Source organism: Anabrus simplex, chromosome 1 (genome assembly GCF_040414725.1).
Source record: "Anabrus simplex isolate iqAnaSimp1 chromosome 1, ASM4041472v1, whole genome shotgun sequence".
NCBI classification, from domain to species: domain Eukaryota; kingdom Metazoa; phylum Arthropoda; class Insecta; order Orthoptera; family Tettigoniidae; genus Anabrus; species Anabrus simplex.
In genome coordinates, this window is record NC_090265.1 from 994,661,349 (window position 1) to 994,805,527 (window position 144,179).

At 39.0% G+C, this 144,179-nt stretch overlaps 1 protein-coding gene across 1 annotated transcript; it reads left to right on the forward strand.

Moving 5' to 3' along the window:
• The first annotated feature begins 17,945 nt into the window (after positions 1 to 17,945).
• On the forward strand, positions 17,946 to 96,237 carry veli (L27 and PDZ_signaling domain-containing protein veli). The gene is made up of 4 exons (XM_067136901.2): positions 17,946 to 18,138; positions 32,461 to 32,502; positions 55,296 to 55,654; positions 95,802 to 96,237. The coding sequence occupies exons 1-4, from the start codon at positions 18,102 to 18,104 to the stop codon at positions 95,955 to 95,957; spliced, it is 594 nt and encodes a 197-aa protein (XP_066993002.1). The 5' UTR covers positions 17,946 to 18,101; the 3' UTR covers positions 95,958 to 96,237.
• The last annotated feature ends 47,942 nt before the right edge of the window (positions 96,238 to 144,179 follow it).

Here is a 144,179-nt window from a genome sequence, read left to right on the forward strand (position 1 = left end):
AAATGCAAATGACTTCTGATTCAGAAAGTGATGGAACCAACTAGAGGGAAGGATATACTAGACGTGGTGCTAGAAAAACCTGATGAGCTCTATAGAACAACCAAAGTAATATATGATATTAGTGACCACGAAGCTGTTTTGTCGTAGTTAAAAATAAATGTGATAGTAAGGAAGGACTTTAAAGTAGGACCATTTGGCAGTACAATATGGCTGATAGAGCAGGTATGAGGGAGATTTTAAAGAGTTACTATGGACGGTGGAAAACGATAGATAAGATGTAAACGGAATCTGGGATGGGTTTAAAGCAATGGTTGAGGAATGTGAAAACAGGTTTGTAATTTAAAGTTGGTAAGGAATGGTAAATGCCCACTTTATTATAACAGAGACGTAAAGAGACTAAGAAGGAGGTGCAGATTGGAAAGAAATAGAAATGGTTGTGGAAGTAAGAATAAATTGAAAGAACTTACTAGGAAAATGTACCTAGAAAAGGAGGCAGCTAATGATAACATGACGGCAAGCATAATTGTCAGTTATACAAATGTTAGTGCAAAATGGAAAGGTATGTATAGGTACTTTAATGCAGAAACCGGTTCCAAGAAAGGCATCCAGGAATCATTAATGAACAAGGGGAGTGTGTATGTAAGGATCTTCAAAAGTCAGAAGTATTCCGTCAATAGTATGCAAAGATTATTGCTTATAAGGATAAAGTCCTATTGGATTATGATAACAATGCCATTTACAGTAAGGTACAAAATTAGAATAGCGGCTGGAATCGATAAGATTTCTGTGGATATTTACTAAAGATAATGGGTTGGGATATTGTACCATATCTGAAGTACCGTACTTATTTATTATTGTTTGCATGAAGGAGCTATACCAAATGTGTACAAAGCAAAGTGTGATAGTCATAAAACTGAAAATTTCTGGCCAGTCAGTTTGACATGCTCTGCATGTAAGCTTTGGGAAAGCATTATTTCTGATTATATTAGACATGGTTGCAAAATGTATAACTGGTTCGATGGAAGACAGTTCGGGTTTAGGAAAGGTTAATCCACTGAAGCTCAGCTGTCAGATTCCAGAAAGATATGGCAGGTATCTTGGATTCAGGAGGTCAAATGGACTATGTCATGATTGGCATATCTAAGGCATTTGAGAGGGTGGATAATGGGAGTCTAGGGCAAAAATGAGCGCAATTGGACTAGACAAAAGTAGGACTGAATGGGTTGCTATATTGCTAGAAAATAGATCTCAGAAAATTAGAGTAGGCGAAGCTTTATCTGATCCTGTAATAATTAAGAGGGGAATTCCTCAAGGCAGTATTATTGGCGCTTTATGTTCTTTTATACATATGTAAATGATATGAGTAAAGTAGTGGAATGAGAGACAAGGCTTTTGCGGATCATGTTATTCTATGTAAATAATAAATAAGTTACAAGATTATGAGCAACTGCAAAATGACATCGATAATGTTGTAAGATGAACAGCAGGCAATGGTATGGTGATGAACTGGGTTAAAAGTCAGGTTGTGAGTGTCACAAATAGGGAAAGTCCTGCCACTTTAAATTACTGCGTTGATGGGATCACTGTAAGCACCTGGGTGTTAATATAAAGAAAGATATTCTATGGGGTAACTACGTAAATTGGATTGTAAATAAAGGGTACAGATCTCTGCACATGTTTATGAGGGTGTTCAGGCTTTTGTAGTAAGGATGTAGAGGAGAAGGCATACAAGTCTCTGGAAAGCCCCCAAATAGAGTATGGTTCCAGTGTACGGGGCCCTCACCAGGATTAATTGATTCTAGAACTGGAGAAAATCCAAAGAAAACCAGCTCGATTTGTTCTGGGTGATTTGCGACAAATGAGTAGCGTTACCGGTACAAAAGATGGATAGATATTTATTTCAATAATTAATTCCAACGAGCCAAAGGCTCATACAGGGGAATTGTACAATGAATAATATATTCAATGGCGGATCTACAAACTCTGATACTTAATAATCATGTGACTTAAACAGTAAAAGTAGAGACATCAATACAGGAAGTATAAAAAAATACCATTCTATAGTTCCTTAATTATACTAAGATACTTAAACTATTTAGTACTACAAGTGAGTAACAATGCAACAGGATTGACAAAGCGGGCGCGTGGTTGTTTTAAACATTACCTATTTATATTTGATCTACGATGTATCTATTCCGTAGATTTTCCTTTGCTTTTCGTTTGAAAATTATTAAAGTAGGGGCAATTTTTACGTCAGCAGGAAGTTTGTGGCATGCTTGAATCGCTGGGAACTTACAACTGTTCTTCCCATTGTAACGTGCAGGTGGGCAACTAATCAACACAATCACAGTAACGCTGTAACGTGCCGCGTACACAAGGGAATCAATTAAATATAATTAAATATAATGGCACAGTAGTACTCAAGACTCAATAACGAAGTGGGTGACAGACTCAAGTCGAGCCGAACTAAGGATCACAGTGCACAGAGATTAAAATAACACACACTGCGAATACACTGACACTCAGAAAACCAAACAATAAATAACCACAAAGAAGCAGTAAACCAAAGGGAATGAAACAAATTAATACAAGTAAAAGGCAAGCCAACTTAACTCAAATGAGTAAATTCGGAGAGTGTCCTTATTATGGATCATTGCAATCATGATCATCCATTTTAAAATTAATATAATAAATTTTACATTTTAGTACACGACCTTTATCATGAAAGGATAAGGCTTAGATTTTCAGAAATAGTTTAATTTAATAACAACGGTATATCAGTATTACACCACTCAATCAGAGAGTCAATAAATCAATTAATCATGGCATTATTTAGAATTAATAGCCCAAGGAAGATGGGACAGGTAGTATGTCAATTAAATAAATTCACAAGCATAAATAGAGAGAAACGAAACCAGTTCCTTTAGTACGGTGTTAACACAGAACAGAGTACATAAGTTATCAACGACAGATAATCAAGCAATTACTCACCAATATAATAATTCACATGAAAACTCACCATACAAGGGACACAACTGGGTCAATTCCAAATCAATTAACACGGAGAACTTAAAATCAATAGAATAAAAATCAGAAGGCAACGTTAAATAAAATTCCCCACCAAGGAAAGTAGAAATTCTTACAACCGTAAGTGGAGCAAAAGTAGACCAAAGTCAAGTCACGGAGAAATGACTCCTGAATCCAAAACTTCTCTAATTAAATAGCAGGAGCATAACAAATAGATGACACCACAACTCCAATGAAGTGGTGAAATAAGGTAAGATCAGTAAATATCATGCCTGTCTTAGGTCACGTACAGGTTTACCAAAACCATCTCGGAAAGCCCATTTGAATTCGCCCGCGGAAATGTTTGGCTGGATCTTGTGGAGAATAACAAGCCTTATAAGTGAGACAGATGGAGCAATCTGTATAATGTTATACAGCAGAAATAGTGACCTGGAGGAATTAGTTCGATTTGTAACGCAGGGTATTACACTACCAACACCTTTCGATTCATGCTGTGGTTATCTGTTATCAAGCAGACTACACTGAAATGAAACTCGTCCATGTGGTTAACTATCAATGTTTCGAGTCAATATAGATTTTCCACTCATGTTCTTTAATGCGTAAAAACCTATCACTGTTTTTTTCACCGACAAGGTGAAACACATTTTCTGCTTCACATTTATTCTCAGAACGGAAGTGATAGTAACAATATTTGACATTTTTATTAAATTACTGTAGGTCCGCTCTCACTCCTACTATGGGATCTATGGCAATTGTTAAATCGGCCCATTCTAATTTGCCTTTCTAATTATTCTGCGCAGTATAAGTCAGGGATTCGAGCGCCACCTCCACCTCCGGCTCTCAGAAGAGGCCTCAACCGCCACCGCAGGTCCCTTCGCAGAGGCCTCCACCGCATTGACCTCTGGCAAGGTCATGATCGTAAACAAAGGCACGTGCTTTTTTGACAACTGTAATCCGCAATCTTTAAACAATAACGCACTGCTAACCTCAGTGTCGCTATCTTGACGGCGCTAAATCTCATAGTAGCCAACTTAGGCACGTGATAGAGGGCAATTTGAAAAAGTTCGCCTGCTCTTCTTTGTAAACAAAGCCACGTGCTTTTTTGACAGCCAAGTGCTTTTGACAGCTGTCATCCCCCATCATGCATCGCTTACCTCAGTGCTGCTATGTTTATGACACAAAACCTCATCGTGGTAGTGGGCAATTTGAAATTTATGTTTTCTTGTCAGCTGTCATCCACCATCTTTCATCGCAAACTTTTAGTGCTGCCCTCTTTACGGCACTAAACTTTACGAGCGGGAAATTTGAAAAAATTTACGTGCTCTCGCTTGGAAACAAACGCAGGTGCTTTCTTTGATAGCAGACATCTTTAATCAACAGAACACCATGCTTCTATCTCTACGGCTACTACCTTAAGGACGTAATGGCGGTCAATTTGAAAAATTCTACGTGCTTCTTTGACAGCTGTCATTCGCCATCTTTAATTAACAGAGTAAACAAAGCCACGTGCTTTTCTGACAGTTACCATCCGCCATCTTGCATCGCATACCTCAGTGCTGCCATCTTCAGCTACTACCTTTGAAATGTGGTGGCGGCCAATTTGAAAAATCCACATGCTTATCAAATCCACGTGCTTTTTGACAGCTGACAAGCTGACAGCGGCCGTCTTTAACAAACAGAGCACCGTGCTGCTATTTTTACGGCTACTACCTTCAGCACGTGGTAGCGGGCAATTTGAAATATTCCATTAGCTATCATCATTAAACAGTAAAACTTTAGTGCATTCGCGAACCTTACATCTCATCTACCATCTTGAAAGGACTATCCTTAGTTTACGACAACATGCCCTTCCCAACGCTAATTACACAAGGTAGCGCTTAGAGGCTACTACACAAAATAGCGGAGGCTGTTAAGGCCTCCTCCTTCTCCTCATCTGTCCAGGCATAGCTTTACCGAACATGCATCGCGAAAGCAAGATTGTGCACGTGTTGCAGCGATAACATCATTGTGCATGTTTAGACTTGCAGATCACAATAGAAGTGATTGAACCATAAAAGAACTAGAACCAAACACTGTACTCGATGTCGTTAACTTCAACATGCGTTCAGAACATTTGATGTGTTCAGGTCACTAAATAAGTGATTAAAACACAACAAGGCTAGAATCGAACACTGTACTCGATACAACATGTGTTTAGAACATGTCAGAGGATACCTTTGTTCTAAGAGGATCAGATAACAGAAGAAGTGATTGAAACATAACAAGACTAGAATCGAACAGTTTACTCGATGTCGTTAACTTCATCGTTTGATCAGAACATTGATTGATGTGTTCAGAACACTACATAAGTGATTAAAACATAACAAGACTAGAATAGAACATGATACACGATACAACATGTGTTCAGAACATGTCAGCGGACACCTTTGTTCTAAGAAGATCAGATAACAAAAGAAGTGATTGAAACATAACAAGACTAGAATCGAACACTGTACTCGATGTCGTTAACTTCAACATGTGATCAAAACATTGATTGATGTGTTCAGAACTATAAATAAGTGATTAAAACATATTAAGACTAGAACAGAACACGATACACGATACAACATTTGTTCATAACATGTCAGAGGATAACTTTGTTCTAAGAGAAAAAATAATAAGACTAGAATTCTGAATAGCTTGCGCAAGATAGCGGCTGTTATAACCACCTTCTCCTCTACCTGTTCTGTCAAGGCATAGCTCTATCGAACATACAACGCGATCTTATGCATAAGGTAGCGCACATATCGCTTAGCCAACTCGCTCAGTAAACGATAATGTATACACAGCAAAAGTACAACTTCAATGTTTTGCCTAGAGTGAAAATCATAAACTGTGGAAACACACTGTGCACATACCGCGTAGCTAACTCGCTCAGTAAACGATGATATGTATACAGCAGAAGTAAAATTCAATGATTTACCTAGTGCTAAAACAAAAAACTACCGAAACACACTGTGCACATATAGCGTAGTTAACTCTCTCAGTAAACGATAATATGAATACAGCAAAAGTACAACTTCAATTATTTGCCTTGTCTTGTGCGAAAAGCAAAAACTACAGAAAAATGAAACTGCGTAGCCAACTCGCTCGGCAAACGATAATATGTATACAGCAAAAGTACAACTTCAATGATTTGCCTAGTGCGAAAATCAGAAACTAAAAAAACATACTGCGTAGCCAACTCGGTCGGTCACACATACCGCACAGCTAACACGCTCAGTAATGGCAAATACATCACAACATGGGTTATCGACCAGAACACTGAAATACGCATACACGTCATGCAAATATCAAAAACTATAAAACCATACTGCGTAGCCAACTCGCTCGTTCACACATACCACACAGCTAACACGCTCAGTAGTTGCAAATGCGTCACAACATGGGTTATCGTCCAGAACACTGATATACGCGTACCGTCACTCTCTCAATAAACAGAACACACGGGCAAGAATGTTGCGAGATACTACTTACACACACACAGATATATGAATTACCTAAGAGACTTACATGTAAAAAAGGGAGGAGGAGAAAGAATGGATCATAAATGTTTGTATGCATGTTGTCTCTTCCAAGTTATAAGACTAAATGGGAGCAGTATTGTGAGTTTCTGCTACTGCTTGTGAAAACGTGAACGGAAGTGACATGTGATCTCAGCAAAAATACATATTACCTTGTTCCTGCGTATTAAAGTCAGACACTTATATTTAGTTTGAAATAAAATGATGGATACTGCGATTCAAATCCCAGTAACTTAACGTCCTTATACCGTTGTCGTCGGTAAGGGCATCCGGCCATAAAACAGATCCTTATGTTTCTTGTAATTACATCTTAGCGTTGTTGTCAGGAAGACCGACGATCGCGCAGGAAAGGGCTAGGAGCGGGAAGGAAGCGGCCAGCCGCCCTCTAACATTTGCCATCTTCAGGACTGCCGACAGTGGGGTTTCGAACCCGCTATCTCCCGAATACTAGCCACACTAAAATATAATGCATAACGCTGTTGATGGTGATCCATCCGTTGGATGGGGACGTTAACGCTCTGACACCGAGGTTAGCCGGTTCGAGTCCCGTTGACCGAAACATCAGAATGTTAACCGGCAGGGTAGGGGAGGTGGTGGTATACAATTTCTAATGACTAGAGTGTGTGCCAAAAGCCTGCATTAAATTCCAAAAGAGTGAGAGCATATAACGCTGTTGATGGTGGTTCACCTGACGGATGGGGACGTTAAGCCTTGTGCAGGCCCATTGGTGCTATTCAACAGGAGTAAGCTATGTGCCGGCACCGGGTTTCACCAGGGCATCCGGTTATAAAACCCGCTACGACAGATTTACCTTCATATCGCGTATACTGGGATTTAAAATCCCGCTCCTTAGACCTTTATGTTCAGGAAGGCCAACCGGCCGAAGAACAGATCCTTGCGATTGAAAATCCCGGTCCTTAGACGTTTGGCGTTAAGAAGGGCATCCAGGCGTAAAAACAGATTCTTAAGAAGAAAGGGCTAGGAGCGGGAAGCGGCCAGCAACCCCCTTGCATTTACCATCTTTGGAGCTGACGACAGTGTAGTTCGAAACCCGCTATTTAGGCGTTACGCCTTGGAAGTAGGCTATGTGCTAGCACCGAGTTTCGAATGAGGATTTGAGGCGACCCTAGAGTAGGCTATGTTCCGGTACCGGGTTAGAGATGCGTAAGTCCGCCGGGCCAGAAATATCGGAGATGAGTTATACAGAAACGTTGTATGAATATTTTTTAGAGTGAGCTTCAAGCTGCTTCAAGTCGGCCAGAGCGAGCGCACACTCGCAGGAATGCGATGTATCAGCGAGTTTCGCCCGGTACGTAGTCCACTGCTCGCTTACAAACTTAGAAAGACTTTAGGATTGTAAGTGTTGTTCTCTTTTGTTAGGGCTGGGCTGAGTAGCTCAGACGGTTTAGGCGCTGGCCTTCTAACATAACAGTTTCGATCCCGGCTCACTCTGAAGGTGCTCAGCCTCGTGTCGGTAGATTTACTAGCAGAACTCCTGAGGGACTAAATTTCTGCACCTCGGCGTCTCTAAAACAGCAGGTCGATCCCAGCTCAGTCCGGTCGTGCTTAAATACGTCATCTCAGTGTAAGTAGATTAAATAGCAGAACTCTTGAGGGACAAAGTTCCGGCACCTCGGCGTCTCCTAAACAGCAGGTTCGAACCTGGCTCAATCCGGTAGTATTTGAAAGTGCTCGGCAGACTTACAAAGAACTCCTGAGGGACTAAATTCCGGCACCTCGGCGTCTTCGAAAACAGCAGGTTCGATCCTGGCTCAGTCCGGTAGTATTTAGGAGAGTTCGAGGACAAGTTGGGCTCGCCAGGTAGAGGTCTTTTGATTTAATGTCCTTAAGCGACCTACGCGTCGTAATGAGGATAAAATGATGAAAACGACACATACACCTAGCCGGCCGTGCCATGCTCAACTAAGGCCTCGTCCGAACATATGTCAATAGGTTCAATCTAGTTACACTATGCAATTAGCAAAAATATAAGCTAATGCTCTATATCTTCGACTATACACCCGGATGCCCTTCCTGACACGAACTCCAGAATGTAAGTTCCTGAGCGAGAATCATTGTCTTTACCAAATACTAACACGGTTTTCGGAGGGTAAAATCCGGTGCCGGCACATAGGCTACTCCTGTCGAATAACACCAAAGAGCCTGCTCAAGGCTTAACGTCCCCATCCGACAGATAAATCACCATCAACAGCGTTATATGCCCTCACTATTTTGGAATTAATTGCAGGCTTTTGGTACACACTCTAGTCATTAGAAATTGTATACCACCACCTCCCTACCCTGCCGGTTAACATTCTGATATTTCGATCAACGGGACTCGAACCGGCTAACCTCGGTGTCAGCGCATTGACGTCCCCATCCGACGGACGAATCACTATCAACAGCGTTTTGTGTTACATTTTAGTGTGGCTAGTATTCGGGAGATAGCGAGTTCGAACCCCCACTGTCGGCAGCCCTGGAAATGGCAAATGCTAGGGGGCGGCTGGCCGCTTCCTTCCCGCTCCTAGCCCTTTCCTGCGCGATCGTCGGTCTTCCTGACAACAACGCTAAGATGTAATTACAAGAAACATAAGGATCTGTTTTATGGCCGGATGCCCTTACCGAAGACAACGGTATAAGGACATGAAGTTATTGGGATTTGAATCGCAGTATCCATTATTTTATTTCAAACTAAATACAAGTGTCTGACTTTAATACGCAGGAACAAGGTAATGTGTGTTTTTGCTGAGATCACATGTCACTTCCGTTCACGTTTTCACAAGCAGTAGCAGAAACTCACAGTACTGCTCCCATTTAGTCTTATAACTTGGAAGAGACAACATGCACACAAAAAAATTATGATCCATTCTTACTCCTCCTCCCTTTTTTTACATGTAAGTATCTTAGATAATTCATATGTGTGTGTGTGTGTGTGTGTGTGTGTGTGTGTGTGTAAGTAGTATCTCGCAACATCCTTGTCCGTGTGTTCCGTTTATTGAGCGAAAGAGTGACGTGTATGCGTATATCAGTGCTCTGGACGATAACCCATGTTGTGACGCATTTGCAACTACTGAGCGTGTTAGCTGTGCGGTATGTGTGACCGAACGAGTTGGCTACGCAGTATGGTTTTATAGTTTTTATTTTTGCATGACATGTATGCGTATATCAGTGTTCTGGTCGATAACCCGTGTTGTGATGCATTTGCAATTACTGAGCGCGTTAGCTGTGCGGTATGTGTGACCGAGCGAGTTGGCTACGCAGTATGTTTATTAGTTTCTGATTTTCGCACTAGGCAGATCATAGAAGTTGTACTTTTTATGTATACATATTATCGCTTGCCGAGCGAGTTGGCTACGCAGTATGGTTTTGCTTTTCGCACAAGACAAGGCAAATAATACAAGTTGTACCTTTGCTGTATTCATATTATCGTTTACTGGGCGAAATAGATACGCGATATGAGTACAATGTGTTTCCGTGTTTTCTGATTTTCGTACTAGGCAAATCGTTGAAGTTGTACTTTTGCTATATACATATTATCGTTTACTGAGCGAGTTAGCTACGCGAAATGTACAGAGTGTGTTTCCGTAGTTTTTTATTTTCACATTAGGCTAATCATTGAATTTTACTTTGGCTATATACATATTATCGTTTACTGAGCGAGTTGGCTGCGCGATATGTGCTCGGTGTGCTTCCGTAGTTTTTGATTTTCACTCTAGGCAAATCATTGAAGTTATACTTTTGCTATATTCATATTATCGTTTACTGAGCGACTTAGCTACGCGATATGTGCACATTTTGTTTCCGTAATTTTTTTTCGCAATAGGCAAATCATTGCATTCTACTTTTGCTGTATACATAGTATCGTTTACTGAGCGGTTTAGCTACGCGATATGTGCACAGTGTGTTCCTTAGTTTTTGAATTTCGCACTAGACAAATCATTGAAGTTGTGCTTTTGCTGTATATACATTATCGTTTACTGAGCGAGTTGGCTAAGCGATATGTGCACTACCTTATGCATAAGATCACGTTGTATGTTCGATAAAGCTATGCCTTGACAGAGCAGGTAGAGGAGAAGGTGGTTATAACAGCCGCTATCTTGCGCAAGCTATTCAGAATTCTAGTCTTATTATTTTTTCTCTTAGAGCAAAGGTATCCTCTGTCATGTTATGAACACATGTTGTATCGTGTATCGTGTTCTATTCTAGTCTTAATATGTTTTAATCACTCATTTATAGTTCTGAACACATCAATCAATGTTTTGATCACATGTTGAAGTTAACGACATCGAGTACAGTGCTCGATTCTAGTCTTGTTATGTTTCAATCACTTCTTTTGTTATCTGATCTTCTTAGAACAAAGGTGTCCGCTGACATGTTCTGAACACATGTTGTATCGTGTATCATGTTCTATTCTAGTCTTGTTATGTTTTAATCACTTGTGTAGTGTTCTGAACACATCAATCAATGTTCTGATCAAACGATGAAGTTAACGACATCGAGTAAACTGTTCGATTCTAGTCTTATTATGTTTCAATCTCTTCTTTTGATATCTGATCCTCTTAGAACAAAGGTATCCTCTGACATGCTCTAAACACATGTTGTATCGAGTACAGTGTTCGATTCTAGCCTTGTTGTGTTTTAATCACTTATTTAGTGATCTGAACACATCAAATGTTCTGAACGCATATTGAAGTTAACGACAACGAGTACAGTATTTGGTTCTAGTCTTTTTATTGGTTCAATCACTTCTATTGTGATCTGCAAGTCTAAACATACACAATCATGTTATCGCTGCAACACGTGCACAATCTTGCTTTCGCGATGCATGTTCGGTAAAGCTATGCCTGGACAGAAGAGGAGGAGGAGGAGGCCTTAATAGCCTCCGCTATTTTGTGTAGTAGCCGCTAAGTGCTACCTTGTTTAATTAGCATTGGGAATGGCATGTTGTCGTAAACTAAGGATAGTCCCTTCACGATGGTAGATGAGAGGTTAGGTTCGCGAATGCACTAAAGTTTTACTGTTTAATGATGATAGCTAATGGAATATTTCAAATTGCCCGCTACCACGTGCTGAAGGTAGTAGCCGTAAAAATAGCAGCACGGTGCTCTGTTGATTAAATACAGCCGCTGTCAGCACGTCAGCTGTCAAAAATCACGTGGGTTTGATAAGCACGTGGATTTTTTCAAATTGGCCGCCACCACATTTCAAAGGTAGTAGCTGAAGATGGCATCACTGAGGTGTGCGATGCAAGATGGCGGATGGCAACTATTGGAAAAGCACGTGGCTCTGTTTACTCTGTTAATTAAAGATGGCGAATGACAGCTGTCAAAGAAGCACGTAGAATTTTTCAAATTGACCGCCACTACGTGCTTAAGGTAGTAGCCGTAAAGATAGCAGCATGGTGCTCTGTTAATTAAAGATGGCTGCTGTCAAAAAGCACGTTGGTTTGTTTCCAAACAAGAGCACGTGAATTTTTTTCAAATTGCCCGCTCGTAAGGTTTAGTGCCGTAAAGAGGGCAGCACTAAAAGTTTGCGATGAAAGATGGCGGATGACAGCTGACAAAAAACGTAGAATTTCAAATTGCCCTCTACCACGATGAGGTTTAGTGTCGTAAAGATAGCAGCACTGAGGTAGGCGATGCATGATGTCGGATGACAGCTGTCAAAAGCACGTGGCTGTCAGAAAAAGCACTTGGCGTTTTTTACAAGCAAGAGCAGGTGGTGAGGTTAGCGGTGCATTGATTTTAAAGATGACGGATGACAGCTGTCAAAAAGTACGTGGCTATCAAAGAAGCACGTGGCTTTGTTTACAAACATGACCTTGCCAGTGGTCACTGCGGTGGAGGCTTGTGCGGAGTGACCTGCGGTGGCGGTGGAGGCCTCTCCCGAAAGCCGGATGTGGAGATGGCGCTCGAATCCCTGACTTATACTATTCTCAGGAAGAGTTCTTGAATAGAAAGCGAGGAAGTTGATGGTAGTGGCTGTGAATGGGTAGTTTGCAACTCAACAGCAGTTCGCATCTCGAACATACGGTCAGCCATCTGGCGGTAAACATCAGACTTCAACTCTCGTGGGCCAACTATGAATAGTGGATACAGGACTTATTTCACATAGGATGGTAAAATTATATTCTAGTGGGGGAGCTGGCCGTGCGGCTAGGGGCGTGCAGATGTTATCTTGCATCTGGGAGAAAGTGCTTTCAAACCCCACTCTCGGCAACCCTGAAGATGGTTTTCCGTGGTTTCCAAATCTAACACCAGGCAAATGGTGGGGCTGTACTTTAATTAGGGCCATGGCCGATTCCTTCCCACTCCTAGGACTTTCCTATCCCATCGTCGCCTATCTGTATCTTTGCGATGTAAAATAAATTGCAAAAGGACATATTTATATTCTGTGACGTTTGCAGCAAAGAGGTGAGTGAAACATGTTTTGTATTCCCCTAACGAGTTAAACATGGCACTTTAATTGGTAAAGTAAAGCAAAGTCACCTCCGTACAGGCCATGAAGGCCCTTGGAGGAGTGGAAGGTAAAGGCTTCCACCATTCTTAACCTCGGCACGTGATGGGGTAGAGTGGTTAGCTCAACGTCCGGCTGCCTTTGCCCCCAGGAATTAACCTGGTACTCATTTTTGGTGCAGGCTGAGTGAACCTCAGGGCCATATGCACCTCCGGAAGTGGAAATTTCGTTTCTTAAATTTTACGACTTCCTGACGGGGATTCGAACCCACGTCCTTCCAGGCGAACTGAGCACGTCTTTACCGCCTCGGCCAGGCGGCCCCTACTTTAATTGGTGCCTATTAAAATACCTAAAATAGAAGCTGCCTAAAATATTTTGTAACCTATTTCAGAGTCTAAAATAACATTTTAGCATCTAAATATCCGAGGTCTAGTAATCACTCTTGCATGCTTCTGTGCGTTGCGGACGAAACGATTTCATTTTGAGTTTCATTATTTCTATCAGTAGTAATATTCAACTTTCGGAGTAGAACAAAGCAAACATCATTATTTTCCTCACTTTTAACATGCATCTTTTGCAGTTTCAATCTTGCCACCTGATGTTTAAGGTCGGGCCGATAGGTGCGCCACTATCAACATGTCTCAGTTTAGTACGGGAGAATACTTAAGTGTTCAGTATTATCTATAGTGTATTTGGTGTGGTATATTTATATCAATGCGCATGCAGTACTGTTTACCTCCTCTCAGAGCGTTAATCAAGTTTCTATAGCTCAAGGTCCTTCTAGGAAGATTTGTTCACGTTACAACAATCCTTTCTGGTGGCGGCCATATTGAGTCTTATGCATTCTTATAATGTCGGCGAGCCCAATATGATAATGTGAAATATATTTGCATTTTTAAGGAAAATGGGGCACTGCGTTACACCGAATTGTCAGAATAAGTGAACTCGCGGAATGAGTGTGTTTCGCTTTCCAGTGATAAGCAATGGTGGCCTCAGTGGATACGGTACAAAATTACAGGCGTGATAAATGGCAACCCACATATAAGTCCGTCTTGTTCGAGGTTAGTATTTTATTACAAAGAAATTATTCTCAGAGAATCATATATTTTTTAAACAAAAAATGCTATTTTTTCGGGTGTCGGCCCATGTGGATATTTTGCTCCTATCATACATTTATATGAGCGATGTTTGTATTTGTAGGTTCCATATGTTTTTTTATTCTGATATCATTTTGATAAATTGCAGTTTGAACGGAAGAGGGTAGATGGACCGAAATACTCAAGTGGAATTCCATCCCAAAAATGTTTCTAACCCACCCAAGTCTTTAAACTGTTCTAGGAAAGCTTCCAAACTGAGATTTTTTAAGGAAGCAACTGTATAATATTATTATTCGTGTTTTTTTTAGTTAACTACGGAAGGGAGGTTGTTTAGGAAAAAATGCAGTAAGGAGTTTGGCACAAGCAGACTAAGTGAAAAAAGCCACGACTCAGATAAGGGCCCCGTTGTCGCCAACCCACACTTCCAAGTTAAGAGATTCTGGGCCCCTTGCAGTCGCCGCTTACGACATGCAGAGAATTGGCGTGTGTGTTTGTGTGTTAGCATACCACCCCACCCACAAGGGTAAATGTTATGAAAGCCTTTAGGCCCTACAAACAGGTTCGCACTTATCTGCCGCAAGTGTTATACCACTCCTATAAAAGTGAGACGTGTGATTCGAATGATAAGTGTAGCCCAATATTCACATAATGTCTAAGCATTCTTTTTCCTTACAATCCGCTTTACGCAGCACCGACACAGATAGGTTTTATGGCGACGATGGAAGAGGAAAGGGCTAGGAATGAGAAGGAAGCGACCGTGGCCTTATATTAAGGAACACCAACAGCATTTGCCTACTGTGGACAATGGGGAACCACAGAAAACCATCCTCAGGGCTGCCAATAGCTGGGTTCCAGTCACTATCTGGTGGTGGTAGTGGTGGTGATTACTGTTTTAAGAGGAAGTACAACTAGGCAATCATCGTCTATATAACAATTTTCATAGAGAAAAAGGGAAGGGATCTGACACTTCGAAAAATGAAGGTATCGCCCAAAGAAGGGCAAGGGCCACGAAGGGCGTGAAAATGAAAGACTCCCTAGCTCTCGCAAACCTAATAGCGTCGGGGTCGGAAAAGAACAAGAGTTAAACCAGGAAGGTCGGGTAGGATAGATGAAAGAGGAGCCTGGCACAAGTAAGTGGAAGCACTATCAGAACTCAGCTAAGAGACCCGTGGTCACCAATCCACTCTTCCAAGTTAACAGCCCCTTTGGCCCCTTTTAGTCGACTCTTACCACAGGCAGGGGATACCGTGGGTGTTATTCTATCGCCCTCATCCACAGGGGGGCCACCTGCTTGTTTTTCTTCTTCTTATCCTTTTTATAATAATAGTAATAATAATAATAATAATGATGATGATGAAAATATAATGCAGATATCGGCTTCGTACCATTTTGTGGAGGCGGTAGAATACATCCACGGTATCCCCTGCCTGTCGTAAGATTTGACTAAAGGAGGATCCAAGGACTCTTAACTTGGCAGCGTGGTTTGCGACCACGGTTCCCTTAGCTGAGTCCTGGCATTGCTTCCAATTACTTGCCTAGCTCCTCACTTTTCTATCCTATCCGACCTCCCTTTGTCAACTCTTGTTCTTTTCCGACCCCGACGGTATTAGAGCAGTCGAAGCCTGGGGAGTCTTTCAATTTCACGAACTTCGTGGCCTTTGTCTTTCTTTGGCCTATACCGTTACTTTTTGAAGTGTCGTATCCCTATACTTTTCCCTCTAGTATTATTAATAGTTGATGGTTGTCCAGTTGTACTTCCTCTTAAAGCAACCCACCACCAGCACTTCGTACTATTTACCTGCATGGGGTATCCAAAAACTACGTAGAGTAGCTAAGAACACCACTCTTGTTGTATATGTGACGAGTATTTTTGCCTCACAATCCGACGAATTCACTACATGAATGGATAACAATAGTTAGCAAACATAATTTAATGTACGGTACTCAATTAAAGAGGCATTCAATGTTTATCAACATGCTGAAGTAACCGTTTAGATCCGCAGTGCCGGTAATTGCTTTCTTAATAAAAGAAATGCAGAAGGTAATTTATTACAACAGTATTTAAGCATTTTTAGATCATTATTTCATGCTATAGCAGTGGTACCGTTCATATTTCTATGTTTCTTCCAATAAGGTTACTTATTCTGACAGATGATATTAATAAGAAACACAGTAAGACCAAGTTGTATAGAAGTAAAGAATATACATGAACACTTCTGCTGATTCTTGTTTCTCAAAAAATGAATTTAGTGTACTATGAATTGTATTCCTGTTCAAATAGCCGTGAATGTATTCATGCCATTTGCGAGTTATATATTTATATACGTTATACATGTACAATAGATGTCCAGTTAAATTCTACATGAAAAGTAGTTGTTCATTTGTTTTTATTTCAATGTTTGGTACCTAAATCCTCTAAATTCGAATACACTTGGCCTTCAGTTACACCAAATACAGTAGAGACAATACGCGACACTTACGGATTTATCCTTGTTAAAATGGGAGACAATTCGACGGTGGCACTCCTAGTGACTGGACCTGAAAAGTCGCGCTAAAATGAAATATCAATGGAAATGCATATACGAAAATGGATAAATAAATTACGTCTAGAAAGAATGTGTTATTGAGATATTAACTTCGAAGTTGCTAAAGCAATTCTGGATAGATGAATTAATTATTTAAAAGGTTATTATTTAAAGACTGAAATTCGACATATAAAGAAGATGTGAAATGGACTGCTGTGAAGAGGCTTGATCTTTCATTTATGCATTACTTTTTTTGCTTTAGCACTCCTGTCTGAACTTTTACGATTAGATTTGTATTTTTTCTCATTTAAGAAAACATTTTATCATCACATTAAGGCACTTGTCAATAAAAATATCGGCACATTCCTTTTCTTTTGCTACTGGCTTTACGTCGCACCGACACGGATAGGTTTTAGGGTGATGATGGGATAGGAAAGGCCTAGGAGTTGGAAGGAAGCGGCCATGGTCTTAATTAAGGTACAGCCCTAGCATTTGCCTGGTATGGAAGTGGGAAACCACGGTAAACCATCTTCAGGGCTGCCCACAGTGGCATATTCCTTACACACATGATGCAATGAATTAACACTTAAAAGCAGGACAAATTTCCTCGTATTTCTTATATAAGTGTAACGTCCCTTCTTTCTTATACACCTTATCCACACACTTCTGTGACATTTCAAAACCCACAGATCACACCTACAACAACACATCGGTATTGACGGTTAACTGCTGCACTATACAATAAAATATGCGTATTATATTTTAAGCCAGTTATAATATGGGTCGAGCAGGTCAGAAGATTATGAAGTACGGTACTATAAAAATCTCTTTGTCACTGGAAGAATATATGTGCAAACACAGTATTACTTACATTTTCTTGTCACGAGGTAAACGAAAGAAAGGCCGCGCGTTCTTCTCTACATAGTTACTGAAGCCAAATCCAGCACATACCTTTCCCCTCATGTTGAGAGGAGACATCAAGGAATGACACACGCTACTATTTTATTATGTCAACTTACTGAAAACGCATAAATAACACCAAAAACTTCACACACAAATACACGTGATCTTATGACAGAATCAGTAGTTCTCAGGTCCGTCTGCTAGAGAGAGCTCTAATAGCTGTACCTCGATATCTCGCTGAGTGTCGCGTATTGTCTCTACTGTATATGGTTGTACTCACTTAAAGACTTATTATGGCGGTTCGATAAGTAACAATCGTGTCTTGACCTCCCTAGACTCGCCATGCTTTTTCTGCAGTATGCATATTCTTTGCAGTAGGGAAAGGTTGTCTTCATGTATGGCAGCAATGAATATTTATAAATTTGACAGATTTCTTTGGCTAGGTGGAGTTGGTTGATAATTATTTGTTTATATTTCGCTTTTGCTTGTAATTAGGTGTTGTTATAGTGTGATATAGTCTAATTGAAATAATGGCTGCTGTGGGTGAACCACTCACATTAGCAAGAGGTAAAGTTTATTATTACTTTTTTTTTTGTGTGTAGTTCAGTGAGGCCTCGCATTATTATTTGGAAATTAATTCACTTAGGACGCTTTTATATTCTTATTTTTTTCCAAGTTTCTTTACGTCGCACCGACACAGATAGGTCTTACGGCGACGATGGGATAGGAAAGGGCTAGGGAGTGGGAAGGAAGCGTTCGTGGCCATAATTAAGGTACAGCCTCAACATTTTTCTGGTGTGAAAATGGGAAACCACCGAAAAGCACCTTTAAGGCTGTCGACAGTGGGGCTCGAACCCACTCTGTCCCAAATCCAAGCTCATAGCTGCGCGTCCCTAACCGCGCGGTCAACTCGCTCGTTACTTTTACATCTCGATCATCATGAAATGGTACATGGGGCTCACTCTGTTGAATCGGATTGGCATTTCGTTATCATGAACAGTACTAACAGACTTTATCTTCTCCCCTCGGACTATAACTTGTAGAGTGACAGTGGCGACTAAGGGACCACGGTTGCGCATGAAGGCCCTGTCACTTGTGCAAGGCATGATATTCTTTACAATTGCTGGTGTGCTTTAAACCACTTTTTGAGCTACTGTCGTCCATAACTCTCAAAAGCATGCTGCTTAAAGAACAACATTGATGTGCGGTTTATGAAAGACAGTGGGAGATATCAGAAACGTGGAAAAATTGCTTTTTACTCCCAATTCTGGAGAAATACATTTAGTAGATACGCGAACCTTTTCTTGTGCCATAGTTCCCATTCAGCACTATGGAGCTCAGGGCCCAACAAAAGGTTCGCGTACTGTACGTATCGATTAAGTAGACTAATTTCTCAAGCAAAATTTTTATATTACTCTGCTCCATTTTTGTACTCTTCCGTAGAAAAAAAAATTTCACTGATTTTTGAGTTACCTCAGTAGGTGGCTTCTATTTGATAGTGTAACAAGTATTAAGTGCGTGAAATTGTATAAACCTTGTAGAGACTCATCATTAGAACTGTCCGGTTCCATGGCTAAATGGTTAGCGTGCTGGCCTTTGGTCGGAGGGGTTCCGGGTTCGGGAATTTTAACCATCATTGGTTAATTTCGCTGGCACGGGGGCTGGTGGCCTACGGGCGAGCCAAACATGTCCTCAGACACTCCTGGCACTAAAAGCCATATGCCGTTTCATTTCATTAGAAGTAGACATGGCAGTTAATGAAACGTTTCACATCATCACAAGCTAAGACCTAAATTTAAAAAAACAAAGTACTATTGCTGGCATCACACCTCCTGATACCCGACATGAAGTACTAGCAGCAGCACCGTTAAGTTCACGCAAAAGTTTCTTGAAGACCGCACAGAAACTTGAAAGAATCTAGCAGCAAGCAAAACTCACTTTGTGGCGAACTAGGGTTGAGCATCGTGGAGAATGGAAAACACCTCATGAAGAATTACCAGCTGGACATACGGAGTACTGGATGACTTGGAGATCTTTAAATAGGCTGCTCTCGGGTGTTACTAGGTGTAAGATTAATCTGTAGGAGTGGGGATATTTGGTGGATTCTATTTTTTGTGGCTATGGTGAGGTGCAAACTACAGCTCATCTGCTAGAATGTCGTCTCTGTCCTGCCGCATGTATGGAGAAAGAGCTGCTCGAGACAACAAGGAATGCACTCAATGTTGTTAATTTCTGGTTCACCACAATCTGAACCTTCGGTGACATTTTTGGTTCATCTTATGTAACTCTGCTTCTGACACAATATAAATAAATTAATTTACAATGTTAGTGGCTCCATGGCTAAATGGTTAGCATGTTGGCCTTTGGACCAGAGGGTCCCGGGTTTGATGTCAGGTCAGGTATTTTAACCTTCATTGGTTAATTCCAGTGGCTCGGAGCTGGGTTGTGTGCTGTCTTCAGCATTAGAATTCATCATCCTCACAGACATGCAGGTTGCCTATTCGGTGTCAGCTCGAAAGACCTGCACTAGGCCTCTTCGGAAAATGTTATGGATGCAATAGTAAGAAAAGCACATATTTGGGTCATATTCCCTAAAACTGCCCATGAACTTAAGACTGCAAAAACTGAATGGCAAGAACGATATTCTTTCCTCCAATAGGCACTGTTCTTTGTACACATGTTTCGATAAGGAAGCTTAGCATTCATCGAGATGACTATGCTAACAGGAAAGAGGATCCCTTTATTCAGAGGCAGATCCAGAGAGGGGCTATGAAGGGTTTTAGCTCCCTCCCATCCCTAGTTACAGTTTAAAAAATTACAAAGTTGATTTTGTTTAATGAAATTAAACCTAACAGTTTTATTTCTGTCTTAAATACATATGTCACCAAAGTTTGCTAGGGATGAGCGTACTCCTCTGGTAACAATAGGCTGCCTGTCGGTATGTGCCATTTACTTTCAGCGGCCATATGAGTTACAAGAAGTTACAGTGAGCTTGCGGATTGCGGTGCGTTAACGCTCGCTGTGAATGTGTTTCAGAAGTAGTTTTACTTCAGAAATAATATTTGAAATAGGTGAAAATTTATTTTCTATGGAAAGGGAAACAAGTGCAAATTTTCTTGTGTTGCAATTTTATCACTTTTAAAAAAGCCAAAGGATGAAGCAGAGGATGAAACATGGCAAAATTCTGCAGGTAAGGCTCCTTCTAGTGGCATAGACAAAATGATTACTGAAAAAGAAAAAGGGATCTGCAGATGGTGAAATACAGATATAAGTGCTCCTAGTACTTCAGTGGAAATAGCTAACATTTCCCTATCACAGATGATGTTTAGATTCATCATCATTTTCAGCTCCAGTTTCCCAGTTGTAGTATACAAGTGGTCGCCACTTCTTCTTTCTCAGAATATAGTTTCTGTTCCTGTATGTCCTCCCACTTGGCATTCTTCCCTGCTGACCTCCGATTTCACTATGTCTATACTCCCTGCCATGTAATCATATACTCTAAGAGTACAACCTTACTCTTTCTCCGCTGTTAATACTGAAGGTAGTGATTCATTTCGAACTGTTGGGTGCAATTCGGTATTGCTAACCATACAGTTTAGGGACCCTACTTGCCAATACGACATCTTACTAGCCTATATAGTCATGGTTTTTTCGTGACTTGAGAGATTTACATATTGCCACTGCCTTGTTGTGAAAATCACTAATCTTACATTTGCGGTTATAAGTAAAGCATATTTTCTTTTTCTGTAGTATTGTAAATCTGTTTGGGTAATACCAGGCAAGTAGAATTGTGGCATGGTTGAATAATGCTTTTAATCTCGTAGTTGGTGTTATATGAATAACGCAGCATTTTAATAATACGGTCTTATTTCGTCTAATTCGTATGTATAGAATGTAATTAGGATATATAAGAAGAAAGAAAAATTTGCAAGAACTCCTCCGAAAAGGAAAGCAATGTTACCTCCTCTGTAAATATCAGTGCAGTTGAAATGGAAGGAAACTTTATCAACCTAACCTAATGTAACCTAACCTAGTCTTGTCAAGACTTTGGTACAGTTTGCACACTTTGCCCTTGTGTATTCTTATTGACTTATGGTATACGTACAATTAATATATTTGCTTGTGTGTATTATTACAGTGTGGTTTCGTGTAAGTCCGACAAGTAATAGCAAATTTCAAGGAGGGAGCTGAATTATGTACACCAGGCAAACACTGAAGTATAGTATACGGTTATAGTAATGCATATATTAAAATAAAGGCAGAAATATGTAAAATTAAAGTAAGTGTAGGTGAGAGAGAGTGTGTATTTCCTTAATTCCTCATTGAGCTTGAAAACCAATTTAATTATGAATATCTTGACTGGTCATTTACTTGGGTAAGGGAACTTGCATTGAGGTTAGTTTGTTGGTGGTTATGTCTTGTGATCTCAATATGTAACTAGTCAAGTAGGCAGCAATGATAAACCATTAAAAATAGAATGGGGCAGCGATATTTGCTTTTAAGTGTATTGCCGAACATGATAAGTAATATATCCATCGATTCCTTGGCCTCCCTGTTGATCTCTTCCCTCTTGCTTCTCTGTCAAAGTAATTCCGTGCTCATTCCTCATTACATGTTGAAATCATCATAGCTTGAGTTTTCCTAAAAGTTCGATAATAGGTAATTTGATGCCAGCCTCTTTCCTGTTTCATTTCTGTTGACTGGATTTTACATTAGCCTTGTGTAGGGTACATATTTTGAATCCATTGGTGAGAATTGAAATGTAGTAGGAATGAAACATGATCAGTTTTTCTTTCTGGGGTATTTTATCTTCCCACAGTAGATTTCTCACAAAAAAAAAATTGAAAAACTTTTTTAGTCCTATTAAGTATTTCTTGTTATATTGTGTTTTCTTTTGAAATTATACTTCCAAGGTATTTGAAGTTAGAAGCAGATTATAACAGAGTTCCCTCCAAAAAGTTGTTTGAGTAACACTGTAGATTTTCTGTTGAGGCAATCTCCCTTAGCCTTTGGCCTTCCCCTGCCACACCAGCAAAGCAGCAGCGTTTCGGTGAATTTGTGTGTGATTTCCTACACAAAGGCTTGTCCAAGCCTCCTAAGAGAGAATCCACCCTTAGCCATTGGTTCTACCTTAGGTTGTTGGGTTTGGTGCTGGCCACCCAACCCTCGACCAGACAGTCAAAGTTGGGTTTTTCACAGGAAAACAGGTAATTGAGGCATAATCAATACTTACTAGTATTCTTCGTCTTCCTAGACGTTCATATGTAATATTAGCTAATGCAAATGAACCAGAAGAACATAATCCATGGGCAATCATAAGTGTGTAACTACCTCTAAAAACCCAAACACTCAATGTTATCAAGCTTCCTAGAACGATCCCTACATGAATTGGTGCTCGACCGGTAGTAGATCCTTATATTCTAACTGGTCAAATCCTCACTGTCCTATATTTCCTTTATTATATTTTAAATTGTCTAACCTTTTACATTTGAGATAATCTAGTAAATTAGTTATTAAGCTTATGAAAGCATATGTTTTGAAAACGTAAGACAGAAGTTCAATTCTTCTATTAACTTTACTAAATAGAATACATTAAATAAGTAAAGAAAGTATAAAAACCCTTAATCCTAAAAATAAAAACAATAAAAAATTGAGTGACAAAGGTAAGTAAGCTTTTCATGCCAAGTATATTAACTTATCATATCGAAATCGAGGAAGAGTTCCTCGAACCCAAATCCCTCTTCTTAATACCGCCATTCCCTTGCTTCAGGAGTAACCGTTACTTGAGCACATCATAGCCTAATAGAAAGAAATTATACTCAAGCTACCCAAAGATTACTTTTTACAATTCTATTAGGTATTTACTTTTATGGTACTAATCAATATTATAATTACGTATACTAGCACAGGGTCTATCAAAAGCTTGACACCCATTGAAAACCGAATGTTCTCTCCTGTCCTTAAAGTAATGCAGAATCCCATATTGTTCCTATATTGATCAAATGCTTACCACAAGTGAACATTTTTGCCAAGAATCCAAATCTCAATCTTTAAAATTCTGGGTGATACTACGATGCTGGTATTTCTTTTATGAAAACACCTTTAAAATTACTTTTGTTGGAAAAAATAAATTATTCTGGAATGTGTGCAGCTGTACCAATGCTTTTTGGAACGGCTGTAGACATAGGGCCTACCTATGAGGATTCCTGTGCTGTTATTACTTTTTGTTTTTAACAGATATGAAGGCCATTTCACACATTCTAATTCAATTTCTTTTCTTCATCCAGAGAGAAAAATTGCCCTTTTCAAAAATTCTCCTGCATTCAAAATTTGCGACAAATGAACCTGGAACTGTCATGGTCACTTAAATTGTAACCTCAGGAGTAGTTAAATCTGGCCAAATAGTGGATTGCCTGCTTTTCAAACAGTCAAGTTGGAAGAAAGTAAAGGTTAGATCGATTTTCCTGGGAAAGCTGAAAATGGGCCAAAAATCAGTGAGTACAGATGTGAAGTGACCGGGCGAGTTGGCTGTGCGGTTAGGGGCGCGCGGCTGTGAGCTTGCATCCGGTAGATAGTGAGTTCAAATCCCACTGTCGGCAGCCCTGAAGATGGTTTTCCATGGTTTCCCATTTTCACACCAGGGAAATGCTGGGGCTGTACCTTAATTAAGGCCATGGCTGCTTCCTTCCGACTCCCAGGCCTTTCCTATCCCATTGTCGTCATAAGACCTATTTGTGTCAGTGTGATGTAAAGCCACTAGCAAAAAAAAAAAAAATGTGAAGTGGCAGATTATTAGGATCTGGAGGAGTGGCTTGGGCTATAGGCAGATTGCAGAAAGGCTTGGAGTGTCAAAAACATGTGTTGAGGACAGACAGTCAACAAGTTTATAGGGACTGGTACCGTACTGGATTCTTCCAGGTTAGGTAGGCCTAAGTTAACCTCCAACAGAACTGAACGCAAAATACTTCTCTTAATACCATTATGGTTAAGATTATCAGTTATGTAAAGAAGGTCGCAGAGGTAGTTTACGTGATCTTTTGGTTAAAATGAAAGATTCTTTGTGTATTGAAATCAGTCCCGTAACTCTAGGACGCTGTCTGAGATGTGCTGGGTTGATGTTCTGTGTAGCCTTGTGCAAGTCTTTGTTAAATGACTTGGCTAAGAAGAGACAAAGGCTGTGGTGTTTCTAGGGGTGCAGTTGGATGAAAGAAGCATGGCAGAGATGTGTTTTCTCTGATGAAAGCTGATTCGAATTGTATTCTAGACGACAAGTGTGAGTAAGGTGCAATAGGACAGCCTGTCTTGCACCTGCTGTTCAGGGAGGAGGAGAGGCAGTGATGATTTGAGGGGTGCATAACATATGAAGGTCCTGGAAAACTCTACATGATTAATGGTACTGTTGATGGTCAGAGACACGTGCAAATCTGAGGGGAAGTCATGGTTCCATCTGTCACTAGGCTAATGGGAGAACGTATTCTTTTTCAACAAGACAGTGCTCCCTGGCACTGGAGTTGCTTCACAATGAACTGGTTGAAGGACCAGGATATCAAATTGCTACCTTCTCCTGACCTTAATCCCATAGAGAATCTATGGAATTTTATGGCACTGAAGTTGGCGAAGAGGAAACCCAAATCCAAGGAAGAGCTGAAGCTAAACCTAGTGGCCTTATGGTGAGGGATCACTGTCCAGGATTGTAGGAAGTTAATTGGCTCCATGCCAGACTGAGTGATAGCATCCCAAAAAACCAAAAGAGGTTATATTGAGTACTAACAAGGTTAGCATGTTTCAGGAATTTTTGTAGAATTTTTCATTAAATGTGTTGCTAGAAAATCTGAATTTTGTGCTTTTTTCATGGTGTCAAACTTTTGATGGACACTGTAAATATCTCTATTGTTGCTAAGCGGTTAGTCAGTAATGAACAAAAGCTTACTATAAAATCTATGTATATAAAATAAGAGTTTTTTTTGCAAGTTGTTTTACGTCGCACCGACACCGATAGGTCTTATGGCGACGATGGGGCGGGGAAGGGCTAGGAGTGGGAAGGAAGCGGCCGTGGCCTTAATTAAGGTACACACCGGGCGAGTTGGCCGTGCGCGTAGAGGCGCGCGGCTGTGAGCTTGCATCCGGGAGATAGTAGGTTCGAATCCCACTATCGGCAGCCCTGAAAATGGTTTTCCGTGGTTTCCCATTTTCACACCAGGCAAATGCCGGGGCTGTACCTTAATTAAGGCCACGGCCGCTTCCTTCCAACTCCTAAGCCTTTCCTATCCCATCGTCGTCATAAGACCTATCTGTGTCGGTGCGACGTAAAGCCCCTAGCAAAAAAAAAAAATTAAGGTACAGCCCCAGCATTTGCCTGATGTGAAAATGGGAAACCACAGAAAACCATCTTCAGGGCTGCCGACAGTGGGGTTCGAACCCACTATCTCCCGAATACTGGATACTGGCCGCACTTAAGCGACTGAAGCTATTGAGCTCGGTAATAAGAGTTTTGTCTGTACTTTGCTCAGAATTTATAAAGAATGGTCTTTCAGTATCGGTTGTGTCCACAGTAACAAGGAAATATACTTTTTACTTTTCCATAATTGCTGTCTGTCTGTCTGTATGTATGTACACGCATCACGAGAAAACGGCTGAGGAGAATTTAATGGAAATTGGTATGTAAAGTCGGGGAATGAACCACTACAATCTATGCTATAAATCATTTTTATTCATGCTGAGTGAAATGGTAGTTTAAGGGAAGGCCTAAAATTGAGTTAATAAGGCCACGAGCACTTCCTTCCAACTCCTAGGCTTTTCCTATCCCATCGTCGCCATAAGACGTATCTGTGTCGGTGCGACGTAAAGCCACTAGCAAAAATAAAAATGAAAATTGAGTTCTCAAATATTTATGTTATAAATGGTCCTGTCGATAAATGTCATACGTTTTACCATACCAGTTATAACAGAGATAATCATGGATTTGTATTTTGGTTGTTAAGTCCATATCAACTCCAAGCCACGAGAAAATGAGTAAACAGAATTTGATGAAGAAAGTACAGTCTGAGCTATAAACAATTTTATTCGCCCTGAATGAAATGGTAGTTTAGGGAAAGGCGCCTAAAATGTACTTTTTAAATTCCTATGTTATTGGTCCTACTGAAAAGTACTACATAACAAAAGTTATAGAGAATACAATTTCCGATCATTTATGTTTTATTCAGTTTTACCATACTGACTATGATACCAGTGGTATTTCAGAGTCGGAAGGAAACTAAATGTGAAGACCATCAAAAGCTCATAAAATTGATCAACAATAACATTACATTGACCATAATATTTTTTTTTCAATATTCTTTGGCTCTTATGTTGCCACTCATCTCCGATAGATGGGATTACTGCTGCGCACCTGCCTGAATATTGGTGGGAAATAGCTGGGGAGTTAGGTAAATTTCTTCTTTAGCATGCCATCCATTGCCATTAAGTGGAGATAAGCTTTGTCCATCATAATTAAAAGAGAAGGATCGCCTATACCATCATTGACAGATAGAGCATCTACCAAAAGAAATTTATGTGGGCAGCTGGATGCTGTGGTTTTAACTGATGAATTAGTGACACTTTGCAAAGAGAAAAACATAGCATTTTCAGTCACCGTAATGCTGATCTTTATGTAAATACCACACTCCTGCACCAAACAGCTTCAAGATTTTCTCAGGCTGATATCCATTGTTACTTGTGGCTCTCTCTTTTTGTCTCTTGAATAATTTGGTTAAATATTGTCTTGAAGGCATTGCAGCACCACGGAAACGATGTAGAAATTTCTGAACGGCTATGTGATACGATTCTTTCTTTAGGAGAATTGTTTTACAATCTGCTTTATGTCGTATCGACACAGGTAGGTCTTATGGTCGATGATGGGTTAGGAGTGGGAAGAAAGTGGCTGTGGCCTTAATTAAGGTACAGCCATTTGCCTGGTGTGAAAATGGGAAACGACAGAGAACCATTGTCAGGGCTGCCAGCAGTGGAATTTGAACCCACTATCTACTGAATGCAAGCTGATGGCTACATGACTCAAACTGTGCAGCTACTTGCTCGGTAGAAAAAATTGTTTCCATTGTCATATACTATATGTCACCATTACTGATAGCTAATACAAATAACGTTTAGCAACAAGTGTAGGAATACAACGTGAATAACACTTATAACTAGGGAGCGGATTTTTATGTGCTAAAAATGTGAAAAATATTTATTTTTTATGTGCTGAAAAACTTTAAAATATGTGATAAAAAATTGAAATTATTTTCCTTTAAATATCACATAACTACTCGTGCTCAAGAAGTAAATAAGTATAATATTTTGTATTAGAATATGGTGCTACCAAACGTGCTCCTTAAGGCAAAATGGTGTCTGTGAATGGAAACATGCTGTATGATATATTAATTTTTGATATGCCAGAGTAGATATTATGAATGGTTATTTTTTAAAGGTAATGTTTTGTTTAAATGTGGCAAAAGCAACTTATCATCTTTGAAAAAACAGTACCAGTTCGAACTCACCCATCACACGCTGGAATATTAATTGCTAGAAGTAGTCTCAGAATTGCAGTGAACAACAAAGGCCATCTCCAAATTGTCCATCACAAATGCGTGCCAAATGCGTCAGACGAGCATAGTTATAGAGAGGAATGTCACCAACAATAACGCCATCAATTTTGCCAACATGAGCACCCGCTAATACATTAGAAATTTGGCACATTGTTTGAAATCCTCTGTTTTTCCCGAACAAATTTTGATGAAATGAAATGCCGTATGGCTTTTAGTGCCGGGATATCCCAGGACGGGTTCGGCTTGCCAGGTGCAGGTCTTTCTATTTGACTCCCGTTGGCGACCTGCGCGTCTTGATGAGGATGAAATGATGATGAAGACAACACAAACACCCAGCCCCCGTGCCATTGGAATTAACCAATTAAGGTTAAAATCCTCGACCCGGCCGGGAATCGAACCCGGGACCCTCTGAACCGAAGGCCAGTACGCTGACCATTCAGCCAACGAGTCGGACAACAAATTTTTATATTTGACCTTTAACAGTCCCTGTACCTGCGAAGCCGGGAGTGAATCTAATTTATTTTCAACAGCGCGCACTTCCTTCACTGTTTCGGACAACAGGTTAGTGGATTTTTCAAGTATGTCTATAGTTTTACACAAGAAGCTTAGATTGGCAGATATAAACGCCAAATCACTTTTCAAAGAGCTGTCTTGTAGTATCTCTTGAAGAATCTCAATATCTAGCACGTTCACAACGGATGCAAAACTTTCGAAATTATCTGCGCTAAGCCAGGTACCCCACCGCGTAACAATAGGCAGAGGAGGAAGCGCAAGATCCGAGTTTTTCTCTTTAAAGAGATTGATTCTTGATTCTTGAGGGTGCTTTTACGAAGACTCTTTTGCCATTAGACACTAATTTATCCACTTGAGGGTACTGAGCCCGCACAGTTTCACATAACCTGTGTAGGGCATGAACAACGCAAGTTACGTGTATCATTTTCGGAAAGCTCACTGAAAGGCCTTCGGCTGCCTTTTTCATGTAAGCTGCACTTTCAGTAAAGAAAAGCAATACATGGTCGTATTTTATACCTTTTGGCCAAAGTAAGTGCATGGCTTCATTGAATAACCTAGCTACAGACATGGTTTGCAGCAAGCATTTCTTTACACGCTAGCAAATAAGAATATTCGCAAGCAGTTTTGTCATTCTTCAACACACCAACTACAACATTTCCTACTTTTCTGCCACTTGAATCAGTGGTTTCGTCAATGCTCACCCACAGTTTTTCGCTATCACATACTGCCCGAATTCTCTGTAAAGTTTCTTCGTAACATTTTGGTAGATAGTTTTTCCTTAATGTGGATTTGTCTGGAGGCTCAAAATTAATGTACCTTGTTAGGAAATTTCTCAGTCCCGGATTATTTATTTTACCAAGAGGAATGTCGGCGCAAACAAATGCTCTGCACACATGGGCGCCCGCAAGGGGGGGCAAGGGGGGGCACTCGCCCCCCCCTGGAATTCTAAATATGTTGATGTTCAGTTGTTTAATATCATACCAGATTATTTCATAAACTGAAATTACTGACAGTCATCTAGCATATGTTATAACTGGAAGTTTCTGTAAACAATTTAATGTTGCTGACGTTATATTGGTTTTTATATTCAAGAAAATTGTTAATGTGCCCCCCCCCTGGAAAAGATCCTGCGGGCGGCCATGTCTGCACACATCTAAATAATACTGGGAATATTTAGATGGGCCTGCATTTGAAGTAGCTGGTTCAGCTATGAGTAATTGTCGCGAACGCACACGCGAAGCAGCCGCAGTATGCTTATTTCCAGACAAATGCTGGATTACTTGAGAACGTTGATCTGCACGTACTGTTTTACCACACGGTTGCCAAAATAATACTTTTCCATCGGTAGTGAAAATGCTTTTAAATTCCACTACATATTGTTGAAGACGCAACCTTGTACTCGACTTCTCTTTTGGCATTATTTTGCAGGTTACGACACACGTATTTACGGTGAATCACTGTTTCAATAAAAAGAATAGCAGCGGACACTGAAGGAAATATTTCTTATAAATCCATACAAAATCACAGGACCACGGGAATGATATATGGACCCGAACAGCTAACCTTACTCTTAAGAGTGATGAAATTCCACTACCTAATGGTGGGGCAATATTCTTCCGAGTCTCCCATGTCGTAACGGAATTACGTCACCTTATCTCACCGCGATTGCCTTTCGCTGATATTCTATAAACAAAACCCGAGAGGGCTGACTCATAAAGAGTTGGAATGACATCTTGCAAGGAAACATCTTGTGCAGCAAATCAAATCGCTGTCTAAATGTAACGACGTAGCCAGTGACCAGCAAGTTTTAGAACTTATGGAGAGAAGTCCATAAATAGCCAAAACATTCAGATACATTATGTTAAATACACTGTTAAAAACAATACCGTAATCGTAAAATGAAAATATGAGCATTGTTTTATAACACAGAAGCATTTTAAATTTTATTGATCAACAAATATTGCCGATTTATGTGCTTATTATAGATTTTCTTAAAATATGTATTTACATTTAAAAAATGTGAAAATATGTGTTTTTATGTGAAATAAGATTCAGTTTTTACACTTGGGGATGCACAATAGGAATAATGAACTTCGTAACTTGCGTTAAAACTTACGCAAAAAAATATGTAATTACATAAAAATCCGCTCCCTACTTATAACTTTCGCTGAACAAGAACTCCATTCATAAACTGAATTAATTCCATATGCTTATCACTAACCGTGTTTGCTGATCTGCCTGACCACCCACTCTATTCCCGCCACTCTGGAAAATGGCAAGCACTTTCCCAGTCCACCTGTGTGACAGCACTGGCTAGAATGTCGGAAACTTTTCACAGAAAAATAGAATGGGCCTTTGAAAAGAAAGTTATTTGCAATTTCTTTAACTGAAAAATAACAATTCACAGGTTTTTGTAGGCTTTCCCAATTCAGAAAGAGAAGTGGATCCCCTGCTTTTTCCTATTCCATTTTTCCAATTTTAAAATAATATATGGTACATCACTTTTTACCTTTGGCCTTTTGTTGTTTCTTAGTTCTTTAAACTAAAATTCATACAAATTGCATTCTGTGGGCACAGCTCAAACCATATAGACTCAAGATAATGCTCCTAATATACCTACTGTTTTATCACAATCATGTGATGTTACATTACAAACATCTGCTGTTACATCACTTGGCCTTAGTGATTCTCAGTTCCACTGCCAATTGACATCAGCATTTGGTTCTAATCAGCCGTTATCAATTCAAGATGGTTTTTAGAAAAGTACCAAGCAAGTTAGCCATGCAGTTAGGGTCCTGTAGCTGTGAGCTTGCATTCAGGAGGTGATAGGTTCGAATCCCACTGTCGGCAGTCCTGAAGATGGTTTTTCGTGGTTTCCCATTTTCACACCAGGCAAATAATGGGGCTCTATCTTAATTAAGGCCACGGCAGCTACCTTTCCAATCTTAGCCCTTTCCCATCCTTGTGACACCAAAAACTTTTGTGATGTGTTAGTGCATTGTTAAACTACTAGCAAAAATTTTTAGAAAAGTCTGTGCTAAAGTTAATGTGATTTAAGTTTTGACACAAAACATCTCTAGTTTTCTGAGTCCAGGGATTAAATAAAAAAGGCCCCAAGTCAATATTTTTAACAGTTAAAGAGTTGAGTTTTCCCATTTTTCCAGTAAATATGACCAAGATATCTGCCGCTTCAAGAATTTTTTCTTTTGAATCGACTTGGCCAGAACATTGGAATGGCATAAAACTGTTAAAATTGGTCATCTAGAGCTCTTAGAAATATGTGTTAACATATGAAGCCTTAGCCTTTTATATATACGGTATATAATGATTTTAACTGGTGTGTCATTCTATAGGCCTACTTCTTTTTAGAACTTCAAGGTGAATTAGTGGAATAGTTTGCATGTGACAAAGTTCATTAACCTAAATCATGCTCTCGTCTGTTAAACTCAGTGAAATCGTCCATAATTTTATTTAATGCGTGAATCAAGGCAAGTAAAAATTCTTCAAATTACATGTCATATACGGTAGTTGGTGGATTTACGGTATTTGAGCTTTAGTCATCTGTTGTTATACTTTGAATGTTATCATCTTTGTTCCTTTTATTTTTGTTTATTGACCTATTTTATATGGCATGGCTCAGGCTAAGTAGTGATTACCCAAAAGCAGTATAAATATTACCATGTACTCATTCTGCTTTTGTTGCATAGTTTGAAAATTCTGCCTGTAAAAGAATATTAGTTTAAATTATCATACATTGTAATGAAGGGGTAATTTTTCTTTCTTTTTGTTTCAGATGTCAAGCGAGCAGTTGAACTCTTGGAAAAACTTCAAAAGAGTTTGTATATTTTATGCTTTATATTTAAACTTTTTTGCTTGCAACTCATATATATTTTTCTTTTTTCTCTATCTTTGTTATTTTTCCTCTCCTTTTAGAGATCATGATTTCAGTGTACAAAATATTTCTTTTGATTCTTTCAGTGTTGAACATTTTCAGCTAAATAATTGTTTTAGAAACTTATGCTCTGAACAGTCCTAAGATTGTTTGGCAGCAGTTTTCCATGTTGTGCGACTTTTAGCCAGTCTTTTCAGCCTTGTGAAGATCTGGCAGCCTAAGTCTTCCAAACTCTTATTGATGTACTCCCTCCTGGGTCTGCCTCTAGTGTTAGTTCCTTCCGCAGAGCCTTCCAGTATTGTGTGTAACAGTCTGTTATGTCTTAAAATATGTGTATCTTTTCCTTATTTTATTGCTTTCCACAAGCCTGGTACCTACTTCGCTCTCTGCATGACTTAGATGTTTGTCGCTGTTAATTCCTGAAATTTTGAGCATCCTTTGATAACCATAATTAAATTGCTTCAGTCCTTCTCTTTTTGTACCCTCCAGTGGTCTGTGCCTCACTCCCATATAGTATTATACTCTAAAAAAAAAAGAATGTCCTGGCTGTTTTCATATCAACCTGTTGATATTTCTTGAGGTGAAGAATCCTTTCTTTATGTTGAAGGCTGACAGTTTAGTGTTTATCGTGCTTATCACATCTCTCTTTTGCTATACCATAAAATATCTTACTATCAAGGTAGTCAAATTCTTTGACATCATTCAGAACCTATCATTTCAAAATTATATCACCCTTTGTCCCATTCCTACTTGCAACAGGGATCTTGGTTTTTGCCTTATTAAGTTGCAGGATGGCTATTTCGTCCATCATTGATGTTAGCTTCTCTTCACTTTCTTCCAGGACTGTGATGTCATCTGCAAATTGTAGCATGCGCACTGTTCCTCCTTTTACCTTCACCCCTCTGATTTTTCTCAACTTTGCTGAATTCGTCTACTGAACAGGATAGGTGAGAGTGAACGCCCCTGACTTACTCCTTGGTTAATTTTCACATCTCACTACTGCTTTCTTTTCTTTGTACAGGTTCCATATCAATTTCCTGTCCTTATACTTTACTCCTACTGCCTTTAGCATACTAAGCAACAGGCACCTCTACACTTTATCGAAGGCCTTTTCTAGTTCTACCAAAGCAATGTCTTTTTTGTATTTGCTTCTCCAATATTAATTGAAGAGACATAATTGCTTCTTGGGTAGCTCTTCATTTCCTGAACTCGAGTAAGTATCTTCTTCACTGTTCCTTCAATTCTTCCTAGAAGAATGCCTCCTAAAATCTTGGAGGCACATGGGACAAGGCTGATGATTCGGTAACGTGTAACAAAAACATTTTTATGACATCTCAAATGCATGATTCACTTCAACTGACGTGCTACAGAAGAATGATGCCACAGCCCACACAGTGCTACATGTTTGCTATCATAGCAACTTCTCATAGTTTTGTAGATATTCATAATAGTTTGTGAATTTTGTTTCAGTCATCAGATGTTTATTTTCTTGCTAGTGGTGAACTAATGCCAACATTGAAACCTAGGTAAGCCGGGAGCGTTTTGCCAACCTTGACGCTAATAAAAATTCACACCCTAATTTCTTGCCTCCAGATTTTGATAAAAATATGCGGGGATTATTCGCGTATATAGCCTACAGTAGTTCTTTGGCCTGTTTTACTTTTCTGTATTATCTTGTTCCTTATTTTCCTATATTCCATTCTATCTTCTTCTTTCTCACTGCTTTTTTCGGCTCCTTTTCTCATTCATATCAGTAATTTGATCTATCATCCAGTCTTTCCTGTTTTGCTGTCTGTTTTTTTCAACTGTTTACTGATCAGGATTTAGTAGATTGGTGTTTATATGTTTATATTTTCCCATTTCATTTCTATATCTCCTAGTTGTTGTGACATAATTCTTTCCTTGAACTTTTCTATAAATGTCTTTTGTACATTGAATTTAAGTTTTACTATGACACATATTCCCCTTCCATTTTTCTTTTCAGTTGTTTTAACTGTAGCTGTTGCTCTCCAATAACCATATTGTGTTCACTGCCAATATCTGGGCTTGCGTAAGCTCTGAAGGCTTTCATTTGGTTTTTTGAATCTACTTTTAACTTGCAAGCGTGGGGAAGTGAGTCATCCCAAAGTAATTGACGAACGGAGTAGTAGAATTTTGATGCAGCTTGTATTCTATTGCCTATTTCGTGGTTTATGGTATTGTCAGAAGAAATGAAGCTCCCTAAGTATTTGAAGTTATTGATAATGTCTACTTCTTCACTTTGCACTCGCAGGTGGACTGTTTCAGGATTTCAGCTCATTACTAAACCGACTGTTTTAGTTCGGTTGATGATCATTCCCATTCTTGTAAATTCTTCTTGCCAATATCTAGTTTAGCTTGAACTTCTGCTTCTGTCTCATCCCATAGCATAACATCATGAACACATACAAGTGCATTTGTTGTCTGATTCTTCATTTTCACTGCTTTTATAACCTCATCCATTCATAGTAATGAAGAGAAGTGTTGATAGGCAAGTTCGTTGTGGACTCTGCTCTTAGTTTCAAAACAGTTTGACCTGCCTCCTTGAATTTGCACACTGCTCTTTTTCTCTCGATATAGTTGTTTTACTTGAACTATAATCTCATCTGGTACTTCTTTACATCTCAGACATTCCCATATGTGCTTATGTGGTACATGATCATATGCTTTCACAATATCCAACTACAGTTGAACCTGCTTTATACGTAACTCTGTTCAGCGTAATTCGTATTTGTACGAAATTTCCTTTTGGTCCTGGCAAATGTAATTTAAAAGCATGTTAATTCTTATTTATACGTAATCCGTTTATACGTAATTTGCTGTTATACGTATCAAGTATCAGTGAAATATAACTGAGTTTTGCGTAATTCTAATGAGCACATGCTATCTTAAAAGAAACTACTGTATTTACGAAGTTTCCTCTTTGTGGGTATAGATGGAAGTTGAGAGGTCAGGTTTCGGTGCTGAAACAGAACACAGAGTTTCGCCGAGTGACATTGTTGATCCTTACTTACTGGCCAACCGAGCGAGTCCCTTTCGCTATCTCGCTCCTCCTCTACCTTTATTGTTTTTGACCTTCACAATGCCGCCAAAGATTAAGATACATTACAAGCAAAGTGGGCGGTTTCGGTGTGGAAACAAAAGAAAATACAGTAAATTTGTTTGAATATGAGAATTTCTTTCGTGGGAACAACGGAGAACTAAAATGTCCATGATGCCGGTATCTGGTGTTTACTGTTGAACAGTAGTTTTGTCATTCAGTTCCTTTTGATTAGCCAAGGAGAACAAAAAAAGAAAAAGTAATAGCCTAGATGAAAAAGTAAAATTTATGTGAGAAGTGGACGCTAATCCACACAAAACAAGAATTTAAATTGCTTCAGACTTAGGGATTGCTTATACCACGCTATGTACAGTTATCGGGAGAAGAAACGCTATTTTGGACGAGTTCTTAATAGTGGGTTCAAAATCAGCAAAGCGCAGCCGTCAGCAAGAAGGAAGGTACGTAGATTTGGAGAAAGCAATTTTCACATGGTTCCAGCAAAAGCGGGCTGCAGCTCTACCAGTTAGTGGCAACATGCTGAAGGCAAAGGCGATAGATTTAGCTAAAATGATGAGTATCACTGCTGATTTCAAAGCTTCATCAGGATGGTTGCAAGGATTTAAAGATCATCATGGAATCACAGGGAGAACAATTTGCGGTGACTCAAAAGCTGCAGACGACGTCCGGTGCAACACTGGAAAGAAGAGGTTCTGCGATTATCAGCCTCCAAACATTTACAGTTGTGATGAGACCGGCCTATTCTACAATCTCCTTCCTAATAAAACATTAGCTGAAAAAGGTGACTCATGCCGTGGAGGGAAGAATAGTAAAATTCGTGTAACAGTACTTTTCGCCACCAATGCAGATGGATCTGACAAACTTCGTCCACTTGTGATAGGAAAATCAAAGAATCCAAGGTGTTTTAAGGGTGATAAAACAAAACCTACGGAATATGAATCCAACAGAAATTCTTGGATGACTATGCTTCTAATGGAACAGTGGTTGAAAAAACTGGACATTAAAATGAAAAAGAAATAGAAGAAGATCCTTCTTATGGGTAGATGTGCAGCACACCTACCTCAAATCGTTCTGGAGAATGTCCAAGTGGAATTTTTCTCTCCTAACTGTACCAGTGTTCTACAACCGCTTGATTTGGGCATCATTGCAAATTTCAAAGTGCATTATAGAAAAATTCTGGTTCAACATTTAATAACACTAAGTGATGCAGGAAATTAACCTCTCTCCATTAATTTGCTACAAGCCATGGACTTTATTTCGGCTGCCTGGAAGCAGGTGTCATCCTCCACAATCAGCAACTGTTTCCGCAAAGCTGGTGTCTTACTAGAGCAGGCTGCCTCTAATGATGATTGTGGGGACGAAGTTTTGTCTGGCAATGAGCTAACGCAACCGAAGGGTGTAGATTTCGATATTTTTGTGTATTTCGATGATAATCTGGCTGTATGTGGAGAACTACCAGATGAAGAGAGTATTGCTGATGTATGCCAACAACGCGGTGGTGATAGACCAGCTACAAGCTATAGCGACAGTGATGGAGGTGGAGATAACGACTTGAATCTTGAAACACCCTGAACTGAGTGAATTGATGTTTGTAGGCGTTACATCAGTGCAAAAAGTTGTAGTGAAAATGCTTTGAATTCATTACTAAGTTTGCAAAAGGAAGTTTATACTCTTAATGCAAGAAAAGTGAAACAAGCCAAACTATCTGATTTCTTTAAGGCTGGACCAAGTTCAAAATAATATTTTCTGCCTTAATGTAATTATTATTTGCAAGGATTTACACCTCTAGGTCTATTCCATTGGTTTTTCAGTAAATATGTATTGTGTGAGTCTGATTTCTAAGTAATTCTGAGTTACAAGTAGTTTTTTCTCTTCCTCTTGATATATGTATAACTCAGGTTCAACTGTATATCCATTCTATTCTTATCCCAGTATTTTTCAAAGAACATTCTTTACGAAAAAATGAAGTCTAGCATTGATCTGTTTGCTCTAAATCCATGTTGTTCTTCCTCAAGTTTAGGTTCAACAAATTTTCTAATTTTTCTCTCCAGGATGGTCTCATATATTTTTAACCCATGAGATAGAAAGGTTACGCCTCTATAGTTGTTACACTTCTTTCAGTCACCTTTTTTAAGTAGTGGAATAATCACTCCTTGCCTCCAGTACCTGGGGATTTCATTTTCTTCCCAAATTTTATTTAATACTAGCAAATGTACCTGTGCTTCGCTACGGTATTCTACATTGTATAAAGCTATTGAAGTAAATACTGTACGTGCAGTAAATAAGATTGTTTTAAAATTGCACGTCTCTTAGCGTTATCTGAGATATAGCGTGGGGAGGTCCCCCATACGTTGTTACCAATGTAAAGTGTGGGTTGCGGAGTTGTGATGATAATGGCAGGCTCACTTGCCTACTGCTATTCACAATTGAGTTGGAAAGTTTACATTATAATTGCAGGCCCCATTGCCAACTGCTCGGTCGCAATCGATTTGGGGAGTTTTCGTTACAATGGCAGGCCCCCTTTCCTACTTCCAGACAGATTACAGTTGAGGAGTTTTTATTATAATGGCAGGCAACTTCTCTACTACCAGTCAAAATTGAGTTGTGCAGTTATCATTATAAAGACAGGCCCTTTTTCTTTCTGCCAGCCAGCTTACTGCCAGTCAGACAGAGTTGGTGAGTTTCCGTTAAAATAGCAGGCCACTATGCCTAATGCTAGTCACATTTTAGATGGGTACATTAGTTTATAATGGCGGGCACCCTAGCCTACAGCCAAACACAATCGGGTAGGGGAGTTTTGAACAAAATTGCATGCTTCCTTGTCTTCTGCAAGTTAAATCGAGAAGTGAATTATTCATTACAATGGTAGGCCCTCCTTACTAATGCCAGTTACACAGGAGTTGGAGAAGGACCCCATTCCTACTGCCAGTCAAAGTCGGTGTGGGGAGTACTGATTACAGTGGCAGAAACACCCTTTCTCGATCGCTACAAATCGACATCAGTGAATATATATAGATCGACTTACGAAAGTGTATGCATGTTTACAACATTGCAGACCTTCGTTTACAGATTAACTGCTGCTAAACGGTACATCATATTGACAAAGGATTGTACCATAAGACGCAGTATTTAGTGGCCTAAATGGCTGGTCCTATGATATTTTCTCGCATCTCATCTATTCATGGGTCAGATTGAGTTAGAAACGTTGAATAAGGTGAAATTTGTGTAAGATTATCGTACATTGCATTACTTTTCGGATAATTATGTGACAGCATTTGGCTCACATATGGGTACTGGGTGGGCCAATGTTCGTGTAGATTTTGATGATTCTGTCTTTCCTGTAAGTGATTGAAAGTATGAATTATGCATGTAAAAATTCCAAATTTACTTAAAATTGAGAAATAGAGATGTATCTAATGAGTAAGGGTACGGATACGACAAAAAGTCATAAAACCAAGGTTGAAGATCACTCCAAATTGAACGGAGATTGTGCCATTCCTTATGTGATAGGACTTCTTGTTTATCCCACGAAATACCATCTTTAAAATTGCCTCCATATTTCAATATTCTTCAGGGATAAAAAGTGAAAAATTTAAACATCTTGGAAGTTTTCTGTCTGTTACAGGCTAAAACGTGTAATTTTGCCAATTTTCTTGCTCGTCTGACAGATTATGCTGCAATCTGGAAACTTGGAAACTCACATAGCATTTGTTGATTTTAAGAAAGCCTTTGACCTAGTTAATAGGAACAGACTTCTTAATATCTTAGCAGAAGATAATGTCCCACAACAGTTAATAGATAACATATACAACATGTACAGTAACAACCTTATTGCAATAAAGTTAGGTAATCATCAGACTGAATGGAAACCGATCAGCAGAGGTGTGAGATGTTGCATTGGTAGCATCATCAGAAGATGATCTTCAGTGGTCAGTATTTAATCTCCAGAAAGTCTCTTCAAAATTCGACATGATCATTTCACCACAAAAGAGCAAAATAATGGCCTTTAAGGGGAAGGACCCTATCCCAAGTAAAATCTGTTTAGATAATAAAATTTTGGAAAGAGTCAACAAATTCAGTTATCTGGGATACAATTTATCTTACCAAGGGGAAATTGATATCTCTGCAAAAATAACCAAATTTACCAGAACAACAGGAATCATAAATCATATCATGAAGCCATCTCTTGTCCAAAAACACACTCGCTTACGTCTTTATAACACTTTAGCCAGACTAACGCTTTGCTACGGCAGTGAGGCATGGACAATAAGAACTCAAGACATTTCCAGAATTACAGCACGTGAAATTACATTCATGCGCAGAACAGCAGGCTGTACGAAATGGGATCGTATAAGAAATGAAGATGTGCTTAAGGGACTGAATGTGAAATCAGTAATCAATTACATCTATGATTACCAAGAAAACTGGAAACGTCATGTTCAAAGGATGGAATCTGGAAGACTATCAAAGGAGATCCTACGCTATAAACCAAGAGGACAGAGATCTATAGGACGTCCAATGAAGCGATGGAAAGAAAATGCAAGACCGTAACAGGCCACATGGCCCAGTACTTGGAAGGATGATGATGATGATTATGACATAACCTCTCCTGCCCAAAGGCCAACCTCACCTTCCCGAGATGAAAAATCCTGTTCTCAGCCCTGTTGACAGAGTCACGGCGGTATAACCATTACATCCATTATGGAGGAAATGCTGTGATTTCAGCTAGTCCATTAGCTGAGAGGTGGCAGCCCCACCAATGGTCTTACTTCCTTCAGGCTAGCAACCCGTCGGAAGGACATTTGATTGCTTTCAAGTCTTGCAAAATGTAAAATGCAAGACAGTAACGGGTCACATGGCCCAATACTTGGAAAGAAGATGATGAGATAAGGAATCTGCTCCACGTACAACACCTTTTGGGCTATGTCCACTGGACTTAACTTGCAAAACAGACCGTTCATGATATCTCATTTATTAATCCTCCTGTTGAAAAATGCACATGAGAAAAAAAGTTTTAGAAATGGATTTCCATTAAGGATTGTAGATTTCCATTAATTTCGGATGTGCATATTTTGAGGGAGTACAAAATCATGATTTCGGTTTTGGATAAACCCCCAGTAAATTTAGGTATTCAGAAATAATATTGGCCCTAAAACCTACTAAAGGACAGGTGGATTCTTAATATCAAGTTTGGTAGAAATATATTCAGTAGTTTTTAAGTTATAAGAACTCACATCATCAAACAGACAAACAGACACCAAAGCTAAGAAATATACAGATGGTCATTATTACACTTGAAATGGATAACTGGGGATATATCTTGTAACGGATAACTGTACGAAAATTACGCCAAAATAGTCATTGTACAGACACACAGTCGTTGCGATTATGTTTATACAGATGTCAGATAAACATGGGCACGTTTGTAAGTGCAAACCTTTATTTCGAGATTTACTACTCGTAAACAGTAGATCATACCAACAAACTGTTTGCACCCTCATACGTCACTTTGTCGCTCTACATGTTTGGTCCTAAAACATTTTCTCGTATCTCCCATATTTATGGGTTTGATTGAGTTACGATATTTGAATGGGGTGAAATTTGGTACATTTTAACATTATTTCACATACCTATCTGGAAGCCAGAATTGTGAAATTTGGTTCGCACATAGCCATTGGTCGTGTCAATGTGTATGCCATATTCGATGACTCTGTCTTTCCTATAAGTGTGTCAAACTAAGTAACATACATGTAAAAAGCACAAGATTTACGAACAATTAAAATATACAGCCAAGTCTACCCTACAAGGGAGGGAGAGAGACGACAAAATGTCACAGGACCAAAGTTATAGATCACTCCAAATTGAACAGAGATTGTGCCATCCATTTTGTGATGGAACTTACCGTTTAGCTGCAAAATACCCTAAAACGAAGGTTTGCACCGTCATTAAATTGCCTCCATATTTCTATATTCTTCGGCATAAGAAGTGAAAAATTTAAAGATCTTGGAAGTTTTCCGTAGGTTACCGGCTAAAACGTATAATTTTGCTTAATTTCAATTTTCCAGCTCGTGTGGCAGATTGTGAGGCAATCTTGATTTTGGGTGAGGGGGGTTAAAATTTAGGACTTTCAGGAAACTATAGCTAAAAATATGCAGATGTCATTATTACCCCTTAAACGAAAAGCTGTACAAAAATTTTGCCAAAATAGTCAATGCACAGACACATGGTCGTTACGATTTTATTTATATAGATAGATTAGGAATCTGCTCCACGTATAACACCTTTTGGGCTATGACCGCTGGACTTAGCCTGAGAAATCGACCGTTCATGATATCTCCCTTATTAATCCTCCTGTTGAAAAAAATGCACATGAGAAAAAAATTAGAATTGGATTTCCATCAAGTTTGGTCGATTTCTAGTCAGGTTGGTCTTGTACTTTATATATTGTGGGAGAGTAAACTCACCATTTCGGTTCCCTATAAAGCCCCAGTCCGTTCCGGAAATTTGAAATGTTATTGGCCTTAAAACCTACCCTTGGACAGGTGCATACCAAATATAAAGTTTGGTTCAAATATCTTCAGTAATTTTCAAGTTGTAAGAAATTTGCTTTACACGCACCCACTCTTACGTTAAGTCCGGTGCGACTTGTACCCAAAAATGGTCTGTTAATGATATCTCCCTTATTAATCCTCATATCGAAATGATGCACATGAGAAAAAAGGTTTAGAAATTAATTTCCATTAAGGCAGGTAGATTTCCATTAAGTTTGGTTGTGTATATTTTGAGGGAGTGCAAAATCACGGTTTCTGTTTTGTATAAACCCCCAGTCAATTCAGGGATTCAAAAACAATATTTGCCCTAAAACTTACCAAAGGACAGGTGGATTCTAAATATGAAGTTGGTGGAAATATATCTATTAGTTTTCAAGTTATAGAAAGACAGACAAACAGACACCAAATAAACCTACCCTTGGACAGGTGGATTCTAAATATATAGTTTGGTTCAAATATCTTCAGTAGTTTTCAAGTTGTAAGAAATAGGCTTTACACGCACCCACTCATGCGTTAAGTGCGGTGGGACTTGTGTACCGAAAAACGGTCCATTAATGATATCTCCCTTAGTAATATGTTATTGACATGATGCACATGAAAAGGAAGGTTTAGAAATTAATTTTCATTAAGGACGGTAGATTTCCTTTTATTTATTATTATTATTATTATTTATTTAGCATATGACGTTTCATTTGACAATCGTTTGAAATGTATTTTACATATAAGTGTTATTAGAAAAATATAAACATATTTAAATACATGGATATAGAGTATTTACAGACTAACTAGGAGGTAAAAAAAACCACGCGCGCGCGCGCACACACACACGCGCGCGTACGTTCTGAGATTTCATCACAAGCTGATGTCAAGGCCTTCCAGCCAAATGAGTGCCGTAGGGGTTACTTGATGTAGCTCCTCCATAGGCCCAGTGAATGCTCAGAGAGGACATTCTTTCACAATGTGGCTGATGGTTTGCACTTCAGCACCACAGTTGCAGGAAGGAGACTCCAACCAGCCCCATTGGTGTAGTGTCGAAGCAGTTCTTCCAACACCACAGCGTATCCTGTTTAATCTAATCCAGATGGTGTGTGGGAGGTTGAACCCAGGAGGTTTTGCTGTTGGGTCATCAATGTTGATTAGACCATGTGGGTGTAATCTGGCCCATTCTTGCTTTCATGCTTCGTCAGGTCTAAAAGGTATGTCAGTTAGCTCCCTGGCCGTCTTCCAGGCAGGTTTCCGGGATTTCAGTCTTGCAACGGCGTTTTCTTCGGCATCCTGGTGGATGTGAAGTGAGCTGTTCATCATCACCTTAGTCCATAATCTAACAAAGAGCATTTTGTCGTCTGATGTGAGGAGGTTGAATGTGGCTCAGTACGGGTAACCACTGTACAGGAGTGGCGCAGCTGGACATCGACCAGACGAGTATGGGAACTATTCAGCCATACAGCAGAACAGTATTCAGCTGAAGAATATACTAGTGCTAAAACAGTTGTTCGCAGTGAATTCACATCTGCACCCCACGATGTTCCAGTTAGTCTACCCAGAAGGTTGTTACGACTTTTCAGTTTAGCTGCCAGTTTCTGAAGGTGATGACGGTAGGTTAGGGATCCATCTAAAGTTACACCGAGGCTTTTGGGGGTAGCATTACACCGCAGTGTGTGATTTCTGAACCTGATTGTCGGTTGGTAGTTTGCATTCATGTTACTGAGGTGAAATGTAGCTACTTCAGTCTTTAGAGGGCAAGGTGTCAATCGCCACTTTGTGAAATAACCGTTCATCTTCTCAAGGTCCTGGGATAGGATTTCTTCAGCTTCTCTGAAGTATGCTCTTTGTATGGTGAGGTTGATGTCATCTGCATAGATGAACTTGCGAGATGTGGTTATAAGTTGAAAAGAATTGAAGACAGCACTGAACCCTGTGGCAAACCCTTGTTGAGTTTGTGGAAACAACTGCTGACATGTTCTGTATGAACCTGGAAAAATCTATTTCCCAGCATATTTTTTATTAGAGTGAAGATTTTGAGACATGTTATTGCTCTGCTAAGTTTCAGGAGGAGGCCTTCGTTCCAGACTGTGTCATAGGCGGCGGTAAGATCGAGGAACACAGAGACACTTTTCTTCTTCCTCTCAAATCCATTTTCTATAAAGGAAGTCAGAGCAAGCAACTGATCGCTGCAGTCACGGCCATGACAAAAACCAGCTTGCTCAATCAGAATGAGGCATTGAATCGTAGGAGCTATCCTGTTAAGAATCAATCTTTCCAGAAGCTTGTAAGTTACGCTTAGTAGGGCTATCGGTCTGTAGCTTTGGGGTGATTTGGGATCCTTGCCTGGTTTCAAGGTAGCAATAATTTTAGTTTTCTTAAACAGCGGAGGCAGTCGGCCAGACTGCATAACAATAATAAAGAAAGAGGCAAGCCAGCGCTTGGTTGCAGGACCACAGTTCTTTAAAAGTTCTGGGAATATGCCATCAAGTCCGGCAGCTTTACCACTATGAAGGGAGTCGAGACCATTTTGTATCTCTTCTGAGGAAAATGGACTTGAATATTGGTCATTTGGTTGGATTTCTTGTTTTCTCTGCCTTAGTTCCGACTTAACTTGTTTTGTGAATTTCTTATTCTCCGGAGCCCGTGATACAGAGACCAGGTGGTTTGCTATGGTTTCTACATTTATGGAGGTCTGCATCCTCATTGGTGTGGAAGTTGGATCTAGTTTACGGATGAGTGACCACGCTTTTCTACTAGAGTGTGTGAAGTTGAGATCTTGTACTGCTGTTATCCACTTCTCTCTTCTAGCATTATCTAGAGATTTCAGAAGTTCAGTTGCTTTCTCCTGACTGTTTTCTTCTAATTATTCAGCAAACAAGCGACTTGTTTCCTCGTTCCAACCAGGTATGTAATCCTTCTGATAGCCACGAGGAGTGGTTCTTTTTGCAGCTGATTTTATTAGCCCAACAAACCTCCAGTAATTTTCTGGTGTTGGAGCTATCCACCTAATGTTGGCATCTGTGTGCAAAGCATATGACTTCCAGTCAGCTTTATGGAAGTTCCATCTAGGTATGGGTACAGACCTAATAACAGGGATCTGAGGACCAACTCTATAGATTATGGGTCTGTGTTGGCTCCGAGGAAAATTGTTCAGTACCTGTCTCTGTATTGAGGTAGTTGTCATAAGGTTATGGGAGGCAAAACAGAGATCTGGCGAATAGTCTTTTTCCCAACGACCAGAGTGGAAAGTTCCTTTGTCCTTTGCATCGTACACTAGCTTAAGATCGCTTTCATCCATCCATTCAAATAGCCTGTCTCCATTTTCATCGCACTCATCGTATCCCCACAGCGTGTGGTGGCTGTTGAAGTCTGGAGGTACCAACATTCTGGCCAGCTGACTAGCTTATAGATTTCCATTAAGTTTGGTGTGTATATTTTGAGGGAGTGCAAAATCACAGTTTCGGTTTTGTATAAACTCCCAGACAGTTCAGGGATTTAGAAACAATATTTGCTCTGAAACCTACCCAAGGACAGATGGATTCTAAATATGAAGTTTGGTGGAAATATATCCAGTAGTTTTCAAGTTATAGAAGACAAATTTGTCCAATTTGGACTTGTGTATAAGGTTTAGGGATGTAAATCTTCAGAAAGTTGCATCAAGGTATTGGAATAATGTATTTTCAGGTGGGGCAACTGCAGATCACTTGTTAGATGGGTTTATACAGGGTCTTTCCTTACCTTTAGGCAATATTTTGCGAGTCTCAATGGATGGGCTAAATGTTAACCTCAGTTTTATTAAGAAACTTGAAAATCATTTGCAAGTGCTAAACCCCGAGGCCAAATCTCTTCTTGATATAGACATATGCAGTTTGCATACACTGAATTGAGCCATGAAAACTGGGATCTCCAAAACTGACTGGGACCTTTTTAATTTTTTCAGATCTCTGTACAAAGATAGCCCTCCTCAGCATGCTAAATATACAGACATAACATCAAGCACCACATTTCCTTACAAAGTTCACTGCAATAGGATTGTTGGAAAATGGATGCTGTGTTGATCAATTATGATCACATTGACAAATCTGTAAAAAGAGTACACTGAAAAAAAACAAAAAAAAAACACCTTCAATACCTTAGAGAAGCTGTGAAGAATCCACTATTTAACACAAAATTAAGTGCTTTTAGAAGTATTTTGCAATATGTTGAACCTTCAGAAGATTTTGAAGTCCGTAACCTGTGGTGCCTCTGACTGATTTGTCTTCAAATTTGAAAACTGTTTTTAATATAGACCTAGACTGATTGCAGTTCATTATTTTCACCTGCATTAGAAACACAAGTTAATTGCTTTTGATCTCAAGAGTGCTTTAAATCCACATGAAAAAGTAATAGATTTCTGTGGTAAAATATTTTTTTTCATATTTGAATTACTCTATTAATAAGTTAGTAGTACTTTGTTCATTGGAAATTATAAGTTAAAGGTATATGTTAGTTCTACATGTTGCCTTTAAACAATTTGTTTATATATATAAAGTGCTCATCAATGTACAGGTAATTGTTTTTCCATAAATAATTGAAAAAAAGGAAGTGGAGAGAGAATTAGGCCAGCTGTGGGAAGGTTGAGGCTGGAATTTCCTTTTTTGTTCCTTATAAAACATGCTGTTCAGCAAATTAACTAGCCGCTCAGTTTTTGTAAGTCAGGGAAATTTTTCTTAGTAGGCCACGGAAAGTCAGGGAAACTTGAGAGAACATTTCTGTGGACACTATGGTAAATCATCTTCTAGTTTAACAGTCACAGATAAATATAAACATTTGTACGAGTTGGTGTTTACAAAATTTATGGAAGTTTGCACAAACAACTTGATAGTGGATGATATGAACTTACAAAAATTGGCCCATGAAGAAGCCAAATCACTTAATTTACCTTTGTCAGCAAGTGCAACATGGGTATGGAATTTCAAGCAACATTTTCACAAAGGATCATGAAAAATGTCGCAGTTTGTCAAACGAAAAGAAGAGGTAGAAGAAGATGAAACTACTAACAACATTCTGCATTCCTGGAGAGAAGAGACAATGTTGCTTATAGAGCAATATGGTGTTGACAGTGTGTATAATGCGCTTCAGTCTGACATCAGTAAAAAGAAAAAAAAAAATGCATTCCGGGATAACACTTGATAGCCATGGTAAAAGATAGTATGTGGTGTTACACAATCACAAAGCACACAAACACATTCATTCGCAATTATGGCAATTGTATCATGCATGGAGCATCTCCTTCCTTGTCTGTTTACCATGCTGCAGGAATCAAAGCCATCAAGTCAAGCTGTCCAGCAGTGTATGTTTAAAGCCCCCAATTTAATTGGGCAGTGGTCAAAATTTGGAAAAAATGACAAAAAACCTTTTCTGTATATTTTTGGAGTTGCCATTTTTACCTCACACTGGTCCATCAAACTATTTACTGTTGGATTCCTGGTTGCAATACAAAGACAATAATTTAATACATGAGGTAGTTTTATTAAATAACTATGAACCTTAAAAGTTAAAAGTGCTAATCATTCCAGCAAAATCAACTTCTGAATTACAACCGTTAGAGAGGCATTTTTTCTGAATGTGCAAAACAATGGACCAACATATCTGTGATTTCATTGTGTTAAATAAAATTGATGTGAACTTGAAACAGTGTAACAATATTCTCAAATGCATATCATTGATCCATAATCAAGAATATTCACCACGCTTCCGTTTGTCACATAGACATGGGTGGAAATTGGCGGGTCAAATTATCACAAATGAAACTTTTGAAAATAGCACAGACTATTGCATTAAGAAAGGAACTGGTACTTGTGAATTCCTTATGGAGGTCAAGAATAATTGCGATCAACTTTCTTTACTCGCATGTAGCTGGTGCAAGAAGCTGTTGTGTTTCAAAACTTTTTTTTCTTCTTAATTTCCATTATCATTCACAGGAGATAGAATATGTTGCAAGGGATTAAACACGACTGCCACATTATTGGTGAGTAATGACCTCTATTTATCCAGTCTAACTCAGCGAGCATACAAGAGTTCCCAAAGTGGACCATTCGTTTGTTAGCTGTCCCAATTTTAGAGGCATTTAAAGGACAAGGGTTGATGACAATACAAAGGAAAACAATGTACAAACAGGCTTGTCATTTATTTTAAGATATGCGTAAGTAAAAGAAAATTTTAACAACATCATCTCCTGCTCTTACTGAACGTTTACAATTTCCAATTAAGTATACATTTTATAAATTCACATTGCTGGATTTTTGCTGATGCTGGCATATCTGGAATATTCTGCAAAAGAATAAATAAGAAAAATTAGCCTTATCTTCTGGCTATGCAAAATTAAATAAATGGAAGAACTCCTTCCTGTCCTTAGATAAATGCATCCTAATAATATATTCACAAATGATCATTGTGACATCTTAAAGCATAATACAGCTGTATTATTTTAAACAAAAAATATTAAATGTCCACTTAATGCACATGGTTGATGATCATGCTATCCCTAAACCTTATCTGTATACCATATTAACAGAAAAATAGGCAACTCTGTCATTGATGATTTTCTGGGCCTAATTTTGGATATAATTTCAGCATTATCATAACTACTTTTTTTTAAATGAAGATAGTCTCCCGACTGACACAAGTTTTGATTATTAATTTGAATTGATATTTGAATTATAAATATCCTTGAAAAATTATTGTATGAATATTTAGAGTCGATTATGGCTTTAAATAAGACTGACTAGACGTTATTTACATTTTACATTGCAATACTTTACTTTGCATGTAGCCTACTTGCTCATTTTTAGAAAACTGATCGATCCTATTCAGTTCAAACTAATTCATTTTATAGCTGGATTAATTCTGTCAGTAACCTTTGCCTTAAGAATTAAACAACAATCCACAATAAGTGAACAAAGGCACGGACAACACTGGAATAATCTGGCCCTCCATGATAAACATGAGGTCAGATTAGGAACCACATTTCAAATAAATGACATTGAAAAATATTTCTAACTACAATCACATTCATTCCATGCACTCAAGATAGGCCTTACAAGTTATATTTGAATCCTAGGCTTTATTTTTATTCATGACCTTTATGGGGAAAAGAAGGTATGAGTGCATTGGCAGATGACCTATTAAATTCTATATTTTCAACACCTGATGTGACTTGTGATTGAACATGAATTATCACTTAATCGAACCTTATTCCAACATTACGGCGATGATATATTCCAAAATCATTTTATTATTCAGAAGATTGGGTAGAAACAATAACTATGCACAACACCTGGGTTAACATTGACTCTACTCTACCACGTGGTCATTGAGTGTCTATAAATTAATATTATCACTATTCAAATGTTGAAATACTTTCAACACGTGCTCCACTTTCATCAGAATGCATTGATCCCATTACTAATGCTTCCAGAAATTACACAATTGCCCGCAGGCATACCATTTTCCAGGTAAATACATCTACAGCTGAGCACAACCTCACTTATTCCACATGAACAACTCCAACTTCATTTATCACTCACGACCATTATACTTCCATTTAACCCGATTTCCAGTTATTATTATTATTATTATTATTATTATTATTATTATTATTATTATTATTATTATTATTATTGATTTTTAAGTCTACCATTGACGTCTGCAATAAATATTTCTAGAAGATGACACAATTTGCAATATCGCGTGGCAATGCAGTGAATGAAGCACAACCTATAATTTATCCCACAGTGTTTCAGGAGATTCAGAAATAATTCTTTAAATCCCCATTTATCCGGGAGGGTAATAATTATTAAAGTCTTATTTTTAGAAGTTACACTGAAGTAGTAACATTTCAGAAGACAAACTACTGTACTTCTAGTCTAATAGAACCCAATACACAGAGGTTCACTCTCAAATCTACCTGTACCTGGTTAAGAGTGAAGTAAGAAAAAATCTCAAAACTACTCATAACTAATAGAAATACAATTCTACTGAAGAAGATCGTTGAATTTTCTAAATAGATGAACAGATAATATTACAAAGTTGTACTTAAATTTTATGATGAAACTTGATTCCCGTCTGCAGTCTGCTAGGTTCCGTTGCCCCTCATGTCCTTCCTTCGATGCTTACATGTTTAGTGCCACATGTTCGTAGTTAATGTTGAATCCCACATTGACAGAAATGGTCCTCTTGGAATTGTAGACGACGACATAAATCTGGTGCTGTCGTTTGATCCTGGGTGTGTAGTCCTCTTCTGAATGAAGTAACTATAAACTGAAACCGACAAATAAGAATTACGAAAAGTCCGAGCCAGATCGGAATAAATATTTCACGTTTTACACAAAACTTAACTTGGCTCTCCGATGAATATTTCAAGACGTCTGGAATAATAAGGGAAGGTATAGACAGTGTCACTGGGGTTAAATATCCTTGAGGTTGGAGGTGTGGCTTTTAGATACATTACAATTGGCGTATTTACTATACAGTTGCTTCCCGTAATTGGTTCACTTGCTTCAGAGAATATTTATCTCAATAGACACAAGTTTAGCCTTGAGCTGGGCCAGCATATCATGTGATCTCGCACACACACTTACTGCAGAGGGTGAAAAGGTAAATAAAACAAAATGACTTCAGCTCGCCACAACACCTGGCTGAATGATATGGAATCTGTCACCACTAATATCTCGAAAATAACACATATCGTAGGAATGACACTGGCTATTAGAAGAAACATAATTATTTATGCGGAAAGCATGATTTTGACGGGGACCGTACATAATTGTTTAATCACTACATACTCATACATTGTTTAAATATTTACCTTAATTATTTTTATGCCTCATGCAATTACAATAGAACAGCATTGTTTACAACAGTATTTAATTGTCTTTAAAACATGTATAAATTAATTACAAGTCTTGTGATTACTGTTTTGATTTTTAAATAATGAATACATAGTTTAACAAGCATACAATGTGCGACAAATTTCACTGAACTTGCAGTATTCTCTCTCCCTCTCCTCTTCTCCTTACATTGTGCTAGCAGTTCAAAAGAACTTCACTCTAATTGGACAGAGATGACCCCCAACCACACATCTTTACTGCCCTGTAACTCATAGAGATATGCACGATAGGATGTAATATTCAAGAGTTTTACATATGTCGGTGTGCTCTTTCGGATGGTGTATAAATCGGTTTCAAGTTTTCTTAACATTGATTGACGGTCCCTTGTAAGAATGTGTAGTAAAAATAAATACTAAGATTTATATGCATCAAGTTCCCTTAGTAAATGTTTTTACTCCTAGCATAGTCTCAGGAGCTTAAGATTTGCTAACATGAGTAGCAATTACTATGAATCATTTGCATGTTTTTTTTTTTTTTTTTTAAAGAATTTGTTTTACGTCGCACCGATACAGATAGGTGTTCTGGTGACGATGGGATAGGAAAGGCCTAGGAGTGGTAAGGAAGCAGCCGTGCCCTTAATTAAGGTACTTGTACTTAAATTATATGATGAAACTTGATTCCCGTCTGCAGTCTGCTAGGTTCCTTTGCCCCTCATGTCCTTCCTTCGATGCTGGCGACGCTTGCATGTTTAGTGCCACATGTTCGTAGTTGATGTTGAATCCCATGTTGACTGAAGTGGTCCTCTTGGAATTGTAGATGACGTAGTAAATCTGGTACTGTCGTTTGATCCTGGGTCTGTAGTCCTCTTCTGAATGAAGAAAATGGGAAACCACAGAAGAACATCTTCAGGGCTGCCATCAGTGGAGTTCGAACCCTCTATCTCCCGGATGCAAGCTCACAGCTGTGCACCGCTAACCGCACAGCCAACTTGCCCAGTTGCATAAACCTTAGCAGTTGCTTTTACTCCTAGAGTTAACCAAGCAGAGTCATGTCTTTGTAATCTTGTTATTCACCTATTATTTCTCAATTGAGTTAGTAAATGCACCAACAAATGTACATAAAAAGAGTACCCCAGACATTTTATATTAAGAATAGGCCTATAGCTCATTTGTACACCAGATTAGATGTTGAAACGTATCAAAGCAGAATGTACATCTAGACTATTGAACTTCACTGAAAGGGTGATATCTGCAGAATGGTTGCAAGTATAATTAGACATACCTACCAGTGTAATGATAGCTTGTAAACATTTTCATACTTTCTAAATAATTCAATAAGTGAAGAAGAGGGTGATGTGATGATCATGAAATTCCATTACACAAGAAACACAAAGGACACAAAGAAGGATTAAATTACCCAAATAATGTACTGTATAATATGTAATAAAAATTCAAGAACTTTTATTTTTTTCTCAACTTTCAAGTTCAGTTTTAATATGCCGTAAGATGGTGGTAGATTGAAACAAATTGGATTGTGTATTAATCGGGTGACTTATTTTTGAAATTTGAGAGCCAACGTAAGTCTATATTGAAGACAAAATTGTGTTCTTACACGCTGTCCTGTTCCATGGAACACTATTTTATATTTAATTTTTTGCTGCTGCTTTAACGACGTGCCTTTTTCAAGTTTGGTGAGAGGAAACCATGGAAAACGATTGTCAGGACTTCTGACAGTGGGGTTCGAACCCACCATCTCCTAAATGCAAGCGAACAGCTACACGGCCCAAATCAAGCAACCATTTTGCTTTGTAATTTTTATCTTAATCCACCCCATTGTTTTTCTATTTGCCTTGTTAATATATTAACATTTACACTGTAATTAAGATTTTAAAGATATATAGAAACTCACTTTGATAACTATATTTATTATTTATTTATCGTATGGCTTTTAGTGCCGGGGTGTCCAGTGACATGTTTGACTTGCCTGGTGCAGGTCTATCTAAACTGATAACTATGAAAGCACAACCTTAATACTGTGGGTTTGGTTTTTACCTTAATTTTTTTGTAAGACTAGTTAATTCTATTTGTCTGGTTATTGACACCTGTTTTAATTCTGCAGTAAATAAACTCCTAACCTCCAATAACTCTTTCTCACTGGCAAGCAATTTTATTTTCCTGCTCCCTGCTAATCACTTTTGTCTTCACTTTCATATAAATAATAGCTGATTTACCTGTGCTTCACTATGGAATTCTACATTGTATACAGAATTCTAGGTTAGGTAGTGTACACATTGTGAGCAAGATTGTATTAAATTGCATACCCTAAAAACGCGACTGGGAAGTTACCAAACATCTTTTCTCATACGAATACTGGGTTAGGGAATATTAATTCTAATTGTAAGCCTGCTTGCCTACCATCAGTCACAATCAGGTTGGGGAGTTTTGATTATAATGGCAGGCACTCACTCTCCACCTGCCTTTTTACATCCTCAGAAATACTGTCTTCATGGTTTCCCCAACGAAAATGAACATAGGCTATTACAATGACGTCAGTAGTAATGGCACAATTAAAAGCAATGCTTTCATATGAAATGCTCGATCAAATGAAAAACCACACTTTTTTCACCTTCAATGAACAGTACTACACTGCTGATCTAACAGTCCAAAGTTCCGGAGCTCAAATGACCAAGCCGCAGACAGGCGTGATCCGTGAACACTCTTCGTCTTTATTCAGCGGGGCGTGTCGAATAGTAGAGAGTCCCAGGGCAAAACCTATGCCCTTTTACTAATCTGTTTCCTAGGAGTACCCGGTGAATCGGAAAATCTCAATTCACAACACTGGCGGAGGAAAAATCTATCTGACTTGGAGTCAAATTTTTCCTCCATGGCAGAGGAGAAGCCCCCTGTTCACTGCTGATTTGGAATAAAATGAATGTAGAATTTAATAAAAGTGAAGAGAAAGAAGCTTTTCTTAAGAAATGGCTCTTTTCAGAGTTGAATGTTGAGTTATTTAGTGAATTGTGATGCTATCATTTGGAACAGGCCTAAATTCTAATTCTAGCTACTAAGTGAGCCTTTGCCTTACATGTGCACACTGCTCGTTCAAAACAGTGTGTCAGAGTAGGGATCGAATAGCTGGAACACTATGATGAACCAGTGTGTTACATACCAGCAGTATCAGAAAATGTATGAACCAGGCAAATGGCATGCTAACTAAGAAAGTTTTTTAACTCCCCAGATATTTCACACAGTATTCAGTCAGGCTGTTATAGTCGGCACGCAGCAGTAACCCCATCTATCGGAGTTGAGTGGCAACATAAGATATAAAGAACATCACAACAACAATGGTCAATGTATTGTTATTGTTGATCAATGTTATGCACTTTCGATATTGTAGGCCTTCACGTTTAGTTTTCTTCCGACTCTGAAATACCACTCTTATCATAGTCGGTACGGTAAAACTGAATAAAATATAAATGATCGGAAATTGTGTTCTCTATAACTTTTGTCGTGTAGTACTTTTCTATAGGAGCAATAACATGGGTATTTAAAAATTAAATTTTAGACGCCTTCCCCTAAACTACAATTTCATCCCGGATGAATAAAATTATTTATAGCTTAGAATCTAGTTTCTTATTCCCCGACTATATACCAATTTTCATTAAATTCTGTTAACCCATTTTCTCATGGCTTGGCATTGATATGGACTTGGCAACAAAAATACAAATTCATGAATATCTGTGCTATCATAGCCGGTACGGTAAAAATGTATAAGACATAAATGATCGGAAATTTAATTCTATATAACTTTAGTTATGTAGCATTTATCGATAGGACCACTAATAATACAAATATTTGAGAATTAAATTTTAGGCCTTGCCGTAAACTACCATTTCGCTCAGCGGGAATAAAATAATTTATAGCCTAGATTGTAGGGGCTCATCCCCCGACTTCACATACCGATTTTCATTCAGTTCTCTTCAACCGTTTTCTCGTGATGCGTGTACATAACATACAGACAGACAGAAATTGCAGAAAAATAAAAAGTGCATTTCCTTGTTACTGTGGACATGACCCATACAGAATTGCCATTCTTTTCAAATTCTGAGCAATGTAATATTTTCTTCTTATTAAAAGCTCAAGTATACAAGAAATAGTATTTACTTTTACTTTACTACTTACTAAAGTAATAGCAAGTGCTACTTTTGTGAATATCACCCAATGTTCCTACTATGATAATGCAATTTTGTTTTAGGTGGAGAAGTTCCTACAACAAAGTTGGCTGCCTTGCAGAAAGTACTTCAGAGTGATTTTTTAAATGCTGTTCGAGAAGTATATGAACATGTATATGAAACGGTTGACATTCAAGGATCACAGGATATCCGTGCGTCTGCCACTGCAAAGGCAACTGTTGCTGCCTTCGCTGCCAGTGAAGGTCATGCTCATCCACGAGTGGTCGAACTACCAAAGACTGAAGAAGGTCTTGGCTTTAATGTCATGGGTGGCAAGGAACAGAATTCTCCAATTTACATATCCCGCATTATTCCTGGAGGTGTCGCAGATAGGCATGGTGGATTGAAACGAGGTGACCAACTGCTCTCAGTCAACGGAGTGGTAAGCTATTCAAGTTCATTTCACTTTAGTTGGCATTTTTACAGTAATTAATGGAATAATGGATAAAATACATTTGTATTGTACACTAGCTGACCCGACAGATGTCGTTCTGTCAAAAATAAATGACACTGGAATGAACTGAAATTCAGTCTGTACTGCATGCAAAAAATCAGAATAATGCAAATGACTACATTATCAACATCAAATGAGTTAATTTTGTACTGCTACCAAAAGTTAGTAACAAACTACTGGAAAAACGTGTTTTCATTGCCTGCAATATTAATATCTTGATTGTGAATAAGGAAATGCTCAAATAGGTCACAGCATATCACTATCCAGAAATAACCCTGATTGACTGTAACGTAAGTGGGAACTGTTCAGCAGGTCTTCAAATCCCTCACAGAGCCATAATTATCCCCCGTTGCAAATCAAGTAATTTAATAAGTTGATGGCGTGAAGATAATGTGGCAAAATTACTTCTCTTTCTTCGTATGAAATAACTATCATAGAAAACATTGATTCCAATGAACACTATGAAGATATTTTTCATTGTAAAGCTTTGCGGTACATGATATTTTTTGTTTGATTACGTGGCGCGTAAACAAACAGAGTTGATGGTTTTCCAACACGGGAACAGGCAACATACAATTGGCCATGCAAGAAATATGAGTTTTAAAGATTAATGCCGCAAACACTCAACGACTGCCCCTAGGATTTATTTATGGTCATAGCAAAAGCTAGCCACACTGGAAACTGCAGTTGTTTAAATTCAAATGGTATGTAAGTCAGAATCATAGGGATGCATGGTATCAAAACGTCTTCTCCTTTCTTTTTTTACAAGTTGCTTTACTTCGCACCGACACGGATAGGTCTTATGGCAACGATGGGGTAGGAAGGGGCAACCATCTTCAGGGCTGCCGACAGTGGGGTTCGAACCCACTATCTCCCGATTACTGAATACTGGCCACACTTAAGCGACTGCAGCTATCGAGCTCGGTACTTCTCCTTTATACTGCCCTGTTAGAATGGTTGATTCGATCACATTGTTCAGTAATGTTTTCACCGCTAGCCGTGTGCCATTACAAAGACGCGGTTGGTTGATATTTTGCAATATTATGACCACTGATCCGACCTTTAATTGAAGAATGTGAGGCGGCAATCCTGGCATATCTAGCGAGTTCAAAAATTTGGGTGGATAGTTGACATCATCTTGGTTAATAGCGGAATCAACTGATTTGTATGTCCTCAAATCACCGGCAATTTCATTTTGAATCTTGAAATTTAATTCATTTACATCCATGTTTTTGGCAGCTAATATAGCTCATTCGCTCAACCAAATATGATCTCTGTAATTTTGAGCAACGTTTGGAAACGCCTCTTGAATGAGTTTGGTTTTGGATTCAGTAAACTGACAAAAATTGTCGGGAAAACTAATGCAGCCAGTCAGAACGTCTGAAGGTCATTTGCCATTGCCAATGACAATTAGTTGTTTTGAAAATATCTCTCCAGATGGATCATTTTGCAACTCTACACACATATTCTGGCTTAAATTTATTATCTTGAAGTGTTTCCACAAAACTGAGGACTTCAAACATGCATTAAGTTCATCAGCTGGCGTTGACCGTGGAATCACTGGCAATGTTTGACGAAGATCTCCTGCTAACAAAATCATCACTCCACCAAATCGGTTTTGATTGTTCCGCAGATCTTGCATGGTTCGGTCTAATGCCTCCAAAGACTTTTTATGTGCTATGGTGCATTCATCCCGCACTATCAATTTACATTGCTACAAAATCTTTGGATTGCAGAGCTCTTTGATATGTTGCAGGTCAGAGTTTCGTTGCTTTGCATATTCAACGGCAATTTTAGCGCTGAATGGGCTGTTCGACTGCCTTCCGACAATGTAGCTGCAATGCCTGATGAAGCAAGTGTGAGTGCAATTTCATTGTGTGAGCGAATTGTTGCTAAAATCAGTGAAATTAAGAACGTTTTACCTGTACCCCTGGGAGCGTCCAAGAAGTAAATCCCTCCAGTTCCATCATTTACAACTTTCATTAGAGTATCAAATGCACACTTTTGTTGTTGGTTCAACAGCAAAAGATTTATTCAAACTGATTCTCTTAAAGTATCAAGACCGTACACTTTTTCGCCTTGCAACTCTTGATTAAAAGCGTTGTGCATCAGGCGATTGGGCGCGGCCATGCCTAATTGAGATGATACTTTGTTTGACATCTTCAAGCACATGTTCTCAGTTGATATCAACGCCTCATTGTACGTTTCTTCACTGATTTGTAATTTTGGATTTCCTGTTCTGATGCGCATTTGATGCAAGATATCATCACACCTATCATCTTTGCATTCGGAGCTTAATCCCTCCTCCTTACAATTACAGAGGTCAGCTCAACCCCTCCTCTTATGAAGGTAAGCTTGATCCCTCCTCCTCCTTACACATTCCCTCCTCCTTATAGCTACGGAGGTTAACTCAATCCCTCCTCTGAGTTATGGAGGTTAGCACAATCCCTTTCTCCTCCTTACAGTTATAGAGGTTGGCTAAATCCTTCCTCCTCAACCTCCTCCTTTTTCTCCCTCTACTATTGTTAAGGCTTTACATCTGAATCCAACAAAACAGAACATGATAAATTGAAAAAAGCTTTACGTCTCCTAGACAAGATAAAACATGTTTGTTACAGTAGATCAGAAAGTGCAATGTGTGTACATTAACACAAAATACAGAATAAATAGGCTTTACGGGAAAGGATAATAATACATACTTATTCTTTTGAATAGCATTGTGAGGTTAGCACGTCCCCATCCAACAAACAAACAAACAAACAAATTTATTATCATGGCTAACGAAATATGTGTACAACCCTAGTATTACCTCTTCTGCAATGCTTACATTCAAAAATTAATCTGTCGCCTCTTTTATGTTCAGTGCTCTATCACAGTAAACGACACATTCCTTTTAAAACAGTAATCACTACTAAGTAATGTGAATATTACAGTTTGAACCGTCTGTCTTGCAATGTAGAGGCTAACACTCTACAGAGGCAGGTAGTCGGTAGTGCTGATGATTATTGTTTTAAGTAGTAGATCGTGGACTGATGTAAGGGCACTGTAGTCACTAACCCTACAGTTTAAAGTTATAATCCTATTCAAAAAATGATTTGCGATGTCGCCATGCAAACGCTAGGGAGTGACCTATCTTTTTCGACTACACAATTACTACGTTTGAACAAAAAAAAATTACAGAACATTAAACTCTAAAACTACCTTACTGATTTTTCTTTCTATGCCTCTTCTGTGTTGCCAATACACAGTGCTCAATCACAGAACCTTAAATGCATTACTACGATCACAGAACACATTGAAGAAAATATTCATACACTTACTTTTAAAGAAAAAACTATTTTTTATAGTCGATAGATGTATGCACGAATCAAACTCTCAGCTTCACGAACTAGCTTATAGTAGGACTGTATCAATTATTATTTTCGTTACTGCTGTGCAGTAGTAGTTAATGTGAATATCACTAACTCTGTTCCAACGCACTAAAGTACAGAGCCCTCCCTTCCTAACTGCTTTTTAGTTGACACTTACTTACATTATCATTTAAAATGCACAAAATTACTAAGGGAGTACAGCAACATGTAGTTGTGCTATGTGTAAAATTACATCATCATTTAAGATGCACAAAAATTTGACAGCCGCTATCCTGGAGGAGCCATCCTGTTTTACGGGCAGATGCCCTTCCCAACGCAGTCGCTATCTTGAATGGCCTAACTTTACTTTAACGGCTAGATGCCCTTCCTGACGTGGCTAGCTATGTACAACCACTACAGTCGTGAATTCAGTTTGCATGCTGGTCTTTAGTGATAGAAGTACCCGAGTTTGATTCCCGACATTGTCTTGCACACATTAGATAATACTTTCTCAAAAAATGTAAAACTACAAAAAATTATCTGCTCGCAGCTCATAACCGGATGTGTGCGAGGTAAAATCTGCCGATGTGAGGCTTTTACTTTGACCTTGACAGGGAGCATGCAATTGCTACGTACAGTACAAGTGCACCAGACCTCTAATACCAATAATAATAATAATCTACCACCTGCTGTAAAAAACAGATTCTTACAAACCCGGGCCTCTGGGAGTGGTAGCTAACTACAGAGCGGACTGAGAGTATTCTATTTTATAAATTTTTGTAGAGTGTTTCTCTTTGATGTTTTAGAACGACCTACCTGTAAGAGAAAATATTCTACACCTTAAGAACAAAGGATAATAACGATAAACTCATTCGCAACAGCAGGACTGATTACATTCTAGCATCTCCTTGGACATTACTCAAATTCTGTGTAACGTTAAATTCTAAAAAATCATATGAATCTCGCAAGGGTTTTAAAACTGATTTATAGAATAGAAAGTCCACCTCTGTCGTGCAATAGTTAGCTGCTACCCCCGGAGGGTTCGATTACTAGGCTAGAAATCAAATAGCTGCTACCCTCTAGAGCCGGAGTTTGATTCCTGGCTCTGCTACAAAATTTAAAGAGGGTCTGATTTGAACGTAATTCACTCACTTGATTAAAATAACAACATTTATTACATTTACGACACTTATAACACATTATTAATACATAATACTGAGTACTAATGGGTTGATGCCCTCGGTAATAGTCAGTCACATGTTCCCGTCTCCTCACGCACGAGGCGCCCAAGCATAACAGTCTCTCATCCCCTTCCATCCACACCACTTCCGGCTGGGTGCTGAAGGGTGCTGCTATCTGTCCTAGGAAGTGGTAGCGAGCAACTAGGTGGTCTAGCCATAGCTAGGCCGGAACATGTTCCCCACCGTTGAATCACCATGATTCAACCGAATTAAATTGCCTGATATGCCCTCATGAGAGTTCAGTTCAACTATCACACAGGCACTGACATACAGAGTTCATGTACAGTAACTAAAATGAGTTGATCATTCAACAAAATATACATATAAACATAGGCAAAACAGAAACACAAGCAACAAAATATTTACACACTGTTAACAGAAGGTACTAAGTAGGTTGACTGTGTCCTCATCCATTATTATGCAGTATGAATTAAGCACACCATAAGTTTGTCAGTTCAAATCACACACACAACACCATAATTACACTCTGAAATGAACAAGAAAAAATATTCACATGAAACACATTATGTTTTAGCCACAATGATCCTGTTTAGTTCTCAATAGGTAATGGAATTAACTTGTTAACAGGTCGTTTAAAAAAACCACTGGTTGTTCTGATGGTAGCCACTCGTGCAAGTCCATCCTTCCCAGGGTGAACAGTCTCCACCACAGCCAACCTCCAACAGAGAGGAGGAAGATTGTCCTCCTTCAGAAGAACAACTGTTCCAGTAGCTAGGTTCTTCTTGGGACAGGTCCATTTTTTCCTCTGCTGCAGTGAGTTCAGGTAATCGGCAGACCACCTCTTCCACAACTGCTGCTGCATTGACTGGATACACTGCCATCGAGACAATCTGTTGATGGGCAGGTCAGTAATGTCAGGCTCAGGGATGGTTGTAAGGGGGGCACCAATTAGGAAGTGAGCAGGTGATAAATAATTAAGGTCACTGGGGTCATTAGATAAGGCAGATAGGGGGCGAGAATTAAGACAGGCTTCTATATGTGCAGTAAGGGTACATAGCTCCTCGAATGTCAGTAACGCATTACCCGCAACTCTTCTCAAGTGGTACTTCATGGACTTGACAGCTGCTTCCCACAGTCCGCCAAAGTGTGGAGAACTTGGAGGTATAAAGTGCCACGTGAAGCCTTCCATCGCTAATGAATTCCTTATCTCTTCACAAAAGCTGGTTGAAAGGAATAGTTTTTGGAGATCCTGCATTCTTCTGTTGGCACCAATGAAGTTAGTCCCATTGTCACTATAGATGATGGAGCATTTTCCACGTCGAGCTATGAATCTCCTCAGGGCTGCCATAAAGGCATCAGTAGAGAGGTCACTCACCACCTCCAGGTGAAGAGCCTTGGTAGCCAGACAGATGAACAATGCAATGTAGCTCTTTGTTGTCTGTTTGCTTCTCACATTTCCCCTCTTGGCGAAGAAAGGACCAGCATAATCAGTTCCTACATTAAGAAATGGGCGACTCTGTTGCACTCTGGTAACAGGGAGCTGTCCCATCAGCTGTTCAGCTGTTGACGCCTTGAATCTAAAACAGGTCAGGCACTTGTGGATGACTCTTCGAACAACTGCCCTAGCCGTAGGAATCCAGAATCTTTCTCTTAATGATGCAATTACTAATTGAGCACCTGCATGTAAAAGCCTAATGTGTTCTGCCATCACAACAAGGTTTGTGAGAGCATGCTGGGGAGGAAGGATAAGCTGGTGCTTAGTGTCATAAGGTAGTTTTGAATTTACTAGTCTTCCTCCTACCCTTAGCATTCCCTTATCATCCAAGAAAGGATGTAAATCTGCAATTTTACTCTTCCTTGAAATGCAACACTTAGAGTTGAGACTGGCTATCTCTTGAGCGTAACACACTTGTTGTGCAATTTTGATACAGGAGTGCAAGGCCATCTGCAGCTCTTGTGTACTTAATATCCCTAACCTCTTGTCTTGAGGATTGGTACTATTGTGAATAAATCGCCAACAATATGCAGTAACTCGAGTCAGTCGGGACAGTGACGAGTACTTCAGCATAAGTTCATCCCAGTTTGTACCTATCAACATAACTACAGGAAGTGTGCTTCGTGACTCAGGTAGTTCGCCCACGGATCTTCCTTGCTGCGAGGCCGCGGTCTGCCTTGTGGCGTCGCAGTCTCCTCGCGGAGGTTGCAGCCGCGGGCGCGCGGATTCTCTTCGGCCGCCATTCAACGGTCGGCTCAGAACTCTGCATGGGTTGAGATTGTGTCTGGCCATGATTAAGTGGGCTCAGTTAACCAGGATGGTCCGTGCCACCACAGGTTCATACCTCGTAGTTGTTCTGGAGCAACACCTCTGGATATTAAATCTGCTGGATTACAACTGGTAGGAACATGTCTCCATTCAGCCTTGTGAGTGTATTCTTGAATTGAAGAGACTCAGTTGGCCACAAATGTTTTCCAGCGAGTAGCAGGAGATGCGATCCAGGCTAAGACAATGGTGGAGTCCGTCCATAGGTACAGCTTGCTGACTGGCAGAGACAAAGCTGGAAGGGTCTTGTGGAGTAGTCGGGCAAGTAGTAGCGCTCCACACAGTTCAAGTCTTGGTAGTGTCGGTTTCTTCACCAGTGCTACTCTGGATTTAGAACATAATAATCTGACACAGGTCTGTCCCCCTTTGTCGACAAATCGTACATAAAGACAAGCTCCATAAGCTTGTTCTGAAGCATCAGAAAAACCATGAATTTGTATATCAACAGGGGGTCCCTTACATGTGACTAACTGCTCAATATACACTGACTGACAGAGCAAATGCAACACCAAGAAGGAGTGGTTCGAAAGGGATGAAAGTTGGGGAAAAAACAGAGACGGCACGGACGAATAATTGATGTTTATTTCAAACCGATATGCAGGTTACACAATGCGCATGGCATCGACTCAGTAGGATGTAGGACCACCGCGAGCGGCGATGCACGCAGAAACACGTCGAGGTACAGAGTCAATAAGAGTGTGGATGGTGTCCTGAGGGATGGTTCTCCATTCTCTGTCAACCATTTGCCACAGTTGGTCGTCCGTACGAGGCTGGGGCGGAGTTTGCAAACGGCGTCCAATGAGATCCCACACGTGTTCGATTGGTGAGAGATCCGGAGAGTACGCTGGCCACGGAAGCATCTGTACACCTCGTAGAGCCTGTTGGGAGATGCGAGCAGTGTGTGGGCGGGCATTATCCTGCTGAAACAGAGCATTGGGCAGCCCCTGAAGGTACGGGAGTGCCACCGGCCGCAGCACATGCTGCACGTAGCGGTGGGCATTTAACGTGCCTTGAATACGCACTAGAGGTGACGTGGAATCATACGCAATAGCGCCCCAAACCATGATGCCGCGTTGTCTAGCGGTAGGGCGCTCCACAGTTACTGCCGGATTTGACCTTTCTCCACTCCGACGCCACACTCATCTGCGGTGACTATCACTGACAGAACAGAAGCGTGACTCATCGGAGAACACGACGTCCGCCATTCCCTCATCCAAGTCGCTCTAGCCCGGCACCATGCCAGGCGTGCACGTCTATGCTGTGGAGTCAATGGTAGTCTTCTGAGCGGACGCCGGGAGTGCAGGCCTCCTTCAACCAATCGACGGGAAATTGTTCTGGTCGATATTGGAACAGCCAGGGTGTCTTGCACATGCTGAAGAATGGCGGTTGACGTGGCGTGCGGGGCTGCCACCGCTTGGCGGCGGATGCGCCGATCCTCGCGTGCTGACGTCACTCGGGCTGCGCCTGGACCCCTCGCACGTGCCACATGTCCCTGCGCCAACCATCTTCGCCACAGGCGCTGCACCGTGGACACATCCCTATGGGTATCGGCTGCGATTTGACGAAGCGACCAACCTGCCCTTCTCAGCCCGATCACCATACCCCTCGTAAAGTCGTCTGTCTGCTGGAAATGCCTCCGTTGACGGCGGCCTGGCATTCTTAGCTATACACGTGTCCTGTGGCACACGACAACACGTTCTACAATGACTGTCGGCTGAGAAATCACGGTACGAAGTGGGCCATTCGCCAACGCCGTGTCCCATTTATCGTTCGCTACGTGCGCAGCACAGCGGCGCATTTCACATCATGAGCATACCTCAGTGACGTCAGTCTACCCTGCAATTGGCATAAAGTTCTGACCACTCCTTCTTGGTGTTGCATTTGCTCTGTCAGTCAGTGTAAAATTCTCTTACTGTCTGTGGCTTAAAGTGAAGTTCTTCCCATTCTCTGACTAGTTGAGATGGTAGTCTGTCATCCCAGTTCAGATTGACTAGCCAAAGTTTCTGCATAAAAACCTTGTAAGAAATTACCAAAGGGCTGACCAACCCAAGTGGATCAAATATTGATGCAATAACAGATAAGACCTTTTGTTTAGTTACATGAGAGTCAGCATGATAGGGACTGTCTGAATACAGATTGCCACAAATGAGAAAATGATCAGTAACTGGATGCCATAACAGGCCTAAAGATTTCACGCTAGTGCTTTCATCAAGACTTAAAGGCAGCTGGGTTTCCCTGTCATCTTCTGAAACTGCTTCTAGTAATGCTGGGTGGTTTGAACACCATTTCCTGAGGTGAAATCCTCCACTCTCTAGTAAATTAATAATTTCAGACTGCAACTGAAGAGCATCCTGGATATCGTCACAGCCGCTTAATAAATCATCAACATAAAAATCTCTGCGAACAACGTGTGCTGCTCTGGGGAACCTCGATTCTTCATCTTCAGCAAGTTGCTGCAGGCATCTGGTAGCTAGGAAGGGTGCTGATGCTGTACCATATGTTACAGTTGTCAGTTCATAGTGAGAGGGTGGGTCCCTAGGTGATTCCCTCCAGATAATCCGCTGAAGTTTCCTATCATCTGCATGAACCATGACTTGCCGATACATTTTAGCAATATCTGCGGTGAAGGCAAAGGTATGTATTCTGAATCTTAGAATGATAGAGTGAAGATCCTGTTGTATTGTCGTTCCAACTATTAATATGTCATTCAATGAAATGTTGTTAGAAGTTTTAGAAGATGCATCAAACACTACCCTAGTTTTGGTAGTCGAGCTACTAAGCTTAAAAACTGGATGATGGGGTAGATAATAGCTTCCACCTTCATTCCCTGACTGAGTAGATGTATCCACCTTAACCATATGCCCCATCGCCTGATACTCGTGAAGAAAGTTAGAGTACTCGTGCTTAAGTGAGGGCTGCCTGCTGAAACGCCGTTCTAATTGAGTTAGTCTTGACATGGCATGATTGAAGGAGTTTCCCAGAACCTCAGGTTTCTGCTTGAGGGGTAAGCGAACTATGAATCTACCTGTAGCATCCCTAGTAGTATTCTCTGTAAAATGTTTTTCTGTAGCTCTCTCTTCTCTTGTCATGACTCGTGACGTAAGCTCTTCTATTTCCCAGAACCGTTGTAGTTGGGTGTCTAACCTGTCCTCTGACTTCAAGAAACATGTAGTTAGAGTAGGATTTTTCTCTTCCCTACAATGGTAGTGTCCAGCAATAATCCATCCTAGTTCAGTGTCTTGAAGGATAGGATAATCTGGTGATCGAGTTCTGCGCCCAGGTTTCAGTAATGAAAAGAAATGTTCTGCGCCTATTAACAATTCAATGTCACCTGGCTGGAAGAACTTGGGGTCAGCGAGCTTCAAATCAGTGGGCAAGTTCCAATGCTCATGCTGAATGTAACTACTGGGCATGTTACCTGTGATACGTGGAAAGACAGAGCAAGTCATACTCACAGTGAAGTTACTTACAGTGGATTGCAATTCTAACTGAACACTGTACCTTGATTGAGAAATGGAATCATTTATGCCGCTGATTGGTATGGGATTCTTCATTTTCTTAAGGCCTAATCGCTGTGCTAGACTTTCAGTGCAAAGATTAACCTGGCTGCCACTGTCAAGAAGTGCCCGGCAGACCTGCATTTGCCCCCTAGAATCTAGTACCTTGACCATGGAAGTGGACAGCAGAACCCCTACAGGGTCTCTTGTATTGCAGTATGTGTGAGGGGAGTTGGATGCAGTTTGATGGGCTGTACCTCCCTCTCTACCTGATGGATTATGTAATGAGGTGTGATGCTTCCTACTACATAATTTACAGCCACGTGATTTGCACTGTTTGGCAGAATGCTGTGTACGCAAACAGTTAAAACATAAGTCCATTTCTTTAACTCTTCTTTGTCTATCTTCCACACTCAGAGCTGCAAACCCTTCACATTTAAATATCGGGTGATTACCATGACAGCAAAGACACTTTATGAGACTGGTAGTGGTGTAAGTGTAACGTGGTTGAGTATCCCCTTGAGGTTTAGGCTTATTTCTGTCAGCTTGTTGTCTGTGCGATGGTGCAGTGTGCTGTGAGCTAGGGAAGTTCTCCAGAGCTTGCCGTTTGTGCTCAACAAATGACAGCAAGTCATCAAGTGATGGAACCCGAGTGTCTGCTTGTGATAATTCCCAGTCTCGTCTAGTACAAGCATCAAGTCCTTGAGCATACAGTTGAGTCAAAATAACTTCATGCAGTGGAATGTTAAGTTCTAGGGCATTGAGTGCATTCAAATGACTGTTAAAAGTGTTAGAGTACCTTAACAGTTCTGTGACTGTTTCACTGGAGACTGATTTTAAAGTTAAGAGTGCCTTAACATGAGTAGCTGCTATTAGTTTCTTGTTCTCAAATCTGTCCTTCAACATTTTCCACACTACCTCATAATTTGCCTCTGTGATGGGTAAATTTTGAATTAATTGGCTGGCTGGGCCCTTGAGAACAGATGCTAAGTAGTGAAATTTCTGGACACCTGGCAGATTATTGTTGTTATGAATCATAACTTGAAAACTGTCTGCGAATGAGAGCCAGTTTTCGTATTTTCCATCGAAATGTGGAATGTTAATAGCCGGTAACTTTAAACTCGCGACACTGCTGACACGAGTTCTTCCTGAATCTACCGTGTCGCGTGATGCCTCTTCAAGGTTCGCTATTATTTTACTCATTTTGCCCTTTACCTTGTAGTACTTGGTTTCGAATTCGGCACGCGCCTGATCATGAGCTTGCTCGTTTTCAACGTCTCCTAATTCTAATTCTGACTGCGCGTCATCAAACTTCGACATTAATGCACTCATGTCTTCGTATCGCAGTTTAATTTCATGCGAATTCGAATGCTGTTGAGCGATGAAATTCTCAACGAAAGTTTCCGAGCGGGTAAGTTGCGCTTTAAATCGCGACCTCTGCTTAAGAAGCTTTTGCCTTGTTGAGGATTCCATGATGGAGGGGGTAAGACAATAACAAGGAGAAAAGGAGAGCCTTAAGTGAATAGTACTGACCTGCCTTCTCAGTTTAGTTTACCTCTGGTGCTGGAACATCGAACCTGGGACTGTCAGATGATGTCATTGAAGTGAACTTCCAAGTATTTCCATGTTACTGTAGAAACTAGTCGTCCATACTACACGCCACGCTGCTTTCATGAGGTCCTCGTGGTGTAGATAATCCGGCCCGGTAATTGGACCATGTTTTGAACGTAATTCACTCACTTGATTAAAATAACAACATTTATTACATTTACGACACTTATAACACATTATTAATACATAATACTGAGTACTAATGGGCTGATGCCCTCGGTAATAGTCAGTCACATGTTTCCGTCTCCTCACGCACGAGGCACCCAAGCATAACAGTCTCTCATCCCCTTCCATCCACACCACTTCCGGCTGGGTGCTGAAGGGTGCTGCTATCTGTCCTAGGAAGTGGTAGCGAGCAACTAGGTGGTCTAGCCATAGCTAGGCCAGAACAGGGTCTACACAGCGTCGGGAGGTCAACTGAGTAGAGGTAGGTTTGATTCCTACCTGACCTATCCTCGAAGTAGTGACCTACCTGTAAGAGAAATATTCTACACTGATAAAACACATTAACTTATTCGCAACTGTAGGACTAATTACGTTTAGCAAATCAAAGTAATCTCCGTACAGGGCATAAAGGCCCTTATAGGGGTAGAAGATAAAGGCATCTATTATCTGTAACCTCGGCACTTTATAGGGTAGAGTAGTTAGCTCTATGCCTGGCCGCCTTTGCCCCCAGGAATTAACCTCATTATTAGCTGCTACTCCCCGGAAGCTCGGGTTTGATTACCGGGCTAGAAATCGAATAGCTGCTACCCTGTAGAGCCCGAGTTCGATTCCCGGCTCTGCTACAAAATTTAAACGGGGTCTACACAGCCTAGGGAGGTGAACTGAGTAGAATTAGGTTCAATTCCTACTTGAGCTATCCTTAAAGTAGTTTTCTTATTTCTTTTCTAGGCAAATGCCAGGATAGTACCTAACTTATAGCCACGGCCGCTTCCTTGCTTGTCCCTCTATAAGGCCCTTGTTAAGCATATTAGGTGAGGGCGCCTGGGCAATATACTAGTCATTCTCCCCAGTTGTATTCTCCGACTTAGAGTCTGAAGCTCTAGGAGACTGCCCTTGAGGCGATAGAGGTGGGATCCCTCGCTGAGTCCGAGGGAAAACGGACTCTCGATGGTTATTGTGTTTCTCTTAGATGTTTCAGGCCAGTATCCAATATTCGGGAGATAGTGGGTTCGAACCCCACTGTCGGCAGCCCTGAAGATGGTTTTCCGTGGTTTCTCATTTTCACACCAGCCAAATGCTGGGGCTGTACCTTAATTAAGGCCACGGCCGCTTCCTTCCCATTCCCAGGCCTTTCATGCTCCATCGTCGCCATAAGACCTATCTGTGTCGGTGTGAAGTAAAGCAATTTGTAAAAAGAAAAAAAAACCAGTGGACCACGCTTATCTATGTCTGGGTAGTTTCTATTAGTCGAGACAATCATGTCCTCAGGTTAGCGTCGATAATTAAGGCCACGGCCGCTTCCTTACCAGTCCTAGCCCTTTCCTGTCCCATCGTCGCCATAAGACCTTTCTGTGTCAGTGCGACGTAAAGCAAATAGCAAGATGTTTCAGGACGACCTTCCTGTAAAAGAAATATTCTACACTGATAAAACACATTAACTTATTTGCAATGGTAAGACTAATTACATTTAGCAAAGCAATCTCAGTACAGGGAATAAAGGTCCTTGGAAGGGTAGAAGATAAAGGCTTCTACTATCTGTAACTTTGACACTTTATGGGGTAGAGTAGTTAGCTCTATGCTCGGCTGCCTTACACTACCAGATAAAGAGGAGATGCATAAAGAAGAAAAAGAAGAACTCAGCATTTTAGAGTTTTTTTATTCTAAGCTGATGACATGTTCTGTAGGTGTGCAAATATCTCGAGATTCTTTTCAATCAAACCATGAAGCACAAGAAGTCCTTCCTCATCAACTGTCTAACAAAACTCTGTTACGCTATGCAGATGTAAGATACTGTAAAGACGTTAACTTACTCGTTGAACGATTACAACTTCAAAGAGATGCTGGATACACAGTGTATAAACGAGAGATTCAAGAAATAGAAGACGAATTACGTTGTAGGTGTATTATTGTGTGATTGTGACATTACATGTAGAAATAATAAATGAAATGTTCTACTTATTGCATTTCCTTGAGTTTACCTTGTTAATAAACATGCATAACTATGTTGATGTTATCGTTGTAGAGGAGGAGAGATGGCGCTGTCCTCTATAACGTTATGCTGTCGGATACAGAACTGTAAGAGGAGGAGGAGGGGATTGAGGTAACGTCGTAACTGTAAGGAGGAGGAGGAAAAGAAGGAATTGTGCTGTCCTCTATAACGCCACGCGTCGGATACAGAACTGTACGAGGAGGAGGGGATTGAGCTAACCTTCATAACTAAAAGGAGGAGGGACTATGCTGTCGTCTGTACCGTTACGCTGTTAAGAAGAGGAGGAGGAGGAACGTGACTAAGCCTCGACAAAGGAAGAGGGATTAAGCCGACTTCAGGATAGCCTAGCAAGGTTAGACCCCTCCAAGATAGTGTCGAGGAAGAGGAATTGTGCTGTCCTCTATAACGTTACGCTGTTGGATACAGAACTGTAGTTGGACGACTGTTCTGTCTCGCTGTTAGGAAGAGGAAGAGAAGGAACGCAGCTAAGCCTTGACAGAGGAGGAGGAATTGAGCTGACCTCCATAACTGAGGCGCTGTTGAGATAGGCAGCTTGTTATAAAACTTAGACCCTACGTGCCAGGAAGGGATGCCCTGTAATACACAACCCTTCATAATCTGCAGGCCTTCGAGCAGACTAGTGTGTCAAGAAGGGGCAGCTTGCTTGTAGTTATGTTCCCTAGCTATGTTTTTAAATTCTGCGGCGTGGCTAAGTCCTGTCAAGATCAAATTAAATTCCACACTACTACGTGCAATAAGGTTTAGCTTCGTCAAGATAACAGCACTGAAGTGAGCCATGTTCAAAACAAGTGCACGTAGTTAAAGATGGCGGCTGTTATCTTGACAGATGTAAAAAAAGCACATTGATTTCAAATTGCGCGCCACCACATGCATAAGGTGGCAGCCATGAGGTTAGGGTCTGTCAAGATGCCAGCATTGAGGTTAGCAATGCTTAAAATTCCAGAGCCTATGTATAGCCGCTATCTTGTGCAGTTTTTTTCATTGCCCGGCACACTACGTGCATAAGGTGGCAGCAATAAGCTTTAGCCCTGTTAAGATAGCAGCACGGAGGTTAGCCATGTTCAAAACAAGTGCACGTAGTTTAAGATGGTGGCTGTTATTTTATCAGATGTCAAAAAAGCACATTGATTTCAAATTGCGTGCCACCACATGCATAAGGCAGCAGCCATGAGGTTAGGGTCTGTCAAGATGCCAGCACTGAGGTTAGCGATGCTTAAAATTCTGCACCCACGTGATTAAAGATGGCTGCTGTTACCTTGACAGTTGTAAAAAAAAAAAAAAAAAAAAAAAAAAAGCACACGGGTTTTAAATTGCCCGCCACCACGTGCATAAGGTGGTAGCCATGAGGTTTAGCCCCATCAAAATATCATCACTGAAGTCAGCGATGCTCTGTTGTTTAAAGATGGCAGCTGTCACCTTAACAGTTGTTAAAAAAGCATGTGGAGTTCAAATTTTGCGTTCCCACGTGCATAAGGTAGCAGCTATGAGGTTTAGCCCCGTCAAGATGGCACTGAGGTTAGTGATGCTTAAAATTCCGTGCCCATGTGGTTAAACATGGCAGCTATTACCTTGACAGTTGTCAAAGAAGCACATGAATTTTAAATTCCGCGCCATAGGGTAGCAGCCATGAGGTTTAGCGCCATCAAGATAGCAGCACTGAGGTTGGCGATGCTTAAAATTCCGCGCCCACATAGGTTAGCGATACTCTGTTGTTTAAAGAGCACGTAGTCGTGACATCACCTGGGGTCAGTGACCTTAGGTGGTGACGCAGCAGAAAAAGTGCTGATGCTATGGTCTCAATCATCACAGCTCCTCTACTTATATAGTATTAAATTTCCGATCATTTGTTACCGTACCGGCTATGATCACAGAGATATTAATGAATTTGGATTTTTGTTACTAAGTCCATATCAGCACAGAATCGCCGGAAAATGGGTAAACAGATGTCGTAGGTACGACATCTTAACTGGTGTAAAACCTTCAATTATTATGTTTAATATATTTTAATTATAGTTTATTTAATGCTAAATTATCTTTTATTAAATGTTAAACATGACTAGTACATGGTTTCCCTGTAAATATGTAGTATAAATTTGTATAACCTCAAATACGTATTATGTATAAGTTTAACCTCAAAATCTAGATAGTCGAAAGTGGTAGAAAATTCCATAATGTTCTTATATTAGACTTATTGTACTATTATTTGGTATATATGAAGGGTTCTGGAAACTTACTGTAAGGTTTTAATATCCAGATACATGTAGAGATATTACGAATGTTGTAGATATTTCCATGTGTATTAGTAAACAGTAAACAGAAGTTCAAGTACCCATTTGACTAGCTGGTCGATCGATGGTTCGAGTGTGTTCCATTAGAGTGTTGTAAGAACTCTTCCAGAAGTCGATAATTCTAAAGGGTTGATTGAATAGTATATATATCGAGCTGTCAGTCAGTGAAGTCAGTTCTTTGTTCTTAGGACTCAGGCAAGTGATGGACTGCGAGTAACTGTTCGGCTCCAGTGAATTCAAGAGAGTGCATGTTATAGTGCGCGAGTCAGTATTGTTGATATCTGTACTTGTCAGAATCGACTTCAGGGTACTCCGCTATTGAATGTTGTAGTGTCATTTTCTACTGTGTATAATTGTGTGTTGTGATGTACAATGTAAATAAAGTAATTTATACAAGGAAGTGAATGTGTTCTCGTGTGATATTTATATACGTAAAATAAAATCGCATTGCAGAACGATACAGAATTTAATGAAAATTGGTACGTAAAGTTGGAGAATAAGGAACTCAGTGTATGCTATAAATAATTTTATAAGACACCCTAATATCACAGAGTCCAAAGAAAACTAAATGTGAAGTCCTACAATATAGAACAAGTATGAAGGATGAGTTCTCCACCTTAATCAGTACTTTATTTTACATAGTGTCAATAATTTACATAAAAACAGTACCGGTTTTGACCCGTAAATAGGTCATCTTCAGCTGTTAGAGAACTTACTTAATAGCGATTGTACAAAATAAACAATACTAAAATTAAAACTAAACAAGAATGCCATTAAATAAACATGATACCGCTATTCTAAAATTACTTAATATTAGCTATATACATATGGTACAGTTTTGGGGTTAAGGGTGTTATTTTCAAATATTACATATATTGAGGCTGGAATAGGATACGGTTCTTGGAGTTGATCAAGAATCACTGGTATTCAGATGTCAGGTTATCTGTGTTAAAGCCACTATTATGTCCAACGGTTTATGAGATCTTTGAAGTGCATTGTTGTGCCGAAAATGTTCGGGGGTGTCGTGTTCCTTAGAATAAGAGGTTCAGGGACCAGTTCACTGACACATAGCTTATACCCAGTCTATATCACTGCTGAAAAATACGTTAGTGAGTGCCACTATTCTAAAAAATACTTAAAATATATACATATGGTACAGTTACAGGGTTGAAGGGTTTTACACTGGCCCCATGATTCCACATATTACAAAAGTTCCGTTTGCTGAGGTTGAAATTGGATACAGTTCTTAGGGTTTATGGAGAATCATTGACATACTGGTGTCAGGCTCAGATATCCAATGTTAAATGCCAGTACCATGACCAACGGTTATTCAAGGTGCATTGTTGGGCCGCAAATATGCGGGGACGTCGTATACATTAGAATGAGAGGTTGAATAGCCTGTTTACAGGTACATAGCTCTTACTCAGTGTATATCAATGATAAAAAAAACAAGCTAGTTTATATTAGACTTCCTTATTGAGGTTTACGTTGTTGTGCGTGACATATTGAAATCAGTGAAAGCTAGTGTGGGTGCTCCTCACTTCATACTTGCGTTCCCTCATGTAATTTTAGAAAATCTGAGAAAGAAGAAAAGGAAGGTAGGTATTAGAATAACTGATAGAGAGAGCCTGTTAAATAGGTTGTATATACGGTATGTGTGTGTGTGTTACTTACGTGTGAGCTGGATATGCCCTTGAGCATGGTTAGGAGCGTGTTGCACATTGTTGCGTGTACGTCGTGTGGCTATCGTAGCGTTGAGAAAGAGTGGTGGCGGGGAGGGGGGGGGACATGTGGAGGGGGTGGTGTGCAGTGAGGCGTGTATTATGGGGCGTATATGGGCCCTTGTTTGCTGATTCTTTTTAAATATGTGTCTTTTAGAAAGGGTATGGCTGTGTTGAAAAGGATGTTTGTTTTATCTGCGACTTCATTTAAGTTGTAGTTGGGATTAGCGTGTTGGTCCATGTTGATGTATAAATCTTCCATTATATTGAGCAATGGGCCTGAGGGGTTTATATTTAAAATTTTCATGTCATTCTCGATGTTGTGAATTTATGCTTGTGTTCCTCGACATGTTGCCCTATGGGTGAAAAGTGATTATATTTAGTAGCGTTGATGTGTTCATTGTATCGGATAGAAAAACATCTGCCTGTGCGCCCAACGCAGTCGTTGCATTTTATGCAGTATACTCCTGAGTGGCTGTATTTGTTTTTTTCATTGACTGGTCAATTATATTGACCATTGTTTTTTGTGATGTGTTTTGTGTCTCCTGTTGCCACTCATCTCCGATAGATAGGATTACTGCTGCGTACCGAGTATTTTTTTAAAATTTGCCTCACGTCGTACGACACAGATAGGTCTTATGGTGATGATGGAATAGGAAAGGGCTAGGAGTGTGAAGGAAATGGCCTTGGCCTTAATTAAGTTACAGCTCCAGCATTTGCTTGGTGTGAAAATGGGAAACAATGAAATACCATCTTCAGGGCTGCCTCACGTCGCACCGACACAGATAGGTCTTATGGTGATGATGGAATAGAAAAGGGCTAGGAGTGTGAAGGAAACGGCCTTGGCCTTAATTAAGTTACAGCCCCAGCATTTGCTTGGTGTGAAAATGGGAAACAACGAAATACCATATTCAGGGCTGCAAACATTGGGGTTCGAATCCACTGTCTCCCGGATGCAAGCTCACAGCTGCGCACCCCTAACCACACGGCCAATTCGCCCAGTCGTACCGAGTGTAACAGCCTGCCTGAATATTGGCGGGAAGTATCTGGGGAGTTAGATAACTTTATTCGATAGCATGCCATTCCACTAGTTCATACATTTTCTGATACTACTGGTACGTAACATACTGGTTTATCGTAGCATTCGAGCTATTCAGTCCCTACTCTGAGGCACTGACTGGAATGAGCAGTGTGCATCATATTTAAAGAAATAAGGGCAGAGCAGTGTTCACAGCTGTTTACGGCCTGGTCTTTCCAGCTCTGGAACTTTGGACTGTTAGATCGGCACTGTAGTAGTGTTCGTTAAAAGTGAGAAAATGTGCGGTTTTTCTTTTGATCTAGTATTTTATATAACATAGTTTTTAATCGCTACTTTCCTACTTACGATTTTGCAATGACCTATGTTGAATTCGATTAGGAAAACCACAAAGTCGGTCTTTCTGAAAATCTCGTAGCGAAGCACGGGTACATCAGCTAGTTTGAGAATAAAAGCAAGCTCTAAGGCTGAATCTACCTTTAAATCCCCAAATTAGTTTTCTTCCGCTCTTACTAGTGTATTTCTATTGATATTACAAATATTACATATTTGAACCCGCGCTTCCTAGCGCATCTCTTTGCCGACAACCAATAGCTATTCAGTTCAACTCAGCCCGCTTCGTGCACAGGCAGTAGCAACTACTTGATGGGCGGGGTGAAGAGAGGTTGTATCTCGTAAACACGTGCATTTAGGCTTGCCCAAGGAACTGCTAGTTGTTGTAGTGGGAGAAACCCACAACACTGATTGTCCACTGAGCAGGTTGTTAGTAACTACTATAATCTAGGGGTGCTTGGGAGAACTAACAGGGCTGTATAATGAAACATAAAGAATACAGGGTTTTTAACAATGTTTAATACAAGATAGCATTGTTTTTTGACATGGTTAAACCACGCCTCATGTAACAATGCTTATCAAGGGAAATATCGTGGCTTAGAGAAAGGTATAGTTCTAAGAGCTGAAACAAACCCTGTGCTGGTATTATAGACCATGCACGCCCCGTTGTGTTTTGAATAATATGGCATTATTATTATTATTATTATTATTATTATTATTATTATTATTATTATTATTATTATTATTATTCACAGTTTCGTTTTCATCTTATCATATTTCATTTATCACCTTTCCAGATCACATCTGGAATTGCAAACCCTGACCACAATCAGACTCTTCATCATTGATCAGACTATCAACCTAATATGGGAAGTCTTCTATTGAAAGAATCCATCGGTTTGGACAGCTATATAATCTTCCAAACGAAGACACTATTTGGATACGGTGGAGTGTCAGATAGAGGATTGTGGCGAGTTGGAGCACCCAGAGATTTAATGATCTATCATGCAGATTAATCAAACTAAGAATGTATTTAAGTTCATAAACCAGGAAAGTTTTCGTATTTGGCAACATTAAATATCAGTTCATGGATGAAGGTTGGTAAGTTGAAACATCTAATAGATATTTTGAATTAACATAAAATTGTGATCACAGCTCTTCAAGAATTATGTAATACTGATCAGAGCCCAATTGAATCAGGAGGGTATCATCTCTATAAAGGACCTCCAGGTGAAAGAGTCATAAAGAATGTTCCTCAATTTGGAGTTGGTTTCTTAAAACACAATAGAATTCTAGATTCCAATATTGATTTTTCCGCAAACTTAAGAGTAGCATTATTAACGATTAAAGTGGAAAACAAGATTTATACATTGATAAATGTTCATGCTCCAACAAATGAAAAGAACAGAACTGACAGAGAGGGAACAGATCAGCTTTGGGATGAACTTGACCAATTGGTAACGAATATACAGGCCTGGAAGAGAGGAAAGAGACATGGAAATATTTGAGAAAATAATAGATTATACTCATAAAAACAATAATAATGATATGGTAATAATTGGGGGAGATCTAAATTTGCCTGAAGTTGAATGGAATGGAGCTGCAAGTGAAGCCCATGAACAGAAACTGGCAAATAAGTTAATTTGGGAGGGAGGATTTACACAAATAGTACAAGAACCGACTCGTCTCAATAACTTACTAGATGTATTCTTGGTTAAACCATGGGAAATTGTTGATAAAACTGAGGTAATTGAAGGAATAGGAGACCATAAGGCTGTAATAATGGATGTAGGACTCATACCAAAAAGGCTTAATAAGAGGGTTACACAAGACAAGAAATTGTACAGAAAAACTAAAGTTGATGAATTTGGTTAAATCACAATTCAGTTGTTGGATAAGTGAAGGGAGTAATGTGGATACACTTTGGGCTAAATTTAAAGGAATCATTAGGGAAGGAGAGAAGAGATTTGTACCTGTTAAGAAGGGTAAAATGACCTCAGACCCTGTTTATTATACAAGGGAAATAAGAAAATTAAAAAGAAAATGTAGAATAGTAAACAGGAAAATCAAAGAGGGTAGGGAGAGTAGAGAAACTGGAAAACAGGTAATGAGGAAACTGAATAGAGTGAAAAAGGAAGCAAAAGAGAATTATATGAATGGCATACTTCAAGAGGATAATGACCACAAAGGGAAATGGAAAAAGCTGTATTCATATATCAGGAATCAAAAAAGGAAAAGGAATCCAAATTCCTACAATGGTGGGAGAAGGGGGTGAACACTATTTAACAGATACTGAAAAAGCAAACCTATTTAGTAGGGAATTCAGAGATTCAGTAGATGATTGTCAGGAGTTGGAAACCGAAACAGAAGATAGAAGCTTCTCATTCACAAATGAAGATATTTTCAGAGAAATCCAACGCTTCAGCAAGGAAAAGCAGCAGGAAGTGATCAAATTACTGCGGAGGTATTAAAGACAATGGGGTGCTACATAGTGCCTTATTTAAAATTTCTCTTTGACTATGTCATAAATAATAGTGTAATACCAAAAGAATGGAAGTAATCTATAATAATACCAATTGATAAAGGAAAGGGTGATAAAAGGAAACCAGAGAACTAGAGACCAATCAGCCTGACCAGTATAGTTTGTAAAATACTGGAGAGTTTAATATCTAAGTAGATCAGAGGGATATGTGATGATAACAATTGGTTCATGAGGAGCCAGTATGGATTTAGAAAGAAATTTTCTTGTGAGGCACAACTGGTGGGATTTCAGCAGGACATATCAGATCAATTGGATTCAGGAGGTCAGTTAGATTGCATAGCCATAGATCTTTCCAAAGCCTTTGATAGAGTGGAATATGGAATATTATTAAAGAAATTGGAGGGAATAGGATTGGACATAAGGGTTACACGTTGGATAAAAACATATCTAAATTCAAGGGTTCAGAAAGTCAAAATAGGAAATAATGTATCGCAGAAAGAGAAAGATTGGAAGGGAATTTCACAGGGTAGTATAATCGGTCCGTTACTTTTCTTAATATACGCAAATGATTTAGGGAACAATATAACATCAAAAATAAGATTGTATGCAGATGACATAATTATTTATAGGGAAATAAATAACATTGAGGATTGTTCAGAATTACAAAGGGACCTTGAAAGTATTCAACAATGGGTTGAAGAAAATAATATGAAGGTTAATGGAGTTAAATCAACTGTTACAACTTTTACAAACAGGAGCTTTAAAACTGAGTTTGAATATACTTTGGATGAGGTAGTTATACCAAAAGATGGCAAGTGCAAATACTTAGGTGTGAGATTTGAAATTTGCACTGGAAGGGTCATGTTGATGACATTGTTGGGAAAGCATACAGATCATTACATGTCATAATGAGGTTACTTAAAGGATGCAATAAAGAATTAAAAGAAAAAAGTTACTTAAGTATGGTTTGTCCATTATTGGAATATGCAAACAGTGTTTGGGATCCTCACCAAGAATACCTAATAAAAGAAATAGATAGTATGCAGAGGAAAGCAGCAAGATTTGTAACAGGGGATTTCAGGAGAAAGAGTAGTGTATCAGAAATGTTAAAGGAACTTGGGTAAGAAACTTTAAGTAAGAGAAGGGAGAAAACTAGACTTATAGGATTATACAGAGCCTATACAGGAGAAGAAGCATGGGGAGATATCCGTGAGAGGCTTTAGTTGGAAAATAATTATATCGGCAGGACAGGCCACAAATATAAAATTAGAAGGAATTTTAGCAGAAGCGATTGGGGTAAATTTTCATTCATTGGGAAGGGTGTGAAGGAGTGGAACAGTTTACCAGGGGTAGTGTTTGATCCTTTTCCAAAATCTGTACAGATATTCAAGAAGAGAATAAACAGCAACAGAGAAAATAAATGAAGTGTTAGAGGGCATTCGACCAGTGCAGGTTATTGTAAATAAAAAAAATGTGTGTGAATAAATTAATTCCATCCTCTGGTCTAAGGAGTTTGGACAGTCAAAGTAGGGGACTGCCGGTAGGGGTAAAGTACAGTGGGGACTTCAAGGGCCCTGGGACCGCTACGGTAGCTGTGAAGGCCCTTCAGAAACTCTGAAAAATGGTGGCAAAAGGGGCTCTGGTTAAGACGCAGCAGGGTAAATGGTAATGGGTAAAAAAAACAAAAAACAAAAAAAATTAAATGCAATGTAAAGTTTAATCTTATACCAGTTGTATAGTATCATTTGAAGTAATTCCACATACTGTATATCAGTTGACTATATTTGTAAGTAGTACAGGAGGTGATATAAGTAGAATTTTGTAAACAATATAAATTTATTAAGGATGAGGTGTGTGTTTAATAGAAAAAATTGATAGCGTAAATTGTATAATATTGTATTATAGGAAAATTTTCTTCTCTTGTTAATTTAATATTAGTGCTTGACAATAATGTATTTTAGTGTACCATTTGCCACTGAGGTAGACACCTCATTTGCAAATAAAGAGATTTTGATTTGATTTGATTTGATTTGATATACCTGATACTAACATTAAAATTCTCCTTGGAGATTTTAATGCAAAGATTGGACGTGTGAGAAAATTTTGTGTTCTTCTTCTTTTCTTCCATAAAGATGTGTTAGATCAGATCCTAACAACTACTGGGCAATTTCTTTGCTAGATATCGCGTATAAAATGTTCTCTAAGATCCTGTATTCCAGAATCTATGACCAGCTTGATAGTGAATTGGGTGAATATAGGGTGGTTTTCATCCAGGACAAAGTTGCCCAGATCTAATTATCAGTCTCAAATGGGTCATAAAACATCATTGCATTAGGAGCAAAAAGTGATAACTTTTGTTGATTTTCAGAAGGCTTATGATACTCTTATTCTTATTCTTCTTTTCTATCCACTGCTGGATATAGGCCTCTTCCATGTGCTTCCATCGTCTTCGGTCTTGAGCCACTTGGAACCATAAACTTATGATACTATCCATCGTGAATCATTACTACGTATACTTATTGAATTTGGTGTACATCTGAAACTTGTTAACCTTATTGTGGTCACTCTGAGAAACTCAAAGTCTAAAGTTAAGTTCAGAAAGAAATCTCTGAACCATTTGAAATTCATACTGGTCTTCGACAGGGAGATGGATTATTCCCATTCGTGTTTAATTTTGTGCTGGAAACCTTATGTGTGAATGGAGTAAGGTATGTCCTCTGACTGTTAAGATTGGAAGAAATATTAGACTAAATTGTCTTGCATTTGCTGATGATCTGGCACTATTAGCAAATTGTATAGAAGTAGTAAAATTTCAAGTAGAGCAACTAGGAAGATTAGCAACAAAGATTAGGTTGAAAATATCTTTTGAGAAAACAAAAATTATGCCATCCTTTAAAGTTGACAGTCCACATATTATATTAAATAATACTCAGAAAATTAAACTTGTAAATAAATTTAATTATCTTGGTAAAATTGTCACTTAGAATGCTAAAGAAAAAGCATTCATAGAAAATAGAGCTCTAAAACTGAGACGAGCACAACAAATTACATGGCCGAGTTACAAAAAAAATGTTTCTTTCAATTAATGCTAAATTTCGCCATTATAACTTCGTTACCAAACCAGAAGCAACGTATGCAAGTGAAACATTATTCAAACTAAATACCCAAGCAACAACAGACAAATTGCAGAAAATGGGTAGAAGAATTCTCTGGACAATTATTAATAAAAGACATCAGGTTGGTGGCCAGTGCAGACTTTTACCCAGTTCAGTAATTTACAAGGAAAGTGAATCAGTTATTGACACGATGAGAAAACGGAGGATTGCCCTTTTTTAGACACATATACTGTTTGCCAAATTTTAGACTCCTAAAACAGCTTTTTGATTTCTTTTGGAATAGTAAAACAAAAAAAACCCCTTGGTTTAAAGAAATACAAATTGATTTGGATTAATTGAAAATTACTACAGAGCAAATTGAAAATAGAGAAGAGAAGATGATTCTAAACAACAAATATACAAAACTATCACTTTAAACATCAAAACATAAGCAGTATGTTATATCAGCAGAAGAACGGGCTGCAAGATCATCTAGAATGAAGATGTTTTGGTAAGAGAAGAAATGATCAAGTGTCAAAAAATGAACTTATTTTTTAATGTATTTTTCTTAAAGATTTGATTGTATAAGGTTGATTTTTGTGCTCCAATGTGGGCATAAATAGTGTAAATAAATAATAATAATAATTTAAATTATTATTATTATTATACAGTTCATGACTCAATGTTGGGCCTATGTATTAAAGAAGTTTCATCATGCTCACGTCAGTCGGGGAATCCTTTGATAATTCTGCTTATTTACTGGTCGTAAAATATGTTTCTTTAATTTAAATGATTGACAAACATAACAACCCTAGCAATGACATGTATAATACTTTCTAAGGACTCACTAATATACGAACATACATGCACTTACAGAGCTGTGAAGGTTTCTTTTTATTAATTTGAAATTACGCTTCTCTCTTATTCATGTGTAAGTGAAACAATTTATAGACATGGTATGGGCTTTCGGGCTTATGTCATGTCAAGAAAACAAGGTGAAGCTCGTTATGTTTCGCAGAGGACTTTGCTCCACGTCTTCAGAAGAGAATCTCGACTGTTCACAAGGAAGACTTCTGCAATAATGAAAGTTTGAATTAGACGTTAGTAATAGAAGTGTAAGTTGTACATTCATTCATCGTCAGATGGCTCAGCGTACGCAGTAATGCACTAGCATTCTAAGCGGAAGTTAACGGCACCATCAGAATCGGTCTGGAGGGGGAGTATAACTGGTGTATACACATATGAAAGTATGACACTGACACAAGCCTGGAATGAAACGTCGGGTGTTGAGGAATGTACGAATTTGGGAAACTCCGAAACGAAATAACAATAGTGAAAGGACAGGGAAGAGAACTACCCGTGTAAATCCTTAATGGCTGGCAATCACACATTACTTAATTGATAGCCAGTGTCCCTGTTGAAATAGGATTTTTACATATTTCCACAGCTTCCCGTATAATCCTGGACCTGTAGTGTCTAGTGTGGGTAAGAGCTCGAACATCTTGGAACATGATATCATGATCTGACGATAGGGCGTGCTCAGCTATTGCCGAGTTTACCCACCGCCAAAGCCCTCCCCAAGATACACAAAACCAGCGTCCCCATTCGCCCGGTCATTAACTATAGACAGAGTCCGTTGTATAAAGCATCAAATTCATTCAAAGATTTTTAAGAAGGAACTATCATTTTTTTCCGAACAAATCCGTCAAAAACACTGAAGAATTGATCGATAAATTTAAAAAGTTTAACATTCAATCCGATCATTCTCTCCACTCATTCGATATTGTAAACATGTATCCTAGCATACAAATCTCCAAGGTATACCCCATCATTCAAAACAATTTAAGCAAATATTAGAAATACAGAATTTCATGTCATGCTTAAATTAGTCATAAGCAACAATTATTTCACTTTCGATAATGTTATTTATCAACAAGAAGGATTGGCTATGGGATCGCTGGCCTCGGTATCTTAGCCGAGATTTACGTGGATTTTTTGGAACACACCAAAATAGATAATAGATAATAATAATAATAATAATAATAAATTTGACAACATCCTTTTCTGGGCAAGATATGTAGATGACACCATAGTACAGTAATTATGGATGAGAGCATCACAGACACTGCTATCACCCTTATTAATCTAAATATCATTGACCAGCATATAAAATTCACACTTGAATCCGAAATTGAACGGAAAGTTAATTTTTTAGACTTAACTATTACCAGGCACCCAAGCTACTTATCCCTTTCAGACCTGAAAGAAAACTGGAGGTGTGAATTTTTGTTTGTACGTCAAGAACTGACTAAAATGCTCCTCAATACACATATTAATAGTTTATTTTACAAAATAAAAACTAACATCCGAAAAACAGGACCCACACAATAGTGCGTATCAAAATTCAAACCCTCGTATCACGTACGATGGTGTAGCTTCAAAATTTACGTTCACTAACCAATGTACACACTTCATTGAATATATTCCGGTATTCAGTAAAGCTTCTAGATTAATATAAACGCAGTAAATAAATACTTACTTTCGGCACTACTGCTTCCTGCCATCTCGCCGATCAACTGTGCTTTTTAAACTCTTCTTCCTTCGCCCTGGCGGTCAAGCGCATACTAAAATCAATTGAAATACACGCCACGTGTCCTGCACAATCACTGCAGTCCGGTGTAGCGCCGAAAAAACATCAAATACGGTCAGGGATAACTAAAATACGAACCCGCACAGTTGTGCGTACTCGGTCTGAAAGGGCTATAAGATTTTCAGAAAACCCACCCAAACAGTCATTACAATCCGTCAAGATTCTTCACACCTCCAAATTCACAAATGAGCAGCGTACAACAGTATGGTGTACCAAGCCTTCAGTGTTCCAATGTCTAAAAGAGACCTCAAAAATGAGTTGAACACCATTTGTAAAATAGCTAAATCTAATGGATACAGCAGTTTCTTTATTGAAAAAATAATCAATAAATATAAATATCGCCTCTCTACCACTTTGAAAAAAGATAAACAAAACATCTCATCCCTTTCTATCTTTACATTCAACGAACAAATTTACAAAGTCACCAACATCTTTAAAAAGCATCATGTAAAAGTAGTTTTCAAAATCAGCAATAGGAATGCACGAGTCTTACATAATGCCACATCCATAAACAAGTTCAATAGTTTTTCAAAATCAGGAGTATACAGTATTATTTGCAACAGTTGTAATTCTTACTTCGGACAGAACAGGAAGAATTTTAATACAGGGTACTCGGAACACGTCAATGCCCTGAAGTACAATAATTTTTCAGCTGTAGGACAACATGCATGACTATAATCACAAGTTCACAGACATAAAACAAGATATGGAAATTCTCAAAATCATCAACAAAGGACCCCTCTTTAACATTACTGAAAGCTGCTTCATACAATAGATCAATATTTTAACCCGAATCATAATCTTAATGGCATTTCAGAAAAGCCAAATATCCTATTTGACCTTCTGATTCCCATTTTAAGAAACATCAAATCAGCAAGTCATATTTCAGTTTTCATAATATTCACAGCACCTTTCCTCAGCAGCCATCTCTTTTCCCATATCCTTCGGGCCCATCTTAATTCCCCCCTTCCCCTCCACCCACCCTCTCCTTTCCCCGACCCCTCCCCTTGCCCCACCCCCTCTCCCCTTGCCCTGCCTCTCCTTGCCCCGCCCCTTCCTTTTACTTTGAATCTCACAACCGTTATCATGAGGCACACAATAGGCCAGGCACCACATGCCGCATCGAGATGCAAGTCTCATATAACCTATGCCATTTGACTAACACGCTCTCTCCTTCAATTCATTAATTTTATTTAATTTTATCTATCATTTATTCAAGTCAACTTCATGGACACCGCAATGAATTGCGAATTTATACCAGTCACAAATTAAGAATGTATCAGTTTTAACCATATCTTCATGTGCCATCCTGACAATGTCCAACAGCATTTCAGCATGATTTTAACAAGCACTATGGGAACATTTCATTTTATTTATGTGGGTTGATGTGGAAACACCATTTAGCAGTTCTGCGTCAGCTGGTGGTTATTTACAGTGGCGTCCAGTGGCTTGCATACTGCTAAAACCACTCAAGTAGATTTGGTGATTGATAATCAGACTACAGAATCAACATTTACCAGTTCTGGGGCCGATGACCTTCGATGTTAGGCCCCTTAAAACAACGAACATCATCATTATCATCATTTACCAGTTCCTGTTTTACAGTTGAAATTGTAATGAATAGCAGTGATGGAACTAATCATTCTATGAATATTAATGCTAGAAAGAGTCTGGATGAGCATACTCCAGATGCTAAGAATGTAGAGCCTAATATATTTTTCAAATTTTACACATAGTTCATCCCAGATTTTGTGTGTCTGTATAATTGTTTTTATGTCAGTTGTGTGTTGGTACATTTGTTTAGTTATTAGATGTTTTACATGAAGGCTGAAGATGGCCAGCCAAGGCCGAAACTAGTCCCTAGTTTAGTAATATAATTCAAAATATTGCATATTGTAGTATTGAAAAGGTGGACCATTATGACATTAATTTATTAATTATTATTGTGATCATGATTATATACATTTCGACATTGCATCAATCTGAACTTCTGTGTCATACTATGAAGTTATTCATTCTGCTTAATTTCGCTGAGGGTAATCGCGTTTACTCCAGTTCGATTTAATTTTTTACTTCTGGAATAGTGTAATGGCACAATAGTACATAGATTGAAAGGTGGACTCTTCTCAATTTGATTTGAATCATCAACTTAATAAGAAAATATTGTTTTTACAAACTTAATACTATCATATAGACAAACTCAATCATTACAAACATAAATATACTTATTGTTCTTTTTTACACTGTCACACACAAAATAAATAAATTGAATGTTGTTTAACGCCACATATATCCACTGGTCAGTTTTTCAAGCCGCTTGTTCATTCCTTCCACGCTTGCCAAGGACTCCCGATTCCTTAATAGAAGCTACAATTCTGTACATTTCAAACTGCCTCCATAGTCGTGGTATTCATTGTTTTAAGAGGAAGTACAACTAGGCTCCCATCATCCTCTATTCTGCCTCCATGCTAAGTACTGATATTCCATGCGCAAAAGTTACTTGTTTCCATGTTGTGGTAGTATTAACATACTTCATAGCAATCTGAATTTCACGCAGTGAGTGTTTCTATGTTTCCTGATGAATCTAAAGATCAGTTGACATTCAAGGCAAATAAATAAATAAATAAATAAATAAATAAATAAATAAATAAATAAAATATTTTACTGCCTAAATTATTGGTAGAAGCACTGCTTCCTTATGCCACTGTTCATTACCATCATAACAGTAGTTTTTTTTTTTTGGAGAGACCTCGCCTGAGGAATGAGGAAGAGGGAAGTGCTAGTATTTAAGAAGACTGACAACTATAGAGGGCTCACCTTAATCGCAAACCATTCGCAGCATCCATGGAACAGTTTGGCAGACCACGAGCATCCACCAGCCCCAGTCGATAGGCGCACCTGCTGAACACCCCCATCTGATCCCCACAGTAGTCTGTATGGCAGCGGCTCTTGAGACAGGACTCTAAAATTTGAGCATCCATTGCATGTTGAAGCAAGTCCCTTGGAAAAGTTTCAGTCCATCGTCAACTCATGTTCTCACCAACGGCGATCCTGACTAAAAGGTTCAATTTTGTGAAGAAGCTTGATGACGAAGAGGTTAAGAGGTTTATTTCCAGCAAGATAGAGTACCTCCACACTGCCATTGTGATGCAAGGACCTACCCCGATGCTACTTTTCCGAACAGATGGATTAGGCGAAGAGGTAACATTGAATTCCCTTCTTATTCCCCGACCTCACACGAGTGGACTTTTTTGTATGGGGATGTCTCAGAGATAAGGGTGTACGACACCAGACTAGCAGTGGTCAAGAATTAAAGGAGGTGATTGAAAAGTAATATCTGGCTGTTCCACATGACATGGTTTGTAACATTATCGACTTCATTTGTCCACATTGCCAGCTTTCTTTTGGAACAGCACAGTCATTAGTTTGAACATGTACATACATGTAGGAAGAACTAATTTAGATGTCCTGACTTTACCTGTATACATTCATTTGCTTCATGTGTTTGTACTGTACATAGATATAATTCATTTCCACCATTAAACATGTATCTTTGTTAATAAACACAGCATGTATTTCCATTCAGTAGGTGAATACATTTTATTGGGATATATCCTATTTATTGAAAAAGACAGTAAGAACAATTGGAAGAAGAACAATATGATTTCAGATCAATAGTAGATTTGATCTTTACAGTGAGACAGTTACGAAAAAAGGTTGTTTAATAAGAATGTGGTGATGACTAGGGCTAGGATAGTTATGAAATAACAATTTTCTTAAATGAAATATTTGATTGAAACATATGCGTATTGCAATATATGCATGAAACAATGTTTCCCCAGTCTGAAAATGTGAATTTTATAGTGCATGTTTTAGCATATTGTGGGCTTTTTCATAATTTTGTAATATTTAGTGGATATCATTACAATTTTACATATTTTTCAATTTTTACAAGAAAATGTTTTTAAAAATATAATTAATTATGTTTTAAAATTATGTTATCAATTGCTAACAGAACTCCCCAGTATCTGTCATCAAACTTTACATACCTTTCCTCTTTTTACCAGCATAATACACGCTTTGTTACTATACTTGCCATTCCCTTTAACAAGTCAGCTGCCTATAATCGCTCATTTATTGCGATGGGGTTTAGATTATGGAACTCTGTTCCAAATAACATCCGTAGCATTAACTCATTAGAGTCTTTCAAGTCTTCCTACAGAAAGTGCCTCTTAGATGCATAAACCAGTGGTGTGAATCTTGATGAGTGAATGATGTTATATGTATAATTTAGTTCATTTTCTTTAAATTAATTTAAGGTTTTCTTTCATTTAATTTAGTAGTTTGACAAATGATATGTACATATTGGTATAATTATTATGTTGTATTTATTTTGAATTGATGTTACAAATTAGTTTCTTTTAAAATATTTAATATTCTCCACAATTTTTCTGTACAACGACGTGGTTAAGTGTAAGAGAGGACCATGAATCCTAACTCCACTACTATTAAAGACAAATAAATAAAAATAATTAGAATAAATAAAAATAATTTTAAAAAATAAATTACAAACAAGTGAAAATAAAACTCATTTAGAGCCGTATCTTGAAAATACCATTGGTCAGGGCTGGGAAATTCCCAACTGGGATTGACCAGAGAAGAGCCCTAGCGGTCGGACATTACTTTTCAATCCTCGTTCTTGTTATAGTTCAACTTCAGCATTTGCTTGTAGAAAAATGCCGCCAGTGAAATTACAAGTATCTACTCAACTCAATAAATATATATATTTATGTGAAAATGAAGGCGTGCTTACTTCAGATAATCTCTCGTTATTTTGTGTGGCGTGTGAAAGACGTACAAGTGCGGATACTCACTTTCAAGTGACATAACACACCAAAACAGCAAAACATTTTAAAAATGTTTCACTAAAAAAAAAAGGTGCCTAACAGTCTCCGCTAAGAGTGAATACAACAATGAAGGCAACTTGTTCAACTTAGCGGTCCCAGTTCTCAAACTTTAATAAGGGCCTATGTGACTAATGCTGGCATTCCGTTATATAAATTAGAACAACCTAAATTATGTGTGTTCATATAAAATAGACTATACCACAAGAGTCTACTCTTCGCTAACTTTATGTTCTATTAATTTATGAAGAAATTTGTGATTCTAAGGTAATCTAATATTTGGGTTATTTTGGATGAAAATACAAAAGCATGTAAATGATTGTATGTAATGTACAGTAATTGTTGGTATGCTCAGTCAAAATGAAATTTCAAAGGCTTATCTTCTAACAGTGGAAGAAATAGCAATGACAAATCATCAACACACAAAACCATGAACAACTAAAAGTGATCAATAACGCAATGTTGTTATTGTGGCCAGAGGGAATTAGGTATGAATAGGTAGTTTTGTTCTTATCTGATGCTGCCAAATATAAGATTAAGGCAGGAAGGGAGGCTAAAACTTATCTGTAATAGAATGATTCATTTAACATGCTTGGCACATGCAGTTCACTGCACAAGTGAAACTGTGCGCATAAATTTTCATACAAAATGTTTCCTTATATCTCCAAGTAGAATCAGTTTGTTTATACAGTTGGCTCTAGAAATTCTACTTCTTCCTGAATCGATCACTATCAGATGGGGAACCTAGTTAGAATCTGCCATATATTATTGAGGACATATTTAAAAACCTAAATGAAAATGAATCAGAAAGCATTGTTGAAGCAAACGCTATATATAGGAAGGAATAAATTTACTTTAAGTCACATTTCAGCTGCATTTCTACAGCCATCACAGCGCTCAAACGAAATGATTACCACTTGTCACAAATGTAAGTCTAACAGAAAAATCTCGTACTTAAGCTTAAATCTGCACCAGGTGAAGTGGCAAGAAAGTAATAGAAAAATGTAACTATATACTAAAAAAAAAAAAAAAAAATCTGCAGTACTATACAACGTATTGACAGTATCTTGTCTGGTAAAACAGAGAGCAAATTGTCAAACGTTGATAAAATATGCGCCTCTTGCAGCCAAATATTGATTTTCTCAATATAAATCAATTCTTAAAAGTAACAAGGCCTACATAAAACATGGTTTAACAGGGAATCACTTATGTTTTCAAACATTAAAATCATTACTGTTCTATACTGCAATGGGAAGAATTAACTTCACTTCAGCAACAGATCCAGTCCATAAATTTAGTGAGTTTTACAACGTTTTTATTTTATACGGATGTTCCCACTGCTTCACTGGGGTGAAACGCTAGCAATTTCACGATTGAAAAGACCTAAAGAGCTTGAATGTTTTTCATGTTTGCAATCGACATTAAATTGTAGTTTCCTTCAAGGAACTCACATTGTTGATATAAAGGTCAAAGGCAGGCATTCATACAAGTGGAGGCACAGACTCCGTCTAGTGCACTGTCACTGCATTGTCCTACATAGGAGACTGCAGTGGTGTCTCAATAGCAGACTGGCCGCCAGCGTCTTGGAAAGGTGTAGCAATCCAATTGATGAGCCCACTGCTACATTGAGGCGAAACGCTGGTAATTTCACGATTGAAAAGCCCTAGAGCTTGAATGTTTCTAACATTTTTTATCACTTTGGTAGATTATATGTTAGATTTTCAATACCAAAAATAATTAATAGATGAAAATAACAGAATTTCAGTTTTTAATTATTTTATCATTGTTGTGAGGTTTTGGGTAGTACATATTTTCTGGGTTGTTGATGCATATTTCTCTGTTTTAAATTGCAGAATTATATATATTTTACATTTTTAATGCATAACTACCTGAGCCCTAGTGATGTAACTTACAAGCTCTTCTGTCTGTTGAACACACAGGTTTAAATATAGCCTAAATATTATACTACAACATACATGTAAAAAACACATTACTGAACAAGGGAAAAAATACAATCATGAAATTGCACACTATTGTATTTTTTCCCTTGTTCAATAATGTGTTTTCTTACATGTATGTTGTTGTATACCAGTAATATTTATATTTAACTCGTGTGTTCGACAGACTGAAGAACTTCTAAGTTACATTTAACTGAATCCTTCTTAACAAAAATTAAAAAATAAAATTAGCCCTAGTGATGGCATTGTTTGATATCTAGTAGTAGTATGATAATATACCTAGACTAGGAGTATAGAGAGCGTTAAGAAATGAAAGAGTCAACAAATAGTACAGATCATCCAGACACTACAAGAACAGTAAGCGCAGGAAGAAAAATTGAATTGAGAAAACAAATCTGACACAAGGAAATATATTATTACCTCTTCTTTGTTATTGTAATGGACAAGGTATAGAAAGAACTTGGCACCTGGGGAAATGAGAAATGACTGTTTATAAATTAGGATGTGATATAAAATGAGAGCGAACAAAGAATATACTGTATATTCAGCTAGATGTTTTTAGTGAAATGATTATATGGTCACTGTTGTCATGGGCATTCTATAGCAATTGCCAGAAGGAATATTTAGGCTGACCCTAATCTAGGAAATGACAGGATGAATACTTTATTGTATTTCTCATCATCGGTTTCCTGTACATTTCTTTTTTCATACCATATGACAAATTACAAAACAATGTGTCTTAGCACTGGGTGGTGTGCACTGAACCCCAAAGAATTTTGCATTTGCATTTTCAAATTATTCCTTAGAATGTTTTAATCAAGTTCAAAAAACTGTAAACAGCTGAGTCAAGCTAAGTACAGCTGTTTCAGTGATCCATTCTCTCTACAGCAGTCCATCTCTCACCAACAAATTGGATATCTTTGCAGGCATAAAAGAGAGCTACGGTACCCTAACGGAATTCAAGTTGCTGAGTTGACTCGTGCTCTTTAAGCCACCTTGTCCTGGTGAGGTTGGGGGGTGTAAACAGGGTTGGTCATACCTTATGTGCTGAAGTGCTGCAGCACATTGTCTATTCGAAAAATAAATTACTTCAATAATAATATCTACAATCAAATGCAATCAAAAGACTTCAGCCAAAGAATAGGATATCATTCAACTCCCCTCGCAACCAGGTAACTAGTCGTGCGCTCCACGTCGGGTGCTGTGCAGATCACAGCGCAGTGAGAATTTCTAAGCTTTTTGCCGGAAAGCAGGAACTCTGGTTTTAGCGCATGTAGGCCCAACTTTTCCGATGTGCTGTGGACAACAGCCAAGACGTCACTTCACAGTGATTCGTTCAACCACAGAGAGGCAGCACTGGTCACACTTGCATTTCGACCGAAATGAGAATGTGGTAGGTGGCACCCTCTTGACTCAGCACTAGTATTTAAATGGGATCACTCAAAGCAAACGGGAAAACAAAATACTGTAGAGGAAGCCATCAGCTGTTCCCACAGGTCTTTTAACACTCCCAACTTGTCTATTCCATAGACATATTTGTAAATCGATGAACTATACAAGTAGTACTTCTTACGTTGTCAAAATAAGGGCACGATATTGTGATTTCCTATAATTACAAAATGTCTAGTTTATAAATTCCACTATAGCAACATAACATGTAATTTTTCATTACGATGTTGCTGGTTTTATTTCAATTATTTCGGTAACATTGAGAGGTTCTAGTTTTGCATGCTCACACCAAGTGTTTCTGAGTTATTGAATGTTTTGTTATTGCAGGTGTGACTGTGTGTTTAATTAGTTTTCTATGAGGAGTGTGTATATGTGTTGGGGTCCCTTGCGTATTTGTTCAGTGGAGAGCCTCTTGAAAACTGCAAATGTTTCTAAATATTTTTATTTTCTGGAAGCTGGATGGGTTACAGCACACAACTGATTTTCTGTACCTGCCACCACTGTGTGTAAGCCTACCTGGAGATTCACAGTGTCTTATGGCAACAGACCAGCTAGCTAGGGTAAGCTACAGTCATGCCACAAATTAGTTGTAATAGTAAACACTCAAAGTGTTTAGAGCCACACTCAAGAGGCTACCAAAAAAAAAAAAAAAACTGTATGTTAACAGTATAGCCACTTGCACATCTTCTTGTTAATAAAAATTAAGCCATTTTATGAAATCAGTTCTAATATAAGTTCTATTTTTTTTATTTTGATATTCATAAAGTTTTTGGATCTATTCATTGAAGGCATATGTAGATGTTTTTCAATACACATGGAAAAATATGTAGGTTGCCGATCATCAACACAGAGCCAAGCACAAAGAAGTGATTGTGAATTTCTGTAGTGTTCTTCTTTGGTTATAGGTGAAGTTTATGTGAGTTGTGTAGCATTCTTCATGAATATATCAGTGTTATTCATCATGAGGAATACATTCCCTCATTATCATCACAGTACCTATACGCACTAACCAAGTGAAACTGTAAAATTTCAACTACGGTAAAATGCCTCTTAACTTTTGCTCAATCCGTTTAGGTTAGGATTTTAAGTTAAAAAGCAAAATGTAAGTTCCAATATATTTCTGTGCAAACTATGACTGTGCAATTATGAAGCATCATCGGCTGAAACTGTAAGTACAGTGCTTAAAATCTGCTGTAGCTTCTGTTATGATGGCACCATGAATACCAATTAAGGAATGGTAATGTGGTGGGGCTGCGATTTTTACTTAATTTCTTTTGCAGATGGGGTAACGAACATGTTCACCGCACACCACTGGCCTCTAGATGACTGTAGAACCCTGTATTTCCCAATCTTAAAAACTTCATTTCAACATTTTAGAAAGCTTTGATTCTAACTCCTATCCTGGACTTGTTTGGTAATGTACAATATGATCTTTGCAGACAATGCAGGTTTAAGCTATCAGCTCCTAATTACAGTTGTTAATCCTCACATTAATAATTAAGGCAGTTCATTCTAAATGTGAATGCATTGAATATTTCCAATTTGTCTTCTGATGAAGACATCACATGAAGTGGAAAAGCTGCCCTTATTTGGCACATATGTCTTTGATTATGAGTATTTCTCTCCCCTCTTGATTTTCCTTTGTTTGCTTTATGAACAAAATTATCTTCCTATGGCTGTCATTACTAATCCATATTAAAATATACCATCTGATATATTTTGTCTTGAATCATTATTTTCTGTTAAGTAATTACATTTGCAGATGAACAGTAAAAAATTGTTGCATCTGTTGAGTTGTGAAATATAAGAAAGTCCACTTCAGCTGTGTTCGGGTTTTTTATAGTTGGCTGAATGCATTTTGCAACACAGCCCATAGTTCTCACTCATCGTCTCAGTCGCTCTTATTCTACCCTCTCCCATCCTCCTCCTCATGACATGCACTTGTATATAGCAGTATGAAATTATAAGCACATCGTATGCTCCCGTGTAACAGTGGGAGGTCAGCTGTAGGCTAAAAAATTTGTGCCTACCATAACAGCTAAGATTCAAATCCCAGCGTAAATGATTTTTGTTCCCGAATGATTACACCAATGCTGACTTCAGGCAATGAACACACGTTATAGCCAAGCTAACTTGAATGCTAAATGCTTCACTCAATTCCGACATGGGTTATTATTCATACGCATCAAGAGAGTAAGTGCTGTTTCTTGTCCAACGCGACAATTTTAGCATTCATGATGTAGTGATTTGGCATAGGGTTGCTCAGAAATAGCATTGTCAAAGGACTCTGGATGACAACTGAACCGGGCACTGGTTTAAAGCAACTTTCAACTAGAGAAGAAGACATCAGGTTAGTAGAAATTTCACTGGAGAACCCATTTTAAAAACTTGGAGGAGCTCATGCAGGTGATCAATTTTTCTGGTTGGCCATACATGGTCCATAAATTATTATGAGAATCTGAACTCCATTTCAGAAAAGCTGCTGCCGTCAAGTCTCTCTCTGATGAATAGATGGTCGATTGGCGCCCCTTTGCCGAGATTGATTTAAATTATGATTGGGATCTTGTATCTTTTCTGATGAGACTTCTTTCAGTTCGCTGGTGGTCGGACTGGTTCATGTTTACAGGCCACGGGGATCCCGATATGACAAAAGGTATATAGGGGAGTGTTCACTCAGTGGCCACATGTCTGTGTTATGTTGGTGGTGGATATCGTTTGATGGGGCTGGAGTACTTCGTCGGATAGATAACTGTCTCACATCGGACCAATATTTTGGACATTCTGCAGAATTATGGTTCCAAATGTGAGAGAGCGCTTTATAGATAAGATGATACGGTTTGTGCTAGACAGCTCCCCAATTCACACATGAGTGATCGTGTTCAGGGCTTGTTTTCTGAGCATGATTCCTTTGAACTGCTCAGTTGGGTCCCTCGAGCTCCAGACTTGAACCCCAGTGAACATGTGTAGGCAAAGTGGAAATACCATATAAGGAAACAATGGCGTCACTCTCCCCAATGTTCGCATAATGCTTTGTGGGGTGTTGGACGCATGGGAGGAGATTGCCCTCGATGAGGAATACTTCAGAAAGCTTGTTGAGTTGAGGCCATGTCAGCTCCAACAAGTTGTTCAAGCTCATGGATACTGGACGAGGTATTATATCTAAAACAGTCCTCTACTGGACTAATGTAAGTTACAGCACAATGTCAGATTTTAAAATGAATAGAAATACACACATATTTGGTTAACCCAACACACTTAAAATTAAAAAGAAAAGTAATGCACCATGACAGGTAGGTACGCTTCCTCAGAGCTAACTGGCACTCGTATGAACATGCTTAATATTTTAAGGGTATTCCCCACTGTGCATGATACGGAGCATATTGACATTTCTATAACAGTCCTTCGAGGGGCCAGTGATAATAAACTACATGCTCATTGCTACCGTTCAGAGGGAAAATGAAAGACTGTTAGTATGGCGCAGCGGAGCCCGGTAAAAAAAAAAAAAAAAAAAGTCAGCACCAATATTCGAACCCTGGATCTCCTGGTTGATAACCAAGAACCTTTCCCCTACACTAACATGCCATCAAGTGATTCACATCAAGCTTCACTTGCCAGGCGACTCCCCACTTCACATATTTATTTAACCATTATGGCAGTTTCTCGTCCATTTCATGGTATCCTTTTATGTTATGCTGATGAGTAGTTAGTTGCATCGTACTGACATTCGTATTTTGTCAGGAATTTGTTGTTTAGCAATAAGTGAGTGCATCAATTTTTATTGTAGTTGCACTGCCTCACCCAAGGATGGTGATACCCAATACAATTTTTTTTTGTAGTACTGCCTCACCCAAGGATGGTGATACCCGATACAAGACTTCAAAATGTTTGATTGTTCGGCTGTACATCATCTTATATTTCTTTAAGGTCTTAGATTTTTGCTAAAATATTAAAGCTGTTGTATGGTTTTATTGTATTGATTATGTGTATTTTATTATATTTACAGTCCGTTGAAGGCGAAAACCATGAAAAAGCTGTAGAACTTCTCAAACAGGCGCAAGGTTCAGTAAAACTGGTGGTTCGGTATACTCCCAAAGTTCTGGAAGAGATGGAGATGCGATTCGACAAACAGCGTGCTGCTAGAAGGAGGCAGTTTCAGTAGAATGATTGGTGTATTTTTCGTAGATCATCGTATGCCATAGTTTATTGTACGGTCCAAATATTTATACCTGTAAACCCCAATTCATTCTGTAAAATATTCTTCTCATAGCATATTTAGACTTGTAAAAATGGAGAGGGAAATGTAAATATTTCAGATATTATCAGTCATCAATTTATGTGAAGTATAATTAATTATGTTACTCCCATATATGATTATGAGATATAAGATGTTCATATTTAAGACTTTTCTCATTTCAGGAATTAAATATATAATTTTGTTATTGCTTATTTGCTTGAGAAGAAGTTGTATGAGAGAGAAAAAGAGAACTTGCTTATGACTATTGATTTTAAAACTGTTCTTGTCAGAAGTGGATAACTGCCACTTTCAGAACTGGTTTCTGAAGGTGTAGTGAGTAAAACATATCTTATATACCTGAATACCTGAATCCTATTTTCAATGTTTATTCACTTCAAAAATTAATATTGCTTGTAAAAGACCTTTTGATATGATTTAGAGAGTCAAAAATTAGTAGAACATTTCAGAAATATTTTTTTGATGTTCAGTTATGAATTTATGCTGAATTCACAAAACATTTTCAGAAATGTAGCCAATCCACTTCACTGTTTTTGGCAGTTCACAGATGTTTATTCTCATTAATGTGCTCTTAATATAGACAAGTTATAGACTATTGTACACCATTTTTTTAAATCTTTAACTTGCACCAACACAACCAATACAAGAAAGCATGATTATTAAATTATCATACATTGGAATGCCAGTGTGATATACTGATAGATATATAAAACCACTATGCTAATGAAAGTGATAGTTTAGTGTAGTGGTCTTAAATAAGCGTATCTTCTTCTTGTAGTCCCATCTCCATTATTGGAGGTTGGCTACAATCACAGCAAAGTCTGCATGATGTTCTGCTGTCCTCATTAGTCTACCTGAATCTAGTCCTGTCCGGTTCCATAAGTTCCTCGGCCAAGAGTGTTTCCTTCAAACACAACCTTGACTCCAATGAGTTTTACCCTGCATGATCAATTTTATTAGATTGCATTTATCATTCCTTATAATATGCCCAAGGTTTCTTTCTTTTCTTGAATGTACACTCCAACATTTGTTCTCTCCTAATACGCCTGAGTACGACAGCATTGGAGACATAATCAGTCCATGAGATCCATGAAAATCCTTCAGAAAACCCACATCTCAAAGGCATCTATTTTCCTAATGATATTACATTCAGTCTGTGTTTCAGCACCATAGAGAAGCGATGAATATACATAGCATTTGGTGAAGTTGTGACATCTGCGAGCTGAGGCTTCACACAGTAGATTCCTCATTTTCAGAAAGCTAACACAAGCCATTTTTATTCATACACAGATCTCTAAATCTGGATCCAAGTCCTCAGTAAACCAGCTGCCAAAGTGTACTAGTTCAACCTGTTCTCCATAAATGTTCATAAGAATGTGCGTGTAATGTGTTCTAGTAATGACCATCAACTTTGTCTTGTCATTATTAATTTTGAGTCCAAGTTTATCCCCTTCTGCAATGTTTCTGTGTACCAGATGCTGAAGACCTTCAGTACTCAGTACTGGCAGTGTCGTCTATATACCTCAGATTGTTGTTCAGCCCACCATTTTTACTACATCTTCCTCTTCTTGAAGAGCAGTTTGGAAGATCTGCTCAGGCTACAAATTAAACAGCAAGTGTGAATCTCGGAGTTTCAATTCTCACGGAAGCTTTGTGACGTTCATACAGCTTTTTGGCAAATGTAAGACTTCTCTATCCGTATTGTATTCAGAAGTCGGAGGAGTTCGGAATGTTTGACACAATCGAATGCTCAGGCATAGTGTAACTTAAAAGCTCTTCAGTCTGTCGAACACACAGGTTAAATATAATATAAATAGTATTTAATAGTGTGTATTTTATCCCTTTAATAATTTAAAAAAAAATATATATATATATAGGTATGTTGTAGTATAATATCTATATTTGACCTGTGTGTTTGACAGACTGAAGAGCTTTTTAAGTTACAGTTAACTGAGTCGACCCTGGAAAGTATGGCTTCCTTCCTGAAAATGAAAACCTACAACCTGTTTTCCAGTCATTGACCGGGTCAGGGATGTAATGAATGAAATATAGGCTGTTATTACAATGGGGTCGCCACTCCCAAGGTGATTTATTAATGAGTGATAAATGCTATGAAATGATAATGGAGAGTGTTGCTGGAATGAAACATGACAGGGAAAACCGGAGTACCCGGAGAAAAACCTGTCCCGCCTCCGCCTTGTCCAGCACAAATCTCGCATGGAGTGACCGGGATTTGAACCACGGTATCCAGCGGTGAGAGGCCGACGTGCTGCCGTCTGAGCCACGGAGGCTCTCGGCTTCCTTCCTAACAAAGAAAAAGAAAAAAACAATCCATAATCAAGGAGGTAGATATATACATCTTTAGAATGGTCTCTGCTCTATAAATTTGTAAGAGCGTCACTTAAATTGAATGTTCACTTTTATGTTTGTGATACAATAGTGTTGACCAATATTAAAATTGGATACACTAAAAATGAAATTAACCTCAGTTGCTTAGGATTTGCAGCTGATCTGGCACTACTAGCTAATAACCTTAATGAAGCTCGGAATCAAATCGCAAGTCTCCAGACCATTGCTGGAAAAATAGGATTAACAATTTTGCAACGCCCAAGGACTCAGAAAAACAATACAGTAAAACAACAAAGTGCAACAATAAAGCACAAAATGACTTACCTTGGTGCAGTAGCATACAAACATAAAATGTGGAAGAGGACCCAAAGAAAGGGGATTAAAGGCCAGGATCTTAAATTAACACTTGAGGGGTTGCCTGGTCATTGTGACTATCACTATCAAATGAAGAGACCCAATTAGAATGGGAGTAAAACATTTACTTAATGAATAAAGATTTAAATTTCATGAATATTTACAATTCATCATCAATGCCCCACTCCAGTCTGGGTGTGGTTAATATTTACAATTGAATTACCTTTTTAAGTTCATAAAATCAATGAAAATTACAAGAAATTTGATAACTAATAACTTTAAATAAATTACTAAATAAAATAAAATTTAACCAATTCTATAAAACAATAAGAATACTGAAAGGTTGACACCTATCTAGATTATTACTATGAAACTGATACCCTTTAAAAAAGAAAAAATTTTAAGGTGTACCTTTAAAAAAATTAGAATACTGGCCAGTAACTATTAATCTAGTTAAATTGAAATTTTTTTTCAATTCATTCTTACGTGAATGTATAAGCAATTACGAAAACACGGACACACAAACTCAATGTGACTGGATCAGTAGTTAAAATTACACAAATAGATAATTAAATTAAAATGATAATTAATAAATAGTAAAAAATATTCTCCAAACCACTTACAAATTTACAAGGGGAAGAATAGTATTATAATGTTCCACGATTAACAGATCGACACACAAACTGAAGCGTGCAACTACCCAAGCCAAGCTATAATAATTTTAATAACAGGCAAGACCTGCCAAAATCAATGCGTACCCACGAGATAAGATAAAGGGTGATGCAACAAATTATAAAAAGCAAAGAAAAAACAAAACACAGATGTGAATAAGACAAGTGGGCGTTAACAAAGGAGAATTAAGAACAGGATAAACAAATTTCAATTTTCTACAACTGCGGTATTACTGAAAGTAAATAATAATTTACATTACATTAATCATAGGCTATAACTGATCGAATATGAAATTTAATTTAACAGAGGACTTGACAGATAACCAGAATTGGCATTTTTAAATTTAAAGGGAGGAGCATTGGACACGGCATAATTGCGTATGTGGTATAATTTGAACACGACCCCAGGAAAGCAAAAAAAGAAAAGAAAACTATCCCATTACAATAAATCGGCAACACAGGGCAACTCACAAAATTTACAGAATAATAGGAGGTTACATTACAAGCACAAAAAAGAACAGAATGAAACCCACCAGCGCCAAAAAAATTTTAATAATAATAACCAATCCCAAAAATAAAAAGTATCCAAAAATTTAACATGAACGATAATCTCAAATTAAACAAATAGAACAATTCTAACTCTCATAGGCTCCATATACCATGTTTTCAAATTACCCCATAATCAGATTACAGTTACATGTGAAAATCTTAACCATACTGATTTAACATTTCTGATTTGGTTACAAAATTTTTAAATACGGAGAGAATGCAGTTTTGATTAATGATGCCCGACGTTGCTGGAAATTCTATGGCAATGGTTGTAGATAATGCCTTCTCCATATAATCCATGGCAGTAGGTGAGCTTCAAGAAAGGTTTTTAAAGAATATTTACTTACATATTGGTGGTTCCGTATCTGATTTACTGTAATCCAATGGCACAAAACTTACGATACAGTTAGAACTTTGGAACGCAGACAGCGGTTAACACTCACATCATTAAATATTACTAAAATAAGAAATTAATGTTAACTTGGAGCACACAACAAGAAAAAGATTAAGGCATAGCCTTAGTCTTCGAACATTCTAGCCTGGAGTATTTAATTCCATCCCTCAGGCTCTCCAATATGTCTTGCAACGAACATGATGGGCCGTCCTTCATGGAGCTCGGCTGAAGCACAAGTCAGCGGCTAGCCAGAAGCTCACAGTTCAGAAACAAGCTACTTGCATGCATGTTAGTATAGATTCACTTATCAAACAAATAGAATGATCGCAGCTCAACGTAATAATGGCAGATTTAAATATATCGACATTGTCGATCACACCAATCAACAGCATATCCAAATAATGGACAATTGGTGGGGGGGATAAAACCCCACTACACAAGCAAATATGCCCAAATAAATACTTTCTGCCATGTTCATGTCACAAATTTAATTTGAAAAAACTAAAATAATGACAATAGATCCCCTTTTAATAAGCATTGTTCTGATATGTGGGAATGAGACAGAAATTGTAAAACAATTTAAATACCTTGGAGAAAGTACATACATCATTATTGTAGACCGTTATGCCTTTCAGCGTTCAGATTGCAAACCTCTGTGAATTTACTAAATATTACCACAATCCTTTATTTGCAACTAGTGCTGTGGCCTTATTTAGTTCTATACCTCTTATCTTTAAATCATTAGAAACTGAGTCACCATTGTCGTCGTGGTCTCCCTCTACTTCTCTTACTCTCCATAACTGAGTCCATTATTCTCCTAGGTAACCTATCCTCCCCCATTCGCCTCACATGATTCCACCACCGAAGCCGGTTTGTGCGTACAGCTTCGTCCATCGACTTCATTCCTAACTTAGCCTTTATCTCCTCATTCTGAGTACCCTCTTGCCATTGTTCCCACCGGTTTGCATCAGCAATCATTCCTGCTACTTTCATGTCTGTTACCTCTAACTTATGAATAAGATATCCTGAGTCCACCCAGCTTTCGCTCCCATGAAGCAAAGTTGGTCTGAAAACAAACCGATGTAAAGATAATTTGGTCCGAGAGCTGACTTCCTTCTTACAGAATACTGTTGATCGCAACTGCAAGCTCACTGGATTTTGCTTTACTACACCTTGATTCAATCTCACTTACTATATTACCATCTTGGGGAAACACACAACCTAAACACTTGAAAGTATCTACCTGTTGCAGCTTTGTATCACCAATTTGACATTCAATTCTTTTAGATTTCTTACCTACTGACATCAATTTAGTCTTCGAAAGGCTAATTTTCATACCATACTCATTGCACCTATTTTCAAGTTGCAAGATATTAGACTGCAGGCTTTCTGCACCATCTGCCATTAAGACCAAGTCATCAGCATTGGCCAGACCGCTTACTACATTACCACCTAACTGAATCCCTCCCTGCCATTTTATACCTTTTAGCAGATGGTCCATGTAAACTACAAACAACAAAGGTCAAAAATCACAGCCTTGTCTAACCCCTGTAAGCATCCTGAACCAAGAACTCATTCTACCATCAATTCTCACTGCAGCTGAATTGTCAACATAAATACCTTTGATTGATTTTAACAATCTACCCTTAATCCCATAGCCCCCCAGTATGGTGAACATCTTTTCCCTCAGTACCCTGACATATGCTTTTTCTAGATCTACGAAACATAAACACAAATGTCTATTCCTCTCGTAGTATTTTTCAATTATCTGGCGCATACTGAAAATCTGATCCTGACAGCCTCACTGGTTTTCATCCAACTTCCTCTCAATGACTGATCGCACACTCCCTTCCAAGAGGCCAGTGAATCCTTTGCCTGGTACACTAATCAATGAGATACCTCAATAGCTTTTGCAATCCTTCCTGTTCCCTTGCGTATAGATACGTGCAATTATTGCTTTTGTCCAATCTAAAGGTACCTTACCAACACTCCATGCTAATCTTATTCTATGAAGCTATTTCATCCCTACCTTCCCACTATACTTAACCATGTAAGGTCTAACTTCATCTATTCCTGCTGCTTTATGACATTGGAGTTTATTTGCCATTCTTTCCACTTCCTCAAGCTTAATTTCACCAACATCATTTTCCTCCTGCCCATGAGCTCCATTGTTCGCGACACCACCACAAAGATTTCTTTTCACGTTGAGAAGATGTTCAAAATATTCCCTCCACCTGTCCAGTGATTCCCTGGGATCTATTATTAGTTCACCTGAATGACCCAAAACACTGTTCATTTCCCTTTTACCGGACGAGTCGGCCGTGCATTCAGATGCGCGCGGCTGTGAGCTTGCATCTGGGAGACAGTCGGTAGCCCTGAAGAAGGTTATGCATAGTATCCCATTTTCACACTAGATAGATAATTTGGTGAAATACGATTTCCACACTTAAAATGTTTATAGCATTCTTGAGGTACACTTTGAAGTTTAGTTCATATTGGTATGACTGTATTAAAGAGGATATTTTATCTTTAATTTCGTTTAAGTTATACAGTAATTTGGGTTTGCGTATTGATCGATAGTAATGTAAAATTCTTCCGTTATATTGAGCATAGGGCCCTTGGGGATCATACTTAGAATCTGCATGTCGTTCTCAATATTTGTAAAATTATGCTTATAATCCTTGTTATGTTGAGCTATTGACGAAAAGTGATTATGCTTTAAGGCGTTAATGTGTTCATTGTAACAGATGAAGAAGTTTCTTCCGATTTTAAAAAACACCTACATAAAAATAGTTAAAAAATAGAATCCAATACATATCAAGGAACCTCCCAAAGACATGCCCAGCCATACCTCACCTCCGCCAATCACTGCTCCTATTGTACCTCCACTTTCCCTCTCTACCACCTCTACCTTACCTTCCCCAATCAGTACCCCCTCATGCCCCTCTACCTCCCCTCTCCGCAAGTACCAGTCCTAAATGCACACGGAGCAGTGCACAACGTGCTCCCTAACTGTACACATTCGACCAGTCAACAGTACTATGTAAGTAAACGCTGATTCCACACGTCCATTAGACATTCCAATGACAAATTCTTATACTTCATTTTCTTCTCTGTTCTCGCAGATTACTGCATGTCCAACAACAAAACTACAAAGAGGGAACATCTGCACCTACTCAATATCTTTTAACGAGATTAGTACCAAGGAAATGTAAATCATCCAACATTCTTAACTGTAAGAACTTACAAGATAAACAATACACATCGTTGAACATTCTAGAATGCTTGGTACAAACATGCCTGTGAACGTACATAATGCTTTACCAACATTAATATTACTTCAAAGCATACCGCAAGAATACAGTGAACATAAGTGTGGAAATTGTCATCATCATCATTTCCCTTTATCCAGCTGTAGCCGGGAAATTGTGGAAATTGTATTTCACCAAATTATCTATTACTCACGAACAGTACACCAGAATTTTATGTAACATATACATGTCATAGAATATCGACGCTTGTTTTTTAAACCAGAAAACACATCATATCAGTGTATATTTTATATATTGTATATTTTAATATTATCACTCATATCATGTGACATTCTTCATTAGATTTAGTAATTTTTTAAATTATATATTAAATTAGCTTTAGATATGACCAGCTGAGGATGACCTCTGTGAAGGTCGAAACCGGCACTGCATAGTAACAAGACACAATAAAGTATTGATTAGGTGGACGGTACCCATTCTTTGTGATTGTGAAAACATTATTTAAATTAAGGCAAAAGAATAACATAGACAAAATTTTAAAAATAGAAAGAAGAATAGTAAGAACATCCATTAATAATGCTTAAAATAAATACAAAATTTTAATATTCCACCTTCTCAATACTAAAAAAATCATTTGATGTTTTACAAAAACATTACAATGATATTAATAGGTACTAGTTTCGGTCCACTGTGGACCATCATCAGCCTAGCCAAATTACAACAGTAAAAGACATAGTGATAAAATAAAGTAAAATAATGTGGAGAAATGAGAGAGGATCTAGAAGGATGGGATGGTGGTGGAATGACAGACAAAAGTGAGAAACCGTATATGCGAATTGTGATAAAAGTAAGAGAAGTGTTCACATTGACAAGTAAAATCTTTGTGAAGTCACGTAAAAACTCTTGATGAGATAGTCTTTGGTTGACAGTTACTCCTGTGTTGCACAATTAAAATATATAACTAAGTATATGCTTCTAGAAAGTTCTAGATGTGAGTTCCACTTTAGCATAGAGGGAAGAGTTGTCCGATGAGACCAGCATAAGATTAAAAGTTGACAAAGTTGGACATGTTCTATGGTGGAATGAAAAGCTTGCTGTGTTAAATAGAAGTAGTCTCAGTTCAATCGGAACCCCAATGAACCTTGCGCTGCGTGGAACAAAATTTCCATTCAGTACAGCAAGTTTGTTCCACGCAGCGCAAGGTTCAATGGGGTTCCGATTGAACTGAGACTACTTGAGCCGATTGCAGAAACGATGATTAGCTTTAAACCTCAGACATCGTCTACCTAAACAACGTCTAAATCATTCACGATCTTCCATTGCATAAACAATGTTCAGTCGATGTTTAACTAGACATCCCTTAAAGTTTCAATTTTGGTTTGAAAATGGAGACAGAAGTATCTTTCAGGTAACTCTTTGCTTGTCGCAACCAATGAAATTCGTCGGTGCGCGCGCCGAATGCCAGTCAGCTGTTTGTCTTCCTACACATTACTCAAATATGGCTGAGATGACTTGCCCACAGATAAGAGTATCGCTTTCGATGGAAATTAAATCTCATGATATTATCAACACTAAACCGACACGCCACCGTACGGGGAAGTGTAGCTTTCATTATAGCGTTGTTACAGTGAGTGTAATCTACTCATAAATTTAATACGGTAGCTTCGACGAAGGTAAGATGAAGCAATAGTAATGTGTAACCAAGTGTGTTGTACGGGCCATATAGATGTTGCTTGCATTCTGGAGATCGTAGGTTCGAAACGCATCATCGGCAGCCGTGAAGATTTTCCGTAGTTTCCGTATTTTTACACCAGGCAAATACTAGGGCTGTTATTATGGCCACGGCTCTTCTTCCCCAGTCCTCTTTAAACAATAATCACCACCACTTGCCTTTTCCTATCTGATAGTTGCCGAAAACTTATACGATTATATATATAAAAATCCCATACAACCTACTTTTTTAGTTTGCACTATTATGTGTGTTTACTTGGCAGTAAATATAAGTGAATCCCTCCCGGCTGATGTATGTGACAGCCCTCAGACAATTAGGACACTTAATTCTGATGCAATCGTCGCCATAAGACCTATCTGTGTCGGTGCGACGTAAAGCCCCTAGAAAAAAAAAAATCTGATATATATGTAGTCGAAGTGACCTATAATTCCATGGAAATTACCCCATGTATATAATAAAATATATCGGTTGCCAAGAATTGTATTTAAGTTGACAGTTACTGGACTGTCACTTTGTCAGTCTCAAGAAACAAGTCTCTCGTAAAGCGAAACCTTATTCTATTATTATCTCCCCGTGCATGTCAAACGAATTGCTGCAATTTGGCAGCGGGCGACCCACAGAGAGGCCGTCGGATTAACCTTTCTTCCCGGAATCGTCTCAACATGATAATACAAATTACTTATTTCATAGTACATAACCTTTGAATGTGATTCACTCCTCTCATTTGAGGTTAAACAGTGCTCTCGGCAGTGTTTAAACATGACCGGTTGAACATCGGTTTTAGACAGTGTCTAAGTGATAAATAACGTCTCTGCAATGCGGCAGCCATGCTTAGGCATTGTTTAACCGTAGACATCGTCTAAATACCGTTTCTTCAATCAGCCCCTTCTATTTAACACAGCAAGCTTTTCATTCCACCATAGAACATGTCCAACTTTGTCAACTTTTAATCTTATGCTGGTCTCATCGGACAACTCTTCCCTCTACGCTAAAGTGGAACTCACATCTAGAACTTTCTAGAAGCATATACTTAGTTATATATTTTAATTGTGCAACACAGGAGTAACTGTCAACCGAAGACTATCTCATCAAGAGTTTTTATGTGACTTCATAAAGATTTTACTTGTCAATGTGAACACTTCTGTTACTTTTATCACAATTCGCATATACGGTTTCTCACTTTTGTCTGTCATTCCACCACCATCCCATCCTTCTAGATCCTCTCTCATTTCTCCACATTATTTTACTTTATTTTATCACTATGTCTTTTACTGTTGTAATTTGGCTAGGCTGATGATGGTCCACAGTGGACCGAAACTAGTACCTACTAATATCATTGTAATGTTTTTGTAAAACATCAAATGATTTTTTAGTATTGAAAAGGTGGAATATTAAAATTTTGTATTTATTTTAAGCATAGTCTTAACTCAATACGGAACCTAACAATGAAGTTTATTACTTTGAATGATCCATTAATCAGTACCAAAAGAGGAGAATGGCGTATCATCCCAAATGCAGCAGTATATCAGGAAATAGATAGAGCCCTCCACAGATGCGGGTATCCATGAAGTTAGTGTCTTGGCGGATAAAAACTGTATGGCAGTGTGGATAATTTTGCTGATGATTTCTAAATAATGACGTTTATTGATTTTCACTCAGGTATACTCTTGTTTTTGCTTGTGGTTAGGCAACCCTTGACATTGGTATGGGAGAATCTATATATATATATATATAAAATATAAAATAAGAGTTTTGTCTGTACATTGCTCAGAATTTAAAAAGGATGGTATTTCTGTATCAGTCGTGTCCATAGTAGCAAGGAAATGCACTTTTTAATTTTCCATAATTTCTGTATGTATGTATGTATGTATGTACACGCGTCACAAGAAAATGGCTGAGGAGAATTTAATGAAAATCGGTATGTAGTGTCTGGGTATAAGTCGCTACAGTCTATGCCATAAATAATCTTATTCGTGCTGAGAGAAATGGTAGTTTAGGGGAAGGCCTAAAATTTAATTCTCAATTTTTATTTTTTATTTTTATTAGTGGTGCTATCTTAATGAAAATTGGTATACAAAGTCGGGAAATAAGTCACTACAATCTAAGCCATAAATAATTTTATTCCCACTGAGTGGAATGAAAGTTTGGGGGAAACGCCTAAAATTTAATTCTCAAATATGTGTGTTTTTAGTGGTCGTATTGACAAATACTACATTACTTAAGTTATATAGTATTAAATTTCCAATCATTTATAGCTTATACATTTTTACCATACCGGCTATGATAACGGAGAGATTTATGAATTTGGATTTTTATTGCTAAGTCTATATCAGCACCAAGTCACGAGAAAATGGATAAACAGAATTTAATGGATATCATTATGTAAAGTCGGGGAATAAGGAATTACAGTCTACGCTATAAATAATTTTGTAAGACACACTAATATCACAGAGTCTAAAGAAAACTAAATGTGAAGGCCTACAATACGGAAAGCTCATAACATTGAACAACAATAACATTACATTGACCATTGTTTGTTGTGATGTGCTTTGTGTCTTATGTTGCCAGTCATGTCCGATAGATGGGATTACTGCTGTATACCGAGTTTTTTTTAAAATTGGCTTTACGTTGCACCGACACAGATAGGTATTATAGTGACGATGGGATAGGAAAGGGCTAGGAATGGAAAGGCAGTGGCCCCGGCGTTAACTACGGTACAGCCCCAGCATTTTCCTGGTATGAAAATGGGAGACCACGGAAAACCATCTTCAGGGCTGTCGACATTGTGGTTTTCAAACCTACTACCTCCCGAAAGCAAACTCACAGCTGCGTGCCCCTAACCGCACAGCCGATTCACCTGGTCGTACCGAGTATAACAACCTGCCCTAATATTGGCAGGAAGTAGCTGGGGAGTTAGATAACTTTCTTCTTAAGCATGCCATTCCTCTGGCTCTTAAATTTTTCTGATACTACTGATACGTAACAAACTGGTTCATCATAGCATTCAAGCTATTCAATCCGTACCCTGAGGCACTGACTGGAATGAGCAGTGTGTATAGTTAACAGAACAATGGCAGAGGAGTGTTCACGGCTGTCTGCGGCCTGGTCATTCCAGCACTGGAACTTTGGACTGTTAGATCGGCATCGTAGTAGCCTACTGTTCATTAAAACTGTGAAAATGTGCGGTTTTTCATTTGAGTGAGTATTTTATATGATAACATTGCTTTTAATCCCTTCATTCCTGCTCACGTTTTTGTATTGGCCTAAGTTAACTGTAGTTAGGAAAATCACAAAGACAGTATTTCTGAGAATCCTGTAGTGAAGCACGGGTACATCACCTAGTAGTGATATATAAAGGGCCTTGAGACCATAAAGCTGTAAATCTGACCTAAGCCTAACTGGCTCCTGCTCGCAATTGATGGAAGGAAGGAACAAAGGTCAATACGTCGGTAGTTGTCGCAAGAGAAAAATCCCTCGTAAACCTGTGGCTGTAGGGGTTCTGGTGCCAGGTATCAGGCCTACTGTATTATGTTAACAGATCTGCCCGTTTCAATACCTTGGGTGTAATATAGTGTAGTGAAATATTTAAATTATCCGCGGATAACCATTTTGCAGATTCAGCTAAACATTTGCAGATGAAGAAAATACAGAGCGGATGTGGGTATTGTTTCGTATATCCGCGCAGGGCTCTAGAAATAGAACCTATAACGGATTTCATAGGAAAGAAGAGAATATCATTCTTTGGTCATCTGTTGAGAACACCTCAAGACTAGTTAATATGCAGAATTTTGGAGAAGCTTTGGAAAAAAAACAACAACCTATCTGGATAAAAGAAGACATGAAAGAATTAGACATAACATTGGAGGATTCAGGGCCGGTTGCATAAACAGTTTGATCTTAGATCAGAGACAAAATTGATCTGAGTTGTTGTGAAAACGTTAATCTGAGATCAATTCCCACTGAACTAAAATTAACTTTGACTGGTGAAATTTATCGGATCAAACTCTTTGATCTCAGTTCAAGGAGGTGTTTTCTATTCAGGATACAAGAACAGCTGATTGTGAACATATTACCTGTGTTGTTATGATAAATGATAAGAAAATACACAAAAGACTAACCTAGTACATTGTTAGCTATAGTTGTTGTCAGTATGTATATAGGCTATATTACGCGTCTTATAATGCAGTGAACATAATCTCTATGAACTGCTTACGATATTATCTCATTCATATTTTACAGATGTCTGATTACTGGGATACAGAGGGTTATTCAGCTAAGTTGTCCACCTCAAATAACTTATGAACCATTCAAGGCATAATGGCTTCAGTATTGTACCAGGAATCGTCAGCGGTCTGGAACATAATTTAATTCTGCGTGAAGCATTGCCAAATACTTTCTAATGTTGGGTCGTTCATGAACTAACTAGCTGATTTGAACGACTCTTTTATTTGAACTGGTACGAGTTTGTTCAAATATTTTGAACGGGTCATTCACGCGAGCATACAGCATTCATTGAACAAAGTGCCCCAAAAGCCGTTTCCATGTAGACAGCACAAATGAACTACCTCGTTCATTTGAACTATCTCATTAATTTGAAGGACAGAATAAGCTTGCACGTAAGCCAATGGCGTGGCGTGTTAATGATAGCTATAACCAGTGGTTTACTTGGACCGGAACGCCATTCTGGAAAATATTTTCCCGCTTTAGAATGATGTAACATTTTTACATTCAGTAAGAAAATCTTATAATTTATACATAGCGCTGAAACGTCATGGGTGTACTCTAGCGAACTAATATTGAACCTTACGGTTTTATGTTCATAAGATATGGTCGCTTTTACACTCCTGGGCAGTTTTCTGGTTCTCTAAGATTGGCTACACTGCTGTTGGATTCATAAACGGGAAGTGAGCACAACTGAGGTGCCTAGTATCAAACATGGACAAAAGCCATTTTGTTAATTGTTCAGCAGAGCAATATTTTTGTTTCCCTATGTTAACCCACCGATATGAGTGTGAAAATTTTTGTGTGCCATATTGCCAGCCCTATGAACAAGAAAACCATGGTCGACACTTAGGAATTTCATTCTAAGGCAATCTAAAACACGTTTAAATATGACGTCCATTTTTGAAACTAAGGTTGGCTTTTGTGCAGTTTTTATACAAACATCCACGTAATTGTCCACTTTTGAAACAAACTATCTCAGTATTTGGAATCAAAGTTGCAGGATGACACGAAAGTAAACTTCTGTTTTATAAGAAATATAATGAAAATATGAAAGAAATAAGGTTATTCTTATACTTTGTTAACAATTTTAACATTGATTTCAGTTCTTGATTCACTGTATTTCTTCAAAACAATCATATTCGTAATCATTAACAGCTTGTTCATATTCACTAGAGTAGAACGCAGCCCGGAAGGCGGTTTCGTTGCGCAGAGAGAGACAGAAGCATGAGGTGCGGTGATGCCAATGTAGCTACTCCACTGATCTCTATACCTGGATGGCTGGTAGCTTGGGTAGCAGCAAATACAGTAGAGACAATACACGACACTTACGGATTTCGCCTTGCTAAAATGGGAGACAATTCGATGGTGGCGCTCCTAGTGACTTGACCTGAACAAATCGCGCTAAATTCAAATATCAATGGAAATGTATATACGGAAATGGATAAATAAATTACGTCTAGAAAGACAGTGGTATTGAGATATTAACTTCGAAGTTGCTAAAGCAATTCTGGATAAATGAATGAAGAATTATTTAAAAGGTTATTATTCAAAGACTGAAATTAGACATATAAACAAGGTGTGAAATGGCTTGATCTTTCATTCATGCATTACTTTTTTAGCTTTAGCATACCTGCCTGAAATCTTACGGTTGCATTTGTCTTTTTTCCTCATTTAAAAACAATGTATCATCACATTAAGACATTTGTCAATAAAAATATCGGCACATTCCTTACACATATGATGCAATGAATTAACATTTAATAGCTGGACAATTTTCCTCTTAACATGAAGCCTACTAACAGAAAGAAAATCTATAAAATCCCGGCTTTAATCTGAGAAGAGGGATAAAAGAAAGAAAAGTTTGAAAATGTTGTCGATAGTGATGCTTTGAGGAATATTTACGTACAATTAGAGCAAAAATGTAACATACCCTTGGCTGTATAGTCGAGGATTTTTAAAGTCGCTGGCCTGGAAATGATCTGAACAGATCTTATAATTCTTATACAAGCGTAACGTCCCTTCTTTCTTGTACACTTTATCCAAATCGCTTTTGTGACATTTCAAAACCCACAGATCACACCTACAACAACACATCGGTATTGAAGGTTAACTGCTGCACTATACAATAAAATATGCGTATTATATTTTAAGCCCGTTAAAACATGGGTCGAGCAGGTTAGAGGATTATGAAGTACTATAAAAATCTCTGTCACTGGAAGAATATATGAGTGGCTCAGTGCCATAGTTGCCTAACCCACATTTACTTCATTTTGAGATATTTTAGGTTAAAGTTAGACTACGATTGAAAAATGACAAGTGCATCTTAAATATTACTTTTTATTGCATTACTTAGTACAAATACGGTTTTTTCACATACATAACAATAAAAAAATTGGCACTAATTATTCCCAACCAAAATAAATCACAAACTTATAGGCAGTTTTGGCGCTGAACTATAACACACTTCACAAACAAAATTGCTGGTTAGGCAACAATGGACTTAGATATAAGGAACTTTTTAATGCTCATTTTCAGCAGGAACTATTGAAATAAGTTCAGTATTTACCTCTAAAGAAATTTAAATGGCAGAAATTAATAATATTTGAATCTGCTCTTGACAATACATAATCTACGGTAACTCCTTATTATTTTCAATCTTCGTCAACTTCACTTTCTTCTTGTTCTTGTTCTTTAAGTGATCTGTAGAAATGGTGGTGTTGTGGTGGAATATATTTCATCAGATCCAGTAAATCTTTTAATTTCCCTTTTGATATTTTCCTGCCTTTGGGGTAGAGCTCCAGAGAACTTAGTAACTGGCGGATGGGTCAGCCTCGAACAGATTTCTTTGAGAGATCAGCTGTCTGGAATATCCTATCTCCATGGCTGTTGTAGCTATAAAACAGGGTCTTTGGGTACTCTCTCTGTATCTTAAGCCACCGTAGCTTCAACCATTCCACGTTTTCCTTGTGCGTACTTGTGGTTCTGAGTTACCTGTAACCAAGTTACATTAACTCTCAACAACAGGTCTCTAGAACATTATCTCCACTGCACTTATAGTTATAAAGAAATTTTTCCTGAGGTTTGTGAAATAGAATCACATACACACGTAACAGCTGCAGGCCCATCTTGTCTTCCTGCATCTGAAAATGCATCGGTAGATCAGAGCCAGACTTGCCTAACCAACATAATATTTATAATGGACTTTCTGAATTACTTATATTAATATTTTTATAGCCAGAACTTATCCTCTTCAGTTACTCATTATGTTAGAACTAGTACCAAATTTAATACATAACATAATCACCATTGAAGTATCAATCAGTTATGCCTAAGCACAATACAATTTCATTTACTTCAGTCAGAGCTAGAAATGCCTAACCAACTACATGTTTTCCGTATTAATCACAAACCATTCAACTTATTACCTAATATTATCAATATGTGTATCTATTCTAAATTACCTGAGGATTTGAAATCAGCATAGTTACGTTCATAACCTTGGTCCTTGCCACTGCCATCGTAATTATCCTCCAGGACTATTTCCACAATCCAGCTCTCTTCAGCCATCTTGATGTTGGATAGGCACAGCTGGCACTAAAGAAACTGAAGGTTATGGAAGTTGCCTAACATAATTGCAGGTGGCAGCACCAATCAAGCTACTGGAATGTAGTAGGCAAGTCTGGTCCTGATAGAGGCAACTATTAGGAGTCCATTATAGCACATTTACAGCATTTTTTAAATTTGTGGGTTAGGCACCTATGGCGCTGAGCCACTCATATATGCAAACACAATATTACTTACATGTTCTTGTCACGAGGGAACCTGAAGAACGAGCGCGCATTTTTCTCTACTTCGTAATTACTGCAGCCAAACACAGCACATACCTTTCCCCTCATGTTGAGAGGAGATATCAAGGAATGACACATGCTACTATTTAATTATGTCAACTCACTGAAAACGGATAAATAACACCAAAAACTTCACACAAAAATACACGTGCTCTTATGACAGAATCAGTACCGTTCAGGTCTATCCGCTAGAGTGAGCTCCAATAGCTGTCCCTCGATATCTCGCTCAGTGTCGTGTAGCAGTAAGCCGAATAGAAGATGACTGGCGTCGTAAGATGGCAGCGAGCGCACGGTGAAGTAGACCACGAGGAGCGCGCTTGCTTTGTTTATGCTTAGTTCAGTGACGCCAGGCCTCTTGATTGTAGTTTCACGAGTGTTCTGTGCTGTGTTATTGCAAAGTAAATAGTAGTGTATTTTACGAATTTAGGTTCGTTGCCTTGTAGTATGCTTGTGAATTACAAGATTAAATTTAAATATGTATGTGTTTATCTGAAATATGAATGAAGAAACATTCTACGGGGTATTAACATACCGCAGTATTCAGCTTATGGATGTACTAACAGAACCGATCAGCAGAAGGAGAAATCATTTCATCGGGGAGTTTTAATAATAGTGTTATTTGCTTTACGTCCCACTAACTACTTTTTTAAGGTCTTCGGAGACGCCGAGGTGCCGGAATTTAGTCCCGCAGGAGTTCTTTTACGTGCCAGTAAATCTACCGACACGGGGCTGTCGTATTTGAGCACCTTCAAATACCACCGGACTGAGCCAGGATCGAACCTGCCAAGTTGGGGTTAGAACGCCAGCGCCTTAACCGTCTGAGCCACTCACCCCGGCTCGGGGAGTTTTATACTGTACATAAGAATCTTCCTAGGGTAGTGTTTTGAGTTTTAGGTTTATTGTATCTTATTTCGCATATTCCGGGAGCAAAATGGCAATTAATTTTTGTAGGTTTCCTTTCTCGAGACCCGAACATCTAAGATCATCGATTAGGAGTATCAGGCGGGAGAATTGGGAGACTTCTAAAACAGCTGTTCTCTGCTCGGATCACTTAGAGGAAGACTGTTTTGATAGAAATGGACAAACTGTACACCTTAGAAGTGATGTACAGCCAACTGTTTTCAATTTTGCTGAACATTAACTGCAAGTAAAGATTTTCTTTTTTTTTCTTTTTTTTCCTCATAATTAAACTGACGGTTTCGATGAAATAATTGACGTGACCTTATAACAATCTTAGAAAATGAAGTCTGGAGGAATTCTAGACCTTATTTACATCAGTAATAATTATGGGTTTCAGACACTGGAGTGGTGGGAGAAGGGAAAGTGTGGTGGGTGTTTGGGGCTATTCCATTATACTATTCGTGGTATTTGGGACTCTTAACTGGTGTTACATATTTCTGATGACTATCAATATCGCTTTGCTAGCTGAATTTAATTAAAGAGGTCTGTAATAGTACATTATTTGAGCTACGTATATAGGTACATCATTTTAAGAATGCATAATTTCGTGGCATACATGTATACAATTTACAGCAATGTTTCCAGAAACTGGTTTTCACTCGTATTGTGTTACCGATCGCTAATTGCATGTATTCAGCACCTAAGTTAATATTTGCCGGCCGTTATTATACACTCATTTTTATTGCTATCCCGGAGATTTACTGACCTCGGAATGACGTGTCAGTGATCCCAATGTCCTTATGCTTTGAGTGAACATGTCTCTATATTTTTAATTATTCCAATGCGCCATTAATTGCGACTTAAAATTGACTATATTATCATTGCTTCCCCATAAGGAGAGCTCGAGGTTGGGTACGCCAACATGGCGAACCGCGCGTTCAACTTGGCGTACTTTCTCCTGCAGCGGAGACCTGCCATCAGCGATCCATGTATAGAGATCAGTGACCTACTCATAACAGCATGCATGTATAAACATTTTCTCATCCAGTTATATCTTTAATTCCAAAGCGATGACCTATTTTTTTTTTTTTTTTGGTCTTAAAAGTTTCCTGAAAATCCAAATTAATTTTTAACATCAAACCCCGAGAAAGTGTTGAGGGTAATTTTCGAGATATTAAAGTTATGGAAGTTGAGAGAAATGAAGGCGAAGTGCAGAGAGCATAACAGCATTAATGTGTAAACATTTCTTCATCCAGTTATATTTTGAATTCCAAAGCGATGACCTATATTTTTCGTGGGCTTAAACGTTTCCTAAAAGTCCAAATTAATTTTTAACATCAGACCCCGCGAAAGTGTTCAGGAAAATTTTCAAGATATTAAGGAAGGTAAATGTAAGGTGAGAGAAATGAAAGGCGAAGGGCAGATAGCATAACAACATGAATGTGTAAACATTTTTTCATCCAGTTATATCTTGAATTCCAAAGCGATGACCTATATTTTTGTGGGCTTAAAAGTTTCGTGAAAGTCCAAATTAATTTTTAACATCAAACCCCGAGAAAGTGTTGAGTGAAATTTTTGAGATATTAATGAAGTTAAATGGAAGTTGAGAGAAACGAAAGCGAAGTGCAGAGAGCATAACAGCATGAATGTGTAAACATTTTTTCTTCCAGTTATATCTTCAATTCCAAAGCGATGACCTTTATTTTTTGTGGGCTTAAACGTTTTCTAAAAGTCCAAATTATTTTTAACATCAAACCCCGCGAAAGTGTTAAGGAAAATTTTCGAGATATTAAGGAAGGTAAATGCTGTAGGATATTCGCCGTTTTTATACATATCAAATATTGTTGTACGCAGAACATGTTTAATGAAATCGTCGAGGAACGTCACTTCCTCTAAGGGTTATTCTCTGGCGACCTGAACACCGCATTATTTTTATTTCCGAAGCTTGTTTTATCCTCTGTACTGTTTGCAGGCCGGTACCACACGCGAGTGGTCTTCTTTTGAAGCGTGTCAACGTGGCGTTCCACACCTTCTCCGCCTATGAACGCCTGCTGCTGCATGCTTACCAAATACAAATACACTTTAAATACTATTTCCCTCGCCTGTCGACGGAATACTTGTCTTTTTGCTCTTCCTGGATCTATCGTACACACGCAAATAGTTCCCTAAATTCGTTGATTATGATATTTACAAATAAAACTCGAAACATTCACTCGTGACCCGCACAAGCAGGCACCTCTTACTGAAATGATTCTATTGGCTCAGCGGAAAACACGTCATACTACAAAGCGTGCGATTGTTATTGCGCAACCCTCTTCAAACCGCCTTCCGGGCTGCGTTCTACTCTAGCATACAACTAGACGTAGTTATGCATTCATAGACCAAGCGACAATTTGCTCATTTCAGGCTTTTCCTGCATTCCGGTGGCCAAGACTTCAAACGTCAATATAAAAATAAGAAATGCCAACTTTTTTCAGTAAAATTTCCTGTGAAATAGAAAAACCTAAGCGCCCCACGATCTAAGTCCATTACTGTGTTTTGCATTTGAAGACCCAGCATCATCTTAAAAGGCAATAGTAGACCAACCGACTAAACATTCTGCAATTGTAGACCAAAGCTGTCACTTGGTCTATAAATGCTTTGATTCTTAATGTTGATGCTTAGTTCTGGCAGGCTTTTGGTTTAAGAATGAAGATTATTTTACTTAATATTGTACTCGGCATCTGCATTGTTTAGCAGCTGCAGTATATTTGGACGGTTTTGTGTGTATGCGTATTTCCTTCTTTATAATCAAACTTCTGTATTGTTTAACAACTGCTGCAGTATTTACGAATCTCCTAGTAAGCTCTAAACATGCATCCTTCACGTGGAAGGATGATGTTAGAAGCATTAGGAATAACTGTTATGAAAACGGTAAGGTAGATTTTTCATATTCTTATTAAAGTGGATGGAATACTATGGTTTATTATCGGATATTTTAACGTTTTTCAATATCCTTTCTAGGCATCTCTACAAGATGTGCCTTCTGACAAAGAGTATGCTGAACACCGCATTCAAGAAGTAACTAATCACACACAACACTTTCAAACCAATTTTCTTATACCTATTGAACGCGGCGGAGTTGTTTCTGATTTACACAATAAATTTGATCGACCTAAAACGGACATGATTCATTGTGAAAGTAATACATTTAATACATTTTCACCTTCAGTCAACCAGGACCTTCTTCCTAGTAATATTTCACTTCCAGTTGGAAACCAGTGTGCAAATGGTTCGATTGAAGTCATCACGTTTGATGATTAAATGACAAATTTGAGTGCCGGTAATAGTTCCGACAGAACAGCTCAGGAATCTGTTGAAATCGAAGTGTCCGACCCTGAGTTGCGTGAATTAATAGAAACAAAATTAGGGAATGTTGGGGAAATAAGCCACTTTGGCGAAGATGTATGCATTAAAAGAAGTGTTTTCTAATGACAAGCCTCAGAAAGACTGATGATATTCCACGCTAGTGCCACAAGTGTTCAGGTAACAATATTCTGTTAAATATCATTTCTGTTATAAGTGAAATATTTCCTAGCTTATCAGGGAATATTTCATGCCAAAATTGTGTCGAAATGCTGGAAACCGGCACCTGCAATAATTTCGCTCCACAAGGAGACACTGGGACATCAGACGTGGAGATGGAATTGGACACTAGCGGTGCTATTTCTGATGGCCGACAAAGAAAAGGTAGAAACACCTGACCCGGCCGGAAATCACACCCGGGGCTGCCGGGTGACAACAAATATAGTGTTTTATAAACGCCAACCTTGGTTGTATAACTGCGGTATTCATGATTCTAAGGACAAAGAATTTTGTTATGTGTGGGTGGAAGGAGATGCTGGAAGAGGAGCTCAAGAAATTGGATCGTGTTTAAGAAAACACATACTGGCTCATGTATCTCCAGACACAACACATTTGTTTCTCTGGTCAGATTCATTTGGAGGCCAGAATCGAAATATTATAAAAAATAGCTTTGTTGCTGAAAACTATTCTAGAAGATCATCCTAGCCTACTGACTATAACTCAACGCTTTCTCCTTCCTGGGCACAGTTTCCTGAAAATTCACTCGGACTTTGGTGATATTGAGTCTGCATTAAAGCTCCATCTATGTCTCTATGTGCCAGAAGATTACATTAAAATAATGAATCATCAGCATCAGAGCCTATGTCAGTTTTTGTGAAAAGTGATATAAGACAGGAAACCTACACGGAAATAAACATTGAAAAAAGGATTGGTCGAAAATCTGTCGGTGAGAGCCTACATTTCTCTAGAAAACTGGTTAAACTGTGGCCTGAAGGGAAACCAATAAGATCAGAAAAATTACGCGATCGGAAGCCCACGTTTCACTTGATCCCTAAAGACTGTTTGGAGTTTTATTAAAAATTAGTTAGTTCTTCTACCATAGCAAGTGATATCGAATGTTTTTTTAGAAAAGCGTGATTCAAAATAACTCGTGAAGTTGTTTGAGAAGGCGAACTTGACTCCTTTCCTTACGTTTATTTTACTATTAGGCCTATAATTTGCACCATTTAGTTGTGAAGTTCATACACTATAATGAACATGGCAATGGATGTTAATAAGAGTTATTATTGCCTATAGAATCTAAAATATTAACAATGTTGTACTGTGATATTGTGCTTGATAATTTTTTCATGTAGAATAATGTTGTTCTAGTTTTGTATTAATCTGTTTCGCATTTGTAGACTAAACGCCACCTGGCGCTTGGACTCTGATTTATAGAAATTCTCAAAGCATTTGCAGACTAAGCCGCATTTTTATCAAAATAAAATACTCAAATCAGGTTTTTTATGATATTATTTTGGAAAAACAAAATATGGTGCTACGTGAATATAATAAGATTTTATTTATAGAAAAATGCACGAGGTAGATAGTTTTTCTTTAAGCATTCGCAAAGACGCCGTTTTCTCGAAATATGAATTTTGTCGCTTGGTCTATCATTGCATAACACCATCCAACTGTTCTTATTATGGACTTTGACATGCCACTTAAGAGAGGCATTTAATTTCCTCGCTTTTCCGAAGTGCTTACATCGTAATTTATCAAAATCTCGAATTTTCTGTGGCTTTGCAGTCACGCCAATATTAATGCGTAAAGGATTCAAAACATTAGGCTTGCCTGTCCTGCCTTTGTGATCTTGCGCTCAATACCTGTGTCCCAATAGCAGCCTACCTCACTTTTAACTACAAAATTACCTCTTTTCGTGCAACTGAGTACAGTTTATTTACAATGTGAAATCTTGAAATGAAATTGACTAGGAAATTTCAGATAAATCTGTGCTTGTTCTTTCCAATTCAGTGGTGCCCTGGTTTGTCCAATGACTTTTACTGTGCCAAACCTTTTGAACAGCTCATCATATTCATCTGGACTTACTATGGTTGTCATCTTCTTCAGTTCTTTCTCAATGAGTCCAAAAATCCTATTTGAAGGCAAATATGTGTGTCCAATAATTGGAAATACCAGTTCTAATTTCTTTGCCTCATTCTCCAGCCACGTATAAACCACTGAACTGTAGGTAATACTGGAACGCTGATTGTATGGGAGCGAAGTGCGGCTTCCGGGGCGACTAGCTGTACGGCATGGAGGCATGATTGACATATACGTACATGCGATGAGACATAGGTATCTTGGCGAATTTTAAACATTTAGGCGGAATGTCTCTTGCAGATTTCACCTGATTAACGGTGAAATATATATTTCAGAGGATTAATAGCAATCTGAAACTGAATATGGCTAGGAATATTGGATAAAATGAAAATATTTCTAGGCCTGATTATTCTCAAACATTTTTTCTTCAAGAGATCACAAGACAGTAAATGCGTATAACTACACTAAAAACAAGTACCAAACCCCTGGCGCTACAGCCTCGAAGGGTCAGGGCCTACGAAGCGACTGCTGCTCAGCCCTAAGGCCTGCAGATTAGGAGGTGTCGTGGGGTCAGCACGACGAATCCTCTCGGCCGTTATTCTTGGCTCTCGAGACCGATACCTACACTAGAAAGGCAATAAAATAGATGCCATACAAAAGAAACATATGCATAAACAATTATAGCTTAGTGAGTTTAGATGGGAAATATCTGCGAATGATGGTCAATTGAAAATACATTGTAATCAGGTTTTGAACCATATTTATTATCAGGACAAAGGCAGCATGCGTATGCATGTATACATATTAATACATACACATACAACTTCGCATTGGAATATACACTTAATAAACAAAATATATACACGTTACAAAATAATTGATCTGCAATTAGGGCGCCAACCCAGGTGGCAGATTCCCTATCAGTTGTTTCCTTAGTCTTTTGTGAAATGATTTCACAGAAGTTGAAAATGTATCGAACATCTCCCATTTTGTAGTATTTCCTTCTCATAGCTATAACTCACTTTTTGTAATATTTCCGGACGTTTCCACGGAAATCTGCAATTGAAATTATAAATTATGTAACAATATCATTCTGACTATAACCTATAAAACGTAACGTACGACATTTAATATGCCAAAATATCATGTGAGATATCTCCATAGACATAGAATACCTAATGACAAGAGCCAAACCGGAAGAAAATAGTAATTATCGTTTTAAAATACCATATATATAGCTTTGCAGTGAGATAATGCTGAGATTGCTTACCTGTGGAAATGAAGCTTTTGTGAGGTCACAACTGGTTTCTTCGGCTACCTGTTAGCGCAACCGTATGCTATACGAAAAATAGGCATCTTGATTGTATCACAAATTTGACGTACGGTCAGATATTAACAAAAGAGTCCATCAAACACAATACATCAGCTAACTTCCAGGCTCTGTATCTAGTCAACTTTGCCGTACACGAGGGGGCGTGACTAGCCAAGGAACAGGAAGCAGTTTTCTGCGAGAGCTACCACTGCAGTCAGCATTCCAGTATAACCTATAGTTCAATGGTATAAACAGACACATTGTCAGGGCACAGTTTGCTTTGAGAGGTGCCTGTTACAACAGACAGATTGTAATAGTAAAGTTGTCTGGAATAATAAGCCGACTGATCACTTAATTTGGACAAAACAAGGTTCTTTTGGCAATCATATGACATTAAAAAACAGTCCTTCTCTTTTTCCTTCAGATGTCGATAAAAATTATCTGCTTGTTCTTTGTGGATAGTTCTCTTCAAAATTAAGGTTGATCTTTCCTGCTCACTCTTCTCAAACTTAATACATTGCTCTAGTTCCAAGCATGTATTGCAATCATCTGTGCCTAGAGAACCCTGAATTGAACCTGGTATTAAAAATGTGCCGAAAGTAGGCTTCCTTTACTTGCAATTCCACTTCTCTATCGTCATTATACGTACGCAAGTTCAGGGGGACACTCCGAAACATTGTCCTCCATTTTAAACGAAAAGATTTTCCCAAATATTTATATTATAAGCAAAGCGCTGAAAAAAGCATGAACACTAAACTTCCAAGCACGCACAGACAAGAAAATGTAAACAAACGGTCGCTATGACAGTTTGATGTCACTTGTAGCAGTCTGATTGGCTGAAATGGGCATGTCCGTTTTTGATAGAAACTACGTTTGGTGGTGTCCAATTATGAAAGAAACTGCATATTTCTATATTAAAAATAAAGTACAAATGCTCGTTTATGAAAGACACGAACCACTAATTCAGGGAGAGCATTAAAAGTACTATAATGATCAATCCTTAACTCTATCTTGATATAGGTGGCGCATGTTCGTGTTTGATATTAGACACCTCAACTTTCTTCCACTCATTATGTTTGTGTGAATCCAAGTTTTATTATATCTTTTACTCGATATTTTGCTGTGAAGCAGATATTATGGAATCTCCCTGCAGTTAATGAACATCATTAGCCCCGTAGTACATTCCAAGTTTTCCAGTGGCTGTGAAAGTGAGTTGTGAGTGCGACCATGAGTTTACTGAAGTGACTACATTTAAAAAAAACGTGCTTGGGATGATGAAGAATCAAAGAATACTAAAAAGGTGTGTGATGGCTCAAGTAAAAACGAAACTGGATGGAGTTCCGAGAACATTATTTTCATTAAAGACGTGAGTATAAAGACAGAGCCTGGGTTAAATGTTGCTGAAACGTGTGATGCAGATTCAAGGGTGAATCTAGGTTATGGTTCTACACCTTCTACCATCGACTGTGAAATTTAAGGTCCCAGCTACCAAAAGTAAAATTTTCCAGACTGTTGGAACGAGTTTCAGTACCGTAATTTTTTTGTCAGAGAACAAGTGGTTATTTGCAGAAAATAAAAAATTAGGCTGCAATGTATGTAAAGAGGAAAGTAAATTAGGATTAGTAGTTTCTAAAGGGGCAGGATTTAAGCTAATGAAAGTATGGGTAAAATGCAAGGTTCATCCCAACGGAAATAATATTAATCAACAACAAACAATCCTTCAGAAAAAAATATTTTTGAGCACAAAAATTCAGAATCTCACAAAAAAGCTATGTTATAAAAATCAGAATCTAATAAAAAGATATTTGAAAGTTGCTTGGACACTATGAAAGTCAAACACCTACATAGAAACCACCGTTCGAGTATTTCAAACAGTATACTCAATTGTGAAAGGAAATAGACCCTTCGTTGACCTACAGGCTTATGTTGAACTTCAACAATTAAATGGTTTAGAAATTGGACGAGTTCTTCATACAAAGTTTAGTTGTACTAATATTACTGAACACATTTTACAGGAAATGAGAAATAAAATAGCAAAATCTATAACAGAAAATCAGAGGAGAATCAGTATTATGATTGACGAATCAACAACAGTTAGTGTAAAATCTGTTTTAGTATTATGTTTGAGATGTGCTCTTTCAGATAATTCTGAAGTTTCCTTTTTGTGGGACTTATTAGAACTTGAATCAACTACAGCAGATGTTATTACTCGAAAGATATTGAAGAATCTTTCTTCATATGGGATGAATGAAAACTTTCTGGCAGAACATTTAGTTGGTCTAGCATGTGATGGGGCCTCTGTAATGTTAGGTATAAATAATGGAGTTGGAGCACAGTTTTAAAAATTATTTCCAGATATAGTAATCTGGCACTGTTTAAACCATCGCTTGGAATTGGCCGTTTCTGATACAAGAAATGAAGTTACAGGTGTTAACCATTTCCATTCTTTCTTTGACAAATTGTATTCTTTATACAGGCATTTCTTTGACAAATTGTATTCAATATACAGCATGTCTCCCAAAAATCAAAGGGAACTCAACATTTGTGCTGCTTCACTGGAACAAAGAGTTAAGAAAATTGGGAAAATATTTACAATAAGATGGGTAGCATCAAGCCAGAGAACTGTAAAAGCTGTCTGGAAAACTATAGTGCACTAGTAAAACATTTTAGTGAGGCCAGAAATGACCACCAGGAAGACTCCAAAGAAAGGGCAAAATTCAAAGGTCTAGAAAATTTGTTAACATGTGTAGAATTTCTATAAAATATTGCAATTATGTATGATGCTCTTGTTGAGTTAGCTGATTTGTCATTAGAGTTGCAGAAAAGAGAGACAAGTCTGACAGAGGCTCAAAATGCAATCAAGCGCACTATAAAAGTTTTTGAATGTATGTGTAACTCAGCTTCTGGAGAATACTACAGAACAGTTCTTAAAGCAGCAGAAAACAAAAAGTTTAGAAACATAGGATTACATGATTGTAAAAAAGTTGTAAATATTGACAGAAAACAGTTTTTCAGAAGTCTTGCGAACAATTTAAATACCAGACTTATGGAAAATGTGTCCACATGCATCTCATCTATGTTCCAGTTCTAGTCAGCAGAGACATGAGAGAATGACAAAAGTTATCAGTGATTCAAAGGTACTATACAAAAATAATTGGCCCTCCACTTCTGCTTTGGATACTTGCTATGGTGATGAGAGTGTTGGCAACCTTTGTGACTTTTTCCACATGTCAAGACAAGAGAAGGTACATTAATGCTTTTAGAAAGTATGTCGAGACCAAGGAAATTCCAGTGGAGCTGATGCCTTTAATCAAGACTGTACAGACCATTCCCATCTGTTCAGCAGAAGCTGAAATAGTTTTCAGTACCATGAACGGGATCCACACCAAAAATAGAAATAGATTGCTGGTTGCAAGATCAAGCGGACTTATTTACATAAGCAGCGTTGGACTTCCTTTGCATATATTTAACCCACAACCACATGTCAAGTTATGGCTACGAAAGCGGAGACGTTCAGCTGATGAAACAACTTGTCGGAAACATGAAGCCGCTGATTTTGACACCCAGTATGAGTCTATTTGGAAATTGCTGAATTAATAAGGTAATTTCCTGTAAATATTTTGTTCCGACTAACTATAGCTATAGCTATAACTGAGCTCATGTTTGTTCGAGTCCGGTTTTATGCAAGATAAGACAGTGCACACAATGGGGTGATAATGTCGCTGGTTTACGTCTTAAAACATCATCATCATCATCATCATCATCATCATCCTTCCTTCCAAGTATTGGGTCATGTGTCCCGTTACGGTCTTGCATTTTTCTTTTTGCAAGACTTGAAAGCAATCAAATGTCATTATGAAAAATATAAAAACGTGTTTACAGTCTGGCACTTACATACTGTAAGCATTCTATAATACACGGCAATTGTGGGAATTATACATGGGCACTGGTAAATAAATACTTTGTCTACACACAAAATAATCAATGTCAACAACATGAGGCACAACGAAATCACACGCACCTGAGCGGAGTAGCAAAATCATGTTATCTCATGGTAACCGACACGAGACTATGGTATTGTATTCAGTACGCATAGGTTATCTTAAGATGAGTGTATCGGCATAGAAGAATAATCAACTAAATTAACAACATATGTTAAAATTGTTCATACCACATAGAAAATGCACATAAATTACAAGGTGCCCAAATACGACAGCCTCTTGTCAGAAGATTTACTGGCACGTAAAAGAACTCCTGCGGGATAGAATTTCGGCACCTCGACGTCCATGGAAACCGTAATAATAAATGGGGGCCGTTAAACAGTTCAGATATTACTGTTCAGAAATGATAGCTGCTCAGCCCTTTTTCCTGTGAGACGATTCCTATTCTCGGTCACTATCTGTTCTGTCCCATGTGTAATGATGTCTAAAATGAGATGTATGTAGTAGTAGTTAAAATTAGGTGGTGATCGACAGAAAACTATAGAAGTTCATAATTTCAGTTATTACTCTCCTTATTACAATGTAATATTAAGGGAATTTGATTTTACACACCAATAGAGCATATCAAAAGTTAACGGGCTTCTGATAAATTCATCTGCATACATCCTACCGTCAGTGGGCAGGGTCTGACACATCCCACTCTGATGAGTGTAGTGTCAGGCATAAGGAAAAACACTGGTTTTATAGAGTAAACACTTGAAAAGACTTATATCTAACATTGTAATATTAGTTACTTATTCAGAAACATTCCTTAGTAAGAGGACGTTTCCACAGGATTCGTCTTCCGCAACTCCTTAACAGCTAAAAAGGACAATTATCATCTTAGAGAAATGTTTTCCCATGGATAAAACCGGTAAATAGCTTCTTCTCTCTCAAACTCAAACAGCTGATTCATATGCCCCCCCCTTTTTACAATGTTTTCATTCCCCACCCTGAAGGGGTGGGGCGGGCCACCTAGAGGGTTACGCCCTCTCTCTGGCCAGGAGATGCAGGCAGGTTGGGAAGAGGTGATGGAAGAAGGAGGTGGGTAAAGGATGTGAAGAAATAAGAGATGGGAGAGGAAGTTTGTCTATGCGTAAGTAGGGGACAACTGCTTTATTTATTTCATTGGTTAAGGTACATTTTTGTATAAGGGAGAAGATTTAAACTAGGGTATGAGGGGAAATGTGGAGTGCCAGGGTGTGAAAGAAAAAGCGATGTTTCACACGAGGGTGTGAGGTGAAATGTGGAGTGCCAGGAGGTCGAGTAAGGAGGAGATATTCACGAGTGATGGAGGAGGTCAAAGTTAGGCGGTGGGGATGAAAGGTAACCGGAAGGGGGTGGAGAAAAACTGGTTTGTGGGTGAGGAGGGGATGGCCGCGGACGTCGTCGAGATGTGGGAGGGCGGTTCGTAGATTGAGGGGGAGAGTGGGAATATTCTACACGATGATGGCGGCCATATAGGTGCAGTCCATGTTCAACGAGGCGTTCGGTGTCGGCGGAGGTTGGAAGATGAAGTCGAACCAAAAAGGTAGGGCCATCGAAATTTATGATCCTGGACGCCCTGCGGACCGGTAGTCTCGCCTGGCGAAGTTCGTGAGCGATATCTTCCGGTGGAATACTCGGGTCCACTTCGCGGGCTACGCAACTGAAGGTGGTGGTGCTGTCGGGCGACGCTGGGGGCGATGGTGGACGTGCTGTATCAACTGGAGCTGTGGCAGTTTCCTCTCTGGGAACAGACGAAGTGAGGGTGGTGGAGGCGGTGGTGTTGGTGGTGGTAGTTACTGATGCGGTGTAAAGACGAAGTCTGGTGCGGCGATGTTTCCCGCAGTGGCGTGGCTGCTGAAGGCTGAGCTGAGCCAGAATATTCGGAGACGTAGAGTCGGTACGATAGAGGGTGCTATGGATAAGCACTCCGTTGTCAGTGATGTACCGGAAGTCATCTGCATTAGGGATATACAACAGAACATCGGAAGAAAGTTCGAGGCCGGCGAGAAGTCTTGAAACACTATGGACGCCCAAGTCCCTTTTCGAGGTCATATTCGGAGATATAGGGAGGAATAGCACGGGCGATGCAGGTGTACATGATGGCAAGGCCGACTTCCTTCGTGATGTCAGGCCGATGTGCTTGTTGGCGCTGGCGAGGTGCAAGTTAGAGTTGAGGCGGCACCCGGCCAGACAAAAAACTGAAGTGGTCCTGTGTTGGTCCTCCTCTTAATGGTGTCTCCAACCAGAGCCCGTACGCTCCGTGAACCGCCGAGCTTTAAATAGCATAACATGTGGGGTGCGGTCGAAGTAAGCACCATCTATCGTAAAATATACGTACTAGCTCGCGCCGCTATGTTGTTGCTAAGATGCACATAATAAACTACCGGTACCTCGTTCATTTGAACGATTTCGTTCGTTGAATGAAGTGCCGCGAGAGCTGTTTCCATGCAGACAGCACAAATGAACTACCTCGCTCATTTGAGTGCCGCGAGAGCCGTTTCCATGAAGACAGCACAAATGAACTACCGGTACCTCGTTCATTTGAACGACAAATAAGTTTGCACACGAATGGCCAGTGGCGTGCCGTGTTAATGGTCCCGTGACAGCACATCGCTGACACTTCTCAACTGGGGGAGAAGGAGTTAATTATACAAAATTAGAAAGATCTGTCTCGCCGTCTCTCGTAGATACCATTTCTTAACTTAAGCAGACTGGCGGCGGCATTGTGTAGCTGTTTTCTGTTCGTGCTTATAATAAAATGTAACTCGTTTATTTGAACGAAGTGCCGTGTGGGCATCATCTCATGAACTACCTCGTTCATTTGAACGACTCAAGGCTATGAACGGTGTCTAATGAACTTGTTCAAGCGAGTGAATTAACTGGACCCATCCCTATAAATGTGAGGAAAGCAACGGGAAACTACCTCACTCCTCATTTCCGTAGTACGCCTCTTCAGTGATGCCTAGGCCATCTATGACAGCTGATGGCAGAATTGTTGAGGATCTCACCAGCGGAATCGCTGACGGACTGAACATACATACATACATCCCTATAAATACACCAGTACCGGACAGCTCTATCTCAACCATAGAGTTAGTAAATAATACGATCTCGACAGCATTGAGCGGAGTGCGAACAGCTACGGTGATGACATCTAGCGTGCGCCGTGCAGGTGTGGCATGCCCAGGAACTGCATACTTGTCTATGCTACAGTTGAGGGGAATGCCTCTACACTCATTGGAAATGTTTTTATTAAAATAACTGAACAATCTTGCATCCATCTCTTGGCACAGGCCAGATTAAAGTGTAGCTTCCACTGAAGTCCCAGTCTCATCCATGGCTGTGACAGTATGGAAGCTGTGTCCGAGTGTCATGAAAGGTGTTGCTCATAGGGTTAGTTGTGCTACAATAGCACTGTGGCCCAGTGAGGAAAGCAATGGCAAACTACCTCACTCCTCATCTTGCCTAGTACGCCTCATTTTGGTACTGCCATTGGTTTTTGTGGTTTCCCTATAACTGCATAGCCTTTGGTGATGCTATTTGAGGATCCAACCAGCATCTGGGCTGATGACCTAACAGACACAGACAACTGAACAATCATGATAATTAAGAATTAAATTTTAGAATATGAAATGCTTCCTTCATAAACCTCCCAACGAGCATTGTGTTAAGCGTGCCTTTCTCTATGTCTTAAAACTTAAAAGCAGAATTTGTTTCGGAATCCACCCAGCCTCTCGGAGGAATATTCACCTACTACTCTCTTCTGTTCTTTCTAGAATTTTCCCCGTTACGTCGCGCAGCACTTTGTGTAGACTTAGCCTAGTTTTCCGGTCGGATGCCTTTCCTAACACCAACCCTATGAAGAGAGATATATGCATTTACTATTGCGTGTTTCTGTGGTGTTTTTTCGTGTGATATGTTATACATATATTTGAAGATGAGTATGAATACGAACACAACCCCGTAGCCCACGATCTACACGAATTAACAGACGAGATTAAAATCTCCGACTCAGCTGAGAATCATACCAGGGCCCTCTGAACCGAAGGTCAGTGCGCTGACCATTCCGTGGTAGTGATTGTTTTAAGAGGAAGTATAGTTGGCCAGCCATTCTCTCAGGCGGGAAATGGAAGAGGACCAAAATTCCGAAGAATGAAGGTGTCATCAAAAGGATGAGAAGTGCCACGAAGCGCTAATCATTCAGCCAAAGTGCCAGAGGGGGCAGATACCTTAACAACATCCATGATTTATTAAGATTTCGGGAAAGATAAGGTGTAATTAAGGAACAGGAGTTTTGGTCCATTATTTCTTCTTCCTCTTCGGTACCCGGCCGATCTTACCGAACTCTGCAGAAGAACTCACTACACACTGCTATCTCGCCTTTGCCGTACTTTACCTCTGAAGACAGAAATACTAATCTGTATATATATATAAACATAAAATTACATATTGGGGTTACGTGAGTGAACTACGATGTGCCTGGCATGGAAGAAGTGTTCAGAATTTCCAAAAGTCTCTTTCACATATTTATGCATGAAGAATTACCCTACATGCGTATTAAATTCGTTGGACTGGTGCTCAAGCGTATGCAAATAATACACTGAAATAATTTTCTTCTTTATCTGTTTACCCTCCAGGGTCGGTTTTACCCTCGGACTCTGCTAGAGATCCCACCTCTACCGCCTCAAGGTCAGTGTTCTGGATCGTGAGACATTGGGTCGGGAGATACAACTGGGGACAATGACCAATATCTCGCCCAGGCGGCCTCACCTGCTATGCTGAACAGGGGTCTTGTGGGGGATGGGAAGACTGGAAGGGATAGACAAAGAAGAGGGAAGGAAGCGGCCGTGGCCTTAAGTTAGATACCATCCCGGCATTTGCCTGGAGGAGAAGTGGAGAACTTCGGAAAACCACTTCCAGTATGGCTGAGGTAGGAATCGAACCCACCTCTACTCATTTGACCTCCCGAGACTGAGTGGATCCCGTTCCAGCCTTCGCGCATTTCAAATTTCGAGGCAGAGCCGGGAATCGAATCACACTAACCACTGCACCACAGAGGCCGACAGCAATTTTCTTACGCCGGGCTAAGTGGCTCAGACGGTGCTCAAATACGTATTCCTCGTGCAGATAGATTTACTGCTACGTAAAAGGGTTCCTGCGGGATGGAATTTCGGCACGTCGGCGTATCCCAAATCTGTAAAAGTATTGATTATTGTTATTATTATTTTCTTACAGTAAAAAGTGCCGACTGGATTCGAAACGCATGGCTTTCAATTTCAAGACTACCGCGATAACCATTACGCTACAGGCCTACAAGTTTTCAATTGTGAAATTTATGGTACTAATTATCAATGTGAACCCTCAAGTTTGAATGTACTAGAGTTCCATATTTGTAAATGTTATTGGTTTTACGTCCCAACAATATTTCAGTAGAGAATGTAACCTCAACATAAATGCGAGGTCATTACTTTTTCTAATACGTGCGGTCCTTATCAGTTCCCATGCCATTATCTTGTTCGTTAATTTCTTCAGCGCATAACGTTTTTCTTGGAATACAACTGCAATGTAAGATTATTTAGTGACAAACATTGATACATTATGGACAACACGCCAGTGCGCCAAGAAGCATACAGATGGCAGTATGTTATTGACACCGCCGTGTCGACCCTCTTATACTGCCTGCTCTATGCCACTGGTTTAACACAGGAAGGTGCGACTACCAATATTCCTCCAATTCGCCGTAAGAATGCAGCAGTAGACGCACAATCTTCGCTGTCAGTGTGGGTGTAGCACTGTGTTATTGGTACATGAATGTGTGTGAAAACCTGAGTTATTTCGTACAATGAGTAAACGTGTCTGGTCACTTCCGTTCGCACAAGAGATAATTTGTATAGAACTGTGAAATTAATTAATCGTGTTATGCTTATAGATATTTCAAAAGTGATTTTAAGGTGTAGGTAGGTACTTGTAGGTACTTGTTTCTTTGCGTTTGTGCAAGGTATATTTTTTGTAGAACTGCAACGTCAGATTCTTTCCCCGAAATATTCAACTGTTGTGTACCATTTTGCCAATTTCGGCAAGGTGGTTCGCGGCCAGAAGAGATACGTGTCCATGAAATACCGTCTAGAAGGGAATTAAGAGAAAAGCGGCTATCAGTTTTATCTAGGCTATGACCTAATAAAGGAAGTAATTGTATATCCTCAGATTACTCTCGCATTTGTGCCTTTACACCTTATTTCAGAAGGTGATGGAGCTTCCACGGCTCAGGCGGCAGCGAGCCGGTCTCTCACAGCTGGGTTCCGTGGTTCAAATCCCTGTCACTCCATTTGAGATTTGTGCTAGACAAAGCGGAGGCGGGACAGATTTTTCTCCGGATAATCCGGTTTTCCCTGTCATATTTCATTCCAGTATCACTCTCGAATACCATTTTATTTCATCTGTCATTCATTAATCATTGCCCCGGAGGAGTGCGACAGGCTTCGGCAGCCGGCACAATTCCTATCCTCGCCGCTAGATGGGGCTTTATTCATTCCATTCCTGACCCGGTCGAATGACTGGAAACAGGCTGTGGATTTTTTTTCAGAAGATAATTAAAGCCGTGGGGGATAGTGGGTTCCTTGTGATAAGAATTGTGACGGACAAATCACAAAACGAACGTCTTCATGTTTAGACATTTTGGACAACCTCAGATATCCAGACGATTATATTCCAATCAAACTAGAAACAAGGAAATCAAATCCTAATTTGCGAGTACTTGCTTCGTGTTGTTGAAGAGAGGATGGAGTGTGACATTTGTGTCAGCAACATCTCACTGCCTACAGCTTCGACACCGCTAAATGGAACTGATTATGTATCAGGACAGAGGAGGTGTTCGATATCCAAAACCTTGTTTTGTTGCTCTTGTGAAGTATCTGCAGGAGTTCGTTTAAGCTGCTGTCCCCTATTGTCGAAGTCTTTCAAACGTACGAGCGTAATACGAGGACTTGCGACGTTTTCCCTTTCAGAATGTGCTTTGTTTACAGCGTGAGGTCAAAGAACATCAGCAAACTGTTAGTTATATTATCCTAACCCAAGTTCGTAAGACCTCATTTTCTGATATTTCGTTGGCAAGAACACAAAAAGTACGGTACCACTTCAAGCCATCGTCCAGGAAAATCTTTAAATTGTGCATGAAGAGTCCAACTGCGACTTCATACAGGTAATATTGCCGATATTTAATATTACTGATGTCATTTACGAACTTCAGTGAACATATGACCATACTGCAAAGTGTTTTGTAGGCTGTCGTCACTAGAATAAGATTTGGAATATTGTGCGTCTATGCCCGCCATCTGGCAGAGACACTTTGTCTCAGCCTAGTCGCAAAAGCTTCTCATTTAGAAAGCAGTATTACATTCAGTGCGGATCGCGCTCCCCGCTACCTTATAAGCACGTGCGGAGCACACGCTTAGCGCGTCATGGAACGGTTGCTAGGAAATCTGAATCACAGGTTTCCCGGATGGTAAGAAATACTTCAATTGTCATCCCGCACATTTGTAAGTGCAGTCTTAGCCTACAAGGAATACAAGGCCTGACCAATAGCCACTCATAGCTGTCCGCCCTGTGGATGCTATATGTGCCGCTAGAGGCGCTGCAATTCAACCTCATATGAACACCTCGGTTGGCGGTATTTCTACACGTTGTATGCTTACTTATGCTTACTGGCGACGTCGTATTGTTAAAATACGTCAAGGATGGGAAATCCATATCTAGTAGGTTCATCAGGAAGTTGTACGACTAACAGAAAGGTATGAAAGTAAAATGAGTAAGAAGACTGACACACAAACATGTCTATCCGACAACATTTGAGAAGATGCACGTGGGCAGAGCCGTGGATATTTTATCTTCAGATGTCATTTCGGCGCTCGATTTATTGAGGCAATACGGGTCTCAGTTTGGAATAAAATAATTTCAGGATGCTGAAGGTACTATTGAGTTCTTGAGTTCAACGTGAAGAACAATTTGCAGCATATCCGCTCTCGGAATGAAGACGCAATGCATTTTTTCTTAGTTGATGATGAAAGACTGGAATGGCTGGAGAACGACTTCATTTCCTATCTGGAACTCTGGGAGAAAGCATCAGCAAGTCCGGTGGAATTCATAAGTAAAGAAACTTATCAAGCAGCTTATCTGACAACAAAATCTGCCATCCCGTGTGTCAAGTACCAGCTTGAGAATGGCTTCCATTTTGTGCTAACTAGAAAATTTTCTTCTGATGAAGTAGAAAGCTAATTTAGTTGTATCAGACAGCTTGGAGGTAGCAACGACCAAACAAACGCTGGAAGTGTTACACAGGCCCTACATAAAATTTTAACAACTGGACTCGGTAGTGCATCTCTCACGGGAAATTTAGCACATGAATCCGCCTGCAGTGACTGGATGGCAACATCTAACTCAGCAGGGAAACGTATTAGCTCAACAATTCACGCGGATGAACCGGCAGCAACGAATCCTGAGTTAGCAAGAAATTTTCAAACACAACTGGAAAGCATCGAAAAGGAAGCCGAAAGAGCACCATGTGTTTCTATGTCGAGTGCTGCAATGGCATATATTGGAGGGTATTTGGTAAGAGTTGTCGAAGACCACACGCCATGTCAAGAGTGTGTTGATAAAATTAATAGTATCCAGAGTTCATTTCTACTAACGTCATTAATAAAAATCAAAGTCAGGGTTGGTCTCAGGTATCCAAAGCCAAGTTTTGTGTCACTGCTGATGAAACTAGGGCAAGTAACGGACGAAATGATATCGGTAACGCTGGCAGTCCAAAAACAGCACAAACATTAACCGAAATACTGCTGCCACGTGTTGCTAAAAATCCTATTCTACAGTGTGGAAAAAGTTATCATCCTGAGGAACTAAGCAGAATAATACTGCACAAGTTTCTGCGCCCCTCTGTTACTAACTACGCTAATGGCATGACAGGTGAGTATCGCCGAGAATACTTCTTGAGAAGAAAAACAATTTATGAGAAGAAAATATCAAGGAAAATGATTAAAGTCGTTCCTTTTCACTGAAAATCTACGGTGCGGCAGTAAAAATATCTATTGGAGACCTTATATCCTCTTAAATGCATGGCATAACTCTCGACAGTTATATGTGTTATCTGAAACGAAAATCCACAGCTGAATTGAACTCCTAGGCGTAAGAGGTGAACATTTATTATCTTTTATTTCATTTTGCTCAGAACATATATAATATACAGGAAGTAGAGGTAAATTTGTGCTGGTTTTAACTCCCGTTAGCAATGCTAGTGAGTGCTGATGTGAGGTGGTATACTATCGCTGCAGTGGTCAAGACGCGTACTGCCAGGCGGACACTGTTTCTGAAGAGTGCACTACGAATGTGCAGGCGTTGTATTCCTTGTAGGCTAAGGTCCAGTCTACTAGCAGATTCATGCGTAGCCATATTTGCGCATGCGTATTCCATTTCCCGCGTATTTCCTCTCCAGAGTTGTCGTCATACGTCATCATTCACTTATGCGACCTTCGAGCAGCAAGATCACTTCAATGCGAGGCAAGACACTGCATTTTCTGTTTATTAATCCTTCAAGAGAATTGCGAGTGATTCCGCTTTTGAAATAAATAAATAAATTCCAGTACTGCAATATATTCAGTAAAAGAACTGAACTTGTAATTGACATTTATTCCTGCATCACATTCATAAGTAACTTGAAAGAACGTGCGGTAATGATTTTTGACTGCGTCGTGATACTTATGTTATCATTGTATTTATATTTTTTCACATTGCCGACAACAGTGGCGTATCCTGGAATCTCTACTGATGCATTCAACTAGTAGCCATGCAGTTAACACAATGTATTAAGTAAATTTCAATTCTACTAGCCCTAATTACATATAGGTGAATTCGAGCCGAACAGCATTACTGTAAGTTTCTGGATTGAACGTGCGTACACAATTCTTGTTTTCTGTTTACAAATTTACGAGAGAAGGTAGAGGTCTCCCGGCTTTAACTATTTGAATCTTTTCATCAAACAAACGCCAGTAAGTGGCTTTTCAAACTGATTTACAATTATATCCGTTTTAGACTCATCCATCTTTAACACCACATGTGCGCAAAATATAATAAAACACCGAAAACGACGATTAGCACAGGAACAGCACACACAGAATAAACTCACTAATCAGCAAAACACACAATGAATTAGCTCACTAGTTAGCCACAACTCAAGCACTGGAGGTAAGTCCCCCAGTGGCACTGGTCAGTTTCGTCACGTTGAGTTCTCGCTGGCGGGTAATCTGTGGGTCCCGTTCGCTGTAAACTTATACATGCCGACTTTCTCCAAGTTGCTAACAGATGCCAGAGGGTAGCACGGGTATGGGGTGACAAATTCTGTCCAAGTTTCAATTGCAGCGACATCATTCGGAGGGTTTCAGAACTACGTCTGCCACCGAATGCAATTTTAAGATATAATGACTTACATCCTTAACTCCTCCATTTGCTGTCTCTTTCTTTCTCGAGTGGAATAGACGGCGAGACTACACCAGCACAACACGTAGTCAAGCAACGGAACTAGTACAGTTGCGCGGACCTTTTGAACTTCTGAGAGATGAAATCGTTAATATTTGACTTGAAACAACCTAAAATCGTACATCAGACAGTTCCTTGTGTTATCATTACGCATGCAATGAATGCCCTGCATTCAAGGAGAATACGCCCCTGGCCGACAATGTGGTTCCTTCAACATCACGAGACCCACCCAATTAGACAAAGTATTTCATTTTTGTTTGTCAAATTCTGTAATAGAGAAGTGTAAATATGAATATACTTTTGTCTGTAACATACTATATGCATTTGTTTGCTATCCGCGGTAAATAATGCACAGTAATCTACCAACGCGCGTGGCGCGTGATCCGTCTGGTGACCAGTAATACTTCCCAATTTCAACCGTGCGGGTCACGCACCAGGCGCGTGAGTGGGATAAGTCAAGACCGACTCCAATCCTCAGACCTTAATGCTACTCTCGATCGTTCAAAGATGGCGAATCGAGTAGCCGGAATTGTTGGAAATGTGGGTTTGTTTTTGTTTGTTGTTATCGTATGTAGTCGGTGTAATTTTATTAAAGTTGACGATAAATGTTGGTTTCTTTGTAGAATATATGTGTGCGAGTGTATTTATATGAGTCAGTGGACACATAGGATCTGTAATTATATGCAGAATTGTGAGAATGTGGTTGTTTTGATCGTGATTTTACCAATTAAAGAACATGAGTGCACTAGGGACCAGGTTTTAGTCTAACTATGGCAATGTCTCTAATACAACTATTTTAAAGTTTCCTACGGACTAGAACATTAAGAAAATAATGGATTAGGAATATACATCGTGATTATTTTGAAGTCCATGACAAAACTGTAGCGTGCACATCATTTTGAGAATAAGTCTGAGGTTAGGTAAGCCATTTCTCTACTTCCAAACTATTCATGTTCCTCGAAAAATACACTGACTGACAGAGCAAATGCAACACCAAGAAGGAGTGGTCAGAACTTTATGCCAATTGCAGGGTAGACTGACGTCACTGAGGTATGCTCATGATGTGAAATGCGCCGCTGTGCTGCGCACGTAGCGAACGATAAATGGGACACGGCGTTGGCGAATGGCCCACTTCGTACCGTGATTTCTCAGCCGACAGTCATTGTAGAACGTGTTGTCGTGTGACACAGGACACGTGTATAGCTAAGAATGCCAGGCCGCCGTCAACGGAGGCATTTCCAGCAGACAGACGACTTTACGAGGAGTATGGTGATCGGGCTGAGAAGGGCAGGTTGGTCGCTTCGTCAAATCGCAGCCGATACCCATAGGGATGTATCCAAATTGCAGCGCCTGTGGCGAAGATGGTTGGCGCAGGGACATGTGGCACGTGCGAGGGGTCCAGGCGCAGCCCGAGTGACGTCAGCACGCGAGGATCGGCGCATCCGCCGCCAAGCGGTGGCAGCCCCGCACGCCACGTCAACCGCCATTCTTCAGCATGTGCAAGACACCCTGGCTGTTCCAATATCGACCAGAACAATTTCCCGTCGATTGGTTGAAGGAGGCCTGCACTCCCGGCGTCCGCTCAGAAGACTACCATTGACTCCACAGCATAGACGTGCACGCCTGGCATGGTGCCGGGCTAGAGCGACTTGGATGAGGGAATGGCGGAACGTCGTGTTCTCCGATGAGTCACGCTTCTGTTCTGTCAGTGATAGTCACCGCAGACGAGTGTGGCGTCGGCGTGGAGAAAGGTCAAATCCGGCAGTAACTGTGGAGCGCCCTACCGCTACACAACGCGGCATCATGGTTTGGGGCGCTATTGCGTATGATTCCACGTCACCTCTAGTGCGTATTCAAGGCACGTTAAATGCCCACCGCTACGTGCAGCATGTGCTGCGGCCGGTGGCACTCCCGTACCTTCAGGGGCTGCCCAATGCTCTGTTTCAGCAGGATAATGCCCGCCCACACACTGCTCGCATCTCCCAACAGGCTCTACGAGGTGTACAGATGCTTCCGTGGCCAGCGTACTCTCCGGATCTCTCACCAATCGAACACGTGTGGGATCTCATTGGACGCCGTTTGCAAACTCTGCCCCAGCCTCGTACGGACGACCAACTGTGGCAAATGGTTGACAGAGAATGGAGAACCATCCCTCAGGACACCATCCGCACTCTTATTGACTCTGTACCTCGACGTGTTTCTGCGTTCATCGCCGCTCGCGGTGGTCCTACATCCCACTGAGTCGATGCCGTGCGCATTGTGTAACCTGCATATCGGTTTGAAATAAACATCAATTATTCGTACGTGCCGTCTCGGTTTTTCTCCAACTTTCATCCCTTTCGAACCACTCCTTCTTGGTGTTGCATTTGCTCTGTCAGTCAGTGTATTTAGATAGAATATAACTGATATTGTGTTATCCCGTCAGTGTCTATGTGCTTCAAAATGTCGAGTTATTTAGATGCAAGTATATTTTACAATAATCTGTGCTTTGCCTGCGGAAATATTTGGCTGGATCTTGGAGTATAACAAAAATTATAAGTGTGACAGATGGAGCAATGTGTAGGCTTATTCTGTTACACAGAAGAAAGTGTGATTTGAGGAATTATCTGGATTTGTAACGTAGAGTTTTACACTACCTACACTTTCCGATTCATGCTGAGGTTATCTGTTATCAAGCAGACTGCGCCGAACTGAAGCTCGTACATGTGGTTAAATATCAATGTTTCGTCAATAGAGTTTTTGCACTCATGTTCTTTAATGGGTAAAAACCTATTACATCTTTAGTGTCTGAACGTTTCATTACTAAGGTTACTCTCATTGTGTGAAGTACTGCTATGCCATATGTCAACATTATGTTAACATTACCAGGGCCGTTCATTGGGTTAACATAATCATTTCGGGTGTATTTGGGCTGAGTGACTCAGACGGTTAAAGCGCTGGTCTTCTGACCCCAAGTTGGCAGATTCGATCCTGGTGGTATTTAAGGTGCTCAAATATGTCAGCCTTGTGTCGGTTGATTTACTGGCACGTAAAAGAACTACTGCAGGACTAAGTTTCGGCACTTCGACGTCTGCGAAAACGGTAAAAAAAATGTAGTTAGTGGGACGTAAAGCCAATAACATTATTATTTCGAGTGTACTTCCCATTCATTGGGTGCTGAATTTAGGAAATTGTCCACCACTTCAAAACTAAGTCAACAAATTATGTTTCACAGTTCTCATGAAAGTGAATAAATCGAGGAATTTTGCACCTTAATTTATTTTGAAACATTCAAAGTGATGTTAGAAGTATCATTTTAACAGTTTTATCATGTATTTTCATCTATCCAGCGAAGTGAAATCTAAGAGAAAACGTTATTTGACGAATTGAAATGTCTATATAATCAGCTTGTTGGTCTCTTTTCTAGTAGAATATATGTGTTTCTAGTCTATTATATGTGGTGCATACTTGTTGGCGAAGCGTTTTCATACGTGTAAAAGTGATTTTCCCTATGATGTTACATTTATCATGTTAAATTACCGCCGTTGATATAATATGTACGTGATACTTTTGTGTTAGCCAATACCAGCAATCCGGGTACTTCAGCCGCCATGTTTTTATATTACGGTCTGAGGATTGGAGTCGGTCTTGGATAAGTCCACGTGTTCGATAGAACTCCTCCTACCAACGTAAACAACTGCGATAATTGCAACTTTTAAAGAGTCTCACACAAATATTTTGCTCAGGTTGGCGGGTATGTCGCGCTCTGCTAAAATGCAGTGAACGTGGTATAGGAGAATCGAGACGGCGGTGGTTATTGAAGAGTTGGTCACATCAAGCCATGTAGTTAGCAGCACTATCGACTTTCTCGCTGAAAACCGCAAGCTGTCCGGTATTATCTTACTAAAGTATTTGGCATTGCCACGTCACGACCAGGCAGGACTTAAGCTCAGCAAGCGAGGTGACTACGTCACGAGCTCTACACAAGAGAGCTGACCTGCTATGACACACCGATCACATGCACAGTGTGTGATAGCCTGGAAACGACTACAACATATTTTACTATCTTTTGATCCAGGTAAGATATCGAATTATGAAATATGTCATATTGTAGCCCATCGTTTGAAGGCCAACATATTCAAATTTCCAATAAATCACTCTAGGGATTTGTAATTCGACCTTAAAAGGAAATCAATTCTGCCACGAGGAGGTTGAGTTAAACCTTGCAGAAACTTGTGAAAGGACAGGGGTTTGCAAAGCAAAGACAGTTCACAACTCGCAGCAGAAGGGATAAGGGAGAACGCACTGTCATAAGTGAGTGTCTCCACGGTAGCTTCTAGCTACTGTGAGTGTCTTCGCCGAGGCTCGAACTTAGTCGTCGCAAGGAAGTTCGTAAGTGGGAACTCTACCGTAATTATCATCAACAGACTTATTTTAAAGTGTTATTGCTTGGACCTAAAAACTTTCCAACCATTCAGATACGAACTTAGTCTTCTCGTAATTATAAGAGTATTTTGAGGACGTGTGATATTAACTTATAATTATGAAATAATAATTTTAATTTCAATTCGATTGGAAGGGAATGGTCAGATCGTGTACTCACATCAGAGTTTAACGTGGAACATTCGTGAAGTGTATGCAAATTAACGCAATTTTCTAGTGAGCTACATAAATATTCAGTCTATTAAAACAAATAACTCCATAAAAGTGCTTGAAGACACGTATTAAATTTAAAAAGTTCATTTAACTTTAAATAAGATTAAAAAGCTCATCGCGAGTGAATAAGACAGTGTCGCATTAGACGTTCCATAACATTCTAAGTATTGGAACATACAATCATTCACGGTTTAGAACACTTTTCTAAAATTAATTAATCATTTTCTTCGAGCGTAATACCTGTAATTATGTTATAACTGTGTTTTCCATATGAACCAGGGGCGGTGCGTGATATTGTTGCAGGGTTGCAAAACTCCCATTCATTTTGCACGTCATTTGTATTGTATTGTATTGTATTGTATTGTATTTCGTCCAACTGATCATACAGTGATACGGGACACATCAATAATCATATTTACAGTAACAAAGGATAAAACTGTAATATAGGTGCCATGATAAAAAGGAGAAATATACAATGTCGTAAAGAGGCACAGATTTTTTAAAAAAAGTGATACATAAGTTAATTTTCAAGAGCTAAGTATTCTTCAATAGAATAAAAACAATGGTTAGAAACAAATTTGAATAATTCTTTCTTAAATTTTGAACATGGTTTTATCTGCTTAATGTAGTCTGGTAATTTATTAAATAAATGTACTCCTGCATAACTCAAACTTGATTCATATAGCTTAGTTTTGTGTGGTTCTATGTGCAGACTGTGTCTATTTCTAGTATTATACCTATGTACATCAGAGTTTATGGTGTAGCTGTTTACATTCTCCTTCATATATACAAGTGTACGGAAGATATAAAGGCTAGGCAATGGTAAAATAAAATAAAGTTTAAAGTATTTCTTGCAGCTTGTCCTCCTGCCGACACCGGCCATTCCTCTAATTATTTTCTTTTGTAACTTAAAGATGACTTCGCTATATCGTGAATTCCCCCAGTAAATGATTCCATAGGTTAGTATGGGATGGACATATGCAAAATACATCATTTGGCAAGCCTTTAAATTAAAATTATTTTTCAAAGATAGTATCATGAAATAAATTCTACTAAGCTTTTTCCCTATAAACTCTGTATGTTTTTCCCATGTTAATGATTCAGCCATCCACAAGCCAAGAAACTTTGTTGATGATGAGTACTCAATTATGGTCTCTCCAAATGATATTGGACTAATTTCCATATTTAAATTAATCTTATGGTGAAATCTAATCACACAAGTTTTCTGTTTTCTTAAAATTAATTTATTATCTTCAAGCCAGCTCAAGATATTACTCACTATATTGCCTGCCTTCATTTCTAACCCTTCAGAATTTTCATCAGCTACAAAAACAGTAATATCATCTGCAAACAAAGTTAATTGAACTCCTTGAATATCATCGACAATTTGGACGATATCATTAATAAATACTAAAAATAATAATGGTCCTAAAACTGACCTCTGTGGAACACCATGATCTATGTTTCTGGCTCAGGAATACACATTCTTAATTACATTTTGCTCAAATCAGTACCGGTATATGATATTTCAACAATCTGTCTTCTATCCCCTAAAATGATTTGAACCAGTCATAGGCCGTTCCCCGAACTCCATACATGTATAACTTTTCTAAAAGCAAGCTGTGGTCAATTATATCAAAAGCTTTTGTTAAGTCCAAGAAAATACCTAAACATGCACCCTTCCCATCTAGTGTGTCATATATCCGTTCAATAAAGTTAATGAATGCTGTGGTAGTTGATCTATTTTACGAAAGCCATTCTGGCAACCAGCTAATATATTATGATTCTCTAAGAATGATAACAGTCTATCGTACATAATTCTTTCCATTATTTTGGAGAATACAGAGGGGAGGAAGACAGGCCTATAGTTACCAGCATCATCTTTTCTTATAATGTTTTAGTTTAATAAACCGAACATGTATTCGAAAACATGTTAAAATCAACCATCTTCGGTTGTTCGTTATACCAAATACAGTAGACACTCGGCGAGATATCGAGGGACAGCGATTAGAGCTTTATCTAGCGGAGTGACCTGAGAATTACTGATTCTCTCATAAGAGCACGTCTATTTGTTTGTGAAGTCTCTTAGGTTATTTATGCGTTTGCATTAAGTTGACATACGTAAATAGTAACGTGTGTCATTCCTATATATCTCCGTATTTAAACTGCTTAAAATATAATAAGCTTATTTTATTGTTTTGGTGCAGCAGTTAACCTTCAATACCGATGTGTTGTTGTAGGTGTGATCTGTGGGTTTTGATTTAATTCAGGAAAATTCATATGCATATGTGTGCGGCTGGTTGTGTTCCAAGTTTCTCCATTTGGAATGCCGTAATGCGTTGTCAAGCACTAAAGAAAATATGGGTGATTTAAGAAATGTGATGATGATGATGCAAATTTGCTTTACCCTAATGTACTGGCAAGTATTGCTTATAGGGAAATTTTGAATGTTTTTGCGGCTAAATTTATAGATTTTCTTTCTGTTAGTAGGCTTCAAGTTAAAAGGAAAATTGTCCAGCTCTTAATTATAAATTCATTTAATCACGTGTGTAAGGAATGTGTCGATATTTTTATTGACAAGTGTCCTAATGTGATGTTCAATGCTTTTAAAATAAAAAAAAGAAAATTCTAGCTGTGAAGGTTCACGCAGGTATGCTAAAGCTAAAAAAGCAATGCATAAATGAAAAATCAAGCCTTTTCACGGCAGTCCATTTTACATATTGATTAGATGTCTAATTTAACTCTTTAAGTAATAACCTGTTAAATAATTCTTCATTCATGTATCCAGAATTGCTTTAGCAACTTTGAAGTAAATATTTTAGCAACACTTTCTTTCTAGACGTAATATATATATCCATTTCCGTATATACATTTCCATCGATATTTGAATTTAGCGCGAATTTTCAGGTCACGCCACTAGGAGCGCCACTTTGCGAATTGTCTCCCATTTTAGCAAGGCTAAATCCTGAAGTGTCGTGTATTGTCTCTACTGTATTTGGCTGCTAATGCTTCGTAACGGACCAACAAGCGTTGCTGGCTTCGAATCAAACTCAGGGGGTTTGCTTTCTTACGGCAACTCCCTAGCGGACAGCGCGGCGCAATGTACCTCAGCAGGGTCGAGCCTAAGCTTGTATAGAATCAGGTAGCATGCTCGCCAGTATCGGTCTCAGGGAGTTGCACGAGACTAGCAAGTCCCCTGCAGAGAAACAGTTCCAAATGCCCCCGTTAAATTGTACCACTCTGCGGAGATTACTTTATTCCTACTTTCTCCCCTCTCGCAAAGGTAATTTCATTTCCATTTTTAATTTACAAATTTCATTTACGTTTCACCGATGCAGATTGGTCTTACGGTGACGTTGGGATAGGAAAGAGCTAGGGGTTGGAAGGAAGCGACCTTACCTTTAATAAGGCATAGTCACAGCATTTGCCTGGTGTGAAAATGGTAAACGGCGGAAAACCATCTTTAGGGCTTCCGACAGTGGTGTTCAAATCCACTATATCCCGAATGCAAGCTCACAGCTGCGCGACCCGAACCACACGGCCATCTTGCTGGGTAATTTCTTTTCCACGCCATACCAGACCACCCACAATATTACCAACTTCTTGCTTCAATGAAAAGCAGGACGGCAAATTTTCAATTCAAGTGAGGCAAAAGTAACTGTGCCAGGCTGAGTGGCTCAGACGGTTGAGGCGCTGGCCTTCTGACCCCAACGTGGCAAGTTCGATCCTGGCTCAGTCCGGTGGTATTTGAAGGTGCTCAAATATGTCAGCCTCGTGTCAGTAGATTTACTGACATGTAAAAGAACTCCTTCACCGAGGTGTTTCCGAAAACCGTAAAAAGTCGTTAGTGGGATGTAAAGCCAATAACATTAGTATTAAGAGTAACTGTAGTTACAGTGTATAATTAACCTCTTATTTCCTAGGTTATAACTGCCATGTATATTTCAGTTTTTGTAGGAATGTAGTT

What these genes read in the sequence shown, in the direction of transcription:
- veli (XM_067136901.2), top strand. Translation starts at nt 18,102, where the DNA reads ATGGCTGCTGTGGGTGAACCACTCACATTAGCAAGAG. An exon ending in ACCACTCACATTAGCAAGAG is followed by an intron (nt 18,139 to 32,460) that starts GTAAAGTTTATT and finishes TTTTTGTTTCAG; the next exon opens with ATGTCAAGCGAGCAGTTGAA. An exon ending in TGCTCTCAGTCAACGGAGTG is followed by an intron (nt 55,655 to 95,801) that starts GTAAGCTATTCA and finishes TTATATTTACAG; the next exon opens with TCCGTTGAAGGCGAAAACCA.